The sequence below is a fragment of the Myiozetetes cayanensis genome, unplaced genomic scaffold, assembly GCF_022539395.1.
Source record: "Myiozetetes cayanensis isolate MyiCay16 unplaced genomic scaffold, myiCay2020 scf12, whole genome shotgun sequence".
In the NCBI taxonomy this organism is placed as follows: Eukaryota; Metazoa; Chordata; class Aves; order Passeriformes; family Tyrannidae; genus Myiozetetes; species Myiozetetes cayanensis.
This window is the reverse complement of record NW_026086826.1, coordinates 1,823,951-1,925,982: the sequence shown is the minus strand read 5'-3', so window position 1 is coordinate 1,925,982 and position 102,032 is coordinate 1,823,951. Positions and strand designations below refer to the sequence as shown.

General features: G+C 41.1%; 1 protein-coding gene across 1 annotated transcript; it reads right to left on the bottom strand.

The window, feature by feature from the left end:
* Positions 1 to 12,218: 12,218 nt before the first annotated feature.
* On the bottom strand, positions 12,219 to 83,574 carry ADGRL4 (adhesion G protein-coupled receptor L4). The gene is made up of 16 exons (XM_050307026.1): positions 83,067 to 83,574; positions 81,410 to 81,559; positions 48,065 to 48,217; positions 41,849 to 42,004; positions 41,291 to 41,361; positions 39,459 to 39,626; positions 39,187 to 39,370; positions 36,814 to 36,930; positions 35,584 to 35,777; positions 34,116 to 34,286; positions 32,404 to 32,607; positions 31,104 to 31,324; positions 30,941 to 31,007; positions 16,116 to 16,207; positions 14,382 to 14,550; positions 12,219 to 13,973 (listed from the first exon to the last, which is right to left on the bottom strand). The coding sequence occupies exons 1-16, from the start codon at positions 83,086 to 83,088 to the stop codon at positions 13,911 to 13,913; spliced, it is 2,202 nt and encodes a 733-aa protein (XP_050162983.1). The 5' UTR covers positions 83,089 to 83,574; the 3' UTR covers positions 12,219 to 13,910.
* Positions 83,575 to 102,032: the final 18,458 nt, after the last annotated feature.

Genomic DNA, 102,032 nt, shown 5'->3' with positions numbered 1-102,032 from the left:
CTGCAGAAAAAAAAAAAAAAAATCAGGAAGGAGAGCGAAGTCAGCTCTCATTTTCTTCCCCCTTTTTCAGCTAACCACTCTAACAAACCTAATTCCCTTTTTTTTTACTTTTCTTTTTTTTCTTTTTTTTTTTCTTTTTTTCCCCCGACGAGTGAATTCCGCGCGGACTTCAGAGGGGAAACAGGCGTTTCCTTCTCCCTCTCCCACCAGGCATCCCCTCGGTGCTGCCCCACCTCCATCGCCTCGGGCAGCCTCCTGTGGCTTCGGCCCCAAAAATCTTATGACCCCTCCGCCTCGGGCTGGGTTTTGGGCCGGGCCCTTCCAGCTGCGCCCAGCGGTTCCAGCTGCGCCCAGCGGTTCCAGCTGCGCCCAGCGGTTCCAGCTGCCCCAGCCAGCCCCGGCAGGTGGCACTCGGGCTCCGCGCCTCGGGGACGGAGGCGGGGAGGCTGAAATCCTGGGCTTAAATGGTGCTCGGCAGCATCAGCCCTGAGCGCTCGGCGGGTGGGGGGACCCGCGGGGACAGCCCGAGGGGCAGCAGCACCTTCCAGAGGAGAGGGGAGGGTCGTGGCTCAGCCTACAGCACTGCAAGCCCTTCGTGGAGGCAGAATTTAAGGCACTGTTATTATCCTCAAGGGGAAACCTCTGCATCGAGAGGGAAATATATATATATATATATATACACACACATATATATATGCATACTCTAACTCCTACTAGTGTTAACGGGAATTACGTGTGTAAATCCCTGAATTCCAGCGTACAGAGATGAGAGTGTCCCCGCAAGGGTCTGAGTTATGCATTTGAATTAAGCCTGACTGTTGGGAAAACTCATAGTGCTGTGGCACTTGTTATAGATTTATACTTACTAGGACTAAGTTTCACCTGAAACAACAGAGCCTGAAGTGTTATTTGTTCCAGCACATTATTTTGTTAGATGTGATAATCAGTTCACAGCAGGGCTGTGAGAGGCTACTCAGCTTGTTGGCAATTCTGGGTTCCATCCAGCTTTAAGCAGCTACTGAAACATCTCCAAAGGCCACAGAGGGGACTCCCAAACCCAGCTCTTCAGTAAGACGTGGCCAGGACACGTCTGACTGTCCCAGTCAATGGGACAAACCTTTCCCAGGAGCAGAGTTACCTGTTCTGCCAAGTGTACTCCCAGCCCAAAGCAAAGGATACAGGTGAGACTCAGCAGAGGTGCTGATGTTCCCAGCTCCCTGTGGGTGACATTTTTTTCCTATGAGCTAAATGCCTAAAATCCAGAGATAGAGGAGGAGCTGCAAATCAGCTTCAAATTCTCCTTGACTTGCTCTGTAGTTTATTTCTGGAATACTGGAATGGCTACTCTGTAGTTTATTTCGGGAATTATGTCACCTAAGGGTATAGCTTTCATTAGCATCACCTTTGAACGAGGAAGATGCCTTTCACAGGCATTTTCCCTCGTGTCTGGAAGGAAGGAAATCCTGTCCTGACCCTCATGTGTCAGCAGCTGTCTTTGGTGAGCAGCCATGGTGCTGCAGCAGAGATGCCATGGGGCTGGGGGCTTCCTAGTGGGGAAACACGTCCAAAGAAGCCACATCTATGGCTTCAACCTGTCCTACCTTGCCTTCATCACCTTGTTGTATGGCCCAGCAACTCAGGGGATGAAAGCACAGGGGACAGCTGTGGAGGACCTGAGCCAGCAGTGCATTCATGGCAGGGAGGGGTCCACTTTCCAGCTTACATGCCACAGGGATGCAATGCTGCTGGGTGCCAGCAGGAGATTCAGGACCACAACCCTGGTGGGAAACAACTGCCAAACACCCCCTTGCCCCCTCCAGTTCTGTCATATTCCCTCCTCCTTCCTGTCACTTTTTGTATCAGTGCTCAGGCCCTTCATTCCTCTGAGCAGCCTTGTGTGCCCTTTAATCCTGCACAGTCCCAAGGTTAGGCTGGAGCAGACCAGCACGTAATGCCACCCTAGATTTTGATACCAATCACAGAGACAGGGAGTTGCTTTGTTCTGAATCAGCCCTCAATCTATTGAGCTGTTTGGAACAGCACAGGTAATTATTTTTAAACTCCGCTCTCCTACCTCGAGCCTGGGTGTGACTCCAACAAATTCACTTTCACAATCTGGTAGTGGAATAGAAGTGTTGCCTGTCCTCATTAAAAACACCCCAAAAGCCACAGCAGCAGTGCTGTGTTCCTTGAGATGATTTGTTTTACTGATAGACCAAACAGCCTGTTGACAACGGCTGACTGCATCCAACAGCCTCTTCTAATAAGATAAAGAAGTTGTACATCTTGTTGATTATGAGGCAAATTGGGGTTTTGTCCCTTTAAATTTTTTACTGGTAAAAAAAAAAAAATAAATATGGAGGACCCAGGCCTTTGAAATTCCAGCTTGCCATGACATTACAGTGAATTATAATCCTAACCTATTCATGCTTCCTCAAAGGCCTGACCCATTTGACTGCCTCGCAAGCATGTTGTAAAATGCCCTGCATTTACATACATATTTCCAGGAGCTTTTTATTCAAGAACTGCAGCAGACTGGGGGAAGAGGCTGAACGGGCAAGAGATCTTGAGATCCTGGAATTTTAAGGGTCTTGCAATATCTTTTTCTCAAGCTGCGAGCTCGAGGCAGATATTTTCGGATAAGGTTCTTAGTTTTTCATTACACAGGAGGTGAAATTTTTAATCCTTCCTGGCTCTGAAGATCTATGTTCCTGAACATCCTGGGGATGGAGCTCATATTGCTGAAATAAATCTAACACTTTCTAGATCAATATTTAGGGTCAGATCTTACAGAAGCTCAAGGCAAATCAAGGAGGTTTTTAAAGGCCAACCACCAAAATCAGGACCCCCCAAATCTGCTCTCAGCATCTTTCTTGCAAACCCAGATGTCTGCCTGAGTGAACCCAAGCTGTGCAGGCATCCCCAGCTCTGCCTGTGCCTTTGCACGTGGGGATCTGTGCCTGAGGAGCTCCCAAGTCCTTTGCCTGGCACTGTTTGAAGGGGGAGGTAGGTGAACACCTACGAAAGAAAAAGGGAAAGAGAAGAATTTCTTGTCCCTTCCCTGACACACCTCTGTGGGCAGGAAAGCTGGAGCACCTGACTATGTCAATAAAGCTGAACAGTTGAGACAGCAGCAAGAAGGAGCCCTGATTGCTGGTCTCTGGTCTCAGGGCTATTTTTGTCCTGTCACTCTCCCTGCTCTTTTCCTGCTCACCCATAGCCGTGACAAATGGGGGTGGGGGGAAGTTTTGGAAGGAGCTGTCAGAGCAGAGGCTTCCAACCTACTGTCTCAGTGCCTTTCCAAAGGGAGAGACATTTGGGTCCCTCTTGGCCCCACGATATTTTGCTTCAGCAGCTGAGATTTGTCGGGACAACATCCCCCTACTGTGCTGAGGAACAACCCTTGCTCTGTTATGAAGCAACTGGATGTAGGTTATATCTCCCAGAAGTGCTGGATCCAGCACACATGACCTTCCTAGCATTCACATCTGTGTGGAGAGGACAGAGTATCCTTGTGCTCCTCCTCTTCCTATCTAGTTGGTGTACATGAGAAAATAATACGAGATACCAGATCTCACACCACCCAGAAAACATCACTCTGGACCGAGCATTTTATCCACATTCTCATCCTCAGTCTCTTTGAGTAAGGAGGAAAACACACACAAAGCCCACAGCAGGTGACAAGGGAAGCCCTGTGTTGGAAACTCAGTTTCCAGCTGCTTTAGGGTGGGCAACTCACGAGCTGCTGCCCAGGGAGTGCTGAGGCACCACAACCCAACGCTGTTTGCCTGGGACAACTGAGGGGCTTTGACCTCTGAAGAGCCTCTGTCCCCACATGAGGACCAGCCCCCAGGTCTGCATGTCTGCTCTGTCAGTGTGGAAACTGGATCTGCAAGCCAGCTCTTCCAAGTGGCACTATTTCCACCAGTGCTGACCAACTGATTACACCCACAGTTTGGCCCTTCTATACTTTTATTTTAAAGTAAGTTAGCATCTGAAGCAGTTTAGCAACTCCACCATAGATTTCAGTGGGAGTGTTTGAGCTTGGGAGACTGGTTTGAAAATGTTGACCCAAGCACACGGGTTATTCCCAGGTAACATCCACTGAGTCACAAAGAGGATCAGTTAAAAGCAGCTTGCAGTGCAACAGCTCATGCTATTTCTGTCCTACAGGGATTGAAAGTCCTTTGGTTTCCTGTTTGTTGATCGGGTGCTTTCTCCACTGCTCGAGTCAGTCAAAGGAAGAAAAAAATTAACAGAGCTTCATAGAAATATTGCATTCTTTCCTAGAGTGGAGGCAAAACAAACAGAGGTTTAAAGTAAACAATCTCTACCAGCAGATCTTTTCCCCTTTTATTGCATGAATTACAATGCCCTTCAGCCAGCAGAAGGCAGAGAAAGTTCTGCCAGGAAAAAGAGTTATTTGAAAAAGTTTACTTTAAACTTTTGTTTGCTTTGCTGCATACACACACACACAAAAAAAAAAAAAGAAAAAAAAGAAAAAAGAATAGAGACCCTTTCTTCTTCCACTTTAGTGCTAGGTAGAAAGAAAATGGATTTCTCTTTATCGACTGGTATGTGGTTGGCAGAAGTAAAGGCAAGTTTCCTCATGGTCATGCCTCTGTGCTCAACCATGACCTGGAAGAACACTGTGAGAGGTAAAGCAGGACTGTCCTGTTCACCAAGGGCACACAGAGCAGTGTACAAAAACCAAATATGAGTGTCTCTGCTCATTCCACTGAGATAAACAAGCACAAAGCTACCAAACAGCATAATTTATTCTAACTCTTCAATGAAGCTTTTTCTTCTAAATCTCTGCCCCTTTTGTAATGATGACAAAAATTACAGTCTCTTTTCATTCTCACTCTTGTAAATCTGGAGTAACTGGAAAAGAGCTTAAAAAGCTCTTTGTTGGCTAGGACAAAATTCTGACTAAAAAGTAATATGTTCTCAAAACAAAAACCATCACCTTTTGTGAAAAATATTCCCACTTCTGACTGGTTCTAATGTTTTCATTTGAAACAGACTCCTTGATCAGAAGTTAATAAAAGTATGTTGTGAAATATGCAGGGCATTCTGTAAAATGTATAAGAAAAATAGAGTGGTTTCCTGAAGACTTGATAATGGACAGAATAAGAAAAAGAGACAAAGGGAGATAAAAAGAGATTTGTAGCAATGTATAAGCAGGGGGGATAAAGCTGAATAGCAGTTGGATTAGTGCAGCATGAGCTTGTTTTTAAAGTGCATCGCCTTTCTGCACTTCCACCCTCTCCTGTTTGCCCCACAACCCTGACCTTGTCCCTCCCCATTTCAAAGGAGCCGTCCCTTCTTATTTCCCCTCCTGACCTGCATTCCTCACTGCCGGCTGCACCGTGCCGATAAAGGCACCAGTAAACCCGGCTTGCCCGAGATCAGGAGATAACAGAGGGTGATGTTAGCAAATTAACTGATTGGTATAAAACAAAAGAGGGGAAAAAAAAAAAAGTTGTCAGGAAGCCGAGAACTTTTGAACCCATTTAAACAAATAAGTGGCAGAGGAGGAGGAGGCTTGTCTGCTACAAGAGCCAAGCCAGGGCTTGGAAGCTACAATCAGATGCAGCCTCTGAGAACGGCCCCTGGCAGGGGAACAGAGGTGTTTAAGAAAGAGGAGTTCCTGCCTTGCAAGAGGCAGGACATGATGGGATGCTCCTTGCTGGCCCTCACAGACATGATCTCCATGCCCTCCAATCTGCAACACCTGTGGGGAGACACTGAAATGTCTCTGTGCCCTCCCTGTGTGATTATGTGTCCAAGGTAAAGAAAGCATGCTGAACTGCAAATAATTGCAGTAAGGCTTTGAGACACACACAGACTCATGTATTTAGTGCTACTAACTGGCTTTCCTGCTCCTGCACCAACACCAAGAGGGTTAATGCCTTCCTCCTGGGCTGGCCTCCAGAGATGCTGCCCTCTGTGGCTCCAGATGGCTTTCAGAAATCTCCAAAGTTTTGCTGCCCTCATCAGTGACAGATGTGGGAGTTACAGTCTGAAATTTGGGGTCCCTAAAGTCAAGCATAAAGAAATCCCAGGAACCCCCAGAAGTGCTCCTGGCAGCGCCAGTGGCACAGATCACAGAAAACATGCTCTCACATAGTGCTGAACATGAGGCTTTATTACCAACCACATCACTTTCCTTCTCCTCCACCACTTTATCTCAGAATTCCAGTGCAGCCTTCCCTTGGAGCCCCCCCCAGCGCAGCAGCCCACGGAGCCCCACAGCGTGGCACCTCCCTGCAGTGGGCACAGGCCTGGCAGCACCATCTCCTGAGCTGCACCCACCACCCCGAGCCACAGGCTAATTCTGCCCTGGAATCAGCCCTGCTATTCCAGTACATTTATTTCAGCTGACACCTAAAGTACACATAATCACTGCCTTTGTCATGACAGTTGGACACAATTTTTCATCACCTCCGTGCTTGAGAACTACCTCCAGAGCATGCCTTTGTTCCAAACTCTGTTCCTCTTTTCCTGATGCAGAAAGGGGAGATCTGTGAGGTGGCTGCAGTCCTGGAGAGGACATTTGCTTTGTTAAGCAGTCTGGAACATTCACACCCAGAACCTGACAGGCAAAGCCTCTGAGGTCAGCTGGCACTGGCACCACCCAGGGCTTGGAGAACAGATTATTGCTTCATTGTCATTACATACAGCCCTTGAACAGCAGCTCTTGTGCATAGAACTGTCATTTGTACCATTCTCCATTAGTATTGCTTCAATTTTGCATCTGGGAAGGAGGCCTAAAATAGCCATGCAACACAGGATCATTTCTGAATGGGCTTGAAGTAGACAGTACATAGCAGGGAGAACCTAACTTTTCACTCATTCAAGCAGTTAAAAGATAACACTGACCCCTTGAAAGGATGGCTTACTTAAAACACGGGTTTATGTAACTGTTGCACACTACCTATGACCACAGAGCACATTCCTGCTCATCCTTCTCTGCACAGACACACAACACACACAGAGAAAATATCTCTGAACTGGATGCACCCTGAGGTTGTCAGACCCAGAAGGATCCTACCCATCTGTAGCTCACAGCCCAGGTATTCCATGCACACAATGTCCTTCTGAAGAAAACAGTAGTTTTAAAGGAGGAAAACCAACCAAACAAGGGCAAACCCTGACTAAACAAGACCATTCAAGCCATGCAACAGTGTAAGCAGATCTCACAGGCTCACGTGGTTTCATGAGAGCTGTGCCCAACCACAGGGTCTTTCCCTTTTTCTCTCTTATTGTAAACTTTTTCCTGCTATTCCTGCAAGATTAAGTTGATTCACTGATCTGTTAGGTTTTCAGTCTGGAAATGTTGCATACAAATCATTTGTTAAAAAGATAACATACAGGATATAAATGGGAGTTGCTTTCAGATTCAGTTGATTTTTTCCCCCCACTTTTGTTTAATTGCAGGAGAGATATCCTTTCAAATTTACCACTTGATGCTTCTCTCATTTTCCCAATAATCCATAATCTATTTGTGTTTCCTCCAGACCCTGACACTCCTCTTCTCCAGCAATATTCCCCTTTTCTTTTGACAAGTTCAGTTATTCAGGTAGGGAAATGTGCAGTTCTCTAGACAACATCCCTCAACTATATATTTTGCATCAGAATTTATTAAATTATCTTTTCCCCCCTTTAAAAATTTTACATATTAGGATTAGGACACACTCATGCCTTTGTTTGGTTGCCCACCAAGCACCCCTGTTTTTACCTTTGAGTCCTTGTTGCAGCACTGATGTCCCTTACTCCAAATCCCAATGTTGCACTCCAGTCTTCTCAGCTGTGCTGGGGGGTTGGACTGGGGACTGGAAGGCAACTGCAGGTAGGCTGTGGGTGCATCCACAGAGGGAGGGTCTTTGGGTATTTGTGTCCTCATCAGTACCTGCCAGAGGAGTGTGGACACATGTTCCACCCATTTCCAGAGGGAGTACATCCCCCACTGCTTCTGAGAACAAGGAGTTGAACCCCCCAGTCCTTAGGAGTTGTGTTATAGGCATGAAAGCAGAGCTGAGCAGCAGAGGGAAGATTATCCTTCCCTAGGACATGCACTGTAATTTCAGTGAGGATATACTTGGCTTTTAGGTGCTTCAATGAGACCCACCTGCCAAGGAGGTGCACAAGCTGCCTCTCCCTGAGCTGGCATCTACACTAAGTGGGTTACAGCTGCTACTAATTTCATTTAGGGCCTAACCCCTTGAGGACAGAAGACATAACTTGTGCACAGGACTTGGATGAGTCCTACCTGGGTACTTGCAATTGGTATTTCTGCAGCTCTCTATCACAGGCAGGAGCACATCTTCGGTTTGAGGAGTGTGACCTGATCTTTCATCTCTAACATATTAAACGAGCTGCTACTAACATGGTTAGGGTGGGCATTTGTAAGCGGGGTGGAAACCCCCATAAGTTAAGTGACAGAGACAGAATCAGCAATGGCTGAGGAGTGGCAAGAAAAGCAATCTGAAGTTCACTTTAAGAAGAAGAAAAGGCTCATAAACATGACTGAATGAGAAACAGCTGAACGAATTGCACTATTGATAATGAGCAGGAAGCCCAGTGCTTGGGATCATGAGTTTATGCAAATCTGTTATTACTGCAAATTGGCATCCTAAGACCCTGATCATACAACACTTGCACATATGCTTAACTTTATGCACATGAGCAGCCTCATTAACGCCAGAGACTTAGTCGTGCATAAAACTGAGCAAATACATGAGTGTTTGTAAGACTGGGATTTAAACACAAGGGACAGAAAACAAATTTACTGTATCATCAACAATTATTTCTGAAACCCATCAGAAGCCAAGGTGGTGCCAGAAGTCTGCACAGTGCAGAAACATTCAAAGAGAGAGAGGAGTGGGACTTTGAAAACTGCTGCCTTTTTAACTCAATCCATTAGACCAAATAATGGTGGGCCAGGAAAACATCCCTGCTCAGATTCAAATATAACTGATTTTACAAACTAAACTGGATTGTCTCTTAAAAACACAGTTTTCAAACTTAAGTTATTGTAAAGAAGAACTGTTTATAATCAACTTGGATTTGACTAAATTGTTCAGCAGTGTCTCACAAAAGTCTTACAAAATTAATTTAAATGGTATTATGTTTATGTGGATTCAGAGCTGACTGCAGCATTTATATAAATAGTTACAATAAACACAAAGGCTTACATTGGAGGGAGGTGCCTATTGCACTGCAGTGAAGACCGATGGTCAGTCTTAGAGCTAGTTTTAATTAGAATATTCAGCAATGCTTCAGAAAACAGAAGAGCCCCCTTATGTTAAGGAATTTGATGAAAATACGCTTTTTTCTTGGGAATCTAAAGGAGTAAATACAATAAAATTTGAGTACTTACCAGCAAGACAAGAAAAAACAAAGAGCTGTAAAACAACATCTGTAGAAGAAAAGCTTCTGCCAAATTTAAAGGGATAGTTCTGGAAAAGGAATTCTGGGAAAAGGGCAACCCTGCACTGGGGAGATGTAAAACAAGGCCTGTACAAAACATAATTGTTATCATAAACAGAATCAGTCAAAATTCATGTTTATGTTTCCTGATAATTTCTGTGTGCTTTTTATGCATTTTTTGGGTTACACTTCAGAAAAAAAACGGAGTACATCCTCGACCGTCAGTTTTACTCCTACTTTTTGGTGCGTAGGGATTTTTTTTGTCATACTTTCTGTCCTTCTCACCCAGCAGGATTGCTGCTGTCAGTTTTTGCTGTGCAGCAGCAAAGCTGATGTAATTACTGTACTTTGTGTTGGCCACATCTCACAGCTTGTTTTGAAGCAGCATCTCCAGCCCCCCCAGCCCGGGTCCCGTGCGTGGCCGTGGACGAGACTCCTGGCAAAGTCTGGATGTGCCACGGGCTCCTGGATCTCCATGAGGTCTGTTCAGGAGGGTTGTCATGGAGATAAGAGAGCCTGAGAGTGGAGTCTGTGTGGACAGGCTGCCCACAGGTAGGACAGTGAGGGCTGGGCTGGCAGGGAGCCAGGCAGCTCGTGAAAATGCTTTAGCACGTCTGCACTTGACGTTTCGGTGGTGTTTGAATGGGGTATGGGGGCACTGATGATCAGCTGTTTGCAAGTCTGCATCCATCTTAAAGGCTTGAGTTTATATAAAAATGGCATGGGGGTGGGGTGTGGCTTTGGTGAGGGAGCATCTTCCCTTGTGTAATCTCACAGCACTGAATGGATGAGGACAAAGCAAAAAGAGTAACCAGGCTGTTGTCCAGGAGCCCTCCTCCCACTACCACTTATCCCAAAAGAAAGATTAAACTTTCTTCATGGGTTAAGTTTTGGCTTTTTCATCTCATCCTATCTGGATTTCAAAGAAGCAGCTAGGACTGAGACTGGACGTGGCATCAGTGCCACGGTCTGGGAAACCAGGGCAGGGTTGGATCGAGGGTGGGACTTGATGATCTCGGAGTTCTTTTCCAACCCGGCTGATTCTCTGATTCTGTGATTAACTGGCACATGTCAGGAGGGTGATTATGAACTGGGCTGTAAGGAACTATCACGATAAAGACATAAAAATGGTATTATTGGTGAGAAAAGTGATGCTGGAGGTGTAGCAGCTGGAGAAATCACACCTGAAAATATTTGTTCATTCTACTTAATGTCACTGTATGTAACATATATGGCTGGTCAACAAGATGCACAAGTCTGCAAATTCCTGGCTTCAGAGTACCACCATGTTCTGAGCTGAAGGTCTGTGACACCTGGAGAGTGGAGGAAAGTCTGAAATAAATTTGCACAGTATTTCTCTTGCTTTAAATGCCTACCTGCTTCATTCCAACAGGTAAAGAGCACAGAAGATCTGTTTATCAGCACAGCTCTAGCAGCTTAAACCTCCCCAAGGCTGTGATGATAATATGGCAGTTTCTTCGAAATACTGTTTTAATTCTTTGAAGGAATATTTATTTCAGAAAAAAACCAGTCCTTACCTTATTTATTATATAATGAAGTGCACCTTGAAATGCAACACTGAACACAAATTTCTTTTTGATCCGCTTCATGGAAACAATTTTTCATCAAGCATTTTCTTTCAGAGTGAAACCTTAACATTTTACTTTTTATCTGTCTGGTCAATCACTGATTTGTTTTTATTTTTTTTTAAAATTTTTCCTGTTAGCCCCACTGGACATGTCACATATCTCTTAATGCATATAATTACATGCACATAACCTTAAAAAATGTTGAACTGAATTTTTGTTTTTCAAACCAGTCAACTAGTTATTAGTTGATCTGATAAATAGATTAGATGAATTTGCTTTTGTAAAAACAGTTTGCTCAGCTGATTCTTAGCACTTGGGTTCAAGTTCGTGTAACAAAATCACAACTCATGCCCGATTACCATTTTTCTGATTTGATATTTCACACCAGAGACTAACAGAACAATTCAGGCTGGAAGGGATCTCAGGGGGTCATCCCATCCACCTTGCTGCTCAGAGCAGGGCCAGGTGTGAGATCAGGTTGCTGAGGGCTTTATCCTGTCTTAAAAACCTGCAAAGATTTTAACACAACTGCACAAGCTCTCTGGGAGATCCTTCCCAACACTTCACTGTCCTCATGGTGAAAAGGTTTTTCCTCATACCTTGCTGAAACACCTCTTTTTTTCAGTTTATGCCCCTTGTCTCTCCTCTCTCTGTTGGGTCTGGGCTCGTGTAACCGAGGGCTGTGACAAATAAACCCTTTAATTTCTCGTCAGGATGTCTGCATGGATTAGGAAGGACAATTGCAATACCCTTCAGGGTCTAAGGCAGTGAATCTAACCAAAATTTTTCTGCTCTTGATGTGCTGTATTAAAAGATGAAAACTCATCCTTGTATGTAAGGAAAACAGCATTTCAGTGAAGATCTGACCCAGAGACAGGAGAGCAGTTTCCCTGTGAAAGATGTTCTTTCATTACAAAGACTATTGTAGCCCAAACATTTTATGATGTATTTTTCTTTCCAAGGAACTTTTTTCAATCTCACTGAGCATGCTGAAGTCATTATGTAGTTACTAGAGATGCTTTGTCCAGACAGTCTTACTATAGGTTACAGTTCTGCAGGAGATTAAAAATGATGTATTAGTAGATATCCTTCTAAAAATACTCTTTTAAGTAATATGTATCTTCATCTTCCCAAACCTAGAAGAACATATACAACAGCAAAGGAAATATAGCAAATAATTGAGGGCAAATGATATATAACAATGAGAACTTTTACTGCTGTATTTATTTAAATGAGTGGAAATGTCAAAATGTGAAAGCAAAGCACTTCAGTTTATTCACATATTTTACATTCAAAGGACCAGCAGATTTTTATTTTATTTTCAGAAAAATAGACTCCTGTTGTGGTTTCAAAAAGTTTGACAGAGACATGGAATATACTTAATGAAGCCTGTCACTGCAATGCATACAACGAAAACCTTGTGTATATGGAAAAAAAAAAGATGAAAACCAAACAAAATTGCCCATTACTAAAAAAAAAGAGACTTCCTTTAATATAAATAAAAATCAGAGTAGTGCTTTATTTTAACAGACAACACAACAGTGGGATTTATTAACAACTACATATTTACAGTGCCTCACTGGTAGAAACATTGGGCTTCACCTGAGATCCTGGACACTTCCTGAGAAGGCAAGGTGGGCAGGAGATTGCTCAGCACTTCACATAAAACTAGGTGCTAGAAGGGTGAAATGAAAGCATACTTTTTAAATAAATAAGATGCCACAGGTGGAACTGTCGATGCATCACGTCTGTGCCCTGATCTGCCAAAGCTTGCACTTCAAGTACTCCCTTTGCTTTCAGGAGATCTGTGAATACTCCTGAGGTTAAGTGCAAGATTGTTCCACACCCAGGAGCCTCAGAGGAAGACAACTGCTTGACTCAGAGGTGCTATGAGTAGAGAAAAACTGTGGTAATTGCAATTTTACAGAGGCACATTACCTTGAATTTAAATCTGTATTCTTCTGCGTGGGGATTTCTACCACCGTATTTTTAATTTGATCCTACAAGGTCTGGATTCCAAGTATCTCTGTGAAGTGACAAGCCTGTGAAAGTATCTTCTTCCCACAGCCTCCAAAATCATAGTGCCAGTTTAGCAGATCTCAGTCTTTTTTGGCAATTAAATAAAACAAGAACCAGATCTTTTTCAAAGTATTCACAAAAGTAATCTTTCTCTTATAAAATGGCTGTCCCACCATTCTTGTATCAGATCTGACCTCAACTCTTTAGATCTAAACAGTTCTTTAGAAGTTATAAAAATAAAGCATTGATTAATATACAAATATATACTTCAGAGTGATAAGAGAATAATATTAAACAAATTCCTTTTTTAATCTACTTTAAATTAAAAGAAATGTTTTCAAAAGTCTAGGCTGAAGCAGATCTTTATCTATTGACTCTTTAATGGAACCCATTCCCTGCAGATGGTCACATGCAACTTAATGTAAGAAGCTCATGGCTACAAAAGGACAGTGAACATGTTTCCACTAGCAAAGCAATTCCTAAAATCTGCTGTGCCAGTTGGTTTTTGGTATTTTGCTTTCAAGGACTGCAGATATTTTTAATACTGGAAACAAAACATCAGTCATGAAGTGCTGAGCTCCTCTAGAAATTTGCTTCTTTCCCCGGTCTTTATTAACACTTGTTTTGCAATAATCCTTTTTTTTTTTTTTTTTTTTTTGTATACTGTTTGTATACAGAACAATATAAATGTTCTGCTCAAATGCACACATATGTACAAAACCAGTCAGAAATTCAGTCAAGAGATATGCCTGCTGGCTGGGTCATTCCATGCTTTCACAATACCATGTTTTGCTGTGATATCCATACCAACAGCATGTGGGTTGCTCCCTTCTTCCACCGAGATGCATGTGGGTGTTCTCCTTCCATTTATCTCAAGCAGCCAAAACAGCAAGGAACATTTTTGAACAACCTGTAATACTCTTCCTGAATCTGAAACAAAAATACGAGATTCAGACATGAAATAGATTTATTGCTAGGTCTAGATGTCTGTAAACTCATTTTGTACTGCTTCTGCCTCTGGATGTTTTAAGGTGGGGCTGGTTTTGACCTTAGGACAGAGCACTGAAGGAAACATCATCCCAGGGTAAGTGTGGGGACACACTGCATTATTTCATCAGGTTAATGGCACTACAACCCAGTTTTAAAAGTGAAAAACCAAACCCATTTCCCCGTGTTTAACACACTGGTTTTAAAACTGGGAGGAAATATGTGAGGAGGTAAAACTAGACGGAGGTTCTGTCATCACCAAAGGCAAAAGCGCAGCTTCTGGGCTGGGGACCTGCCTGTGTAGGAATGTGAGATGCCTGAATCACTTCTCCCAGGGACTAGAACACTCACCTTCCTTGACAGCACACAAAGAAAAATGAAGATGAACATCCCCTGGAACGCGTTGAAGATTGTAAAAAGATAGGCGGTGACCACGGATCCCTGGACGACGTGGAGCACCCCGAAGATCCAGGTGGCCCCGAGGAGGAAGAGCAGAGCGAGGGCACCTCGGGCACAGGACCTAGACAGGGAAGGAACACCGTGAGCAACCAGCAGGCACAGACAACTTCCCCTCTTGCTCCACCTTGGGTGAGATGTTTTTTCCCAGCTGAGAAGGCCTGAGAGGTGCAGGTGCACGGGCTGCTCTTCAGGGTGTGCTGTAGCTCTGTGGCACGACTGAACCCACAGGATCACTTCAGGAGAGCAAAGGAGTTTAAAAACTGGAGGGCCCTGAAACGTCTTTAATCTTCAGATGTGTTTTCTCTGGGGTACTGCAGCACCATATGATTTGATTTAAATCTACTGTTAGTGGAATTCCCCAAGGAAAAACATATGTCTGTTATGAAGCGCTCCCCCCCACTTTTCCTCCTCCCCCTTATCTTCCTCAAAAAAAATAACCCAGAAAAAATGTACAGTATGCTCTGAGGTCAGTGCATGTGCATGACATCAAAGGATTCCCTGGCTGCCTCTCAGGTTCACTGCAGAGGTGCCAGTTGTAAAACCAGACTTTCTTCCTTTCATTCTTTCTCTTTAAATAAAAAAAAAAAGGAAAAATTTGTTTTTAGAATGCAAATGCTCTCAAATAGTTTCTGGGTCAGCATATTAATGTTTTAAAATTGTAGGAACTGATTGGCTATGTTTTTTTTTGTTGTTGTTCCAAGATGCTGTAGAGCACTGGTCAGAGACTTAAGCAAATTAAAGCATGTTGTCTTGGAAATGAAGCCACTGATTACTTTCTTATTCATTCTCAACTCAGTCATTGCAGGACTTCCTTTGAACATTTTTAGCCCTGTTCCCCTGAAAATGAATAATTTTCAACTTCATTAGAACCAGGTCACCACATGAAGCTATGAAGGGTGAGGAATAAGAGAAAGTAATCAATCAAACAATTGCTAAATCCTAACTATAAATCTAGTGCAATGCATTGAAACTGCAGGAGTGTTCCTAAGCAACACAAACAGTAAGTTGTTTTCAATGTTCCCTGTAGTACACTTCAGCTTTTCCTGCACAAACGGTTTTCAAGGTCCCTATAAATCAGTTTTAAAGAGAGTGAGTTGATGGAAAAATCATAGCAGCATGCAAAGTAAAATCCAGGAGAGAATCTACCCCATCCCCCCAACACCACAGGAGCACAATGTCCTACTGCAGACTTTCCCAAGGAACATGAATGGCTCAAATCTCTTATCACTGAATTACTTGTTACTTCAAGGCAAATATTTTTGGTCCCGTTTCAGGCATAAGTTTTGAAATCTGTTTTGGCTTGCACAGAGGCTATGGAAAGAACTTAAAAAAAAAAAAAAGGACAATTCCTTCTTTAGCTTTGCCATCAGCCTTTACCCTGTGGTTGATATGGGCCACTGGCATTCCTCATGCACCCCTCACACCCCCCAGTGTTGCTGAACAAGGTACTGCTCGATGGGAATAATGATTGCAAAATGTACTTCCAAGTATATATGGAAAAAAAAAGATCCTTCTTCTTCTGCAAATCCTTCAGGAGACTGAGCTGTTGTTTTTGAATACTCACTATCATCTCTGTCTGCATTTAAACCAACAGAAGGTAGAATCTGAATTAAATGGCAAACTTACCTTATATTTTCGTAACAACTAACTTCTGGCTTTAACATCGCAGTGTGTCGAAATACTTTATAAATAATCACTCCAAAAGCCAACAAATTAACCTGGGGGGAACAAAGAAAGGAACTTTTAGGTCAAACCAGGGCGCTTTTGAATGCCAATAACTCTTAAACGTTTAAATGAAACAAGTCAGATGAAGTTTCTGTGCCTCTGAAACCCACAGAACCCAGCAGGGGAAAAAACCCCACCCTGTTCTGGATCCATTAAAAAATATGAGTCCTGCCATAAACATTGATCAAACAGGGATGTAACTCCACCTTATCTCAGCAGCATCACTACCAACAGCCTGTAAATGTTTATCGATTTTATTGGCAAATCTCTTTGATTTCCTGCTGAGATTATTTTCCCTAAGCATAGATGTAGGGAAAAGGAAGGGAAGGGAAGGCGAGGTAAGACTTGGCAAAGAAGGAAGGGAAAGGGAAATGGAGAAAACCACCAAACCCTCCCCATCCCATGGGTTTTCTCTTTTACTCTGTCAGGTTGATCTTGACAAATATGTGTCTTTTGTTGCTGAATAACATTAATAACATCATACGTCCTGAGGTCTTTGGGGTGTGAAAACTTTCAACTGGCACCAAAAAAAACTTGGAGGTTTACACAAAGAATTTTTAAAAATCTAACTAATTGAAAGGCTTCTTGCTGCGTATTCTCTCTTATATTTCATGTTTGTTTCATAGATGAATAATTTTGGTATTTTTTTTCCCTGCTGCCTGTATAATGACATTGCTTTATTTGAGTTTGAAACAGAGAAAAGCAACTAAAAGAAGCAGTTTTGCAAATGATGCTCAATTATAGTTCTGATCCTCTGTTTGCTTGGCTAGGCTTCATTGATCTTTCATTTAAATTTATGCTTCATTCCTTTAAAAATGTGGATGGTTGCTTTCTTGCTTTTAAAAAAACCCATCATATTTTGCTTTTCCGCATTTGACATCAGAATCTATTTAAAATGTTCGTAAATGAACCAAATTTTCACTGGATGTCATTCAAATACCATTTGTAAATCCTTGGTTGTAATCCCTTGGTCGGTTCCCGTGGGCCTCCAGCTGCAGACTGGAATAGAATTAATGCCCTCCCCAAATTATTTCTCCAGAAAGACTGCAGGGTTTTCCCCCCCTCTCCTTTTTCTTTAAATAAAAAACAAAACAACAAAACCCCCCACCTCTGAAATGAAAACAAAAAGCTGCTGTAGGAACACAGCATCACTTTAAAAGGTATCACTTTCATTTGTTAACACTCGTTAACTACGTCCTTAGAACATTTTTGTTGTGTCAAGGGGGGAGTATCTGATATTAAAGCAGGCTCTGCTTTAATTAGCTGCATGCTCGTACTTTAATACAGCATAATATATTTACAATTTGATAAGACAGGAGATAGAGCTGATTAGCAGTTTAGGGAATTAATCCTTCACTGAATACCTTGTACTAGGGCTGATCATGAGAGCTATTCTGAAGCTCCTTATATTTAAAATTGTAATCTGTGCTATCTCCTAAACCAGCAATTTTTCAAAGTTAATTATAAGTCAGTCAGCAGTTGTGGATAATTATATGCAGACTTACTTTTTATCTTATATTTGTTGGTGAATAATATATCAAATAACTCAGTGCACACACTGTAATCTGCATAACCCACCTAATGTACTTATTAATCCGAAAAAGGCAGCGGGAAATCAAAGCGCCACGAGCACGGAGAATGCAACAACTGCTGCTTCCTCAGGAGCCGGGATGGAGATGGCAGCACAAAGCACGTGGCCAACCTTCCCTCTGCCCTGGCCACCAATGTCAATGACTGCCTTCCTACTGCCATTAATAGGTTCTGGGAGAAGCTCATGGGCCAACCTTATCCTTCAGCCACACGAGCAGCTGCAGAACTGGCCGGGTTTTGCTGAGCAGGGAAGGGGCTTGGGCTCCATTTCTCTTTGTCCCAGCGGGGCTCCTTCACACAAACACTGCTTGCAGCGCCCGTTGCACAGGATAATAGGATTTGGCCCTCTGCATTAAAGTAATACCCGTTAACCACCATCTTTTCATTCATCAGTCCGTTCCGAGGGGAATAATCTGTCTGTCCCTGGGGAACTGGAGAGAGAGGTTAACAGCGGCTCCTGGAGCCAGCTGCCAGAGCGCGACCGCCGCCCCATCCGTCTCAGGTAGTGTTACAGGGTAATGAGGGCGAGCTTAACTCCAGAACACCCCGTCATTTCCGAGATTTATTAAGCTCTTAAGTTGGTCTCTGCCCCGTTTTGAAGCACTCCATTAATAAAAAAATACCTATAGCAAGGTGGAAGGGCCTCAACTGCCTTTATGCAATGTTTGGTGTCTCAAAACGGTAGTTTTTAGGCAACATCGCATTTTTTTCCTTCCTTTTTTCTCCCCCTTTTCAACCTAAGCTAGAGGCCTGTGGAACTGCATTTTGTTCCAAAATGTATAACAACAAAGGAGTTGCAACTGTCCTGTCACGCAGAAATGCAGCAAAACTTGAGGGAAAACAACAACATGAACTCATGGGTAAGTCATCCAGGAGCAAAAAACCTAGTTAATGTAAATAATGTGTCAAGCGTGGCCTTTGGAGAAAACTGCTAACCCAAAAAGTATTCTAAACTTAATGTATTCTGCTTCAACCTGATACTCTGCATGTTCTTTGCTATGAACATACCAGTAGCCTCAACTATTTCAGGGAAGTGTAAAGTAAAAAGTTCATGTTGCATGGCTGGACTGAGCAGGAATACTGAGAAGTTGGACTTAGAAGGTCTAAAGGGGAAATATAACTGATATCCCCAAAGAGTCATATGTATTCCAACAAACACAATGGGAAGTCAAATCACCTAAAATGCCTGGCCAAATATACAAGCACTTGAGACATTTGAATTTGTATCCAAAACCGAATTTCAAGTGAGAAGAAATTGAAGTAGCAGGCTGTAAAAATCATCCAAAATATAGAAAGACACAAGGAATCCTGGATCCCCAAACCTTCCATCTGGAACAAACTGAGTGGCTTTTGGATGAGACACACTGAAAACATCTAAAAACGTTTCAGCTGCCACTCGCAGCCAAATATTGTTTCATACTTACTTGGGCTGTAATCGCGTGTTTTCATTTTTATAATTAAAGCACAATCTTCAGATCTCGTTGAACAAACCTTCAATGACATTATAATTAAGGCTGCCTTGAGGTGACAGGCAAGGTGAATGAGAATGAAACGAAGGCAAACATAAGGCGTTGCTGCCTCCGGAGAGGGAGCGAGCTGGAGCAGAGCGCGATGTGCAGGGAAGTGTGAAGGCGGGCTGAGGACAGGCACAGCCCGGGGCTGGGGAGGGCCAGCCTGGGGACAGCTGTGGGGACAAGGTACCTGTCCAATGAGCACAGTTACTCTGCAGCTCTGGGCGGGGAACGCTGTGGTTTGGCCACGGTTTGATCGAGGGAATAGCGAGGTTCCAGTGTGACACGGTGGCTTCTCGTGTCTCTGCTCTCAGGGTTATTACACGGCTGAGCAGCCAGAGAAGCTGCTGCCTGTCCTGAGAGGGGCTCCTTGGCAAGCCTAATAGACTAAAGGGGAATTGCGCTGCTTCCAAGCCCAGAACTGAATTTTTTTTTTTTTTAATATATTTTACTTATTTAATAAACCACTCCAAACTGCTACTGGGCGAGCAGTGCACCCAGCCCTTACTGTTTCACAAAGGAAACCTCTGGCTTTCTCCCTGCCAGCCCAATTCTGTGAGGGGCTGAGCATCCTCAGCCCTGCCTCCCCTGCAATTCAGCGGGAATCAAGTTTCACTCTTCATGCTCAGGTGCACTACAGGACTAATTTTAATAATTAATCTATTCCTTTTTTTTTCTTAAGTGGTTAATCAAAGACAAGGGCTGATACAGAAACAGCCTCCACTCACAGCATCTTCAGGGGAGTCAAGTCCCCTTAAAGATATTTATAAAAGTATTTTTAGCTTTCTTAAATCCTAGAAATGTTGTGGCATATTTACGAACAAATGGAAAACTTAAAATATATTTATGTGAAATAGGCATCGAACAAGGGCAATTATTAGGATCCCATGAAATCAGGATTCTGTAGATATGGGCAACTGCATTTATATATCTGTATAACCCCAGATAGTCTCTAAGGAGGCACAAATCTGTACTGAGTTAGGTTTTATTGTACCCCTGTGACTGAGTTTAAAGGGAGGACTGGAAGTGTTTGGTACATCTCTCTCAGGGAGGTCACCTATGTGAAGGGTCAGAAAGATTTAGGACTTTGGAGTGACTTCTGGCCCCATTAAGCCAATGGTAGGACTCCAGTTAAGCAGTAAAACTTCCACTGCCACCAGCACAGTCAAGGCTTTACCTACACCCCACAGAGAATGGCAGTCTCGAGGGATTCAGGGGCAACTGTGGACACTGCTGCAGCTTTCACTCTGCAGATTAGCAACTGCAAGTATCATGGGTGCACACCAGGAAGAGTTCAGAGCTATCTGGAGTGGTATGAGCCCTAGGATCAGTTCTGACCCACAGAATCAGCCTGGATGATTCCCTCTTGCAGGAGAGAAAAAGCAACTGAACATTCAAAGGGATTTCCCAGTCCTCTTGCCAACAATAAGGAGGCTTTGCCAAAGGAATTGTCTCTGTTCGATCAATCAAATGTATTTTAGGCTAGGATGGGAAAAGCCGTGTGTGGGGTTAACCCACCTCCACCTACAGCTAGGATGGCTCTGGAAATCTGTTTGCAGGTTTGCATCCCTCCCTCTGTCTCCCCACTAGCAGGGCTGCCTGAACAGAGTGATCCTGAACAGGTTCCTGCAAGGAGGAACTGCCCAACTGCGGGCATGGGTGGACCAGGATACTGCTGCCCTGGCTTCTGCTCCTGGCAGGCCTGGCACTGCCACAGCACAGAGCACTGAGGAACAACCTCATCTGTCATCTAAGAGAACTACAAACTTCTCTGTTGATTGCTAACTGTATTTTGGAAACCAAGCAGTAACATAAAAACGAGCGTGTGGGTCCTAAATGCTCCAAGCCGTTGGAGTTCTGCTAATAGCCCATTGCTTAGCAACTGCTATATTTAAAATAGGTCCTTAATTCCAGTGTTAAATGTACATATTTTGCATACTGGAAGGGCAATGTAACGTTCTGTCCTCAAGTAAATATGATGTTAGTGCTTCACACTGCATGAAGCTCTCTCTGTGTAGGTACAAAATGATAGTTATTTTTAGTTGAGCACTGAATAGTATGAACTACACAAGATTAAATAGAACATGCAAAACATCTGCCTGCAAATAAAAATATTTGCACTCATGTTGAGGAGCTGTAGTTTCTTTCATAATTAATTACAATTAAACTGTAAGCTACTGAGTGAAGTGATATATCATCATGTTGCCCCATCAAGATAGCTGACAGCTGTCAAATCTGACAACAAGACATCTTTTCTCCCCTTCTTTTCCCCCTTCCTATTTCCAAGCAAGACGAAAGAGCACTTGAAAGCTCAGAGGGGAATGGTCCATCTTTCATGGTGGTAGCTGAGTTAGCACCTGGGCAGCTGGTGAAAGGATCAGGATGGGGCATTCAAAAAAAGATCTGTCCAACACTGGTTTGTTTTTTTTTTTTTCCTGAAAAATGTCAGTTCATTAGCACTAAAAGACATTTACTGTTTTAGACTATGCTTTCACCAAGAAAGGCTTCCCGGCTAGGATAGCTTTTCTGAATAAAACCAGAAAGGACACTCCTGAACAATGAAAATCCCTGTGGACAGGGCATTTATAAGGGATGCTGGAGACATGGGCACAATTTTCTGTTGTACTTAATATTCAGGCTGGGCTATGACCCTTGGTTTCTTCAGGCTCTGTACTGGTTATTCACTGCTACTGCTGGATCTATTCCTTGCCATATAAATAATTAAATATTCACTGGAGCAGGGAGACCTGGGTTTCCCTCATCCCCCAGTTCCTCATCCAGGATTATCTAAAGACAGGTTTGTTTTTTTAACCTTGGTGTAATTGTTTAATATGAGACCGAGTTTTTGCGGATACTTTCAACACACATTATTTTTAGAATGAAAAAGGAATCAGTAATTTCATATATGATATCCTTGTTGTAAAAGATACACCCCAGCCTTTCAAAAGTTATTAAAACATTTCAAATACCAGCCTTTAAAGGCTCTCTAGTGTTACAAAGAAGAGAAGGTATAAGAAAGAGGCAGCTAATTCTAAAGACTCAGACATAGTAGTTCTGATTCAGTCTGAGCACTTTACATTCCAACTTCAAAAACGAAACCCCCAAATCATTCCCTTTTCCTTTCTTAGTCTCTGTCTCAATAATTGATGAAACCATCTATATGCTGATGTCAGATCTCGCAAAAAAAGAATGAGAAAATTTCCCCTGCTGCTCTCTTAGGCATATACTTGAATTTTTTACATATATCATATTGAATTTGGCTCTTTCAAAAAACGTCTGAAGTTCAGAGGAGCCGTATCTGTATCAGTCTGTACAATGACCCTCATTACGAGTGTTTGAATTAATGAGCTTGTGATGGTCTGAATTCTGCCACAGAGAGCAATACATTTCTGTCTTTCTGGCTGGATGGCTAATGGCTGGGTAAAATGACAACATTCAGTGGGTCATCCCTATTTCAGTCAGGGGAGAATGGAATTAAGCTATTAACAGTACAACAGTTTAAGCTGCAACATGAAAATGTATGCTGTATTAATTGCATAAAATTGGACACAAGCTGGCAGTCAAACAGTCTGGGTTTGTCTCCTGACTGATTTATCTCATTACCATGTCCCCAGTGAATATATCTCCTCAAATGCTTTAAGCATACAACAGCAGTCTTCTCTGGGAGTAGAAAATGTAACAAAAACATTGATGAACCCCCTTTAGGCTATATTTTGGGGAAATATTTTCAATTATGCAGGGTTAGAATGTTATGGCTCTAAGATTTTAATGATTTTGCTTGTTTTAAAAGTTAAAACATAACTAAATGAGTTTATTCCAAACCCTGTCAGGAAATATAAGATTTTCACATAGGATTGCTCTTTATATATGGGTACTTCAAAGTTTTCTTTTACATACCTCAAGCTATAGATTTAGACTCAATTAAGTGTTTCCTTTATAGTTTCAGAATACTTACAACAAGCTGCTAATAAACAAATAAATAAATAAATAAATAAATTTCTGTGCTTTTCATCAGTGTAAACAGCTTCTCAGGCTTGTAAATTCCATGTTATTTCTTACTGGATTGCAAAGCTAAACACCTACTGACCTAAATATTTTTATTTACCCTCAGTTCTGCAGCCAAGGGCAGGAGGGATGAACCAATAGAGCTGTACCTGACCTTAGCCACAAACATTAGACCAGTTGGATCCCGTGGTAGGACTGGGGTCTATCCTGCTCACCGTGTAATTAATTACTAGATTAACACTTCTCCTCATCCAAGAAGCTTTGGAGAAGGTGTATTTTCTTGTGGGTTGGTAGTGACATAAATCAGGCTGTTAAATGAACTGATTCAAGGTGCATCAAAGACTTCAGACTGCATATTCCTCCCTCCTCTGGTTTCTTTGCATACACAGAAACCTTTGCTATGCTGCATTTGGAGCCTTATGCAGGAGCCCTGCAGGAGGATTTTTACCTGGCAAAGAGGAGTGAAACAGTTGTATATTATCTTTTAGCACAATCACCTTCAGTGAATGGATGAGCTACCAGGAGGGAGGCAGCATCAGGAGCATGACTGAGGTGTCAGATCTGAAATCAAGCTGTATTTGCCATTTTGGAGATGTCAACAGTTGGCAGAAAGCTGCCCATGCCTTCCTCCAAGTTTGCCAAATCCTCTAGAAGATTTAGCCTTTTGCTTTTTCAGAAATACCCCTGATTCTGCTATGAGTGTGGTCACAAAATCCCGTGCTGTGCCTTATTCAAAGACACAAAAACTTCTTTCGGTGACCAAGTGAGATTTCCAAGCAGAGTATTCACGTGCAATTCCTACTATGAATTTAAACTCACTTCTCTAAATGCCTGTCAGTGCTAAATCAAAGGGGAAGTAGAATAGTGGAAAAAATCTGATTTGAGTGACAAAATATCATGTGGATGCAGTCATTACTTAATCACTAATAAAGTCCTAAAGACATCATCAGTCTATACTAACCACCTAAAGCAAACCTACGGTGTCCTTTCAATGAACAATTTAGGGTAAGCAAATAAGTTTATAGTAATTGTACTTACAGCAAGGCAATGTAAAGAATCACCAAGAGGATATTAAGCAATAAAAAAAAACCTCCCAGAAACAAAACCCCAAAAAGCCACCCTATTTCAGACTCTTACGTGGGTTTCCCAAAACACAAATTCACTGAGGCTTATTATACATGGGGTCCACTAAAAGTGTGGGCACAGTTTATCTTCCTGGGATTGAAGGGAAGAGAGGCATTAACCTCCACTGAGCTGTGCAGTGTCCCAGGAAATGTGCACAGCCAGCTGGCACCTGCAGGTGCTCTTCCCCTTCCCCTTGGCATCCACCTGTACTCCCTCACCTGCTGGGTCTGGTCGCTTCACTCCTGGGGACAGAGGACAAGCTCGAGGCTCAGGTCTCATGTCCTTCCAGTGAATGTGAGGGACAACTTCATATGCTTTTCTTTATAACACTACTAAGCTGTTTTTTAAAAAAAACCCCACCTATTTGGAACACCCTCCAAGGATCTTTCATCCTTAAGTGGTAAATTTGCTCCTATGCAATAACATAGGATCAAGTAATTTTCATGTTATAGACTAATGGCCACAGCTTCTTTTTTTTTTTTAAAAGTATTTCCAGGAACCTTAGAACAGGGCTTTTAGTGGCAGAGGGAAGGAAATAAAAACCTTAATTCACGTTAAGGCTCTGGTCTTGCTGATAAACTGCATCCAGTGGGTATGGCAATGTGGAAGCTGTGGCTTGGAGATTTGAGCTGATCCTGTCCACTGAGCAGGACAAGCATTTTCTGACTCAGTTATTATTTAGCACAGCAGGTATTGTTGTTGCTGAACAGCACTGTGGTTTGAACTAATCTGTTTCCAACAAAGTTGCAGACTCAGACTTTAATGCCACTATATAATTCATTATCTCCACTTTATCCACAATGGCATGAGAAATGCAATGGAGACACCTTTAACTGAAGCCACAGAGGGGCTAATGAAAAGGGGGCTATTACTCTTTAATAAAGAATAATAAAGCCATTGCTAGTCCCTGTAGGAAATTTATTCCCACTAAAAAGGCAGACTGAGGAACAGCAGTAGACACAAAAAAAAATGTTTAAAACAGCTATTTTCTGAAAAACCTACAGTAGGTGGTAGAGTATATTTTTCTCATCTATCTAAGAAATACAGCTAGGCATTTATCACAAATAACCCTTTGGAAAAAAAAACCCACAGAATTTTCAAAGCATAAATATTCACTAAAAAAATGTGATAGTGGTGTTATATTTTGTTGTGATGCAAGTCCAAGGTCAAGCAAATTATTGCTAGTAATTCTTAGCATATCAAGAAATATCATGAGATGCTTCACTGAAGAATGGGAATGATAAAGTGAGGAAGTCCAAAGACACAGTGGATTTGATTGCAGCAGTGTGATGTGACTGACCTCAGAGAGGCTGGTTTTTTTTTAAATTATATTTTTATTTTAATTTTTTTTTTTAAAGTGATAACAGTGGACTGTCAGACCACGTTCAATACTGAAGCTTGGGAAAATGTAAAATCTTAAATTTTTTGAATATTTATTTTTCAAGAAGAGAGATGTTCAGTTTGAAAAGCCTATGTTAAGTCCCTGAAATTTACAAGTATATGGGAAAACAGCAGAGTAGTGGATTTGCCAGGAAATTTTTCTGCATTCATTGCAGCAGCATTACTAATCCTGAATCAACCTAAATGTACAGAACTGAATAAGTATTAGAGCTGTCCAATAAGATTTGATAAATGCACTATTCCATTAATTTTACCTTTTTTTGTTGAATAAATTATTTGACAAATAATGGTAAAATTCATCAAATAAATTATCTGATGAATGTATTTTTAAAGTAATCGACTAGCTCTAATGAATATGCAGGCAGTTCCTTAATGAAAAGCATTACTCTACTGTTAGCCTGCTTTCATCACTCATATGTCACTTTTTTTTTTGTATTTTGCAACTGCAATCTGTATATTTTATTCATTTACCCATTCATTTGTACAAGAAAGGTTCAAAACAGTATGGCTAATCAATCACTGCAGTTTTTAGAATATTTCTGCTCTACAGTTGATTATTCATTACATTTATTAAAAAGGGCCTGGATTTTCTGAGGACACCGCTCCCAAGAATTACTCTTGGCTTGTATGCTCCATGTCAAGAGCACAAGAATGCTCTGAAAATTGCAGGTTTCATTTGTAAGCCGTTTTTTATAGCTGCAAACACTACAATTACCAATTGTTTCAAGAAACTGGAACTTGAAGCCAAGCCAGGCACCTTCAAAGTCCCTGAAAACACTCATTAGGGGAGTAAAACAAGGAACAGCGCACAGGAACCACCTTCTCACTGCACAGCACTGGGATGTTTGGATAAGAGCCACGGAGAGGATTATTTGGATGATGTTCAATTCTGGAAATGTTCCAACCTCAAGGAGCGAGCCTGTATTTTGTCATTCCAGAGGTGATCTCAAGGAATGGTACTGATCGATTTACGCTGTCAGATGGCAAATCGCACCCATGAATGCTACAACACGCCACGCTTCTGAGTGCTGGCTCCCCCCAGAGATGTGCCAATTCACTGGGACAGTGGCAGTGGGTGCCACAGTCCAGCCTGCATGACTGTAAAGGTGCAAATCACATTCTCATGGGTGACTTGGAACTTGCTGCACAAGTCTCAGGTGAACAGATTCGATGGGAGAAAGTTGTGGCAGACAGGTGTACTAGGAGGGCTGGCTATGGCTGCACTTGGAGTAGCAGTGGTTCTCTTCCAGATTTTCATAACTACACTGTTAATAGTCTTTGGCCAACCCTTCCAAAGGCCATCATTTCTACTGCCACTTGGAAAACCAATATATAACTGTCCCTCAAATAGGCACAAGTGGAAGGGTTTAAGCGGCATCCACAGAGTTTAAAAGATGAAGTTTCCAAAAACACCAGTGGTGCTGAATAAAGCCCTTCCATAGGTCTGCTCCCACTCAACAAGCTCTGATGCCAGAGGTGGGGAAAGCCATATTGAAGTCCTCCACAATGGGAAGGGGTTTATTATTGACTGATAGTCACATGCTCATCAAAACTGCAGCCACGCTACCCTGGCAGCAAATAGCTATTTCCATTCTACACATTTCTTATTACAGGGAGATTATTATTGTAACACTGCATTACAATAGAAAATAAAGTCTTCTAGGGCTTCTCTTTATTCTCTCTCTCTTTTTTTTTTCTTTTTTCTGTACCTTTTATCTCTGGAGTTTATATTTGTCTTTGCCTCAATCAGGCATGGGTTGTGGTATATGTGAGTGTTTGTCCCTTAAAGCTTGAGATAAACTCACTTTTCTATTAAAAAGTTTAAATACTTGTTATAAATAATTTCTCCATACTTGTATGCTTTGATCTAATCTACTGCATAGTTTTAGGTAAAGTGGTTGTGGTTCTAAAGATTACAAATATTAGGAGGAAGAAATAAGTTGTAGAAATTATCTTCAGCTTGCAGCTTGCTTTAAAAAGGTTTAAAATGCCCTTTCTTTGCTAACTCCATCTAAAGAGCTTTTGACCCACTCCTTTTCATGTACAGTCACCAACCTAATAACAATAATAATAATTTTTAGATGGGATCAATAAGGCCATTGCTTTGCACTTAAGACTTCTAATAGAACCTCAATATTAATAAGCAAACACCTTCAGAAGTAGCGTTTCTGCTTAGGCAATCAGAGGAGAACTTAATTTGTACTCCTGATAAACACTTAAGCTCCCTATGCCTCATTATTACTGCAGATTTACAGTGCAAGAGCATGTTTGAAGCAATGTGCCCCGAGACAGATAACCCACTGCTACAGGACCGGTTCTGTTCCTCATCATTTACATGCTGTCTCAGAGGCATATTACAGCATAATCCAAACCACAAATCTCCTGGGTCCCTACTCGCAGAAATGGAGAACACCCTTTGGGTACAAGGGCATTTGTCCTGACAATGAGTTTAATATTTTTGTGCAAGAATCAGATTTGTGGTGAGTAGCTCTCCGGAGGTTTGGTATCCACACTCTCCAGACTGTCTTGGAAAACCTTGTAAATTCCATGCTATTAGCAAATGAAGCTCAGGATTAAAGGTAAGCTTGAAGCTGCCAGACTTTTCAGCTTTCAATATGAGGGGTTGCAGTGCCCTATCTGGTTATCCCAGAACAAAATGACATTTTCACTTCAGAGTCCTTAATTAGTATTTGTTTTTCTTCTTTTTCTTTAATTAGCTGTGGGCAGAATGAAAATATAGGGAAAAGATCAGCTCCTGGAATTAAAAGGACTTCCTGAGTGGCAACGACTTTGGAAAGAGCTTAATCTTTGTCGTGGTTGTGCCCATGCAGTATGCTCAACAGGACTGGACAATGGGAACAGAATTAACCACAGCAATGTGCCTTCCACAGAGAAGAGATCTCACACCAACTTCATCTTCCAGCATCACTGCCTACTTTCATAGGGTTTTCCATATTTTACTTAGATGATTACTTGGATAGAGCGTGGGCAAATGACCCAGCTCCCTGCAGTCTTTGAAAACATCCCCCTTGCATTTCAGGCTTCAGTTTGCTATCACTCCATCAAAACAAGCTGTCCAAACCCTCAAAAAAACTCCCAGAGCAGCTGAAGCAGCTTGCTGAAAGCAGGTTGCCTTTCCCCCTGGGGCTAGTGGTGCGTGATTATGAAGAAACAATAATAAAGGTATGCCTATACTGTGAAAACAAGTTTGCACAAAATACTTCTGTAATGTACAAAAAGTAGCTGAACAACCACAGGGTTCTTTGCTGTCCAGCTACAGCTCTTTTGTGTGGCTTTACTTAGGCAAAGGAGTAAGGGGAAAAGGAAGAAACTCTCTGGCTGCTCTCCTCATCCATAGGATGGCTGCACTGGCACACAGGTCCGTATCAGCTTCCACCAGCTCCCCCTTTCTTTTAATTTGCAGGGATTGCTGGAAGATCTGGAGTGCTCAAAGAACAGCTACAGGTCCCAGAGCCCAGCTTGCAGGATTTGCTTCTGGAGCCAGCCAGACTTACAGCAAAGCCTCTGCAGAGCTGCTCTGCCTCTGCATCATGCCCCTGAGATCCCCACTGGGCACAGCTCAGCTGGAGCTGTAAACAAGGTTACAGATGCACACACTTGGGGCATTTTGTATGTTCTGATAATGCAGTTTTCCTGTGCTAATCGTACAGGGATACTTCACAGTGCACAAATCTTCACTTGAAGGTAGATCAGGAACAGGAATGAGGGAAGCGACAGAAAAATCCCCGCCCTGCTGCCTCCATGGAATGAAGAGATAAGGTCCACAGAGGAAATAGGAAACTGTAAACCTAAACCTAAGAATGCTAAGAATTTCCTAATAAAGGATGATGACTCCCCATGACTGTCCTTTACCAGGGTAACCTGCTGGCCATGAGGGCCACCTGAACCCAGAAGCACTGAGCCAAGGGAGGTCACAGTGCTCCACCTCTCTCCAAATCTGCTGTGCTCACCAGGAGGGTGAGATGGGGAGGCATCACCTTGCTTTTGCACCTGGTAGGCTGTTCCCATCTGTCCCCAATCTGCAGTAGGAATCATGGGGGGGAATTTGACCAGAATTGTACCTGATACTTTATCAAGCTTGGAAATGTCCAATGCCTTGAAAGAAAACTGTTTTACTACAAAGTTGTATGTGTTAGGCATTGCCACTTCTTTTTTTTTTTTTTTTTTACAAATCCTCACATTCTCACCAAATAGCTTAAAAAGCAACAAAAGGTTATAACTGACTTGACCACAGATGCCACGAAGCCTCGCCATTGTACCTTCTCCTTCTGTTAGCTCCAGCTATTGCCAGATCACTGTCAACAAAGTCATACACAATAATGCCCCATTACAGCTGGAATGGTTCCTTAAACTTTATAGCACTTAGAAATGCTCCCAAGGCCCCAAAAACGTCTCGATTCAGAATTGAACACATAATACCTGCCAAATTCGCAGGTTTGAAAGCACTTCCAATAAGAATTAAAAAGGCCCTCTTCACAGCTGAAATAGGGCTATCAATACTTGACTTGCCTGCCCACGTGAAATAGTGGGTTCTTTTCTCTGACGTCGCAATTTAGTTTAAAATAGCTTTGATGATGACAGGGTACATGCCAACGATAACACCACAAAGATGACAGTCTAATCTTACAAAGATGACCGATCACCGATAAGAGATTAAGCCACACAACGTTTGAAAAACCAGATTATCTGTCTGCTAGGATGGTGTCTGTGCACACCTCCAGCTGAGCCACGCTGAGATGCCAGTGACATACAAAGATGCTTCTCCGTAAAAGCCAGAAATGCTTCACAGAATTTCTCAAGCCATTGGGATAAAAGAAGGAAAGAGAGCAAGAAAAGAACCCCCTCTGATATTATACTGAGCCTTTTTTGTCAAACATTCATTTTTCAGACTAGTAAAGTATTTAGATGTACAGCATATAAATAATTTAGAGGCACTATAAAAAGGGCTAAATTAGTCAATTCTGCCCTATAATTAGCACTCACAGCTATGCTGGCAATGGGGTGGGTGATTATTAAACACCTTTTATTATCGGTTTTTATGTACTACAATAAAAAAATTAAAATTATACTTACAAGAATTATTAGACATGCCGGTCCTATAAAACTCCATATAAAGTTATTCTTAGTGCTGAGCCAACATCTGAAAATTAAACAGCAGAAAATGCCTTGAGACGTGCTATTTTGGTTACTGCCTCCTCGCTGTACGGTGACCTGGACACGGAAAACGGGGCCTTACACTTCTGTGGTGCCGTAGTACTTGTAGCCCAGGGCAGCAGAAATTCCAACCACCACGGCTGGGCTGACGTAGCCAAAGACGTAGAAGTTCTTGTGCAAGAAGCCCTTGTTGTAGATGACTCCTACAACGATCAGGTAGAGGTGAATGCCTTCGATGCACATCCACGCAAAAGCAGCCAGAAGGAAGTAATGGAGTAATCCAGCAGTAATGGAACAGAAGAGCTGGAAATTCAATCAGCGAAATGAAAGTCATAATTCTGTTAATATGCCTTTGTCAATATAATATATATATATATTTTAATATCATAATATATTATTATGGTAGATGCACAGCAACCGAGTGACTCTGGAGTGGTGACTCAGCAGCCCCTTTGTGATGGTTGACAACTCTTGGCCTGCACCCATGAGCACACTCGTTCAGGAGGGTTTTCTGTAGCAACTTGCAAAATAAAGAGATTACATTCAACTTTTAAAATTGGTACATGTCTCCCCAGAAAAACTGTATAAATTATTTGACAAGGTTTATACTATAGTTATAGCTGAGTAGTCTATGTGCTTTCCTGACCTAAACAAAGCCCACTTTTAAGATTTTGATAACAATGTAATGGTTGTCACCTTGTAATTGCATCACAAGGAGTTACTTCTGAAGTAACTTCTGTTATAAAAAATGATGCCTTTGTAAAACCGATATTTTTCAATCAATCAGTACTGGAATGCTACCTCAGGGATAGCAGTTCCTATTTTTTCAAGTAATTTTAAATCCTATTCAGCCACTTACAGTGGGGTGCTTTGATAATTTATGCATAATTTTATTTCCTAAAACTCATCTAAGATGTCAAAATCAACAGCTTAGCTTTCTGAAAAGCAAGAGGGGCAGGTCAAGACCTTGCACATGGGAAGGAGAGCAATCCTCCAGCCAACAGCTCAATATCTTTTAGCTTTCAGCTTGGGATCGCAGCCCTGGCCTGGCTTTTAGGGAAAGCTGTCACCCTGAGAGCCACCAGCGTGGCTTTGTACAGCATCCTAAAGGGGTTTGGAAAGTGAAAATGCCAAACACACGAGGTCACAGTCTCAGGAAAGGTGACAAAGTTTAAAAGAAACCCACGGAGCGAAGTCGATACACACCAGCTCAGACGAAGGCCCTGCTTCTTTAAATGACCATTTTTTATTTCCTGTTACTGTGCTGGGAAGTCAGGGTCACTATTGCAGGTGGGAAACACGGGGAGTAGACAGAAGGTCATATCTCATGCTGTATATTTGCTTTGCAAGGCAAAATCAAGGCACAAGTGAAAACTACCCACCTTGTTGTTGTTCATATTAATTCCGATCAGAAAAATAAGTTCCGCCAGGAAAAGGCTGCAGCAGAGGTTTTTGTGGATTGTCGTTCTAGTGCTTTGAATTTCACTGAAGAACCAGAATGTAAAAATGCACATGGAGAGGCAAATCAACGAAATAATTATTCCTAGCTGAGTGATTCTTGTAAGAATGTTATAATTTGTAACACCCTGGGGGAAAATTATAATATAGTATTTAAAAGAACAGCTTTATACCTTCTCAAGAAAGACCTCATTCTATAATACAGCTCTTTTCTACAGAATATTAATCAAAATTGTTTGTAGAGTTTCACTGGAAATGTACACTTTGGATAATCCAAAAAGTACTGGGGTTTGGTGAGACAGATATAATTCCAGGGGAAATTAGTAATAAACTGTATATATTCTGCTCTTGCATTTTCTGATATTTCTTAACAAAACTTTTTATTAACATCAGTATCTCCTAATAAGATTTTCAGAATCAGATCATTTTAGTGAATGTCAAATACACTGGCAGTGGGACATGTATTAATGTGACATGAACATTTTCTAATATAAAAGGACTTATCACAGCAGTGACTTAGATAAGCAGGACTGAATAACTGTCTTACTGAATTTGCAACATGATCAAAACAAGACTCTGAAATAACAATCACTTCAAGCAAATGCTATTCCAGATACATAATGTGAACATTCTCCAAAGAAACACGGGATATTTTAATAGCAGATGTGAATGTTTTCTGTGTAAGAATACAGTTCCTTTTGCTGCTTGCTATTTTCACAAAGAGCCTCTGAAATACATGGCCGTACTTCAGCAAAAGGATAGTATTCAGCTGGCCATAAAATGTCTCTAAGTATTTTTTTTTTTTCTAAATAAAAGATCAGAGATTATTCACCTCCCCAGCCTTTCTTTTCAAAATAACTATATAAGTACCTGCAAAGGTTTTTAAATTTGAACTGGAGACTTAGGATGCTATTTAGCAACCAGGAAACAGCCTCTATCAGCATGAAATTCACAGTGTGAGAGAACTGTCTCAATAGAGTATATTCATGCTAATATTCTGCTTGCTGTCAGTTCTGTTAAAAGGCTGCCTCCTGAGGCAGGACCTAAGCTCCTGCAGATCCCCACTGAGACCCTGGGAATCTGTGGCGCTTCTTAATATAAGAAGGACATAAATTGAGTGGTCATTCTCCCAATTTTGTGCTGCTTGTGAGTGTCCATGTTTAATAGTCATAAACTTCGAATTGATTATGCTGCTGCAAACCCTCGGGAGAGACTTTAAAGAAGATTTTTAGATGCCAAGGTTAGACAAATGGGTGGCAAAGTTTTGTGAGAGAGAAATTCGAGGCCATATGGTTACTGACCACCAATGAATGGCAGATAAATCCCACGGCAGTCTTAAAGTGGGATTTAAAATGAAAAGCAATGCTCCAAAAATAAGCACAACAGACTGTGTGTTTGGAACAAGATACTTTGCTGCATCACTGCTCTGTAATACTGCAGAAAGGACATAAGGAAATTCAAACACATATGGGAGGAATTTTGTTTGCTCTGTGCACAATAAATTGTGTGTTTGCTGAATAAAACCAAGAGACAACCTGAAGGGGGGGAAGCATGTAGGTGGCACTAAAATAAAAGCATAAGGAATGAAAACAGGAGAAAGCATCAGGTAAAAACACTAAATTAAAATAGCACTTACAACAGAGCCACCTGAGGACATCAAAACAGCAAAATGAGTCAGATGATTGCATTTGCATGAGATATGAGTGGAGTTGGAATGTGTCAGCTCGCAGCCTTCTGTAGCCCAGTTGCCATCCATTGTGTCTGCCGAGTAGTTCCAAAATGCACATTTAATGTCTTTATCTGCAGTCTGGAACAGAAACAAGATGTTTTACTGATGGCAAAAGGCAGGATATTTCCCATCAAGAGACCTTTCTTACCCCAGCCAGCGCAATTCATTACAAATCGCTTGCTGCCATCGGAAGGCTGGGAGACAAAAGGCACATTCTGCAAGGCCCGTTCCAAGCAATCAAAACATGGCCGGGGATGGAAGCATTTTATCCACACAGCTAAAACAACCCCACCAAACATGTAGTCTAATCAGATTACTGAACCCTTCTGGCACTCGCAAAGATGTTGGAATTTTTACCCAGAGAAAAAACATACATTGTTAAATATCCACTTGCACCTGCTGAACGTGGACTGGACTGCGAGGTTACAGCCACATGGCTTGTCCTGCTCACAGTCCATTCCACACGAGCAGCCCAAGAACTGGGACTTACTCTGTTCATTTTACAAAGTAATCTGGGATAAAGCCAGGGTCATACCACACCTGTTGTATCACCTGCCACACAACAGTGATGAGTAGGACCATTAGCTATTATTTGGTACAGTTAGTGCTTACTAAATCCAGTCAAAGATAAGGTCCCCACTGTACTGTAGCCTTCATAAATATGTGCAAATTTATGTACAGGTGATTTCTAACTCAGAAGACAAGGAACAAATTTAAAAGCAATGTAAACAAGGTCAGAGCCTTGTTTCACTGCTCGTCTCCCTACAGAGTTGCTTTCTTGTTAAGGTTCTGATAATTCCTTGTGCTAGTAAGGTGATTCTTCACATATTGGTGAAGCCAGCAAAAATCTGTGTTTGCTGGAAGTAAACCTCTCAGTTCTAAATAAACGTGTTCAGAAATAACAAAGTTTCAGAACTATAGGTTCTGCTATTACCCACTAACTGCAGGTTATCTTTTTGTGTTAACTTTGAAGCATTTCTTCCCCTTTTTTTTGGTATACATGCTTAAATGTCTGATAAACTTTCAGGAAAAAACCCACCCAAATACAGAACATTCAAGATCCTGTAATATTCCCTGACTCAGGCATCTACATTTTATCCATGCTGCAACCCAACAAAGATGATATTGTTGCCCTTGTTTTAGTCCCAGAGCAATTTTGCTCTGCATCATATTTAGTATATATTGTGCTTAGGATGTCACGGTTGAGATTAACGTTGTTAGGGTAATAAACGGCAACCTCACTCCAGCAAACAAGAGAATTTGTTGTGTCTCAGTTTATCACATGCTGCAGGTATGGTTACATCACATAAAACCATTAGCTAATGCTTTGTTTTATTTGAAGCTGATAATAAAAAAAAACCCCACAAACCCTTACCTTGGTATATTTTAGGGTAAATGTAATTTTCTCGAGCTCATAGAGCGTGGGTGGGTTTGAGCTGATTGCGACAGCTATAACTGATGAGCTCACTGTCTGTCTCTGCTCTGAAGGATCTTTTGAGGAGTGGTTTTGAGGCGATGAGAGCAAGGATCCAACGTTGTTGTACCGCAGAAAGACCACTGCAACCGTGCCTGTCAATCAAACACACTGCGTTCAGGGGTTCGGGGGTTTTTATAGGGGGACAAAATCGAAGCCATTCAGGAAACAACAAACAATTGACATTATTGCTGCCATGGCATGAAATACGCAAAGCAGATGGAATCTTTGTGGAACACTTATAAAAATGTTTTAGGGACAATGAAATACAGCTTTATTTAAAACAGTGTAACCAGCAGTAGAAATGAAACTGTGTGCTCGCTCTGGAAATACTAATTAGATATAGGCATATGTATTTTTCCTAGAGTAATATATGCTTGCTGCTGTTCTGCAATTGGTTACACATATGGTGTCAAGGTCTTATAAACTAAAATGTCTCAGGACCTTTCTGAAGTACCTGGCTTGCTTTGACTCTCATTACAGTGGACCCAGTATGGAAGACAAGTAAAGAAGAAGAAAAAGGTATTTTAGGAGGCACTGCTGATCTTAAAAAATGTAGTGACTTTCTCCCTGGTATCAAAGTAAACCCCAATTGTAGATACTGATAGGTGGTGAGATTCAGATTAGATGGAAGATGAAGATTTAAAAAGTATTTTCTATGTTTATTCTTAGGTGGTTTAATTCCAGAACTGCTTAAACACGTTTATTTATTTGTAGTGCTGACAATAGTTGTAAACCCTTTCTGTAGCACTCTGAGGACCAAGTCAGACCTGGATCCTGCTGGTTTTGGTGCTGAAGATTATATGTTCTTGGCCCAGTGAGCTACCCTCTAAATGAAGAAGGTGCACCAATTTTTGGAGGAGAAAAGTAGCAGAGAGAGTTGAAGGGGCCACTCCAAAGTCATAGAGCAGATCTATGGCTGAGTAAAGGGTAAAGCTCAGGTACCAATATCCAGTGTGAAAACTCACTGTGCCACTGGAAATGTTGGAAATACCAGTCTTGAGACAACAAAGGGGGAGGAGAAATGGTGATAAAAATACCTTGTCTCCTTTGCAGTCAGTCTTGGTAAACTGCACATTTGATTATCTATCCATGGAGTTATTAACCCACCTACTCTCTAACCTTTCTTACCATTAGGATGAGATTCCTTTCTCTTCTTTGGTGAGATCTTTATGTAATCTCCCTCTGTGTGTACATGAGGGTGAATGTGTTTCATGTGGTGTGAATCAAAAGCAAAAACCTTGAGTGCTGTAAAAGAAGAAAAATGCAGTACAAATCACAGCTCCATTATGGTCTACCATAATTTACACTTGGGTTAATAAATGTGTTATTGTATTGCATAATTACTGTGAATTTGAAGAATATATCATTGTGCAAAATATTTCAAGAAAAATGCTATTAGTGTAACATGTTTGTTTAAACGTCTACATTTTTTTTATTTTCATGCATACATTTTGCTCTCACACTTTTTACTCTTTCCATGAAAAATACAGTCTCTTATTTACCTTGCCTTAAATTAGGTACTGGAAAAAACAATGTAGGTTACTTTGGGAAGAGCTATTGCTTTATTAAAAATGCATTCCTGAAAGCAGCCACAAATCACAATTATAAAAAGCAAAGCGTAAAATTCTCCACTGAATACTAACATTTGATAAAAGCCAATTTTTGAAAAGTATATTTTTTATGGTTATCTATCCACGCTACCAAATGCACGTTGCACCGTGAACTAATGATGTGTCTTGTCAGAAAGCAAACAAACAAGCATCACCCCTCAGGACAAAAACTACATTAGAGGCCATTGAGCTCTTTACTTGCTTCATTACAGCGCTGAGTTTCAATCACCCGGGATGGGAAACAAACAAACAAACAAAAAAAGTCAATCAGGCCTTTTCCTTTTTTAAAACAAACCAAAACAACAACAAACAAATGCAAAACTTGACTGATGGAGGAATATCACTAAGCTAGGCCATCTGCATTGCTTATAGCACAGCACACAAAAATAATATGAGCTATTCAATAGACCAGCTGTCAGAAAACGTTTGTCAGGGCAAAAGAAATAGTTTTATTTGGCTAGAGTTTTGAAAAGCTCGTAGTTCAAGAGCTTGCACCATAAAAAGCAGGGGAGAGTGAGAGAGAGAGATGTAATGTTGTAGGTCTTGTCCCAAAATAGTTATGTGTGGCACATGAGACCATGGAAAATTTATTCATGCTGAAAAACAGTAACAAAAAATGTTCGTGTTTGGGTCCAATTTGGAAATGAGCTCACACAGTTTACCGTCTTAGAACAAAAATAAGCTGAAAAAATCATTAACCTTTCAATATGGAAATTCCTCCCCGTTCTCTTTATCAGCTCATTCTGTCACCTTGGTGACTGGCACCTACAATGCCACCAGAACCTGCACCTGAATCCTCTCCCCCTGGCCTTCCCAGCCTCAGCTTCCAAGCAAGGGAGGTGGGGAATGTGGGGAGAGGGGGGTGAGGAGCAGGGGGCCTTTCCAGGCAGCACTGGCACCGCTCTGGATCTGCTGCAGACCCAGAAGTGCCCTGCACTAACTTAACTCTGATTGTACAGAGCCTATGCCACGGAAAAAATACACCCCCTCCCCCCCACTATTTTTTCATCACTCTGTGTAATCTACTTTCAGACAGGTGAGGGAAGAACAGGGGGTTTGACCTGCCTCGGGACCACAGGAGGAATCTTTCTCATGAACTCATTTTATAAAGCAGCAAGCCAGCAAGAGGCACTGAAGGACTGTACTAAATCTAAAATAAGAAACCGGATCACATACAGTTTGGGGACATTGGTAAATATAAAGATGAAAGAGTGGCCACTGACAAAGGAATCAGCAATTCTTGATTAGGATTTTCAAAAGAGGCTGGTGTTAGCCTTACTCTGCTCCCAGTGAAGCAATGGCAAAACCAGTATTGCCACAGGAAAGCCAGCAGATACTGGTGGGAAGACACCAGCTCACAGGTAGAAGGTAGGAGAGCAAAATCGTGCAGTTGAGACCAAGCAGTTCTCCTCCTGTGGAACTCCTCTTAAAATGAGAAATTTCTGTTGACATAAAGCTACTCAAGGTTGAACTCACTAGGTACAATCTTTATTCAAAGTTCATTTATAATACCTTCACTGAACTAAAGAGAGTAAAAAAATCTGTTTAGAGCAAGTCCAAATTTTATTCCACTGGTGTTTTTTATGCATGTAAGATGCATAGGATAATTGTGAAAAGGATCCAGATTCCCTATGAGTGGGGCCATAATGAGAGACTGAAAGAGAATCTGAAAACAACTTCCCACAGACTCTCAATTTTTTCTGGGCTCTGGACTCAAATGTCTTTGAAAATTACGATACCTACACTGAAAGTCAGGTGTTAGTTACGAAAATCATACAAATTAACACCTGTGTCTTTCACATAGCACCATCTCTAATCTTCATAATCGTGCTGAAAATCTCGATGCAATCCACATCTGAAGTATACCTCCGATTAATTTTCTTTGTCTTACCTATGTCACTTGCATTGGCATCTAGCTGTGTTGTCTTTTTGAAGTTCTGGGACACGAGAAGCGTCGCCTGCTCAGCGGTGTGCAGCAGCTTGGTCAGGCTCCGCCTCTGCTTCTCGGCAGGAAGAGCTTCCCAGACAGTGAGTTTGTCTTTTTGTAAAAAATTATTCACGGTGTTGACCAAAACCTGTAAAGAAAAGCACGTGTTGGAGAAGAGTCAGGCACTACCTGTGCCTGGAACAGGGACAAAAAGCCCATAGATCTGAGCCACTCACGTTGATGGTGGCGTTGGGAAGGGCTTCGCTGTCGGAGTCAGGCGTGGCATCCCACGAGGGATACGACAGCGCTTCCACGTAGGAAACCACATCCACGGGTGAAAGCGCTCCCAAAGTGTTTTTATTAATTTCCTGCAGCATCTCCAGAGGTGTCTTTAAATGACTAAGCTGAAAAATGCCAGAACTCACATCTTAGTGAAGCAAGGGAAGTCATATTTCTGCGGCTGAAAGTAAACCTGTGAATTATCATACTGGATTTTAAGGCACTTGTGCATTAAACCCCCCCACTATTTCAATCAGCAGGTTGACCTACAAAGCACTGGTGTTACACATCTGGTATAACCCTAACAAATCATCTGCTGTCATTACACTTCCTTTTTTTCCCTACTGCATCTCAGTTTTATTTATCCTGATGACCCATAGTGAACTAGTAGATGTTCTGCAAAAAATAATTAAATATCAGTGATATGATCATTCTGTTGACTTTTTTATTAAATTTTAACTGAAGAGGTAGGAGCAGATGTGCAGTATTTGTATATTTTTTAGGTTTTTTTGGTTTTTTTCAAATGCAAATTATAAAGAAGTAATTGAGTGGCCTATACTGCCTATTTCCCCTTCACTGCTTCAGCTCATGAAATGCTAAATGCACTTACACCAAACAACTAGTTTAAAAGTATAGGCAAGAGAGGGTGAGATGAAGATTAAGCTTGCAGTCTCATGGCTGAATAAGAAAAGAATTACTTCAGAATACTGAAATCTAATAAAAAAACCCCAACATCTGATCTTCTATGATCCATAATCTCTGCTGCTGAACAGCTTTTATGGGGCTTGCTTTGTCTTTAACTGCAACTGAACAGAACTAGAGCAGAGTCTAAAAACCAGGCTAAAAATCTGACAGTGATTTACATGAAATTAAAGTGTTTTTACTTATTAAGTTTAGTTTAATGATGTATTTAATAAAAAAAAAGATCTCACTCTAAGATCCTACTGTGGCATTTACCATGCCTTTGCACCTGAGTGTGACAAGTACATATTATATTTGATATAAGTAGTACATTGCAGGTAAACATAGAAAACATGTGAACACAATGTATATATAACACTAGGTTAGTAACAGTCTTTAAATTAACATCTTTCTGAACCCAGTCACTTCAGCAAGCTGCTTAATATCAAATTCAAACATATACAATCAGTTTTAATTTATTTATGCTTATGCTTCATTTATCCTTTAAAAATAGACACTAATGCAGCTGTAGACTAATGAGCAGTGCATTAATGAATATATTCTTTAATTTGCTTGAGGAATCTCTGTTTCTGGGACCAAAAAAAAAGAGTCTGGAGTCTTTGTTTCTACAAGTTCTGTATTGCTTTACATAGTATGCTCTGAGGAGTAAATAAACCAGCACACCAAGATGTTATGGCTCCATTTTCCATTTAGTCACTTGTTGACATTACTTTTGTAAGCTGTCTTGCTGCCTTTCCTTCTGAACAAGCAAATAATTGCACATCAGTAAATGCAGCAGTGTGTAACTTCAGAAATTACAGAAACAGCTGAGTGATTACCACACTTGTGAATTTTTCATGCATCATGATTCACTCTGCTGGAAACAGAACACGCAGATTCCCAGCAAGTTATTACCATGATCTGAACATACAACCCAGTTCAAATAATTTGAAATTATTAAAAAGACGTCTGTAAACATGCTTAAGTTCAATTGTATGCTTCAGGTCCTTGTTAAAAGCTGTTTAAGAACAACTATAATTGAAGTAGCAGTTTCAAACAGAAACAATTAAAAGATTTGGAAATCAATCTATACACCAATGCTACTTACTCTGGCTAAAGTTCTATTAATATGTTCAGTTACACAGTCTTTGAATAACTCACACTTGGCCTTTGGATTTTCTGTAGAAATAAAAGGAAACTAATTATACATTGCAGTCCATGCAATATTCAATATAATCTAATTGTGAAAGCTCTTGTCTAGGTCATCCCCCAAACCACCAGCATTCTGAATTTATGCACATAAGACACAGCACTCCATTCTCAAACTTCAATTACAAGGAGTTTATCTCGGCCAAAGTTACAGCCCTGGACTGGACTGTGCCCTTCCATGGGACTCACATGGAGTTAAGAGCCAGCTCAAATTTACAGAAAGGGATACAGATCTGACAATTATGAGGAGGTAACTGTTATTTCAAATGGGTTTCATTACCCTGTTTAGTAAAAATACATTTACAGAATTATTCTATTCTCAGGAATTGTAGGTGCCACCGCCTTGCCTCTTTTTCATGTCTTGCTGATTAATCTAACTGAAGATAAATAGGCACTGGTGGGTTTCTCAGAAGATGTATCTCTATAATAACACATAAACCTTTATAATATCATGTACCTTGGCAGGAAGTGCCATCATTTGGCTTAAACTGCAATTTTCCTGTGGATGGTTGATAACCTTCCTTACAGGAGCAGCTAAACCCTCCATCCACGTTTTCACATTTTGCATGATCTCCACAGGCAGCAGTTCCTTCATTGCTGCACTCATCCACATCTGCAAATATCGTGAGAAATTGAATTTTTTATTAAACATTTACAGACTAACACCTTGCTGCTTTGTTGATAATAGCACCACACACTACAAGCAGTTTCATAATAAAATTTCATGTAATAAAAAAAGCAAAACTAAAACCCTGCTATTAATGGCAACCCCCTGCCAGTTATAATACTTACAGATTAGAAGGATAAATCATAATTGATCATATTTTTATACCACCACTTTTATTACTATATAATACTACATTGCTCATGTTTCAAAACCATATTAATTCTATCATAAAAAATATTTGGCATGATGCAAATCATCTGAAATCCATTTTTCAGAGATTAGAACAAATAGATTTTCTCAGCTTTGTGATTCAGTTAGGAAAAGAAAAAAGACCTAAACTTGCAGACTTTTCTTTCAAGTTGCAGCTTTGAAAAGATGCTGCAAAAGATCCCTCTGTCTCATTAATCTAAGAATTAAACTCTGTGCCCTTTAAAGTGCTTGGCATGTCTTTTTTTTTTTTTTTTTTTAAATCCCTGTTTAAATTACATTTGCCTAAACTGTATTTTGTGCTTCTAAATAGTTTGCTATTAGGCAGACAGGTTCATTAACTGGGTGGGGCACAGTCCAAGAGTAAAACCAATGAATTCCAGTAAGGCAATCCATAAATTGATCAATTTAAGGGAGCTGGGTACTAACTCCCTGGCTGGAATACAGATTATTTTGCATTATTTGGTTGGCTGAGGATAAAGATCAAATAACTCAATGGAGAAAGTAAACTGGGAACAATACCAAATAATTCTGAAGAATGAAGTAATGGACTGTGAAGTGCTGTGCTGGAAAGGAGAAAAAAGTGAACAGCTTTGGGAAAGGTATGTGTTGATGAAAAGAGTTGAAAAATGAAGAAGTGATATATGAGCAGGTTTAAAGTAACAGCCTGAGAACTGAACTGAAGGAAAGTAAAGGTAGTGTGGGGGATGGATTAACCAGAGGGGGCGACACCCCAAGTTAAGAACTGGTATGACACGTAATTTTGGGAAGAAATTGGTGAAAAAAGGAGAAGTGATTGATCATCAGTGGAGGAGAAGAGCTGCCTGAATTGATAGGAAGCCTCTGCACTGCCAGATGGGTGTTAAGGACAGACAGACAGAAAGCAGATATGGGGTGGCTGGAGAGGCACCATCAGGGTATAGGAACAAGTTTCACACTCTGCTTTTGATACAGGAATCTTGGTGGTTTCCAAAAAGCAACAGAACAGAAAGGAGCAATAACGCTTGTGAAATTAGAATATTGTTGAAAGATGAACTGTGTGTCTATGGGTACACTAGGGAATGCAAAAAAAAATACCTGAGGGATATGTGGGGGCCATCTGTCTGTTTAGACAGCATTATTTGTAACTTAGTAGAGCATTCTTGACTAATGGTTGTGTGGTTTGTTTGTTTGTTTAGTTTGGTTTTGTTTTAGGGTTTTGTTTGTTTGATTGATACAGGGCAACAGTAAAATGACTATAAACTTTCCATGGAGTATTCCAACACTACTTCTGCTCATAATCCAAGGGCTCTTCCCGGGATTCAAGGCGATGGTTGAGGTCCCACCTCACTTTCATGTATCTGTGTTTCTCAGTGAGCTGTGGGCTCTGATTTGCACCTGATATGTTTTAAGCCTGAGGTGCAGAAGCTGCCATGGTGTGAATGGGTTGGTGCCAGCATGGAATTTTAAGGTATGAGGTTAAATTACGATTATTTGTATCAGGGTAATAGTTTGTTTCCATATTTAATGCTCTGAACTACAAATGTTTGTTTTTAAACAGCTGAGGTTTGCATTATCCTTATTTGTATGGTGTTTTGTGACCTCAGTTTTCATAGTTATGGAACTAACCACATCATACATGAACCAACCTGGCAAAAGGGAAGGAAAAAAAGGTGTGATACAGTGCTACACACAGGATAAATCATAATTAAATGACTGTCATTTAAAGACATGAGGTTAAAGTTCTTACTCCTGGCATTTAGATAACCTCTCACATCAGTACATTATAAATCTTTGTCTGAAACAAGTGGGTGCCTGTCCATTCCTTATTGTGTGAATCTGTGCAAGACAGAGGAACTTGGAATGAACTGAAGTGGCAAGGGTGGCAGTCATGACAATCCCAGTTTGTATAACACCTACATCTTAACGATACCTTCAGCACGTAATGCAGTGCTAAAACACTAGCAATTCACAACAATCTTTGCTACAACTCACAATCACGTAAAAATAAATAAATATTTGAATTCTTTTCAGAGTACCTTTGCTAAACATCAGGTTTCTACGGGATTTTACTGATGCAAACCTTTCAAAATTATGATGATATTTTGCTTTTCATAAACCTTCAGCTCAGTAAAATACTTATTTGTCAGTGTTGGGCAGTCACATAAATCACAATTTTTTTGGAAATTGTGTCAGACATTAAGTGTAAAGGAGATTTTAGAGAGAAGTCAAGATTATCCAGAACAACAGCAGAGACTCAAGCACCACAGCACATCTCTGGCAATGGGACAGATATTTAAAGTCTGATAGAGACACCCCGTTGAATACATGCAAATAGACTTTCTGCAGTTGAGTTGCCCGTATGGAATGAGTCCATATCACGCCTATCTAATTTATTGACTCCAAAAGAAAAAAAATCAACTCCTGGATGACAAAATTAAAAGGCAATACGCCTGATCTTGCAAGGTACTAATCAGCTTCATATCCCTTTCGAATCAGTGAGATTGTCAGGGGCAGCCAACACCTCGTGACGGTTACAGGAATGCAGCTTTTAAAATCCTGCTTGGAAACTCTGTGTGCAGTAGCTGGAGGCTTTTGTTTCTTTGTATTGTGTAGTTATGCCTTTTTAACCAAATATGCAATTGGACCACACGCAGACAACAGCCTGTCAGTGCTTTCAGCAATCCAGTTTTAGGGGAGCTTTGGGGTGAGGATCTCGAATGGTCCTCCTTGATCTGCTGTGGGAGCAGGAGTGGGGCTGCCAAGCCTTGCCTGAGCAGTCTTCACAAGCAGCATTCCTGAGCAAAGGTTGGGGACCAGCAGCTTTTTAAACAGAAGAGCATTTGCCACAGTGCTGTAACAAAAAGCCCTGGCCTTTCAGTAAATATTCAAAACAAACCCTGGAGCTGAACTTTGAAGCTTTTATAACAGCTCCAATCAGAAAAATATTATCACCAGCACCACTTAGGCCGGTGTGAAAATAGATTTATAGCCTTTTATTTTATTTCTGTGCTTTGTCACTCCTCATTTACTGCAGCAGGCAAGGAAATTCCAATTAAATTAAAAGTACTGAGAACAGTTATTATGTTCAGTCTTGCCAATTATGGGATTGTACCTACATCGCTTTGATTCTCCACCAGTCAGTCAAGACAGCTTGATGTCTACATTATACCTTCCTGCTTATTAGTAGCTTGCAAGGGATTGAAAAGTCCAGCTGCAAAGCACTAGATGTTCCCTCCCCGTGTCTCCACGCTGTGGAAGGCAGCAGCACGCACAAAGTGGAAATGAAAAAGGCTGTGAATGGCAGAGCTGAAAGAAAAGGCAGCAGCGTGGCACAGGGCCAGATCCCATGCGCTGCTCGGCTCCCCTGTCACAGCAAAGGGTGAGATGGAGAATGGGTGCCTTCCCAGTGCTCTCAGAAATACCTGAAGAAAACTAATAGCACGTTCCCAGAAAAGGGAGAGTGGCGTGGATGGCGCTTTCATTTCACAGAGGGCCATTTTCATGTTTTTACTCTGTTGGCTGGGGTGAAAAAAAGGAGGTTTGTATTTCACTTTTTTATCTGCAGCAGAACATTCAATAAGATGTGAAGTCTAAGGGAAAGCACGGCTTTTACACAAATCAAAAAATAGATTTTAATAGCTCACTTTCATGAAAGCAGAAAAATATCATCTTCAGAAATACCACATCTCTACATCCTTATTTTTTTCCTCTCCATTTCCTTTCTTCTATTTTCCTCCCTTTGCCCTCCTACCTTCCAGTTCCTCCTCTAGCTGCATGTTTCTTTGTCATCTCTTCACCAATTCTACCTGATAACATGGATGAAAAACTGTTGACCCTCAACTCAAAACTCAGCATTCTGGTTGGATTAAGGGTGAAGTGACACTTCTCAAAGCAGCTGTCCCAAGCTTTCTTTCGATCTGCTGCTTTGAGAGTTATAATCACTTTGTACTTTGTAGTTTCCAGAGAGGGAGAGGAACCAAAGAGGTGCATTTGGATGGGCTTTGAAAGGGACTCTCACAGACACACTGATGTACCAGACTTGCACTGCTGGGAAGTCCAGACAGCTTTGATGGCATAAACAAACAGGCTGCAAAATGGCACACTCTCCAAAATTCAACCACTGTCTCTTTAAAGCTACTGCCAGGTACATATACACATGCATTTAAAACAAGATTTAAGGCTTTGATGAATCTGGAAATATACTGGGCCCTATAAACTTGGGTAGGATGCCTGCCTGGGAGCTGTGTTCTGTGATTTGCACTGGATGGCTTGCACTGTATTTACAATGACAGCTTTGGTGTTTGCATCACCTGTGTGTGGTAAACCCTAAATACACAACTGTCAGCTGTTTGTGTGCAAGGAATATCTACTACTTGCAGCTGGCCCACTGGGTACAAAATACCCTATTATTGTTTCCCTGGTGGATAAAGTAGGAAATTAATCGTGGATCAAAAGGTTGTTTTTAGGACTCACGTCTCGGTAAAGTAATTGGTACACTTGTTTAATCGGAAAAGGTGCCCACAGGTAATTTTTTTTATTTCAGTGTGAGTTTGGAAGCTCCTCCATTGTCAGAAGGAAGAACAAAAGTGCTAAACTAAATCCTAGCAGAGGATAAAAAAAGATCAATCTACCTGGTAAAGAAAAGAGGTAGAAAAAAAGAGATTATCACACTAATGGCAAAAAGTTAAAGTGACACAAAAACAGTCACAGAAATAACTTTGAGGACAAACTACTGAAGCTGAGGAAAGGCTGTAACACAGAAATCCAAACCTGGACCAGAAATGGTGAGAATATTTACAGCTCAGTGTGCTAACAGTCTCCATCCCAGCTAATTTAAGAAGGATTCATAGCAGCTGGATAAAGCAGAGCACTTATAGATGGATGTGAGCAATGGGCAAGAAAGGTCGATTAGATCACTTTCTGGCTTAATATGCAACCATTCTGCTGATATTAAGAGCAGTAAGAAGAGGGGTTGTCAGCACTCACAAGCTCACAGGAGACATACCTAGCATGAGACACAGTCAGCATAAAGGTGGAAAGGGCAATAGATTTATTTCTCATTCTCTCATTCCCTGAGGACTCTTGCAACATACAGAGAAAATTACCAGGAGTTTGAGAAAAGAGAAATAGTTACAGTTCTTCCATTCAAAGGAAATCCTAAAGGATTGCATAGCTGTTCAGAAAAAACATTTTTCCAGAGAACTTTTTCCTCCTCTTCAGTGCTGAACCTGTTCCATCCTATGCTACAGAAAGAGAGGCTGATGAATGGCACAGGGGACAGGATAACTACTGATCTTGCTCATTGCTTTTGATCAGACCTGAAAAATTACCTAAAATATCCCAATCTAAGTTTCCAGACAAAAGATATTTGAAGTATAGTAGGTCAAATGTATAGATAATTTTGTTGGTCTGGGGTGACCCGAATGCAGAATATTTTGTCACTCTGCTTTGTTTTGAGAATATGACCAGCTAGCTCACAGATGAGTGAAACAGTGGCATAAATGGGTGAATTGGGGATTTTTGTACTGCCTTAACTATATATTCACTGCCTAAAGCTGTGACATGTGGATTTAAATACACTGCAAGCAGAGTCAAGATGGAAATGCTACTGAAAGCAGTGGCAGCTGCTGTGTTGTCAGTGAGAAGTGTGGGCCTGAACTGGAATATTAAGTCTGTACCAGTGCAAATTATAGGAACTTTATACCCAGACTCCAAACTTCCCAAATATGAAAGCATTTTGCTCGATTTCTATAATTAACAGAGGCAAGAAGAGAAGAGTGACAATGCAAAGGTGGCTGGCAGACAGTAATAACTTACCCACGCAGGAGGTTCCATCATTAGGTACAAAAGTTTGTTGACCATTGCTGGATCTGAAACCAGGCATGCACATGCAGAAATAACTTCCCACCGTGTTTGTGCAATTGGCATGCTCTCCACAAGGCTGAGTAGCATTTTCACACTCATTATCATCTGCCAAGACATAAATTACAGAGAGATGTATTTGCATTTGACGATTGAAGAGAGCAGCGCAGTATAAGCTTAATTTGGCTCTGGTATTTTATTTGTGCAAGTTTTAAATGCTGAGCTGGCACTCTTGGTGTTTGTCTATGTAGTTTTCCCATTGCCAAGGATGTAATCAGGTGTTCAGCAGCACTATTCCTGCGTGAATCAACAAATGAGGAAATCAGTGGGATACTGAAGTGAATGGTTTAATTGGATATACACTTGGAATAAAGGATTGAGACAAGTACATGCTCTGCCATGGTTGTATTTGATAACACTTTCTCCTCTCCAAAAATACAGAGGTAGAGAGTCACTCTGAGGATGCACCTTGGAATTTAGAATCATAGAAAACAGCTCAGAAGGATATAAGGAAGCCCCCCCTTCATTTCCTAACCACACCAAAGCAGAATCACTTTATCTAAATGCACATTTTTATGGCCTGTTTTTAAAGACCTTCCGTGGTATTTCTCAGCAGTACCGGACAACAAACTTACAAATTCACCCTACTGACTGACCTGAGTCCTCAAGCATATTGTTTTTTCTTAGTTATCACAAAGACCTTAACAAAGAGATGAGGAACCTTCATGGCTTGATCCTTACCTCTCAGGAATTGCTGTGCAAGCAATCATTTTTGGACCTGCAAATTTACGTCGTCTATTTTACCTGGTTAATCCCATGCCTCCAGTGGTACACCACAAAGGAACATTATACACAAGTTTGAAGACTGCATCATCTCTGCAGAACCTCAGTAAGTGCTGTCATTGTGAGCACAGGGACCCAGCGAGCTTGATCAAAGGTCAAACAAAATCATAAACTCCTGCTCTGAACCCCATACTGATCTTCTGCAATGACTCAATAAAGCCACTTCCTCTCCAGAAGCTTCCAAGGTCCCTGTTGTCTCTTAAATAATTTTCAGACCAAATTCGAGAAAAATTTCAAAAGCTTTCTTACCCAGGCACACTATTTATCAAACTGAAACACTCACAGCACTGATAATTCCATCTTTCCAACAGCCCATTTCTTTTAAGGCACTCCAAAACTTTGAAACAAACAAATCAATGAAACTCTCCCAAAGAAGCTCTCTGGGTGGAATTTTCTATTTTCTGATTCGTGAGAAAGGAAAAAAGTTAAAGGCTTCCTGAAATCTATGGGGATTTTTTTCCTGTTCTCAAGCAAAATGTACTCATAACATGATGAATGACAGGAAAGAATTCTAACAGGGAGAGAAATAACAATTTATTGCAGAAGAGAAATGATGAAGGAGCATGACAGGGAGAAGAAATATGATTTCAGAAAAGGCACCCAAGGATGAGTTTTAGAAAGGTGCTCCTGCTGCCTGATGGTCATTGTTCTCCTAAGGTCTTCACAGAGATAGGGTGCAGATAGGTAAAGTGTCACATAAGGCAGGGCAGGGGCAAGATTAAAGCACAGCAAGAGGCATAAAGCGTTGCAGGAATACATTTCTGGAATATAACTTAGTCACAGCCCCTAGCTTGATTCTGGAACAGGAGTTTTTTTGAGATTTGAAGTCTGACGTGATCTTGAATGTGACTCAGACATGCAAATATCAATTCAGAACTGCAGTTTTCCTCAGGGGGATTTGGGTCAACAGTATCAAACGGATTACGCTCATTAAAACTAAAATTGAATGTAATTTAATGAGGAATCCAAGTACAAAAGCACTTTGCCAACAAACGTCAACAATATTTATCCTACAGCTTTGGTATTCATGAGAATACAGCAGAGAACGTGTATAATTTGGATATTAAAGAATGCCAAAGTAAAACCAAATTAGCTTAAGTGGAATTATGATAGGGAGGAAAAAGTGTGGTGTTGATCCAAGTTCAAAAGCAAAGGCATAAGAACACGGAAAAAAACCAGGCTTGGCATGTGGCCTCACAGAGACCAGGTCCCAGAACATTTTACAGACCTTGATAACAAGGTCCACTTCTAACATAATTTGTGTGTGTCTGTTTGACTCCTTTGCAACTCAAGTTTGCTCCCAGACCCTGGCATTTAATGACAAGGAACAGTGGACTACCCTGTTACAGCTGCCAAGTCAACTTGGTCTTGGGAAAGTGCTACAGATTCTGGGAAGCAATGTGTGTTGACTCTGGAAAGCTCACAGGACAGCTGGAATGGAAGATGAGAAGCAGGACACCAACGATGGCAGGAACTGATTCAAAGTAGAGGAATAACAGAGCTAAGGAGGCCACAAGTGACATGCAAGAACTTCTCTTTGATTTTTTTTTTGTTCCTACGAGTTCAGCTGCAGTCCCCAATATCCAGCAATATTGCCTTTTTCAGGTGGGCCAAAGGATTTACAGGCAATATTAAAATGACTCATACAGTGGTTATCAATAAATTTGCTGCAGTTATGCCTAAATAACTTCACTGGATGATTGATGTTTTTCCTCAGTATTTATGATGTCTGTAAGGGGTTTAATGGTGACTATGTTCCCTTAGCAAGCTTGTTTATTGAGAGAGCCTTTCAGATAATTTGAGAAACCTTCTGAACATTGAAGGAACAGCAGTAACTTACACTGCAAACACAGGAATGAATATTTTAAAGAGTGAAGTTCATATGGAGCTTTCTTTTCACTATTCCCATGGTCTAATGTAATACTCAGCAGACCCTGCTGGGGCATAATTTACTGGACCACATCCTGCTTCCAGTGAAATTAATGACATAAAAGTCACTGACGTCAGTAGGCTGTGGAAAACCACTGGGTTAATGAGAAAGGCAAGTGAAGAAGAAGTTTCCAAGAAAAAAAAAAAAAAGGAGTTTCATATACAGTCTATCTAAATGTGGGGTTTTTTTCACACAAAATATTATAGAAGATCAAAAATGATGGAAAAAATATCATCGAGTTCTCTGTGTAAACAACTTGAATTTTTTATTCAGACAACACTCCAATGTGAAGCCCAGGGGCTTAAAGTAATTTTCCAAATTTTGCATGATTTATAATATTATTGGATTTGTGATTTAAAGGATGTCAGGAAAAAAAATAATGGTATTTATAGATGAAAAAATTTTTTTTTTTTTTTTTTTTTTTTTTAACAAAATGTTCTGCCTATACAGAATGGATACTTTAAATGACAGCACTCATATAATCCACCTGCTTAATTTCTACCTAATTTAATTGTGCCATGTGCATTCACTGGTGCACAGACACTCACTGAATACTGTAAGCAGTATCTCAGGAATACACATTCCTTTAAATGTGGTTTCTTTTTTTTCCCTCCAGTAAATGATGAGAAATTTGGAGACTTTAGAGACAAGATGGCCAAATGACAAAGTTAATTATCATGGCTAAATGGAAATGCTGCATTCAAGTTTGATACACAAGGCATTTCCCGAATAGCTGCACTGTCTTAAGAAATGCCAGTGGGGCTCTGGGGACCAGGTTGTTGGGATGGTGGGTTTAGATGTGGTTTTTTTTGTTTGTTTAATGGAGGATACAGGAATGTGTACCTGAATATTGGTAGGAGTCTTACACAGTACAATTGTAGAATTAAATCAATTTTCCATTCTTACCTTAAAAATACAGCTGGTATGTGTATTTTACTGTGCAGAAATGCAATTGTGGTTAGATGGAATCAACTGTCAGCTGCATGTCATCATACCTCTACTAGTCTCTTGAAAGTGTATTAAGGATTATAAAAACCAAGAAAAACATGAAAGGCCTTTCAAACTGCATTTTGATTTGAGCTGGTAATTCTGTATTAAAACACTTGCACTCTTTTGTTTATTAACATGAGAATACCATTGGTTTAGGGTTGAGTAGGATTACTAAGAAGCTTGGGCACTGATGGAAGACTTCCCTGGTCACAGAGGACTATAAATTGGATCCAGTGTTTGAACAATCACTCTTTTACATCAGGTAACACTGTTTATTAAGTAAAATGTGAATGAATTTTGTTTAGCATTGCTATAGTACATTTTTGTATAGAGAGCATTAAATTATTTACAAACTTTAAAATATACCAATAAAAAATGGAAGAATCATTTTTGGATTTTAGGGCTGTGATGCAATTGGAAGCTAGAGGAATTTGGTAAGATTTTAGGGGAACCCCCCCCCCAAACCAAACATGAAATTTCTTCTTTTTTATTCCATATCCTAATAAAGTGCAAATTTTACCTTCTCATTATAATCATCCAGTATTAAAATACAAATAAAGTTATAACCTACAGTAAGAAAACACCAAGGCAGCTACATCTACAAAATTACATAATGTTATTCTTGTGACAAGCATAAGAAAATGCTTTGAGTTTTCAATTTTAGATATAAGATTTTTGTAATGCTGTTTGAATATTTTACATGAAAAATGTCATGAGAAAAAGTCTTAGGGTAGTGGATTTATCAAAGAGCTATGAAAGATTTTCATTGCACTGGGCATATATCTATGATAGACTTTTGATGATACAATGACATATAATATGAAGACTTAGTTTTGGGGTGAAACTTGTCATATTGATTCACAACCACTCAGAAGTTTTTCCTTTTTTCCCTTTTTTACAAATTTCAAAGGAAATTGTTTCCCCCTTAACTTCAAGCAACAAACAAACGAGGCTGAAATCCCCGAAGTTAAACAGAACAATCTGAGCATTTTCAGTGCTCCCCAGCCCACACAAAATGAGATTTTGGTAGATGTGAAGAGCGAGTATAGAATATATTCTGTGATCTGGAAGCAGCCCTTATACTGCAGTTCTATTCAGTGCATTTCCCTCACGACGTAAAACAGTGCAATTAAAACATCAACTGTTAATTTTGCCCTAATCCAGGCCTGTGGAAACCAGGGTTGTGGACCCCTGGGGCATATCCATGTCAAGATCTGCAGTGGCAGCACAGGGCTGGGGACTGGTATCAGACACAGCAGTCTGAAAAGTGGACAGCACTGGGTGGGAAGGGCAATGCAGCCAGAGTGGCTGGGGAATACACTGATTCATTGCATCCCACTGCTCTCTTTTGACAGTAGCCTCTGCTGCCAAAGCTGCTATGGAGCCCCTGGGGGAAACGAAAACTACCCTTCCCTAGTGCAACCCTCATGGGAGAACAGCGCTTGAAGTGCCTCACTTAACCCCTCAAAAGCAAGGAAATGAAAGGCTTCCTGTAAAACAAATTCCAGTGCTACTCACCCTGCTGTGCTTAGCTTGTCTGGAGGTCTCAGAACAGTGGGTGATCTCACATACATTACTGCTGTGCTGCAGGACTGTGCACCCGCAGCCATCAAAGGCCGAGTTAAGAACAGCGATGCCATTAACAACCTTGCCTTTCCTTTCTTGTGATTTGTTTCCATTAATGGCAATTTAACACAATTTATTTATGATTCTCCAAAGATTCGGCGTTTGAGCTTGGTCTAAATCAGCGTGAAAGAGCAGATGCTCAGAATAACCACTGGAGACTGCAGAACTAGGCTGGAAATCTCATTTAAATATGAATTTCTTTCGTAATGGGTCTGATTCATCTTAGTCCTACACCAGGGCAGGGAACCATGCAGTTGCTGCATGGGAAATCTTGCCACTGCAAGCTGCCTTGCTAAGATTTCATAATTCCCTACCCCCTTGCAAGAGCTTTTCACATGGCCTTCTCAGGATGTTTTTGTAGCTTGTCAGGAGTTTTTAACTGGTTTGAACTTGGTGACTCTGCAACTAGCCAGTCTCCTAAAAGTTATTAGCACAGTAAACAATTATTTTCTCTCACAGTCTTCATAGGCTATGTGTGTATGCAGAGATGATTTTGGATCAGCAGTTCCTTTGTGTTTGGATGAACTAAAGGTCCTCACAAAAGAAAAATCCTTTAGTCCCAACCAGAACAGTGTAAAAGAAGGAGGAAAAGAAAGTTTCCTACATATTAAAATCACACTCATGTTGAGTTTCAGAGACTGGACAAGGTTTGGACAGGTTAATATATTATCTAAACTATTTCCCTCATCTCTTGCTGGTATTTCCAGATATTATAAATTAAACATGAAAAGCATTTATTATTGGGTAGGTGCCAGTGATGAAATTGTCATTTGTTTAGCCACACAGAACAACCTGCCTTTTCAACACTTGTGAAATATCAAAAAAAAGAAAATCTATAATTTGTGATCACTCATATATGAAGAATGGGGTTGTGGAGTGGGATATATCATTGAGAGTATTAGTCCTTGACTGGAAACAAACCATTTACCCAAGGAAGCATCTGTAAGGTGCTCAAATTAGTGAAACAGAAGGAAAGGGGGGGAATAAATAATTGAAGGAGGGAATAAATATTGAGTGTCCCTGTCCCAGTTTTTCCCCAGCACCGCCTCCCTGGTACCTCTGGAGAGCAGAGGACTATGTGCAGTGCAGAGAGAATCTCTGGAAAACTGGCAAGTAGATATCGAATAGGACGGGATAGAAAAATAACCCCAGTTTCAGTTCTGGTCACACACAGCTCCCAGTTGGATATTCTGTGAACTCAAACAACACAACTCTCCCATCTGGCAGGATGTGAGTGAGTAAGATGCCACCACTCAAATCTAAACATTTTGGTCCCATGCAGGAGATCAGACAGAAGGAAAACAGCTTAGCAAACAGTTTGATTAAGAGGGAAGAAAAACTTCCCGGCAACACTTTCCCAAACCACAAAACAAAAAAAAGAAAGGTATTTATTCAGAAAACACAGACAGGAAGTGCATCACCACTTTACAGCTTATATATGAAACCCACCATGGCATCATCACAGTATGGGTAAACAAGATGTGAAGAAGGGTGCAAGTGAGAGACAACACTGCTGGAAGGAGGCAGAGGAACACTGAACATGATCTGATCAGCTTTATCAAACTCCCTACACACATGCAGCAAAGGCTGTGATAAGAAATGGTGCTGTTCTGTGTCAGGATACGGGCTCATCACCCTGCAGTTAAACAGAACTACGTCCTGGGGGCTCGAATGTCACGTGGCAACAGCAGCACTGTGTTCCCACTGCACCCATGGGTGCACCCCTGCTGCTCTGGGAGCCCCTGCACAGCACAAGGGGCAGTGTCAAATATTTAGTGACAAATATTCAGTGACTCTGGGAGGCACGTGAGCCCGTTGCACAGGGAGCACACAGTGATGGTCACCAGTGGGTGAGCACGTGGAGCTCTGTAACGACTCATAGAATAACTTCTCCGGTTGTTAAAGGCACAGAAACAAGCAGAAGTCAAGAATGAAGATCACATTGCTCTCCCTTTCTTTACCCCACACTGATCAAATTACAAACCCCTAACCTCAACATTCTGGCAGACACTCTGCGTCAAGTTTACCACTCGAGGATTAGACAGAATGTAATTGAGACACATCATTAGTTTTTTGGTTTGCCTCCTTGAAAAACACAGAATTAATACAAGGTGGAGTGCAGCTGAGTGGGGATAGGCTGGGTTCAAGCTGCTGGCTGTGTGCAGGTGTCAGTGTTTCTCTGAATGCTACCAGCAGAAGGCTTTTAGAAACTTCCCCGTTATTAAATTACATAATTCCCAATTCAGCTTTCGTTTTTTATGCTCACTTGTTTGTTTTTACTGAAAATCATCCTTTAACTGAAAAGTAAGACAGCACATGCACAATCAGAATATTTTTGCTTGGAGGAAAGTGAATAGCAGAGCAGTTCCCTACTCAGACAGCTTTACCAGTAGGTAACTATGCCCTCTGCAGAACTAAATGGGCAGCCCAAGTGGAAGTTATGTTTTGACATTGCAAATAGAATTGCATTTAAAAAAACTCCAAACAGCCAAGAAACAAAACCAGAAATCCAACCAAAACCAAACCAAATTACAGCCACAGAATACCTGCATTGTAATTTCTTGCAGACTTCCCATTGCATTTTCTGTTTACCCTACTGCTGGCACAGAATCAGCACCATCCATCAAAGTGGGTGTATCTAAATAATGTGTATTTATTTATGCTGTGTACACATATCCCTCCAATACTCCACTAGACATTGTATAATGGTATTCAGGAAAACGAGACTCAAAGTTTTTCGTTTTTCAATTCCCAGTGCACCTGCTTCTTGTTATTTCCAACTCTCACTTCTCAAAACTCTGTTTGCAGAACTTTCTAAGATACATAGACTCAGTAATACACTTTTTTTTTTTTTTTTTGGCATGTTAAACCAGAGCAGTAAACACTCTTCTTGTGGAGGACATACTTCTCCAGCAGGAGAACTTTTCTACTGCAAAGAAACTGTGCATTACCACGCACCAGATCTTGTAATCCACCTGATCTGCATCCAACAGATGTTAAAAGCATCTAAAGAAAGGCAGCATAACCATATCAGGATTACTCTGTCCCTATCTAAACCCCAACAGCTACTGGATATATGTCTCCTACAGACACATGAGGATTATCACTCAGAGGCACTGACCTCTTTGGCTTCCTCAGCAATGCCCCATCTAACAGCAAATGAAACACAAAGCTGGAAGTCAGGATGAACGTGAATTCCTGCATCTCACATTTCCAGACCACCTTCCTGGTGCTGGGGAGGTAAACTCTGTCAGTTTACATTTACCTGCTCAGTGGCATTTTTGGAAGGGAAAAGAAGAACTGAACTCTACCGAAAAGGTTTTGCTAAATCCTGATTTGAGAGCCTCAGCTCTCAAATAAACAGCTCAAAATGAAGACTTCATGTCTTTTTTTAGTCAGGAAGGGCAGATCCATATGCAGAAAGGACAAATGGGCTCATCAGTGTTCAATTAGAAGTCCCTCTTTATGCTTTTGAATCTGCTACTTAAAAATAGGTGGTACATTATGAAGCCCAGGTGTCATTCTACTACATTAGTTTTCAAAGGACAAAGTTTATTGGAGATAATTTCCTGTAACATATCTGAAGCAGTACTGAAAACATTTCTTGCTTTCGAGACCTGTATCCCATGTTCCATTTTGGATTTAAAAAGCAGAACACCATAAAAGATGTGGTAAAATTGCTTTGAGAGAAGTAATAGCTCAAATGACATGGGAGGCCATAAAACAGTGGCTACAGAAGCTTTTTCCATTGTGGAACAGTATTCATTGATTTCTGAAACCACAGGCTAATTATGCTCTGAGTGGACAAAGTACCTTAAGGAGTCCAGTCAGGGCATCAGAGATAAAGAGTTCACGATGTACTTTTGTCAAACCCAAGTTAAAGGACTAAAGGCAGGAGTAGTTTGATGAAATTTGATTGCCAGTACTCTTCAGGAGGTTAGATGAGTTTGCCTGGTGCTGCTCTGTGAGACACATGGACTTACACTCCTCTAAGCTAATATTAAGGTTAGGTCATTAGAAGAAGATAGCACAGTAGTAAATAATGGATTTATTTTATTTTATTTTTTAAGTCAATACTGTTTCATTCTTGTCAAAAATTATGTGTGAACTATCCATCTTCTACAGTGGGCCACATAGCTTTCATGTGGCTTGATGACTGATTTTTATATTAGCCCTATTTGTAAGTTATCCCATTTAAATGTTCTGGAATTCAATAGCTTCGCTGCTGGAGAGCAGACTAAATCACAAAAGGAAATAATTTCAATCTATAACTGAGAAAAGCCATTAATTGCTGGAAAATATCCAGTCTCCAAACCTGAAGATATCAAATATGGTCTGGCAAGGAGGAGACAATTAGGCTGAGGAATTCTACCCGGAGGGAAAACATGCCAGAACTACTTCACCTAGACTAATGACTACAACAATAACCACTGAAGTATTTCCAGCTACTGTCAATGCTGCAAGTATTTAACTCTACAGTGAAAGCATCTTTAGTACTGACAATGTAATTGGCAGAGACTTACCCCAGTAGATCATTTCTGGAAAAAAAACAATCACTATAAAATCATACAGGGTTTGGTGTCATATACCCCCTTCATCCCCCTTTTTTTTTTTACTCCTTCTGATGTGAATTAAAGCTAAATGTAATGAGGCAAGTGGAACTGGAGCTTATAAAACTCAGGAGAAGTTAGGTCTGTGCTACTGCTCTGCTCAGGTGAAAAGCTGCAGATTTCTGGATGATTAGAATCATTTTCCTGTGTAACAGCCAAATATCATCTTAGTGGAATTTGTTAATTTGGAAAGCATCTAGCCCTTCTCCTTTCTGCAGAAAGGTCTTTCAAAGACCTTTCAAAGGACTGCTCTTCAGGCTAGATTTCCTCTCTCATCTCTCCCTCCTGAAACCTAGAGCTCTGAAGTGATGGAAACCATGGTCTCCTCATACCAGATGGTCTTGATAGCTCTTTCTGGACCTTTATTTCTGAGACTTACAATCTGGAAAACTTTAGCTTCCTGTCGAATGGCAGAATGAATTAACCTGTTCAGGTGCCTTAACGAGTTCTGAGTGTGAGGGGAGCACACAGAACCCTAAATCAGTCTAAAGTGACTTTCCCCTTGCTGACTACACTAACAACTCTCCTCTTCAATAGTTATTACATCCTAGGTTGAAATATTCTGTTTATTCATAATCACTGTTGTCTACATAAATTTGTCATTTTCTAGTGGAGGTTTTTATTCTCAGGTACAGGGGCTAAGGACTTTATTATCCCAAAGATACAAAACACACTTAGCAGGCAAAAATATAAAAGTTCCATTAAAAACATATCTGGAGTGTGGACAGAAGCAATACTTATAACGGGGAATAATGTTGAAATGTGGCACAAGTCAGGCCTGAAAACGCTTTCAAGTTTGTCTAGCATAATACAACCTGCCACATGAAGTGTTATTATGTGCATTTTATGCCTGGGAGTGCTGACAGGTGGGAGGGTGCAGATATGTTGTGTAAATGCTGTGTATCTTTCAGCAAGTGGAGATACTACGATGAGAGAAGCCCCAGAAAAGGAGAATTGTCATAAGGTACCGAATAAGGGCATATAAAACACAACAGATTTGCACAGAGTGCCATGCTGAGGATCTGTCAGAGAGGGAGGTGCTGCAGAAACTTCCATTAGCATTGTTTGTTGAGTATTACTCAGCTGCAAAGGTCTCAACTGGAAATGCATAAACTTGCTTCCTAAGAAAAATCACTCAGAAATACAAAAAGTAGCTTCCCTTCGCCTACTGAAACAAACCTCTCAAAGTAAGGGCCTAAAACCAAGCTCAAGAAAACCTAATTAAGATAAATATTTTGATTATCAAATAGACTGAACTTGTAGAGACCATGGGTAGATTTCTACAGCATCTTAAGTATCCCTGAAATTTGGGCTGTTTATTAGAAAAGTGGAGAAGTGCCACAAGGTGCAGTAAAGATGGTTGCTTTGTTTTTAATCCAGGAAAACTATTACATCATGTATCAAATGTTTTGTTCATCAAAAGAAGTCATTGCCTTTTGTCCTCTGCACCCGTCTCTGAACGTACCAGCACAGGCAGTTCTATAGGATATCCTCAGTTTTGCTCTGAGAGCCCAAGCTCAGTCAGAGAACTGAAAAATTCCAGTTTCTGTTTGCTGGGAAAGCTTCTCTGTGCTTGGATTGGTTGGAAATTTTACGTTATAGCAAGCACTAAACATTCTGTTTGGAGTAGGTTTACATCTCAAATCTAAATCCAGACTATGGACACAGAAAAGCAGTGTTTAAAAAGATTTTTTTTTTTTCCCAAATGGTCAAAATGCTAAATAAGAAAATAACGAATTAGAGCTCAAATTCTTACTCCAGCTGCCTTGGCTCCAGATCAGGCACTGCAAAGTTGACCTCCAGGACCTCCTCTGGAGACCCACTGAAAGATCTGGGATAAGAAACAGCTGGAGCCAGGGAAAAGGGCATGTTGGGGATGGGCCAGCATGCCATGCTTTGGAAAGGCTGGTATTTTACAGAGGGTCTGACTGTTGTTCAGAGGAGTGTTTTACCAGTTCTCAAATCTCCCTGGGAATTTGAGTAAAGAAAAGGCATGCCTTTCCTCTTCACTGGTGACATCCATGTTACATCTGATAGAGGCAAGTGGCAGAGTCACCCTGGGAGTTAAGGCTCAGGGAAGAAGGCAAAATTGTTTTCTAAGCAGGCTCTACTTTTAGGCCATTAAACTGCAAGATAATGATGGGTTTCTTGAGGAGCAACGGATTTCTTTTAGAACTTCATTTTAGCCAAAGGCTGCTCTGTTGTGATATTTTATGTTTAAACATACCCTACTCTGACAAGCCACTGAAGTCTTTAAAGTCTTCTCATCTTTACTGCAGACAGTACTTTGATCTCAATGCCAGAAAAGGTCAACATAAGAACTTCAGAATTAGACTTGTTTACATCCAACATAAAATACAAATAAATGAACGTGGCAAGGACATCCCAGGCAGATTAAATAAGGCCATGTTTTCCTAGTTCCACTCAAAATGTTTTTGTTTTCGCCAACCATTGTGCAAGCAGTGTCATCATCAAATCACACGAAATTCACTTATTGAAGAGCTTTCCCCCTCAAAATGTTTCATCAATCACAGCCCAGAAGGGCTCTGTCATAGGATAATTGCAACTTGGCGTACCGACAAAGCGCACCCAAACATCCTCAGCTTCCTTATCTGTACAATGGGCAGGGGTGACAGCCATTTTATTAGCTGAGATATTGTTACCCCCATCAGATAAAACAGCGTGTTTTGTTGCTTTGATGTTTTCTGTCACCAGAGCGGAGCTGGGGTTTTCAGCTGCGTGTTTAGGGAAGGGCTGTGGTGGCAGCTCGTGTTCCCCCACAACACCCCTGCCTCCAAACACCTCACAGGGCCAGGCAAGGGCTGTACCAACTGCACTTTGTCAGAGAGAAATGGGAAGAGCCAGCAAAGTTTCTGCAACGGGGATTTCTGGTCAAGGCAAAAAACTGTGCAGTCATCTCTTGTTTAAATTCTTTTCCTCGAGGAAGAAAAGATCACCGGAGTGAGTTCCCTCTGAAAGCAGCCAGCTGAGAAGCCACCCAAAAACGATTTCAGCTATTCCTGTTCTGCTGTCTCCACAACAGTATTATTAATTCACAGAATATTTAGTGAACTAAAATAACATTTGGGGTAACTGCTTGTATTTAATGATTCTCCACAATAACAACTATTATGGCAGTCAGAAATATCGTACCAGGCTTCCACATGCTTGGTCAGATCACGCAGGCTTTGAAGGCTAACAAAAAATCCGTCATGCAGAGCAATATGCAAACCCATTTAATTTTCTATTTAAATTCCTCCTGACAGAGTGGACTTTTCTTGAATTTCAAAAAAGCAAGGCTGTTAACCAAACTGCGAAGGTGGAAAAGTCTGCCTGTCGACACCGGGCTTATCTCGCTGTACTATCACTTGGGCAATAATTATATGAAGTGCTGTAGACATAATTTAATAATTCAACATTTGCCAACTGCTACTGAGGACTTCCCATCTATACTAAGCACGGGAAAGTGCTCTGGACTCTCCAGTGGACTGCATGGCAAGCACTGTCCACATCTTTTGGGGCTCTAGCACGGCGCTTTCTGCCAAGGGGTGTTGTTGGGATGATAACGGGAGCAGAGCAATTAGAAGTCACCAGCCCAACAGGAAATCTCATCTTTGGTGGCTGCTCAGCAAGGGGTTGCCCCTGATAACAAAGAGCAAGGTAAGCAACTGTAAAGTATTCTGGCAAATACTGGCATCTCTGTTGACCTTCATAGTTCTACAGATGCAATTTGCCTCTAGAGAGTCAAGGCATTTTCACTGATGGTGAACCCAACAGCCTTGACATGACACCTCTCCCTGCTGTGCCTCCTTGTCTCTGACTCCCAGCCTCCAAGTATCTCCCAGATACAAAAGGTTGGTTCCTTCCTTTACACAGCAGTCTCCTTTTTCCCGATTTTCCACCTCCATCCATGCTCCTGAAGCCACCTCCACAACTGGAGGTTGTGAACTGGATGCTCCCTTGAAAATGTGACCTTGAGAGACTTACAGATTTCATTTTCATTTATTGACATTCCTATAGACTGTGGGTGGAAACAACTTAGCCTGCCTTTGTCTCAGTTCCCCGTCTGCAACCCCCTTTCGTTTACCTTGTCTGTTTTGATTTAAACAAAACAGGCTCAAACCCCAAAAGGTCACATTTGCTTTGCTAGCAATACGAACTCATTTGGCACCTTGATCTTGTTTGGGTAAGCTTAAACCACATAATGAATCTTAAGAAATGAAACAAACTGAAACTTCCTTTCAAACACTGCTCTCCGGACTGTTTTCACTTTGAGCGAAGGATGGTGCGAGATTAAGTTGCATGGTTAGAAAGGCACCTTATTTCCCCCTTCAAAAAGCAGAGTTAAAAGGGAAATTCTGTCATGGGTTCAAGTGGTTGGGAGATTTAACCTTGGAGACCCTTTTGGTACTGCAGAGAAGTTACATGTTGCCCGTGCTTGTCTCTAAGCCCTGTCCTGTTGTGTCCCCTGTTGAGCACTGGAGATGATCTGGAGACACAGAGGGAGGTCCTCCAGCCCAGCCCTCCTTGCAGGAACCTTCTCAAGCAGACTGAACCCTTCCTTAAAGCAAAGTTTCCTCTCCTGTGGAAAAATTTTTGTGGTGTAGAATTTAAGGTAAAAACTGCAGACAAAAAGAGGGTTGTAACAGTGTGTTTTGAGCAGAATTGTTTGTTGTTTTTATGCACCTCAAGGCTACAGCACTCAGTCTTTAGAAATGCCTCCAGTATCTGAAATGAATACTTTTACAATATTCAGTGGTTTTTTTTTTTACTTAAAGCTTTAACTCCTGAAATCACATTAACAACTATAATACTTCAAGCTTATACAAACCAAACCCCAAGCATCAGACTCCTAGCAACAGAGAGCACCTATTTTGAACGAAAGAAAAAACACGTATTTTCATGTTTCCACTTTCTCAGTTTGCAGGGTATGTGCATACATGAGATCTGATTCACAGATACATAACTTGGCAAAAAAGCTGCTGCAAATCCAGTGGCCCTATCGCTTCTCATTAAATTCTTTGGCTTTCCACTTTTGCAGACACACCCTGGGCATACCACCTATCAGGTCTCTTGAAAATTAATAAAATATTAAGAGCTCAATAGTCTTGCCTCTGATGCATGTCTGAAAACCCCCTCACAAGAATTTGACACATGATAAACTAACAACAAAGAAAACAGAAACCAGCAAATAGTCAAGGGAAAGTCAAGGGCAGAGAAATACTCATTTCATTATCTGTCCATATTTCTTCAAACAACAGCTGCTGCCACACTTCAGACTTGCAGCTCTGCCCAACACCTACTGACAGACTTAGCTCATACCTGCCTACCTGCTTCAGGGAGAAAATAACTGTGCAAGGGTCCCACCTTGCTGTCTGCACTTAAAATCATGGAAGGAAGCACTTACCCTTCCTGCTTTTTCTCCTCCTGCTGCTGCAGCTCATTGCCATGATGCCTGCCCACACCCCAAAACAGATTGTCAGTGGAAACCTCAGGGCTGTTTCCACTTCCTTCCCTTTTAACAGCTAGTTCAAGAAAGGGGTGGTAGATTGGCATCAGGAGCACTGGGGCCCAGGAAACTACTCAGCTGCAATTGAAATCTTGTGTGTGTCAGGTGTGACGAGTTCTGAGGAAAAAAAATAAACCAGAAACTTCCCCAAATGAGCTGCAACTGCCAGAATCACAGCACAGCCATGAAAGGAGCTCCTCAATGAACAGTGCTCCTTGGCCATTTATAAAGGATTATTCAATTACCTAATAATGAAACCTTTAGATAATGAAATATTTTTTGAAAGGTGGAGGAGGAAAAAAACAGCAGCAAGGACTTTGCTTGAGCAGATGTAAAACTGACACATCTGCCTCCCTCGACACTCCCAAATTGGCTCTTTCAATAAGTTTCATTTGTTCTCCTGCCAATTGCTGATCTCTTGTCAATTTACTCTCAAACTTGGAAGAAAATTAAATGGTTTGATGACATATTGGTTTCTGTATTTTATCTTTGAAATGCAAAATATACATTTCAATGATCTTAGAAATGTCTCACATCTTTGAAATCTTTGCAATTGTGAGATGCTGCACTTGATCTCCATCTGGAACAAAAGAGCATAACTCCATCTAACTAAATTAAGCTAGGCAGTTTATCACAGCTGGTGATCTTGTCCATAGTTTTTCCACAGATTAACACAGAACATATCATATACTTACTCAGAAATATGCAGTGTGAAAGGTGGTGACTCCCTATATGCTTTAGGCATGCTTGAAAATGCCTATACTAGATGATTGCCTAAAAATGCTTCCTAATAGCCTTAAATACCCAAAATGAAATGACAGACCTGTCATCACAGCAAATCACGTACGGAAAGAAAAATGATACCAGCATTAACTGCATCAGCCACCTGCTCTATGAAGGTTATTAAAATGATGGAAACAGTATGTTGACTATTCCATATACGCAGGCTAGAACCCCCAGCAGGTCCAATATTCCAGGCTACTAGTTGTAATTTATATGCCTATAATTTATACTATACTGGAGTTCATAGAACATTTCTCAAAATGCTGGCTGGAAAAGACTGGCTACTGACTTGCTCTGTGGCCACTTCTTCAATCACAACACGACAAAAAGATTTTGGCACCAAAAGCATTCTGACAAATTCCTGCGCTGTGCTCCTTGATGTGCTCTGGGCTGTCTTGACCCTGCCAGCAACAAGCAGACCAGGCTCTGTTTTTCAGGGATGCCTCAATTCCACTGGGAACTCTTTGCCAAGGGGTTGGGGTCCTGTAAACACCTGTGGGAACCTGTGCTATGATCAAGGCACCTGCAGTCACTGCTCTGCAAACACACGAAGAAGAAGAGGAGGAAGAAAAGGAGGTAGTGGCAACGTCCTCCTCATCAGCAGTGTTTTAGCAGGCAGGAGTTTAGAGGCAGTCCTAAACAAGCCTGGTGCTGGAAAGCACCCTGATCCCCCAGCTGCAGGCAGTGCCTGAGCAGAACTGCACCCCATCCTTCCTCCTGAAGCTGCTTCAGTTGGCGAGAGCAGTTCAATCACCCCGAGCCCACGAGCACATCTCTCCAGCCAGGCAGGTAATGTCTCATGCCATAATCTTGATTTCAGGTTCCTGCCCTAGGGATGCCTAATGTATTTTATCCAAGAATTGTTTAAAGTAAAATGATCTGTCATATAAATGAGTGGAAAAAAAGGCTCATTTTAGGAGCCACCGTCACTATGGCTGACCAGTATGGATGACAGTGCTTACATTTAGGCATTCTTGACTGAAAACAGTGGCTTCCCTCTCTTTATGCTAAGTTCACCCATCTGTAAAGCAGACACATTACAGTTTTCCTAACTCAGAGAAATGAAATAATACAACTTTTGGAATAAAAAAAAAAAAAAAAGCTCCATCGCATTTCTTTACTAGACATAAAAAGGTAATATGAATATATGATTTTAAATCAACATTAAGACGGTGTAGACTCCAGGACATTTCTGATATTGCTTTGGCTGGATAATGTAATTAATTTTCTAACAGGTTCCTTGAAGTGCTTGATATTCCAGAGAGCCAGCCTGTGTTACAAGGTGTACATAGATAATCTGCTAAGAAAAGAAATCATAAACAACCCTTTATCCTGCATTATTTTATTCATGAGAGCATTATTACAGTTGGTGCAATCTTGAAGTATGGATGGGGTCTTGGGATCATATAGCCAAGCCAACACACCCCAAGTTAGTCTGCTTTAAACATTCTTTAATTTCAGAGGATAAAGGTGGTGCAAAATCTTTAAGGCTGTCATGCTTGGTTTAAAACATCCCTATATTTTCTTTTCTTTCTTCTTTTACTTTTGCATAAGAAAAATGAATCTCATCACACTATTAGCCATAGTTTCCTAAGTGAGTAGGCTGAGCAGGGTGTTTATTAACTGCATTAGCAGTTAGTTTCCAGGGTGGAAGTAACAGCATCTGCCTCTGATTGTCCCAGCACAGGAAATATGACTTTTGGGAGCTCCCAAAGCAAGCACCCAGCACTGCCAAAAACGGGAATCTCTTGAGCAAGCTCACGTTACTTATTTTTTCCAGGAGCTGGACTGACATTTCTGTAATGCGTACAGAGTGTCCCCACGTTCCTTACAAATCAGCCATCACGCATTTTCAGTAGCATTGTTTTCACAGGATAATCCTTGGTGATGTACAAAATGAAATCTGTTATCTCTTTGATGAATGCCTTTTAAAGTCCAAGGATAAGCATGGGTAAGCAACACAAAGGCAGAGAAGATTTGCAAGCAGTGACAAGAGTTGACAGGAAGGAAAACTAGTTTCTTTAGAAGTGGCTTCTCAGAGGTTGTCTCCCAGTATAATTTAAATGCCTGGATCCAAACTTGTGCAGTATATGTAAATCAGTACCAAAGCTTCATTAGACACCATCCCTAGAAATTATTTAAGAGAGACAGATCCCAAGGTCATGCAGATTTTGGCCAGATTGGATGCTGAGAGCTGTCTCCCATGACAGTCCTGGATACTAAGCCACTGCTAAATGTCTGTCTTGACACAGATTTATTTTGTATGTGCTTGAAACTGAACCATGTCACATATTTGGCAGGAAATGTAATCCCTTCACAAAGAGGATTTGATCCTCGGTGTGATCTTGCCATTCTCAGGCAGGAATAGCTCTTGGTAAAGCCAGTGCAAGGTCTGTCCATGTGTTTCCTTTTGAGTAAGGGACAAGCCCCAAACATGGGGTTATGAGACCAAAAGCTCCTGTCCCTGCTAATCTACATGACCCAAATGGCATGAGAAGAGATGGGCTACATATTTAAAGTGCATAGTGCACACACACACATGCCTACATCTGAATTTATTCAGAGAAACTGCATTATTTTCTAATTATTTTCCAAAGCCCCAAGTGGCCTGTGATGCCAACAGCACCAGAGGAGTTGCTGTGAAAGAGAGCAAGGCCTTGCTCCTGGTTTGAACAGCACCAGACAAAGTCACTGAATGAGGGACAGCTTAGAGAGCTGACAGGTACAGAATGCCCCTGTCAAACTGACTCCCAGTTTTGAGGCTTTCTTTGACTTCCCCTGCTTCTTTCTCCCTTCTCCTAGACTGCAGCTGGTCCCACATCCCTACCACTCCTGGTGCTCTGGTGGCACGTGAGATGTCCCACTGCTGAGGTGTGTAAGTTGGGATTCCCTACCCCCTTTGCCTTAAAACCTGAGGTGTGAATAGCAGCAACTGCTGACAGCACAATACCTCTGGGCTGTAGTACAGCATTTGATACAATGGCTCATAAAATCTTATTAGAAAAGTAATTTATAACGTCCTGGATAAGAGTAGTGCTGCCATGTGGATTGGAAACCGGCTGCAGGAATGTAAGCAAAGGATAATGGGTCATGGCAAGCAGCACTGCACTGAGCTGGGAAGAGGTATCCAGTTGGGTTTCCCCAGGAGCTGATATTAAACCCAGTTTTATTTTCCGCATTTATTAATGCTCTGGAAAAAGAGATGAACGTTCTGAGAATTAAATTCACGGATGATATTAAATTACTGTGATGTTGGAAACACCGGTGAGGACAGGGATATTTGTCAGAGGGAAAGCAGAGAGGATGGGAATGGTGAGAGCCAGTGACCAGATTTACCTATACAAGTATGTGAGGAAGGGTTTTATGTCCCAGCTGATAGTAATGGGAGGCCACTGACAGACCAGAAAAAAGCCACTTACATCTGCTCTGTCAAAGGCTGGAGCAGAGAAATGACAACAAAACCAGCTAGGAGATAATCATTAACTATAATATTTCCCCCCAAAGATCCCACATCTTAATTCTCATTTTCTAGTCTCAATAAATTTCTCCGTTTGGGATTTTTCACAGAACATGTGAGGCTTCATGCTACAGGGTAGCATACAGCAACATAATACAAAGTCATCTGTCTTCACATAAATATGTTATGTCTCTTTTTTGAGGAGAAATCAGTGGCAAAAATCTCACCATTTTCATTGTATGCCTTGTACACATATTCCATTAACATGAAGAGAACAGAATTAATAAAAACTGACCTAAGAGAGTGTACATAACACACATGGAGATGTCTTCAGGTTGCTTCAAGTCATGACAGGGGATGACTCCAGCAGAGGAGTGAAAACTGTGTCTGCTCCAAGTACAAATCCTGAATGTTTGAGGATCTGATTTCAAACACAGCATGGCACAGAACAGAGTCTGTCAATGATTGCCATAAGAGATGAAATGAATCAACCTTTTGACATACCTATCACTGCTAGTGGCTATAATTTTTTCATATAGGTATCCCCAGAGAGACTACTAAGGGAGCAAGGTTAAAAATGTCCAGGAGGAGTTTGGTGGTAGTAGTATCCAAGTAAATATAAATTTTGGTTTTGTACAGTGCTATTACTTGCATGATACAAAACAGTAGTGTGTGGATGCTTTATTTTTTTTTAAGGGAATGTTGCATCTCAAAATTCTTAGGACTGGCAAGGGAAAAATCCCTGGGTCTGAATCTCATTTGATGAAAGCTGGTATAGTCACTTTGAATTTAGAGAATGCCTTTCAAATATGATGAAAGGTATTTTGAAGGGGTTCTGTTATATTACAATTTTCTCTCTTGTCTCAAGAACTGAACACATCTTTTCTGTGGAATATTTGCAGAGACTTTTCCTTCCACCAAAATTGCTACAGAAGCTAAACCCAAACTTGCCTAGAAAAGTTATGTTGAGCTGGTTTCTGGTAGCTAGATCTGCCAGCATCTTTATATCTGCACAGCACTGTGATTATCTCACAAATCCACAGTACTTTTATTCTGAACTCTAGTATTTTCCATAGAGGCAATACCTTCAGTGCTAGTCTGAATGCTCTGAATGTTAAGTGTCTGGCTCTGGCTGGATTCCCTACATTTTCTGTCCGTGAACACGTAGCACATGGCTCTTGATTACTACTTTTAAATTGATCTGTGTCTGCTATGAAAATATATTGCTTCATAAAAGTCTTTCAGAGTATCAGCTTCCAAATTAATGATTTTTCTCTCGAGCTCTGACTTTGAGAGCTTACAGTACAGAACCACGCAGTCCAGCTACTTGAATCAAATTGAAATCCATCCATCTGCAATTCAGATCCAAATTCTTTCAGTGCTCTTGGCTCATCTCTAGGTAAAGAGCAGCTGTTGTCCTGTTAAAGTGACTGTAAATAATTCTAACTTCAAGCTTCAGCTGCAAATTCGCCCTGCTTCGCTGGGGACCACTTAATCCCCGGGATGTTCCCGGGTTTGGCCCTGGGCGGGTGGAAGCGGCATCGCGGCGCTGCCACCGACAGAGCTGTGCGGCTTTACGCCCGCTGCAGGGCTGGCCCTGGCACAGTCAGCGCCCAGCAGTGCCCTGGTGTGTGCCAGCTCTGCAGGGCAGCCTGCCCTCCTGGCCACAGAGGGTTGTGGGGGACAGGATGCTGAGCCAGAAACCCCGACGTGCGCTCGTCGCACGGCAGGTGAGGAGGTGAAAAAGGCCGGGGTTTGTTTCTCTGCCTGCCTTCTCATTTTTCACGACTGATAACCCTGTCACTGTGCTGGTTTTTTTAGGGGTTACATGTGTTCTGTAACACAACCACACCAGAGAAAGACTGGTTTACAGCAGGGATCCAATAAAGTGTTTAAAGGAAGAATATTCCGGTGAAAAGAGATGGGCCCTAACCAGGAAGGAAGGTACTTGTGAAAGCAACTATATCAGAATGGCAAATGAATCATGATGTGATATAGCACAATTTGAAAGGATGTTTTGAATGGAGCTGTCAGCAAGTATTTTAATAGCAAGTCTTCAATTTCTGCTTTATGGGGTTTTTAACCACCAAGAAGAAAACATAAGTAACAAGGAGGGATTTAGGAATTGTTTAGTGTTTGGCTGTTAGAAGGAAGAAAAGAGCCCTCCACATGCATTGCAACTAATGAAAATTGCCATTATGGATTTTTTTACTCCATTTGTGGATGTTAAACACTGTAATAATGCAAAGTCCTTATGATTTTCTAAATCTTCTCAATAAGGAGGATATTATCTACTTATTTAATTACCATCTCTGATGGCAAGGAGCTGCTACCACCAGCAGCTCCAGCTCATTCACACAGTTACTCTCCCTAATTAAAGGGTCTTTACAGTTAAAAATAAAGAAATAAATCAATCAAAAGCCCAAACTGCCAAGAGATGATAGGAAAATAAAAAGCACTTCAGGGATAGATTTTCAATTGCTTGGCATCCACAACTGGGAGTATTCTTTTGAAACGACTCAGTCCTCCTTTAGGCACCTAGGATAGAGCCAGACAGTTCAACAGTGCTGAACATATATTTCTTTGGAAAAATCCACCCCTAACTGTGGCTTTGTGTCCTAGAGCCATTGTGGCTTGCCAGACTCACTCGTAAGTCACCTACCTCCCTGTCGGAGGAATGTCACCAGCATCACCCCTTCTGCAGGAAACTATAATAAAATACCTCACTGCACTCATCTGAGCTCTTGTCATTGCTTACTGCTACAAGAACAGAGGCAGCAGGTCTATTTTTACCACACTGACAGTGAAAGCAGCTCTTGGGTTTCTCTTGCAGCACTCAAAGCCAGATGCCCATACTGCATCACAGACCCCTTACAAGATTGAGTATCAAGCTCAAAATGGAACGATGCTACCTGCATGGCATTCCTTGAGGCTAACGTGGCATTGTCAGGTTAAAAGTTCTCTGAATGTTCATCAGTCCAAGGCCAAAACATGAGTAAATGATCAAGTGCACTTTACAGCTAATAAAAGCTGCAATAGCTTTCTCTGAGAATAGAGAATAAAGCCCAGTGGTTTTTTAGCACATCTCTCTGCTCCAGCAAGAAGCTTTTGGTGGTATTAGCATAGTACCTGTTTATTCAAGAGGAAACACAAAAAGTTCAGTTAACAGTTCCTTTCTGTGCAGCCTACAGCTGTGTAAATATTATCCCAGCCTCTCCTCTGACATCCACCTAAACCTCAGACCTCACGTGCAAAATGATACAAACAGAGCTCAACACTTCTGTGACCCTCTGCCGTGTCCTGACACGTGAAGGACCAAATATTTAACTTATTTTAGACCAGTGATGCTGCATGATGCATCCCTGAAGCCACCTCATTTTCTAAAGGCACTTCCCCAGGTTCTAACCGTGGAGCTGAGAATGATTAAAAGCTTCGTGGAATCACCGTGCCAAGATTTGCATGACAACCTTAAAAAAAAAAGAAGCCAAATCACAGCCCTGCATCACTTACAACTGCCATCCTGCATAGTTTCTATTTTGATCTGCCCAGATGAAAAGCTGTGTTAAGTTTCAGAAACTTCTCCTCATCTCTGCTTTCAAGTCACTTTGGAAGGCTATTTGCCTTTCCCATTTTCTCTGTGGTAGCTAAGGAGATGGAGCTCTTTCTGTATGCACCAGATATCTCTTACACAATGGGAGAGAAATATTGACATTTTTATGTTGCACAGTGGGTCAGATTTATGAATTGATGCATGCTTCATCACAGCTCTAAATAATGGAATATTTTGGATAGGAACAAAGGGTCTGAAACTGTTCGTCTGAGTACCTCCAGCTTCCTCTCCCTTCTGAACCTCTTACAGGCTGATTTTGGAAAGGGTGGAGCTTCCTCAGGATCAATGCTACCCACCAAAATGATTTATTAAAGAGAAAAAGTAAGGCACAGCCTTTACTGTAACACAATTTTCTACCTACTCCTTTCCCATCCCTGCAAAGAACAAAGCAGAGCTCAGAGCTCCTCTTTAGGCCTGCAGAGCTTAGCTGGACTTCTCTTTCAGTCCATGCCAACAACCTAAAGTTTCTCTGGGGTTTCTTTGGGGCCTCTGATGTTCCAGAGATCAGTGATGAAGACCACCATATGATGCATAGATCACTGCTGCAATAACTGCTGATGTAAGCTCTGAGCCAAGGCTGTGCTGCCTGCAGCCCTTATGAGCTTTGGGGTTACTCAAAACCCATTATAACATTAGGAGGGCAGTGAAGATCACTGTGCTCTGTCCCAGCTGGGGACTGAACGTGAGAAGACAGGACAATGATTGTGGGAGTGGTTCCTCTGGGCAGGAGAGAAACAGTGGTCTCCTGGTTGGAGGTTGAATTCACCTTTTCTCTTAGTCTTCCACTGGTAAATTTCTGGAGTGGAAACCTCAGCCCAATTTCACATTTTTAAAAAATTGTGATTCAGACACTTTACCACAAATAAAAAGTAAATATATAAACATGCAAGTCACCATCTATGCTTATGTTCTCCCTCATTGTAACTTATGTAGATTGCTGCCTATGTGCATAGCTTTCATTACAAATAAAACATAAAAGCCAGTGCATATCCTGAAGAGCTATTTTTCTCTATTGCCACACCATTACACGAAGCCTAGTAACATAAACAAAGATTAGACTCGGCTGTTTTGAACAAATAACCATTTACTGTCAAGGCTTTTCAGGAGCCTTCATTTTCCTTTTTTGAAAAACAAGATCCCGTGCCAACCTAACAAATGCGTAACATTAAGTCATAAGCAAAATAATGGGACACCCTGCCACACTGGTTTATAGACAACTTCAGACTGCCACAGCTGTGCAAGTCCAAGCTAAGACAGAAACCTAGCTAAACAAAGCAGACATATTAAATCAACACCCCACCAGCAGAGTCCCTTGGGGCACAGCTGCTGTTCCTGCCACGCCAGTCGAGGCTCCGGCCTCTGGTGCTCGCTAAACGTTAAGCCCGCCACGGCTCTCCATCTTAAAGCAGTCGTGAACCTCCCAAACTCAGCCTGAAGCCATCACACAACAACCTATCCCCTTAGACAATGAGCAGAGATTATTCAGCTTCCTTGTACCCCAGTGAAACGGCGGCTTCCTTCCTTCCTGCCCGTGATTGCGGCCGTGATTCACCGCGCGGTTCAAGGTGAAAGAAGAATGCAGGTCCAGGCGTGTGTGGCTTCCTTTAACCTCAGCAAAAACACGCTGCCAGATATTTCAATTAGCGTGTACCAAGGTCACGAAATCAATTTCTTATCGCCGAAAAACACACATACTGTAAATTTCATTTTCGAGCCATAATCTCTAAATTAAATCTGTGTACCGAAAAAAAAATATACAGCGCAAAAATCGCAGTCCTCCAGCCCCCTCCTCCTCCAGCAGCCCAGCAGCATTTTCACAAACATCACCTGGCTTTGTGCTCTATATTTAGAGCACAATGTTTGGTTAGATTCTAATCTTCTTGGAGAACGTCATTATCTCTTTCTTTGGCAAATAGAGGCCCAAAGTGTCAATTACCTTCTTAAACTCTTTCTTACACACAGGGCTGAGCTGGGTTTGATATTCTGTCTGCCAACAGCTCAGCTGGCAATTTTTCAGTCATACACAGAAAAATTGTGCACCAGCATATCATCCTAGATAAATTACACGTTTCAGATGTGGTTATGTACAGCTTTACCACTCCTGGTTAGTTTATTCTGGCAGAGGAAAACAAAAAACCAGCAATTAAAATAAGGGGGGGAAGAAAAAAAAAAAGGTCCCAAAAAGAACACTCTTCTGCTCTTGAACTCTGTGAATTCAATATAGAGTTACAGGGACAAAAGTAAAATGAGTATAGCAGATTGCTGGGATATTATATGTGCAGAAATGACATCATCTCTTGTGTGTGCAGTTCCTGATGATACTTCCCTTGCTACGTGGGTAGCACTGACTTCATAGCCCCAAAGGCAGCTGCAGAGTCTGATGGTTGCAGTGGCCTCTGCCATGTGCAAGTCTCAAGGAACTGGAATGTGTGGAAGCAATTTCTTTCCAATAAATCCTGGTCTTTCCCTAACAAAGCTAATTTCAACTATGTAACCACAGAATGAGTAAAACTGACCATTTTGAGATTGGCTTACATTTTTTTTGATAGAAAATTCTGCTTTTTATTCACATGCCTACTGATACACAGGTCCCTGTGTACAAAATTGTGTGCATTTGATATACCTGCACAAGCACACATGTTCTGGAAATACTTTCCATCCTTTTACTTCAGACCAGCAAGTAAAAAGAGTGTATTGTTACTGTTGGACCTTCTGGGACCACTTCAGATGTTAGAGACACAGGAAAGGAATCATATCTCTCGTAAACACAAAGTAAGCAGACTCTGAAATTGTAAGTTTAAAGCTCCTTAAATGAATTTTCCCACATCCTCTAAACATGTAACATACTGATTCTTAGCAGCATAAAGCAGGATGAAAGGAGTATTTTCTCAAGAAAGGAAATTAGCATTATTTGGCAAGGGTTAAAACACATTTTGAATTAAACAAGTAAGAAACCATCCATGTGCAGCTGATCAGCCTGAAAGTTTGGGTACATTTCTGAGAGAGACAAATAACTCTTTTCTACCACATAATCTACACACTCTTTAAAAAACTCTTTTTAGATGCAAACAGGACTAATTTAACAGAGAGACTGGATATGATTAAAGATATAACAAGAGGAAGTTTTGTTTGTTTCTGGTTCTTTCAAAAAAATGCGTTACTGTCTTTTAGTCACACTCCAAGTATCATTTCCAGAAAAGGTAAACAAAACCCATAAAAAAGATAGAGATGACTTTTTTTTTCTTCTCAAATCTGTGAATGTAACGAGTCTATCTAAAAAGTCCCTAAAATGGACTTTGTCCAAGGTCTCTTAAAGTCAGGGTCAGTCTTACAAGTGGTTATGGCAGGCTGTATCTTTGGCTCAGGTTAACTGTGTTTTCTGGTAGTAAGGAGAAGAGTTAACCCTCTGAAGATTCCTCTCCATCCCATTCAAAGTGAGGAGCTGGGAGGGATTTTTTCACACGAGTGAGGAAACTGGATTTGGCACTTTGAACGCTTAAAACTCTTTGAGTCCAAATTTTATGGGCCCAGCCATTTACAGAGGGAAGAGAGTTGGAATGAGGCAGCCTCCACTGTGTCTTAGTCGGCAGGATTGTATTGTTACTGCAAACATCCTGCACTGTTTTCTGCCTGACTCACGTTCTCATGCATCACCAGGCACTGCTGTGGCACACTCTCCCCTTTTGAATTCCTCATCTACTCTTAAAAGTTTCAACTGAAATATACTTTCAAAAGCAGCTGGCTGCAAGAGGCAGTTCCAGTTTTAAAAATGAAATTCAAGCCTGCAGAAGCTGTTTTGACTAACGCTGTCAGCCAAGGGCATGGCTGCTTTTGGGAGCATAAATGTGGCTCTATCCTTTGCGACTGGAAGGCAACCATGCAGCAGCTGGTTAGTCCCCAGCAGTCTGCACACATCACAGCCACCAGGCCCTTCCCAAATCCACAGAAAAGTGTGACATCTTGCACATGAAAGGACAAAAGCCATACGTAAAGCTGTAGGTCCCCAAATGGCCAGGGAGCCTCTCTGTTAACGTTGACACCCACGCTTTCGCAGGCAAGTGGACTGTCATGCACCAGAATATCAAATCCTCCCAGCTAATTTGTCCAGACTTTTCAATCCCATGATCTGCCTACGGGTTTAATCCGGAATGTGGGATCAAGATACCTCAGCTGGGTAACCTCTCACAGCTCAGCAGTTGATCTCTGCACTTCAAGAAAAGTGGAAAAACATTCTGCTACGTTATGAACAAAGAAGACATGTGAGGGGAGGAAACTTTCTGTCCCCTGGAGAGGGAGCTTGAAGGCAGAGATTTAATTAAACATAATACCTGTATATGCAACAAACAGGATGGTGCCTTCCCAGCAATTCTTGGGCTCAGCCACCTAAACCTGCAGTAGGAGTTCTGAACTTGAAGGTGATTCCTGCCCTCTCACACAGCTCATGCTCTGTTTTCACCATGCTCCACCCTGAAACCACGTAAATGCTCCAGCAGAATTTAGAGGCAAACCAGCAGAGATTGGGAGATGCAGGAGGAGCAGGGAAAAGTAAAAAGGGTAAGGAAGAGTGAGATGAACCCAGAGGCTATGAGGAGCATGTCAAAGGGGCTGGGCACTGGAGGTCTGCTTTGGCCTCCTGTACAGCACATCCTAAGTTTTTGAAGCTGTCACTGAGTGGAGCCCTGTTATTAGTGTTTGGCTAAAGCATATCTTTCTCCTGCTGTGCTATGCTAGAGCAGCTGCAATCTGCCTTTTTATAGCTTGTGGTAACTGATAGCAGTGAAATGAATTTAGGAAGTGTGTGGACTGGATCTTCCATATCAGTGATTTCAGACTATTTGGTAAACACAGAAGTGACATCCAGTGATGTATGCCTGCTGGTACCAAAAAATAATAAAAAATATTCTCCTCTGGTGGAACCAGCATTTGGATTAGATCATTTTCCATTGATGAACACTTCTGGATAGAACAAAACGATTAATTTGAAAGTAAAAATGCCCTCAAAATTACACACCAGTTGGGTGCTGCAGATTGGCAACAACGACACCGGCGAATCAAACCCAATTCAGTGACTGCAGTAAAAGCCAGTGGTGGGACACAGTGACATCATGTTAGAGCAAGGAACCGAGTTCTCACAGGAAAGCTCCTTTTTATAGTGGCAAAAGCCAGAGAGCTGGTCGTTTGACCCTCAGTAAAACAAGAAAAAATGTTTGTGTTCAGATATTGAGTAGGCTTTCAATTTGCTTCAGCAGAGATTGCATCAGTTGCCCTGTGTTCTAGGAGGGATTCTGCATTTTGATATAAAACATCACTTTGCACTGATGTATTTTTTTGCCTCTGGAAAACGATAAATCTTCCTACATTTCACTTTAGGAACAGAGCTAGTGCCTTGCTTCAGCACAAAGTTTCCCTGACAGCCCAAGTCCCTGCTCAATATTTCTGGAAGAGCTGTAACTGTTTTACAAGTCAGACTGATTAGTCTTGCCGTCTAATTTGCGAGTGACATTTACAAGGGAATATTGTGTGGGGATATCTGGGAGGGATATTGTGCTCAGGCTTTTCCTGCTTGCCTGCCTCCCCTCCTGGAACAAACAGCACTGCTCCATTTTCCTTCCGTATTTTAGAAAGTTAAAGTAAACACTGCGATCACGCTGTTTACTTTAATTTCCTGCAGTGTGCCAGCAAAGCAGCAAATTGGCAGTCAGCAATCAAGAAGCAGCCAGTACTGAAACAGCAGAGCTGCTTAGGAAAGCATCGCTGATGCCAACTCATTTTCCCCTTTGTTTTAAAAATAAAATATTGGCTTCTGTGAAGTTTTACTTCCACCCCAATCTTCTCTAAAAGATCTGAAATTCTGTTTGTTTCCTTTAATTTTCTTTTGGAAGAAAGCTGGGATTATGAGCAACACCCAATTTATATGTCCGACTCTTTTTATATCAGCGCATTTACAAAAGTGCCAAATGTAATGCTATTTATCTGTAAAAAATCCACAGTATTTTTGCATAAAAGAAAGTTAACTTGTCTATAAATCAGTCTTATCTGGATATAATTTTATGTTTAATTTTTATGCCAAGAGCTTTAGCCCATGTTGCTTCAATTAGGTGTATGATAATGTGAAGCTAAAGCCTCATGCATTATATTCACAGAATTCACATCTGCCCAAGAACAGAGTCCTAAAAAGAAAATAGTTGTATTATCAGAGGTCTTCCTTTCTCATCTAATACTGCATAAAGCAAGAAATATAAATACAAAAGAATAAGTAAGAAGACTGGTATATATTTTGTACCTCAGAGGTGTAAAAGCTTGACAAGGTGACTCATTTATGGCTTTCTGGAAGACACTGTACAGAAGGAATTTATTGCTATGTAAGTTATAATTCCAATATATAAAAGAGGCCAGATACCACAATCAGTTATTCTCCTGACTATGTGCATTCCTGCACATATTCTTCCTGAAGACAATGAGATCAAGAGGAGGATTAGCTTTTTGTTAGACTGGCCAAAGTATGCCTTCAGAAAGTCCAAAACATGACCTAATTTAAAGTGGTTGAAATCTTGTGGGAAAGATTGTAAGAGGATAATTATTTTAAAAGCCATGACTTTGACACCAGGAAATTAAATTCATATCTATGTGTCTTTATCTATACACAGCAAATCCAATAATCTTGAGCTCTCTGCAGTCACTTAGCCAGCTGGCAAAGGGAGCAAAGTCAAAACTAACAAACCCCATTCCTAAGGTATGCTGACATCAGTGATTCATGATTCATCAATAATGGTGCTAAGAAATAAATGTAACAGGACATTATTGCCTTTTGCAGCACAGTAAACTCCAGGGAAAAGGTTTAAGTGTGTCACATTGAAAAGACAGGGCTAGCAAAGAAATAACATTTACAAGTATTTAAGAGGTGTTACAAGCAAGTGAAAGCAGAGAAGCGAATGTAAACCTTTCAAAAACAGTGAGAATGTACCTATAAATAAAAGGGAAGAGTTTCTCATCTATAAAAGCTTAAGAGGACTAACCTGAAAACTAGCACGTTTTGTTCAACGTTTTTACAAGGAGAAGGAATTTGAATTGCTTGTTCCAACATAAAGCCTCAAAACAATGGCTGCTCTTGTTTAATTGTCTACCAGGACAAGCACAACGAAAGTTGGTTCCACATTTTGCAAAATTACTACTGTTGTTGGCACTAATCACGACTTTCACAACCTATTTAAATAACTAAAAGGGCAAACACATAAACACAATGCACTATACACACTCTTTAGAAAAGGCCTGTATTAGCACATAATTGATGATCACTTTTGAAGGTGACTGCACTATCACTGTAAAAGCCCAAGATTATTATAACTGAATAAAAATGGGTAGCTATCCCTAGAACAGCAGACACACCTGCTGCTTTCGCCACACAGAACAGCAAGATCTCATACATCATTAAACAACTCAGGCTTTGCTTTACGTTTCCACAGCTTTAAACTATTTATGATAGGGTGTAGCCTATATTTCTAACCCTTTATAGAGCCCACCCAATTAAAATTCAGGTTACTTTTTTATGCTATTAGAGGACTGCTGCACAGTATTAATAATGCACTGTGTAAGTTGTTGCCCCAGAGAAACATCGTCCCTCTTTCAGGGCCAGCAGCCACACAGTTCTGACACAAGCTTTGCTGCTTAGCTGGAGGGGAAGTGGCTTTGGTGGTTGCTGAGGTATTTTAGCAGAGAAAATGTTGGTCTCCTGACATGAGGCTTGCTTCAGACCACTGGCACTTAACTGCAAAGCGCCACGAATACAGCTGGTTTGCCTGGACTGACAGTGGAAATTTTATTTTAAAGACTTGAGTTTCCAGACACTGAGTATAATTATTAATAAACAATTAACTGATTCACAAGATTTGTGAATGCATATTTCACTGCATTGAATTTCCTTTAAGTGCTCAATAAATGTGGTTTTTTTGGATTTTGAATGTAGGTTTCCCTAAGAAAACACAGGTAAAAGAGAAAGTGAGGAAAAGGTGCTGTATGAGACAAAAAGCCATGGAAAGTAAGATAAATCTGTCCTCACACAAGTGGATTTAATAATATTATAATGGGTACCTATATAATGGATGGATTTAAGAACATCAGTCGTGTCAGTGAGAACAACAGGTATCTTTACTGAAAGTTTAAATGATGATTCATAATCACAGCTTTCTAGAAAAGCACAGACCACGTAATGGGTACCATATGATGCTAGATAAGTAAGTGCTGGTTTGATTTGTTCCAGGAAGCATTGCTAAAATTGAGTTGGTTTTCCTCTTTCTCTGCATTATTCACAAGTGGAGGCCCTTGACTCTGCAAACATAATGTGCACTTGTCTTTCAAATCAACCAACTTTTTCATGGCAGTAAAACTGAACTAGTGCAAATGCCATACTAGTGCTGTGAAGGCCATTTCTTCTTATTCTACTTTTGACCAGAGACAGACTATTTTTGATAGACAAATAATGATTAGGGCAAGGTGAGCCTTAAATTCAAGAAATATATTTAGAGACTACATGGCACTTGATGCAAAGATGAGACTGAGAGAACTGAGAGTGTTTGTTCACACTTAGGATGGGAAGGCAAAGGGGAAATACTGTAGCTGCCTACAGCTACCTAATGATAGGTCATGAGGGATTATAGAGGAGATGAAGCTGAACTATTATTAGAAATGTACAGTAGTAAGTGCACATGGGAGGCAAAAGTTACAAGCTGAAACAAGAGAAACATCAAACAGATATCAGAAAAAAATTTTCAAAATTATGACGGATCAGACACTGGAACAGGGGCCCAGAGAGGCACAGGTTTCATCCTTGGAGAGACTCAAAGCTCAGCTGGACAAGGCCCCAAGCCACTTTCTCTAAGTTGAACCTGCTCTGAGTGGGGAGCTGGACCAAATGACCTTCAGAAATCACTTCCAAAATAAATTATTCTGGGATTTTGTGATTCCCTATAGTTTGTTGAACATAGTATAGCTATGTTCCTCTACAACCATTCCCAGCTTATAAAAGGGGTAGACAGCTTTCTTGGGAAAAAGGCATTCTGTATTTTGCTAAACAAGCACACTTCCAAGTACACCGCAGCAAATGAGCTATAAAAATCCAAACTGCACGTGTGCTGCTTACCTGTGCTCATAGCAAAACCTGCTAAGCACTGACTGCTAAATTTCCCAAGATGCTTAAATGCAGAAACTGAGCAAATAGATGGTTACTCTTCATAACTACTTCTCAGGATACTGAAAACTGACAAGATTCATATGAATTTTGGACTGTCTGCTTCTGGACATAGCTATACCTGACAGTGGAAATAAGTATTAGAGCTATTCATAGCAGAGAACAACTCAAAAATGAAAGCAGGAAAAAAAATATCGTTTTCTTTGGATGGAATATAGAGGTATCCAAAAGCAGACCTCTTCACAGGATTTCTGGTATATTTCTCTTGCAAACAGCTAGAGTGGAAAAATCATCACTGGCCCTGTCTCTGCTGCACACACAGCTCCTCAGCCTCCTGGAGCAGCCCAGGAGCTGTGTTATTTGATTGTGATCAGCCATTGGGAAGAGTGGCTGAGCGCTTTGTGTGTGGGCAAGGGAGGTGAGGGCTGTAAAAGTGACCATCAGGCCATCTCCAAGCTTCAGAAGTCCTGAGTCACAAGTGAAACCGCTGAAGGTAAACCAGCAAAGATGCATTAGCAACTGCCAGGGGAAAAGGAAAGCTGGAAAACAGGTCATACTCAACTGGGGTTGTGCTGTGTTCAAACACCAGGCTCAGGGGAACCTGCAGAATTTCTCAGAAAACGCTGAAGTTTTTGGCTTTGGAGACATGCTAGTGTGTGCTGCCGTGACACAAAGTTTAATCCTCGGGCCAATGGGCTCCTGAGTCAGTTTTTCAAGCGAGCACATAACAAAACCACGTGTAGGTAAGCTGTGTTTACCGTAGCAGAAGGTTATCCCGTTCCCTGTGTATCCCTGCGAGCAGTAGCAGCCCGTTGTCCCACCCTGAACTTCACACCGCGCGTCTTTGTGGCACGTCATGTTGCAGCCTGCAGAAGTGCAGCCACAGTCCAGCAGACTGGAAATCAGAACTGGAACAAAGGAAAATCAGACTTGTTTCGTTATCTAAAAACACAGTTGTGAGGTCTAAAACAAGATCTGGGCCAAAGATTTCCACAAGATGGGGGTGTTCCTGTGCACTCATCGTCACAGCTCTGTTGCAGGATGGGGCAAGGGCCACCAGCTGCAGGAGCTTTTGGGAAAGCAGCAGAGACCACAGACTGAGAATCTGTGTGTGTTCTCAACCAGCATAAAATCAGTAAACAAGATAGGAGTTACTCAGTGATCTGGGGAAAACATTTGGATGGCTTTCAAAGCTCTCTGGTGCTTTCCAGTAAAGCACAGCATTTATTTGCACTCTGAATTATGTATTGAGTATAATCCAAACTGCCCTGCACATCCAAGGGAAAAATACCAAGGAAGGTTCCCCTGATGAGACTTTTTACTTTTATAAGCAGATCCATAACTAACACATAGGCATGGACTGAGAGATTAAGATGATACATCACATGTTTACAGCATTATGACAACATGGTTTAAAAACTCACCCAAATTATTTAAATTTAATCTCTTAAAAGGCCATTTCCTTGTTATGAAAGTATTGTCTTCTTTTTTTTTTTTTCCCCACTCACTGGATGATTCCTAAATGGCATAAATACTTTTCCATTTTATGAATGCATATGATTTTCAACACAAAGAAAAAAGGAATCTTTCCTTTTGAGAAAACTAACAGCTTACTGTATTATTATACACAGTTATTATACACACCCTGTAATAGGTTACAAACAAGGCATTTAGCTCAGAAGGGAAAGTAAGTTTTTTACTTTGTACTTGATAAATTGTTAGCAGGACATAATGAAAGTTGGAGAACACAAAGATCCTTCTGGATGCTGACTTCCCCTGCAGTTCTGCTTTTCCCTACCTGAATATTATTCTGGACATTTGCTAGCCTAGTGTTACAATTACAGGATTAATTGCTTTATGCAATCTCACTTAGGCATTGTTTTCTTGGACAAATTAACATTTCAGGGAAAAATCAAAAGACTGTGAAATACACACACATTTTTTTAACAATACTATATCATCCAAATCAATTTAGGTATTGCCCAATTTAATCTTTTCCCTGTGTTTTTGAGAGAACATTTTCCAGAGATTAAAACAGAAACCTGTAGGATTCTGTTGTCATTTTACTGTTTATAGCACGTGAAATCTAAAAATCTCCCAAGTAGATGGAGAGACAGAAGAAAAAAACCAAACTAAACCAAATCCACAGAAACCCACAATGTTTCTGGGTTGGTTTTTGTTTACAGTACAAAACCCACAGTGAGATAAAGACAGGTATTTGTGGAATTTGGTTTTTGGGATGATACTAACCATGCAATTAGTGAATGCAGTAGCAGCACTGATCAAAGCTACGGGGACTTTCAGTCCCGTGTGCCCCCCCAGCTTTCCACCATCCCAACACACCAATTTCCCCTGGCCAGATCCCACTCCCTCCTCATCTGCCACTCGCTCCCCAGGGACGGAGATTTCACCTACCTAGGAATGGAAGCAGTTTCATTGGTGATGCTGGTGATGTGCAGTGCCTGGTGCAGAGCCTCTGTGTCACAGAAAAAACCTCCCTGCCTTAAAATATCTGACCATGTGCAAAACACACGCGTATGCCCGTCAGGAAAGCGATGTCCCGGTGCAGGCACAGCCCGGACACTGCCCTTTGTCCCAAGCTTCGCGCTTCCAAAAGCTCCTGAGGCTCCACAGGCAGGACAGGAAGGGTCAGGAGGGGCTGAGGACCTGGTCTGCTGGCAAGTAGACAAGCAATGAGAAAGTAAAGGGAAACAGGAGCCTGAGTCTTGCAGAGGATGTCAGGGAAGATTGCGGGGTGAGGAGGTTAGAGTGGCATGGGTTAAAGGAGCTGTTGGAGTGAGAGGGTCTGGGGCAGGGGGAGGATGAAGCTGGAAGGGGTGACTGCAGCCTGCTGGCAGGAGAGGCACAGGAGCAGCAGCAGAATGGAGCAGCAGATGAGGGAGGGTGAGGAAGAGGTGGAGGAGATTAGTAACTTGCTCAGAGTTTATGACCTCAGAGGTAATGGTCTACATGCTTCCTTCCACCTTTTCCTGGTGAGATGAGTATATGTGAGCACCAAGACTCCTTTTTTTTTTTTTTTGATCAGTCTTGACTGACTGCAGTTGTTCTTCCCACGGCTTTCTTTGGTTTTGAGGTGGATCCTTACTCCAGCTAAGCAATGTTGCTTTAAGGGTATTGGGCTGTAAGGGAGGTACAGGAAATCACTGAACTCCACTTCATGAGGAAAACAAAGACATATAGGCAGGGAGGAAAGAGGCAGGAAGACAATTGTGTGGCCAGGAATCTCAGGAGCCCGAGGAGAACCAGGTTTCTGTGAGTTCTATGAGGGACTGAAATAGGGTGTTGTGTAATAGGACTTATTCAATATGGTGAAGCAGGCACACTGCTGGAAGAGTGGAGAATCTCTCTGAACTAAGTAAAACACACTGAGGCTGTGGGCTGTCACTGTGGCAAAACATACCATGTCTGACTAGAAAGTTTTGAGGCTGGGACTTTGGTAGGTACCTGGTGGGAAAGGATTGTTAGCCCATCCTTAGGAATTATCTCTGGAGGTGGATGTGAAACATTTTTTTCTGAACTTTTTAGGAACTATTTGCTTTCCACCATTTTCCATCTTCATGATCAGTGCTGGTTGGGTTAAACTCTCCTCAGGTCAGGGAGGTGAGAGGTGTAGAAATAGCACGTAGGTGTCTGGTTGGCAAAGGGAGAGGAAGCTCCAGGAACCGGAGGTTAATTTGTGATGAACTGCAGAAAAATGAACAAAGGCTCCAGGTGTAGGAAGACTGTTTTCCTCCTGTTTGGTTTTCTTAGGGGGACAGGACTTAAAGGGTGAGAGAGGAAGGGACTAGGAATTAGTTTGTTTTGTTAAGTTTTCCCGTAATCTAACGCACAGAGACAGAGGAACAGAAAATCAGATGACCTGAGCACAGCTTTGATCTGCACGTCCTGTCCCTCGTGCTGGCATGAGCTGTACTGTAAACTTGGCTGGTCTGAATGAGCTTACAGATCCTGCTGCTAAACCTCAGTGTACAAACAAGGGCTGTAAAACCTCCAATTCAGAAATTATGTATTAGTGCTCTGTGTCTTTCTATTCCCCAAGCTAAACGATTTTAATAGTAAGCAAGAGGAGAGAGCAAGAAGTTACAACCTAAAGTTCAGGTTTTAAGAGCTGGAAACGTATTTTTGGAAAAGTAAGAGATGAACATTTCAATATGGTCTAGACATCAGTTTTCTGCAAGGGGTGTTTGGATAGACTGTTTGGAGAGCAAATTCATGATCACAGTGATAGTCAATTCATAATAAAAACTTCAATTCCTTTTCAGATTCAAGGCCTAAGGGCGCAAGAGAAATTGTGGATTACTCAGAAAAAAATCCCCATATTCTTACAATTAGAGGACAAGTGTCTCCTTTCCTTGCTGTTAGAAAAACACGTGATAACTTGCTTATTCAGTGGTCAGTGATTCAGAGTTATAAAGGGGACTGTGCCAATGACATGGGGACACTTTCCATCTGGAATAGTGACTCCACTCCCAGGTGTCATGGATGGCATCGAAGGCAGTGCCCAGGTCTAACTGGCAAATGGTTTACACTGTGACTGGCAGTGGAGCAGGGAGCACGTAAAGAAGAAAGATGTGGAAGAACAGAGCAAGGACAGGAGAAGGTAGGCGAGGTCAAGAGGAACTCTGGGTGATAAAAGGAGCTTCGATCAGATTTAGAAGGCAACAGGGAGACAGAGAAGAAGAGGGATTTACAAATATCTTAATGAGATCTCAATACTGGGAGCAGTGGATTACTTTTGCATTACACTGCTTTAAAAAGTGGCTAATGTGAGTGTCATTTAGAGGCTGAAGACAGCAAGGTCGCAACAGACATGGATGTGGAGAAGGATGGACTTGACAAAGATTTTATGGGGAGAGGGAAGAGGAAAGGAGAGATTTCTGAGACATTTTGGAGATTAAACCAGGAGGATTTACTGATAATATCTATTGGCACACAGGGATAGGATTTAAACAAGTGGAGATGAGCAGGTGAACACATGAGAAAGCAGACACTTTCAAATTTGTGCTGTCAAAATTTTCAAAATATGCTGAGAAAAAAATATTGAGGTGTCACAAAAACAAAGTATTGATGGGTCCCTGTCTTTATAGGCAGAGAGGAGGGACCTGGACACACATGCATATTCCTGGAAGACTGGAGAATAAGTCTAAATAAAATGGGTACAAGAATGTAGAAAGTCAGTACTGCAGAATCCATCTCTGCTTGCCTTGAAATAAAGAAACATTAAAAGTAAATGGTTTGTGGAAACACTTCAAAACCAGTCTTTCCATTCTTATACGTGGGAAGCAAAGCCCCAGTTCTATACTCAAATGTGTTGTTCATTTTATAAATGGGCTCATTTATCTTTGCATGACTGAGTTAGGAGGGCATAAGTAAATGAATATACACAGGCTAACATGCTTGACTTCAAACCACACATTTTTGATTACTGATCACTGTGATTACAGTATCTTACATGTGACTGTAGAATTCTCAAGTTGGTTTTTTTTGATGGTGAACTGATAGGAAGACATCAGCCTGCTTTCATAAATTATTGGATATTTTCCAAGCTTTGCATCATGAAAAAATGTATTTATTTGTAATGATTTTAAAGGTAATTGGGATGCTGATTGTGTAGACAATGCTATGACTCTAACACTCACAGCTAATGATCTCCCTAGAGCTCAGTCTTAGGTGGCTTTCAAAAAATAAATATAGATAAATATGGAGCAACAAGTTGCATTCCAGAAACTTCCTGTAATGCCAACAAAGGAGCAAAACCTGAATAGAGCTGGTATTAGATGTGTTCCTTTAAAAGGAACATAGGCATGATCTACTGTATTAAATATATTCATTCCTTTGGTCTGATCAAATTCGAATTGCTTGCAGAATATATAACAAAGAATCTCCCTAAATTCCCTGTTTGCAGTGGGGGAAAAACAACTGTGGTATGGCAAGATATATTTTTTTTTTCTCAAATTGCAAGACCAGTATGCCAGCAGATACTTAGCAAGAGCAAAAAAATTGGCATTTGGTGGGCATCTTACAAATGCACCTGCCACAGGTTGCAGACAACTGTGGATCATCCTGAAGGGGGATGGTGAGAGCCTGGATCAGACTGAGAGATCCTGAATACTGCAGGCAGGGTTTGCACATCTTCAGCCTCCTTGCTGTTGAGTTCCATGTAGATTGATCACCCTGAGACTCCAGCATCCAACCCTTCCCAGCGTGCTCCAACATCACCCACATGTGCATGCACACATTCACACATTTATTTCTATCAGATGAGCATGTACATGTATCACCTGCTGAATTAGGATGCTAAATATTTAATGACAATAATAAAAATATGATCATGATCTGTCAGCCTTTGCTTTTTTTTTTTTTCTGACAGATGACTGTACTCTTGAATCACCAAGTTTGCTGCCAAAAGGAACGTGTGATGTAAAACAGAAGATGCACAAATGCATTGGATAAAGTTTTTTCTATAATGCTTGCTGGGTTTTTTTAATATATCAAATTTATTTATTGGTTTCAAACCAAATCCTATCTCTACAAGAATTTTTATGGTCTTCATAATACTTAGAAATGTTTCATTGTTACTAAAGCAAGTATGGTTTGGGGATTTTTTTCTAGTCCTTAAGATCTGGATATAATTGAAAATGTACTCAAATGTTGGGTAAAATAATGAATTTCCATGATGGGTTAAAATTTGAATATATTTTTCAAACACAGACTATCATAGGGCAGCTACCCCAGGGGACTCCAGCCCAAAAGCAGTGTCAGTATCTGCTTTATAACCGTGTCACCTCACCTTCCTGTCTGAGTGCTTCACAAATCCCCATCATTTTATGTGCAAACATCACATTCCATCTGAGCACACAGGGCTGAACGTGTCTCCTGGGAGGATGGAACTTTGGGCAATTCTGAAGCAATAAACACACAAGCTCACACAAACACATGCACGCACACATCCTCCTAAATCCGCGTGGCTGCGTCCATCCGAAGGAAATGGCACATCTCAGTGCTCAGGGCCAGTTTCTTTCTGCTCTTTGTTTCACCCTGGATGAAGTCATGAAATGAGGGAATTTCAAGTGAATGCAATGTTTCTGAAAGCCAGATTAACTACCCTGAAACTGAGCTCTGTTTCTGCCTCTGCTGTAACACAGCAGAGATGCACAGACTGAGCACAAAGATCCTCGCAGCTAAAAGGGATAAAGTAATTCAGTTTCCATGTCTGTTTGTGCTCTCCTGGGACTGGTCATGCTATGGAGGAATTGTAACAGTAGTCACATCTCTGCAGAAGGAATAGAGTGAACTCCATGAATAATTACACCAATGAAATGCCAGACTACCAGTTGCATTCAGTGCACTCATTTTATGCCAGAGCATCAGAAGCAAAGTGCTCTTACAGTGCAGTGCTAATAATGTGAACCACGAGACAACCAGACTGGCTCCTACAAGACCACAACTACATCTTTGTTTTTGTTTTTTTTTCCACATGGGAGAAGAATTCTGACACTTCTTGTTTGCCTAACACATGATGCTGGCCTGTGGCAGTCACTGTCCTGACCTGTCCAGGTGTCTACGCTCACAATACAGCCAATCTTCCAGCAGGGCAATGTTCCACAAAAAACACCCTGAATTTTTTCTCCTGAGGTAACACTCTAAAAAGTGGTTAAATTATGATATGGGTTTGGGTCCTTATAGAATTAACTTCTGTATCTACTGAGGGGTGACTGGATCCTAAGCAAGGATCTCAGGATTTGGTCCTGCACTTCTCAGGAGCCTTGACTCTGCCATGGGGTTGCATCTTGCAGAGATGCAGGTCAAAGGGAGCAGAGTAGGAGGAGTGACCAGCTAGATGTGGCCACAGGGATGGAGAGGACTGTGGTCAGATGAGGTATACACAGTGCTGGAAGAGGACATGCTCTTTTCCATCCTTTCAATCCTTCACAGTCAGCAATGCCCTGGATAACAGCTCATAAAAGTGCTGGTGCTCTGCTGCTTTTGTGCTCTGCCCCTCTTCTGACACTCTCCTGCCATGGCCAGAACTTTCTTCCCCCTGCCCTGTTTCCTTCCTTACCATCTTCCCCCAGCTGCATCCCTTTATCCTTTCTCCCAGTGACTCCTCAGGAATGTGTGCATTTCCTATCTGAGAACTCCTGCAGAAGGAAAAATGCTTGAGGACCAGGGCGGGGAACAAAATAATATTCAGAAGAAGAAAATAATGAATGATGATTTAGGACTTAGAGTGGAAAGTTCATCATATGAACTGCCAAGAGTGCTGTAAGTCAAACCCAAACACCTGCCTTACAAACAACCACCATACAATAACTGACTTTTTGCATTATCCCTTCCTAGGCAGAAGGTTCTCTGAGATGCTTGGGCCAAGAAATAAATTATTCTGTAACATTCTTCCTCCCTGATATCATCTCCTCCATTTAATGTTTCAGGAACAAGGTAATTGTAAAGTTTGGAGGAAAGCTGGCAGTAGCCCACAGAGCACAAGTAAAGTCTCTTCACTCAATGACAGCACAGAAAATGCCCTGGCAGAGAGGAGGAACAGGAGGGATGGGTCCTCAGGCAAGTTCTGCTGATGTTTAAAATGAAAGCCAGTAGTATGCTGGTTTAACCCTCTGCTAGAGACCACCACAACAATTTATCTCAATTGCTTCAATGAAATAGTTAACATCTTAATATAAGCCTGATAACTCATTATTAAACCTTTCTGTCTGCTCTCTAATGCTTGATGCTGGACTTCAGCATGTCTTGAAGAAACTTAAAATATGCCCATCACAGAGTTGCATATTTTGTATCAGCACATTTGCTGATGCTCTCCTGACTCAGAAAGTTAACTTGCAAGTTTAACTTGCCTCCTTTAGACCACTTTTCACAGTGCCTGCCCTTTCCTCCTGAGTTGTTTTACTACGTCCTTTCAGAGTTGCCTTTTACTTTTGATGTAATTCCACCTCCAATAAGAGAAATTAATTAGAAATAAATAAATCCAGTGATTTTTTTTTCCCCAGCTTGCACTCCTGCACACAGGTCTAGAGGTCACTATTTCTGTCTTACATCAGCCCTGCTTACAGCTGCAGTAGGACTGAAGATGCCTTTCTGATCTGGAGTTCTCCTGCCCCTGGCTTGCAGCACTTTCCCTTCCTCACTACTGCTGGACAGTACATCCATCCTAACCCAGAGGTTAGAGCTAATTCCCACCCCTCCAAAACACACAAGTAGTTTAAATTATTTCTTACAGTGTTCATTATCTTGTACTTATCTGCACTGAACTTCATCTGGTGTCTTGTTAGTCAGTCACCCAGCTTTTATTAGCTCCTCTTGAAATTCCTTACTTTGCTCCTTGGTTTATATTAACTTAAATAATTGTGTATTGTCAGCAAATTTCAGCACCTTGTTATTCATTCCATTTCCCATATCATTAAATATGAGTGGTAGGCAAATAGTGGTGGAAATTATTCATGAATATTCATTTGAAGTTAAAAGCAAATTCCATTTTCACAGCATTTGTGACTAGCCCTCGTTCACTTTCTGCAAACAACCGAGTGCTAAAGATTTACTAGTGTAAATGCATGCAGGATATTCACATTTTATTCCCATATACAAATAATGCCTCCAAAAATTTCCTCCTGCACGTGACTGCACTCCGAGGGTCCCTGACCACCCCAGCCAATTCTGGAATCGAGAGTCTCCCTCACCCAACTTGATTTTAAACACTGCCCTGCGTGTTTCTGAAACAACATAACGAGATAAGTCATGAATCACGATCCCAAAAGAATGAGTTATTTTTATAACAGCAGTTAAGGACCCATCCAGCCCCTTGGAAACTCTAATGTTCTGCATTGCAAGGCAGTGCTAGCCTGGATCAAGGTTGCCTTGGGAGCACATGTAGATGCTTGGAAGAGAAATCAGAAGCAAAGCCTGTGAATGAGGCAGGAAATCTGCAAAACTGGGTAAGAAACATTGTTGTGGCAGTGTGATCAAGTTGATTTGTCTTCCTAATGCCAGGAAGAGGTTGAACAGAGGTAGCTGAGCAGTTTGGTTGGATTGCCCCCACCCTTTATTCCATGTTCACTTTAAATGGCATCAATGCTATGTTAAGTGTGCACATAAGAAAAAGAGCCCTGTCAGGTGCTTCAGTAAATGCAAACCTGAGCTCCACATCGAGCTCTGTGTGAACACAATGCCAGAGCTCTCACACACACTCACCGAGGACCACCTGGCCTTTTGGGAGATCCGCCTGAATTGTTTTAAGGCCTGCTCTGCTCATTAGTTATGACAACAAAACCAGAGTGGAATAGAGTTTGCAAGGCTCAAAAAGCAGCAGGAAATGCAGGTTGGCCTCAGTCAGATCTAGCTGTGGATGTGAACACCCAGGTGTGGCAGGCAGGTCCTGCCTGCAAGATAAAGTTGGTGGAAACTTTGCTTGTGCACAGAACTAAAACACAATGAGTCTATTTATGTACTGGTTGGACTGGTACACTGAAGTCTTCGCTTACTAATTCAGATGTTTTCAGATTAAATATTTAAAATATTCTCAAAACACACTGCTTCTATATGTATGTGGCACAGCCAGTGCTGATTATACCACATGATACAGCTTTTTTCATAAGATTTGCAGGAAAGGAGACGTGCAGATACTCATATGCAACTTCCTTCACAGAAATGCCTGTATTTAAAGTGGAAAAAGAAAGGAAATTAAAAGGAGATTCCATTGTTTAGATGAGAAAGTGCAAAGGTTCATGACTAAATTAATGCAATTCTGACTTTGACCCTTAGACAAAGCATTTAAGAGCTTTCCAATAATGACATCACATTTACTTGGTGCCTATGCCTTAGTTTGCATTGTTCAATTATTTAAAGTATAAACCAACTATGGATTTATAGCATATGCTTGATATACCATGTGTGTTACAACCCTTACACTCATCACAGCTGCTTTAATTAATTCAGATGGTGATATTCTGGACCTCAGCTCACAAATCCCTTCCCTACAGCCTCCCAGTCATGATCCCAGAAACCTCTGGGCACACAAATGGATGCAGTGTGCTTCAGGCAGCTGCAGGGATGTGGAAGATGCACACATACATTTGCTATTCTATATTTCACACTGTTTGCCAACCTTCAGTCTTTAAAATTCTCCCCCAGGTATCTGGAATTATCTTTTATTTCAGTATTTTCAAAGCCTCCCTATCAAGGAGAAGGTTTCCTTGGAGATTTTAAGATTTGGAGTTGACTGAAGTCAAGGGAACTGTGCTGCTTTGTGCAAGCTGAGGATCTGGTTTGATAGTCTCATCTTAGTGAATACAGAGCAGAATGAATTTATCCAAACTTATGAAAGCCACATGAATAAGTTTGCTTGAACAATTCTCTTGTATCCCCTCTGTATTTACAGCGTAATTTAGCAGACTGAAATTAATTTTTCTTCCCTGATTATGTTTTCTACAGACACTGGAAAGGCTGATGAGCACAATATAATTTTAAATGATGTGCCTTGTTCGTGCATTTTTCTTTATGTTCCATTACTGTAGGATTTGAGTGGAACCATATGATTATAGTCTTAGGCTGTCATGCAAATGGACTAATTTTGTTCCATTTCCCATTCCCCTCACCGTCCTTGTCAGTGCGATGGATAAATCTTGCTCTGTGTTCTGTTCCTTATAGACTTGCAAGGCTGTCATCAGAGTGGATTAATCTACTGCCTGTGTTATCACAAAATTCTCTGTCCTAACAATGACTTATCCCTGAATTTAAAGCTTGATATACTTTATACTCAATCTGTAGACTTAGTCTTGCAACAAAAATTGTAATGAGAGCTAAAAACGCCACAAAAAGAATCCATTCTTATCACAGCCTTTGAATTGTAATTTCATGGATTTCCTTGAATACAGCATTTTACTGAACAATACTAAGAGAGAACGTGATAGAATAACGCACTTGAAATTTCAATTTTAAATGTCACCTAAAGTAAACTTCCAAATTGTTTAATTAAGTGACCATAACTGTATTAGAGGTTATTGCCAGCACAATAGCTGTGCAAGCAGTTCCTTTGATAAAAGCCAGGATGTGGACAAACTATTACTCAACAGCATATAAAAGCACCATTAAAAATAATGATAATGGTGGGACTTATACCTAGAATAACACAATTTTTTAGAGTTACTTCTTCCACATGTAATGCCCTAACTCCCCCCTTCATGCTTGGCTATTTCATGGTTTTTAAACTGACATGTGGTTGTTATGCATGCTTGTAATTTATTCTTTTCTCTGGGTTCTCACACTGGTCTACATTACAAGAAAAAGATGTTTTAAGCATTTCTTTAAAATACATAATTATTTGCGTGTTCAGGATGCTAGATGAAATAATGAATGTTTAATATTTCCTGCCCTCTGATGTAAGGTGTGCAAGGCAGAAAGAAACTGATTTAAGCTACTCTGGATAAAAATAATATCTTATAAACTTTAAGTTATCTCGGCATTTTGTTAGCACCTTGGGCTTGCTTACATGGGAATTTTACAAGGAGGCAAAGAAGTGAGTGCTAGGCTGCGTTAAACAGAAGCAGGGGCTTCCTAAAGCTGATTTACAGAAATTCCACGTTAACCATTTTGTTTACAGGTTCTATTTGTTTGATTTCATGGCTGGTAATTTTTGGCGAGGAACCCCGGTGCAAACTTTTGCGGGTTCAGCCCCGCGATTTTTCTCACCGCTCTTTCCGAGCTGCCTCCCTACAGCTGGCAGGGGGCCTGAGGCTGGCTGTGTTAAACTGCCACGATGCTTCCACCCCCCATAACTCAGCTGTGTTTTGCCAGCTCCATTTCTAAACTGCCATGAGAGCAGCCTGGAAGACACACTGCTCACTTACAGCAGTCTTTAATATAAACAGGATAATGTCGTGTATTGGCACTGGCACAGTCAGATGGATTTGGCTTTGTAGCTCTGGAGGAGCAGCATTATGGTTTCAGGAGCAGGAAATCTGGAGGATGAAGTAAAAAAGCAGTGTGTGGTTTGTTGTGTTTGGGTGTTTGCGTTTTTTTCCTTTTTCTTTTTTTTTCCTCTTTTCTTGGAGGCCTCTCTCTGTAAATGTGTTCAGAAAGTGCAACATTGCTGCTTTCCTTGGCGAGCTGTCAATGCCTGGTAGGATGAAATCCTAGGAGGAAAAGCACTGCTGAAGAATTTTATGCTGGAGAAGGTGATGATCCTACTAAGCTGTTTGGTGCTCTTTTAAAGCTACAGAATATCCACATGAAAACCTTTTCCTCCCTGTAATTTCGAGCAGTGGGATGCCCTTGATGCCAAAAATACCCAAGAGGGAAAAGCTTGAAAGGCAGCAGCCACAAGCAAGGGTGTTCTGTACAGGCATTAAGGAAATTAAGGTCTGTAATACACTGTCTGCCCCTGGGTGAGAAATGACTGGCCCAGAAATGGAAGAAGTCCTAAACAACTCACAAGATAAAGCCTGTCTTGAAACTGGGCACGCTAAAACAAGCTGGCTGCTTCACCATGAGCTGTTTTTTATGACACCCACTCCCACACATCTCACTTTGCAGTGTAAACAGCATTTTAAAAATTACTGTAATTTCTTAAGGAGTGCTCCTGGTTCAAACATTGGCCCATCAATGCCCACTGATCTGAGGATGCCACACAGCATTTCATCCCCCTTGCCCTGTCTCTGCACTCCAGGACTGACCCACAGCTCAGTCCTGGGAGCCAGACCCCAGTCCTGACTCTTACAATCTTCACAGCACAGACACAGAGATGACTGCACGAAGAGCTCTCCCTTGTCTGCCAGGTCATGTAATTTATGATCACTGTTAACAGTCTCCACCTGGTCAGATCTCAGCATTTATGCAGAAAGGGTGTTTTTCTCTCGTCGTGCTCTCTTGGGAATCTGCCAGCTTTTCTTGTGTGCCTCTTTGGTGACAACAACTTTTGAGAGACTTTCTGTTGTGCTGGGAAGCAGACTGGACGTGTGCACTGTAGAATGTCTTGCCAAAGTGCTCTCCATTTTCCAAGAAAACAGGCAGGTGTTGGGAGCACTGACTGAGGCTTGGTCCTGTCTTGTCTTCAGTCGCTATCACAGAACGTTTTCCCTTGGACTTGGCACGGGGAGCGGGAGCAGGAATTACCATCTCGGTTTTATTTACTACAACAACATCTTGTAGGCATTTGCTTTTGTGACACCCTTCCAGATGGGACTGAGCACGCAGCTCTTTGAGTCCCAGAGCTCTACAGATGTCCAGATGGAAGACTAGAGAGCGCAGCAATCAGTGTGTAATTGGGTAAGTGATAGACCTGCTGCAAAGCTGCATTACCTCAGCCTTAAGGAGGATTAATTACAAAAGACCTATGATGCCAATTAATTCTCTTTAAAAAGTTGTGTGTGGATTCAAGGCACTTTTAAGTCAAAGAAGCTGCAGTTAATTCAACATAATATGCCTACATAAATAAGCAAGTGTTGCAAGAGAATAAGCACTTCATACAGCACACAAATGAAAATACCGGAGTTTTTGTTTGTAAACACATTCCAAAAACAGTAAGAAACTGACCCCCCTGCCACCAGAGGTTCTAGGCTCTTTCAATCTCTTAAACCTAAGCCCAAGCCTAAACTTAACCCTGAAGATTTCCAAAGAAGCCTCAGAGAGTTTTGTTCTATCAGAAGGTAACAGAGATGCTGGTGCTGACACATCACTGCAGTCCCAGTGGAATCAGACAGACACCAAGGAGGGGGAAACACTCCTGATCAGGTCAATGTGCTTAAGCTTAATGTTTAATGTGACAACTTCCCTCACTTTATGCTTTCTCTTTATGGCTCAGGTAGGTTACTTTCAAAATTATATATCCAGTAAATCACTCTACAGATGTTCACTGTCACCCTATGAATCCTCTCCCTTATTTCCTCAAAGTGAGTTATTTTTTTCACAAATCCTGGACCAACATTTATCAGAGTGTAAATCTGAACCTTTTCAAAATTGCTGTAATTAATTGAAAGCCTGTCAACTCCTTATCTACTTGCAAGTATATCCTTATCGTTGCAAGCATAAAATCTTGCAATGAAGTGTCATTAAAAATTATGGTATAAATTAAAGCTGAACTAGAATGCATTTGTTAATCTTCCCTCCTATCTCCAACTGAAAAAAAAAAAGACTTAATGATCCCATAATCCAAAATAACAATACTCAGGTATACAGCATGATTCATGGCATCATGCTGTTTCATTAATATTACTGCTATATGGCTTGTGTTTTATTACTGGAATAATATTTAATAGATTGGTCTTTCCTTTTGCATTGCATACCTGCTCTCACATTATAGCTCAGAGATTTATTCTTTAAAGGAGATAATATGAAAAGAGGAAATAAAAAAGGTGAATCAATAGGCTTATGTTTCTATTTTGTGTAGAACCTCATGAACCTTTTATGGTTTTCCAGCAATTCCAAAACCCCTGAAACGGTTCCAAAACACCTGAGTCAAAATGAGAAAGCATGAACTACCTGAAAACGTAAGATAGCAGTTTAAAAATTAAAATTGTAAAGAAAAAAATCTTCAAGCAGAAAAATCTTTTCAAATTGAAATACTGAAATATCAAGATATTGAATCGGAGCAAAGCACTTTAACTTCTATTTCAGTTTTTATTTAAATTTCCATCAATCTCTCCTTGACAAAAACAATTCAGAGAAATTGAAACGGAGCCAAGGAAAAATTCATTGCCACCCAATCAGTGTTTCCCAACAAAATCTGACCTAGCTTTCTCCCGAGACTTGCCAAGGAGATTAATTTATTTATGAATTTTTCAAGTTTATTTTTTTTTAATGTTTTTCTATTAAAAAAAAAACCCAACCACAACCGGGGAAGAAGAAGTTCCAGCATAAATACATTTGACAGCTCATGGAGAGATAACTTGCTGCTATTAATCCCGCTGGCTAATAACAGCATAAATTTACCCTGCACAGGGTCCTCCTTCCAAGGTACGAAGAGTCAGGTTTGGACACATGAAACAAAATGTGAGTGACTTGTTCCAAAGCAGGTGCACTGAGGCTCTGGGGGTGTGGGCTCAGGGTGGGCAGCACCTCAGGGTGCCCAAAGCCGTGGTGGGGCTGGGTGATGTGGGGTGGGCTCCCCACAGTGCTCCGTGGCCAAGGCGACTGCAGCAACACAAAATTTGGAATGGCCAAGCCCTCAAGAGCTATCAGTGACCTCAGCCAGACGGGCCAGACGAACCCTTTGGGGAGGGGAGGGTGGCAGACCTGGCTGCCCACCCCTCCTGGCAGGGCAGGGCATGCTTGGGGAAGGGGACAGACAAACCAGAAACATTCCAAACCCCTCCTCCCCACGCAGGGAAACCTGGGCCTGAAACCTGCAGGGCTCAGCTTTGTTCAAAATGTCACAGCAGGCAGTTTTGGGGTTCAGGGCATTGCAGTAGAGGAGCAGAGTTTGTAAATATTGCCATTTAATTAACACTGTACAATATGTTTCCTCCACAAGCTGACATAACTGTCTATATTTCAAGAGGTGGGTTTATATAGCAATGGTTGGAAATGAGCAGATTTACTGCAAATACTACCATAAATAAACTTTCCCAAGCCAGCATCGGTAACACAAACAAATGATTATGTCTGTTGTCTGAAACGCAGCAAAAAAAAAAAGCAAAATTGTGGCAGGTGTGACACCTGATAGCTAAATTGAAATTTATAGAATGCATATGGCAGAACTTCATTTTTCTTTTTCATTTAGTGATCAAAAACTAGATGACAGACAGTGTAAAATGAAAACAGATGAAATGAATTTCCGCATGGATCCTGCCAGGTTTCATTTTCTCCACAAGTTCTTGGAAAGCCCAGAACCTATTCCCACGTGCCTGGCCAGAATCTGCAGATTCTGTGCTTTACCTCTTCATCCTGCCATCTGACAGTTTGCCAAGTCCTGTGTGCTAAAGAATGATTGCGAGCAGAAGTATGTTTATATTATGGTATACCAGGATCTTTCTGTCAGACTTGATAGCCTAATTTTTATTTGGAGTACAAATAAAATAATATATAAATATATATGCACGCAAGCACACGTTAATTATAAAACTTCTCAAAGTCACAGTCATTATGATGCTTTCTCTGATGAAAGCAGAAAGACTGGATAATAAACGAAGTGCAATGGAAATCTGATAGGAGTTTTTAAATGTGGGCTGAGGTAAAAGGTGAACATAAGCAACAGATCCTTTTACCCGTCTGATATGAAACAAGATTCTCTGTGGAATAAGTTTCAGACAGGCATGGAGAATTTATTTTTAATCAGCTTTAAAATACGGTCTATAATAAGCGTGCCCTTAGGCAGTTATACTCTGCATGCCATCATAAAAAGAAAATAAAACTAAAAAAAAGAAAAAAAAAAGGAGAAAAAAAAGCTTACAATGAGGCTTAAGAAAAATGGTCAACTGGATGGCAGGATTTTTAATCCGTGGTTGTCTTTGCCCCTGCTGAGGATTCCTATATCATCTTTTCATCGGGAGAGTTTGGCAAAGCCACTCAGCGGGTGCTGTACGTTGGGAGCCGCAAAAATCAATACGGGGAATATGAAGGCAATTTTTAAAAGCTAATGTGTGAAACATTAAAAATCCATGCAGTCTAAACCATGTATAATCTTACCAACTCCCCAGCTCAAATGGATCAAACGGCAGAAATTGTGGTTTACTGCGCACTAAAGCGAAATAACCTTTAAGGCTGAAGATTGATTCTTTTGGGGAAAGTTTTTACAATACAGTATATTAAGCACTTCAGATAGAAATAACATGTCTCCTCATAACAGGGAAATACACTTTTGAAGCAAAACAGCTAGGCAGTGGTCTTATGGGCTAAAGGAAGGCAATTAAGCTTACAGGGGGAAAAGCTTAAAAGTTATACCTTTTCCTAAGAAAATTATCCGATAGTTTTATTTTTCAGAGCATAACATCATTCAATTACAGCTTTTAATTAGGGCATACTAGTTGGAAAATCATCTAGTGTTTCCTTGGACACAACATATGTCATACAGCATCGAAATTATTTTGGCTAACGCTTTATAAACCTCTCAAGCACCTGATGAAAAGACTGCCTTTTGAGGAGTTTTCATGCTCTGAAGTTATCCCCCTAAAATCAAGGTGATGGTTCTGGGGCAAAATCAAGCAAAGCACATTCTGCAATCTACCCCAAAGAGATGAGAGGTGGGGAGTATTTCTGTCTTGGCTGGGTAGCTGGGAACATGAAGAACAGAGAGAGGAGGGGACATGCCAAGGTTATGTACAGAGTCTTTGTCGAGGCAGGATCTAAATATACATCTTGAGAGTCCTAGAGGGCACAATATCATCTCATTTTGAACCGAAGTACTCTCTCTAATTCAGTGCAATCTTCCAAAACAATTATAGCCTACAGCAAACGCACAATATCCTTGAAAAAAAAATTAACATGTGTGTTGTATAAAATTCCTAGCACAATTATCCTCCTAGTACACTGGTATGAAATCAAGAATAAATAAAGAGGTAGGGAAAAGGAATCAGCAATACACAGAGAACATTAAAAATTGAGAATCTTCACCAAACCCCTAAGAGAGAATTAAGGCAGCCATTCCTGCACTCAGCCCTACCAGCTTGCCCCTGTGCTGGCTGACTGGATTAACAGGGCAAAAGAATCAAAACATAAGCCTAATTGGAAATTGTCTCGGTTTCTGTACAAATACATACACAACGTCTCCAAAGAGATGTACTTTGTAACTTTGCCATAGGAATAACACATTTCACTGTTCCTTTCCTAATTATTTCCTTGAGACCTATGGAAGTCCCTTGTTAAAACTTTTGCTGTGATGTAAAGTCACACTTCTTATTATTTAACGTTTTAGTGTTGTGGATTTTGTATTTGAAGAATTTCAGCTAAAACATTAAAACCCTTCTCCTTCAGACCAGAAGTGTATTAAGCACAGAACAGATTTGCATAACACTTCTTAAGAGAGAGAGCGATTAAAAATGCCCCTAACACACTTGAAATGCATTCTAGCAGTCAAGAACTGAAGGAGGAAAATGAGATGCTTCAAAATATAATGAACTCCAGTGTGCTGGAATATTAAAGAAAAAAAAGAACAGAATTTTCAAAAATGTCCAGGGGAAAGGAAAACAAAAGACTAAGGAAGATTTCTGAATAACAGAGAAGGGGAAACATCCACCAAGGTCCTAAAGCATGGCAAAATTACTGGGTAAATACTTCTCTTCATGCTTTTAATAGGAATTTAAAGAAGCAGAGACGCATTGGATGCAAAATCCCAGAAAGCAAAGGGAAAATACAAAACCGATTTTCAGTGAAGGGAATGTAAACACACACCTGAGTTAACCGAAGAAGACTTCAGGATCTGAAGGTCTTTGCTGCTTGGGGATAAGGAACCAGCAGAGATGATAGCAGGGGGCATCTGACAGATTTTGCAGATCAGGCTCCACTACCCAAACGTTAAACAAAACGTGGGGCTCGAGTTTAAACAGAGAGGAGAGGACGAGTGACCGGGACATGTAAACTTTTAACCTGGCTTTTGTTCCAGGTGAAGAACCTGAGAGGATCACAGAGGAATTAATTGATGAGAACTGATGGAGTGGAAAACATCTCAGCAGAGTCGGCTTGCGCTTGCTGAACTCGGGCTAACATCACCAATCGACTTTTTCCACACACTGAGTTGGGCAAAAAAACAGATGAGGTAAAATTAATCTGGACTTCAGCAAGATGTTTTTTGATCTAGTTGCAATCAGAAGAGCCACTGAGATAATGGAGATGAATTGCTGGCTCAAGATGATGATATGGTGGATGGTGATTAGTTTTCAGATAGAGTATTACCAGGCTGAGTCATGGTTCAGCTCAGGCAGCACCACGCTACATAATCTCTAATGATTTTAAGGCAGTGATTAATTTGGTCTTGATCAAATCTGTTATTGGGATTTGGAGCAGCAATATATAATTATTCCCTTAGAAATCTAATATAAAATGTTACACACATTGAATGCATCTGAGGAGGACTCTGGGTATTGATGGAACAGCAGTTTTGAGCTCTTACATTAAGGAAGGGAAGAGATGGTGAGTCACAATCTATAAACCAATTTTTTAAGTGTTACTTAGAAAATGATTACAAATACAGTGATGGGGATAAAGTGGGTGAAGTAGGGGAAGAGTACACATAAAATGGCCATTGAAAAGCCAGTTTTCTCCTGGGGTGAATACAGGGGGACATAAGCATTGCTTTCTGCATAGTGATGGGCACTTGGCTCGAGCTGAGTAGAAAACTCTACCAAGCAGAAGCACTTGCAGTGTCTCACTGCTTCCAGGAGTGTGACAGACTGCTTGCAATACTGAGTGGGAGAATCCAGGTGAGCAACATTCCCAATTCAGAGAGAAGCTTCAAAGCAATTCTAAATTGCCTCAATTACATTTAGAACACCACAAACTATGCATTTGATGTCCAGTGGATTATTTTTTTTTTGTAAATGGCATCCCAAAGGGAGAAGCGGTTCATGAAATGGAAATTCAACATGCAATGCAGATTGCCCTTGTTGAGATGCCACTGAGCCTACCAGCCCTCCTTTCCTTCAACTGGATTGGTTTGATGGGGGAAGAAATGCCTCAAACCAGAAATGCTGACAGGAGCAAAGTTATGCTGATTTGCCTCAGTGTGCTCGTTCAGAAATCAGTCATTCCACTTCCAGTCCAGACCTGCTGGAACTGGAATACTAGTTTTCACTGTCCAATGTTTTCTAGATTTTTCCTTCGTATATACAAAATTAGTCATTCCCATCCCTCTAACAGGATGTGTTTTTACTTTTTCCTGTCTCCTCTTCCTGGCAGGAAACTGTATCAGCCTCTCTGTATTTGGTGTAAAAAGAGATTAAAGAGTCAAGACTGTGACTTTGGACAATATTTTGCCATGACTTATATTCACAGTTTGCATCTCAACAGTAGGTAACATTTCCAGAGTATTTCTCCCTGCTCTTTTAGTGTCTTTTTTCCAGAAAAATGAAGAAGAATAATAGCTTTTTTTTTTTTTGAGTATCAGCCACCCTGACAACAAAAGAGAAAGAAACCAAGCTGGCTTTATTTTAGCAAATTAACCATATGCCTGACATCAGTGGGAGATGGGTCACATTGAGAGAAAATAATAGTCCCTGGTTTTATGGAGATCTATGCCAGGTTATGGGCTTGGCTTCTGATCTGCACACAGAAGTTTTATCGATGCTTACATGTTTGTTGGAACTGTTCCTCGATGCTTTATGCTGATAATTAACAAAGTAGATGAGAAAAAGAAGAAATACTGGTATAGCCTTACCTCCATAGAAGGGACCTGAAACATAGCATAGCATAATATAAATGGAA

What these genes read in the sequence shown, in the direction of transcription:
- ADGRL4 (XM_050307026.1), bottom strand. Translation starts at nt 83,088, where the DNA reads ATGAAACTGCTTCCATTCCTAG. An exon ending in TTCCCAACGCCACCATCAAC is followed by an intron (nt 39,371 to 39,458) that starts GTGAGTGGCTCA and finishes TTTTCTTTACAG; the next exon opens with GTTTTGGTCAACACCGTGAA. An exon ending in AGTTGTTACGAAAATATAAG is followed by an intron (nt 14,551 to 16,115) that starts GTAAGTTTGCCA and finishes TTCCCTGTCTAG; the next exon opens with GTCCTGTGCCCGAGGTGCCC.